The sequence below is a fragment of the Podarcis gaigeae genome (genome assembly GCF_964106915.1).
Source record: "Podarcis gaigeae genome assembly, chromosome: 15".
Taxonomy (NCBI): Eukaryota; Metazoa; Chordata; class Lepidosauria; order Squamata; family Lacertidae; genus Podarcis; species Podarcis gaigeae.
This window is the reverse complement of record NC_139692.1, coordinates 36,266,763-36,410,941: the sequence shown is the minus strand read 5'-3', so window position 1 is coordinate 36,410,941 and position 144,179 is coordinate 36,266,763. Positions and strand designations below refer to the sequence as shown.

The 144,179-nt window shown below is 43.6% G+C and overlaps 2 long non-coding RNA genes across 3 annotated transcripts; one reads left to right on the top strand and one right to left on the bottom strand.

Annotated features, from left to right (window-relative positions):
* The first annotated feature begins 39,004 nt into the window (after nt 1-39,004).
* LOC310832748 lies at nt 39,005-92,231 on the top strand. Its single transcript, XR_014558401.1, has 3 exons — nt 39,005-39,066; nt 71,293-71,374; nt 91,429-92,231. It is a non-coding gene; the product is annotated as an uncharacterized lncRNA (long non-coding RNA).
* LOC310832739 lies at nt 88,899-100,889 on the bottom strand. Of its 2 annotated transcripts, none has more exons than XR_014558389.1 (3): nt 100,691-100,889; nt 98,009-98,204; nt 88,899-89,691 (listed from the first exon to the last, which is right to left on the bottom strand). It is a non-coding gene; the product is annotated as an uncharacterized lncRNA (long non-coding RNA). The 2 variants fall into 2 exon arrangements; XR_014558390.1 differs by lacking the exon at nt 88,899-89,691 and adding an exon at nt 96,026-96,419.
* Nucleotides 100,890-144,179: the final 43,290 nt, after the last annotated feature.

Genomic DNA, 144,179 nt, shown 5'->3' with positions numbered 1-144,179 from the left:
TTTATTTTGTGTGTCATAATTAAACACAAACAATTGTTGCTTTTTTTTTAAAAAAAAATGTTTGCCTCTACTGCGGCGCCGTTCATTTCTACAGGTCCCTCTCTGTTGCAAATAAAAAAACACAGATGGAAATGCTGTCAGAACAGCACCCTCGGAGGTATTAACGAGTCAAAGTGACATTTCAAAGGAGACCAGTTACCTGCTTAATAAATAGAGCGGGTTCTGTGTTATTTTCCAGCCTGACACTCGTGTTCTTTTGCTAATTACCTGCTCCGAGAAAATGATCTGAGAGTGATGCATAGGTCAGTGCCAGTTCAGACATTCATCTTTGTACTGAAGAGCTATGAAAAACATCAACACAACAATGCAAGAACAACTCAGAGCTGTGGCTTTCAGGACGATCAAGGGAAACCGGAACATTTGTAAGCAATTTGTTTTTGAGATTGGCGTGTTGAGAAGGGATTAGTCAAACCGCTCTCCCAGCCTGTTTCCTAATCTTATCTCTTCCGAAACTCTCACATTTATTTCTACCGGCTGCATAACGATTTGGAGTTTAGAACACCATTGCCAACTTCTTCCCAAATAAGACTCTCTAATAAGAATGATTTATGTAAATAAAAACAACTCGTGGTCTCACTGTCACTACCAATACGTTGGACAGGGTGCTTGACACTTGCCAGCTCTTTGGAATTCTTGTGAAGCCACAGGGTTGACCTATAGGGAAAGGAGGGGAACACACTTGGTGTATGTATGTAATTGACCTTCTTGTGTTCAAGCTCAGCTGACTAGGAACTAAGATTGGCTCTACAGTGGTACCTTAGTTTTAGAACAGCTTAGTCTATGAACAACTTGGAAATAGAATGCGGCAAACCCAGAAGTAGTTGTTCTGGTTTGTGAACTTTGTCTTGGAAGCTGAACATGTTCCGCTTTCTGTTGAGTGTGTTCTGTTTGTAAATTGAGTCCCCCACTGTTAATCAGAGGCTTCCAGTTGAGTCTGTCAGCTATTGAGTCCCACGCACCCACGCAACACAGAGGTGATATTTGGAACTTTTGTTTTTGCTATTTTTTGTGTTTTTGTTTGTGTGGCTGTTTTGTTTTTTTGACTGTGACTTGTTCTTCATTTTATGGGACTGACTTATGACTGTGGCTTGTGACTTTGTTTTTGTGACTTGTTTTTGTGACTGTGTGGAACCCAGTTCAGCTACTGATTGATTGATTGTGTAGCTGCAGAAATGGATAAAAGCCCCCCATCCAAACAATGACTATCATCAGTGCATGTAAGAGAAATTATTCTTTTTTTATGATCTACAATACTGTCTTATTTATTTTATAGTACAATACATTGACTATTGCTTTCATTTTATGGATCAATGGTCTCGTTAGATAGTAAAATACATGTTAAATTGCTGTTTTAGGGGCTGTTTTTAAAAGTCTGGAACGGATTAATTCATTTCACATTACTTTCCATGGGAAAGCACGCCTTGGTTTTAGAACACTTTGGTTTTAGAACAGACTTCCGGAATGAATTAAGTTTCAGAACCAAGGTTCCACTGTACTGGGTTAACATCGTTCACTTTCCTCGGGACAGATCCACACTATAGATTTTAAGCATATTCAACAAACAATGAAAGTGCTTGACCTTCCCCAAAGAATCATGAGAACTGTGGTTTGTGAAGGGTGCCGGAAACTGTAACTGTGAGAGGGAAACTCCTGGTCTCATAAATTCTTTGGGGGAAGTCATGTGCTTTTGATGTGCATTGAATAAACTTTAGAACTATGGTGTGGATCTGCTCTTAATTTACTCCCCAAAAAGCATCAGCACTGCAAACAATGGGTAGTAAATAAATATGTCACAGTTTATAATAATTAACCTGGTTCAGAATATACATAAATATGGCCACATTTTAAGTTTTATTTCTCCCCTTTCCATCTTTCTTTCAATGATCTCATGGTTGTATACATGGTTCTCACATTATCCTCTCAACAACCCTGTGAGATGAGTTAGGCTGAGAGTTGGTGATGGGTCCAAGGCCACCCAGTCTTCTTCATGGCTGAGTGAGGATTCGAACTCTGGTCTCCTAAGTCCTAGTCCAGCACTTAAACCTAGGGTTGCCATACACCTGGGCATACCTGGAACACTGGAGTTAGAAGCAGTGTCTGGGCAACAGTGCTGTTTTTGGCGATTATAAATAGCAACAACTTTGCCAAAAAAAAAGCAACGCTACCTAACCACAACATCACACTGGTGTAATGTTGGCTGGTACTGATGGGAACTTGACTGCAACAATATCTGGGTGGTCGCAGGTCCCCTTCTGTGGTCTAGGTCTTTTTTAAAAATGGAAAGTCAGAAATAGCTAATATATAAGTGCTACTTTGGAAACAAGACCTGATAATTCAGAACATAAAGATCCAGAATTTTGGGGAGATGTATTGCATGTTGTAAAGTAGCCAGATATCCTTTGGATGATGATAGCTGATAATGAAGAGGAAAATTCACAGAGCTTAGCTCAGTTGGTTAGAGCATGTTGCTGGTAATGCCAAGGTTGCAGGTTTGATCCCCATATGGAACAGCTGCATAGTCCTTCATTGCAGGGGGTTGGACTAGATGATCCTCAGGGTCCCTTCCAATTCTACAATTCTATGAGTCAAAGAAATCCAGTGTGGAACAAGCCCATGACATCTAGCATTAACAATTAACTATGAATAGTTTTGCTCAGTTTTTAATGTAATCCTGAGGGCCCTTACACAAGGAAATACTGCCATATGAAACTAAAGGCAGGTTTCCTTTATGGATCTGCATAGATTTAAACCGTTCCTACTTTCAGTCACCTCTCCAAATTCTGTCCAACCAAAGGAATGCTATTCCACACCTCCCTTGCATTCCCTAGCAAAGTTGTTTTCCTTATCTGGAGGGTGTGTGCATGAAATCCTCAGTGAAATGTTAGCATTTTAAGTAACTCTTGTAACTGAAATGAAAATCAGGAAAGTGAAGCTAGCCGCAGCAGGAGAGAAAATGGATTTCATTTTCTATATATCAGTTTCTATTAGTTCTGAAGATAGGTCTATATTACCAGAGGTGTTTGCCCCGTGGTCAAAGCACATTGGATAAATGGACTTTCAAAAGCACCTACTGATGAAGCTGACAGTATCATTAGAGTTAACTATCAATCACTACCCGAGAAAGGCGTAATGGAATTCATTCAACATTTGCCTTGTTGAGTCTTAAGTCATATCCTGGAAGCAAACAAACGAGCATGAAACACAACCTTGCCACCACCGTTCCTTGATAAACAGACAGCACTAAGTGTGTGCAACCCCCATCCTTATTCAGGTTGGCAATAGACAGCTAATATTCAAGGTGTAAAACAGTGGAGAGGACCGTGCTCTATCTCCCCAACCAACCCAGAAAAGGAACGCAGATGAAATTTGCTAATCAGCAGTAGTTGTTGCTGTTTAGTCATTTAGTTGTGTCCGACTCTTCGTGACCCCATGGACCAGAGCACGCCAGGCACTCCTATTGTTCACTGCCTCCCGCAGTTTGGTCAGACTCATGCTGGTATCTTCAAGAACACTTTCCAACCATCTCGTCCTCTGTCGTCCCCTTCTCCTTGTGCCCTCAATCTTTCCAAACATCAGGGTCTTTTCCAGGGAGTCTTCTCTTTTCATGAGGTGGCCAAAGTATTGGAGCCTGAGCTTCAGGATCTGTCCTTCCAGTGAGCACTCAGGGCTGATTTCCTTCAGAATGGATAGGTTGGATCTTCTTGCAGTCCATGGGACTCTCAAGAGTCTCCTCCAGCACCATAATTCAAAAGCATCAATTCTTTGGCGATCAGTCTTCTTTATGGTCCAGCTCTCACTTCCATACATCACTACTGGGAAAACCATAGCTTTAACTATATGGACCTTTGTTGGCAAGGTGATGTCTCTGGCTGGTCCTTTAGGGGAGGAACACAGGAAGTAGCTTAATCACCATCATCATCAAATAATAATAGTAATAATAATAATAATAATAATAATAATAATAATAATAATAATACATTATTTATACCTGCCCATCTAGCTGGGTTTTCCTCAGCCACTCTTGGCGGCTCCCAACAAAATATTAAAAATACAATAAAGCATCAAACACTAAAAACCTCCATAAACAGGACTGTCTTCAGATGTCTTCTAAAAGTCAGATGGTTGTTTATTTCCTTGACATCTAATGGGAGGGAATTCTGATTTACTGGGAGTAGGCCCCACTGAACTCAATGAGACTTGCATAGTTTATGCTCTAAGTAAAGGAAGGGAACCTATTTTCTTGAATGAAACATAAATCCTTTACAATACTGAACCACAGCAACATGTTAAGCCAATGCATTCTGCTGTATATTCTTTTAACAATAAATAATAAGATCTGTGGTTTGACTCCATACAAGTTGCAGAAAACCTATAAGTTACCTACTGCTCCACATTGGAGATTTGGTTGGAGACATGATTGTTTGAAAGTCAGGCATATTGTAAAAATGTAAGAATCTGTTGGAATGAAATTACTGGGACAATTGATGAATTAGAACTGGTCTCTGTTTAATGAGGAACACTAAGAGGGGCAGCATCAAAATAGGAGATAAATGTGGTGGGACATTTGCTGGTTGCAGAACTATTATGGTTGGCAAAATGCTGGAAGGAACAGAAACTGTGGCACTGTATCCCTGAGAAACAAATACCATGTGGTTAACTTCCCAAAGTTAATCACCAATCTGGAATCCATAGGCACCCCGGCACTCCCAGGGCAATGCTAGGATGACCACCAGACTATCAGCTTTCCTCTGGGCCCAGTTGCTGATCTAATGACCTCTTGTCAGGAGTCCAGGTTCCCAGCTTGATAACACAGTAAGCACAGGTAATTAAAAAGGAGGACTTATTGCAAAAACAAACAGATAGCTCCAGACGACTCTGACAAAGCCTCCGGCATCATTACTCAAGATGACCCTTCTGAAGACTTCTTCCGGTTTCTGCAGAAGATATTGAACTTTTGCTTACGTCTTTTGTTTTGCTTCCTGTCTAGCAGCCCTCCCTTTCTCTGACTGTGGGGACTTATTGTATCAACTCCAACCTCTTCTTTTCCAGAGAGGCTGTCTCTGAGTTTGTTTGCTCCATTTTGTGCTTCATGCGAGCTTTGGCTGTGTTGTAGCCTGTTCCCATCTACTGCCTTATCAGACTGCACACCAAGGTCAGGGAGAGCTGCAGTCTGCAGCTGCCGGCTCTCCACTGTCTGACTAACAGCTAAGTCTCTCTGTTCCTGGCTGCTTTCTGGATTTGGCTGTAATTCTTCGCTTGGAGCTGGCTTATTCCTGACACCTCTGTGGTTCCTCCAATGCCAGCTAAGACTTAGTTCGTTTCTGCTGGGTCTTCTGTTTCTACAAGTGGCATTGATGACCATCAGATTGAATGGCTTTCAAAGAGAATGAGACAAATTCATGGAAGAGGATGAGGCTTCCCCAAAGAATCCTGGGAAATATAGTTTGTTAAGGGCACTGGCAATTGTTAGGAGATCCCTATTTTCCCCATGGAGCTGCAATTCTGTCAGAGAGTCTCTAGCTGTCATTCCTGCATTGCAGGGGGTTGGACTAGATGACGCTTTGTGTCCCTTCCAACTTTACCATTTTATGGTTCCCATAGTTCCCTAGGATTGGCAATTGTGTCCAGGTCATAGCTGGAACTATGGCATTCACTCCCACAAGAGGCAGTAGTGGTCACCAGCATGGATAGCTTTATCCTTGAGACAAACTGATGGAGGATGAGGCTTCCAATGACTACCAACCCTGATGATTATGTTCTACCTCTGTCGCCAGAGGTAATATACTTCTCAGCTGCAGTTGCTGGGAAGCACAGGAGGGGTGAGTGTTGCTGCACCCAGGTCCCGTTTGTAGGCACTGTGGGTTGGTGTTATGTACTAAGCTTGGATCCTAGAACAATAGGCAAGTAGGATGCTAGAATGCAACAACTGATTGGCCTGCAGGAGAAGACCAATCAGGCTCCAGGAGGGAAGCAGAAGCAGCCAATCAGATGGGACTCATTGTGTAAATAATGTATTTAAAGGTTTTGGGGGGAAGTTCAATCACTGCTTTACAAGCTGCAATAAAGAGCACGAAATCACTGCAGGACTCTGAGTATATTTCAGTTGGCCACTGTGAGAATGTGATGCTGGACTAGATGGGCCAGTGGCCTGATCCAGCAGAGAAATTCTTATGAATCTTAAAAGGTATCGGAGCATAGGAAGCTGCCTTATACCAAATTGGACCATTGGTCCATCTAGCTCAGAACTGTCCACACTGACTGGTATTAGTTCTCCAGGATTTCAGGCAGGAAGTCTCTCTCCCAGCCCTACCAGGAGATGCCAGGGATTGAACTTGGGACCTACTGCTTGCAAGGCAGACACTCTTCCACTGAGCTATGGCCCTCCCACTACAACTTCAACACTTCCCCACTCCACTTGGCAAAGACCTCCACTGCATTTATCCCCAACAAGATACTACATTTCCCAGCACATTTTTCTGGATCCAAGCAGATGTCCTCTTTTCATATTCTTCTCCCCATCCTTAGGTACCACTGTTCCCTTCCTTCTCTAGTGCTGTGCCTTTTAACTCAACGAGCAGCAGGCATCTGTATTTATGAATAAGGATGGATTTCCCCCACCTCTCCCCTCCCAAATAGTTCTGAGCTGCTCCTTTTGCCACATTATATCATTGCCGAGTTAATGCACTAATGGACATTTACAATTACCGGGACTCTGGTGTAATTAATGGCAAATAAGGGAAACCTCATAAAATCAAATTTACTGTACACATTTCCCTGCGTTCCCCATTAAGGGAAACTATTGATAAGGTTAAACAAATTGGGAAGATATAGACACACATGCCTCTTGCACTAATTAGGCTAACTAGATATTTTTAGAATCACCTCTTTCTAAGTTCTTGTTTAAGTCTGAAATGGAAGTTTGTAATCCCATCAAGAATAGCTCTGACAAAGTTTATCAATGGGCAATATGTTTTATGGCTTCCTTTTGCTCATCCTTGTGGTTTAACTACCTCTTATTCCCATCACGCGGGTGGCGCTGTGGGTTAAACCACAGAGTCCAGGACTTGCCAATCAGAAGGTCGGCAGTTCGAATCCCCTTAAGGGGGTGAGCTCCCGTTGCTCGGTCCTGGCTCCTGCCAACCTAGCAGTTCAAAAGCACGTCAAACTGCAAGTAGATAAATAGGTACCGCTCCGGCAGGAAGGTAAACGACATTTTTGTGTGCTGCTCTGGTTCGCCAGAAGCGGCTTAGTCATGCTGGCCACATGACCCGGAAGCTGTACGCCAGCTCCCTCGGTCAATAAAGCGAGATGAGCGCCGCAACCCCAGAGTCGGTCATGACTGGACCTAATGGTCAGGGGCCCCTTTACCCTTTACCTTTTATTCCCATCACACCCCATAAGCAGCAGGTGCTGCTTCTCAGTTTGTCACCACTAAAAGCTTCTGAAGCCATCTGAAGAATCTGCACTGACAAACGTGTTGCTGGAAAAACCCCAGTGATTGAGCAGAGCTTACTAAGTTTCAGTTACCCTGAGCTGCCCATGGACTAAGCAAGTTATTTCACCCAAATCCTCTTAATTCCCAGCTGCCTATCCAAACCTGGCCTTCTGTGATGTCAGAGCAGCTCTAAAATACTTAGGGGCTGGGTCCCTGGTTGCAGAAGACAGAAGCCTTCACCAAAGTCCTCACCAATGAGGTCAAGGTTATAGATGCAGCACAGTCCAAGCAAATGAAGAACAAGCAGAGAGAATCATTCGAGATCCAAACGTCATCTGGAGACAGAGTCAGGCAGCAATCCAAGGTCAACAACATAGGGAGTTCAGACAAGGTACATCACAGTAAGGCAGGGAAACGAGAAGCTAGAGACTTGCCTTGTCTTCAACAACTAGAAGACCCAAGAGAGAGGCCTTATATACTCTGGTCTCCTAAAGCACACCCTAACCACAGTGAAGGAGTATCAGGGATTGCTTACCCCTGAGTAAACCATGTATTCATGAGTAGACTGACAACTTGAGTCCATAGATGTGTCAGGGCTGGAGTCAGACACAGGTCAGCAATAAAGGAAGCAAATCTCTGTTGTCAGTGAACTTAAGCATTCAAGGAAACAAACATACTACTCAGCCAAGTGGCCTCAGCAAAACAGTGGGTCTTGCCTCTATGGAGCAGTTACCAGGACTGAAGCTCCCTCCCTAAAGCTCCTCCTCTACCAGATGTTTCCCGAGCAGCCTCAAACTGTGTCTGTGCACCTCTGGCTTCTGTTCTGCCTTCCTCATTACTCTGTGAGTTCTTGGAGACAAGCAGGGAGGGGAGCTTGTCTCAGCAGGAGAAGGAGACTCCTTGGATACTTGAGAAGTCTGCTTCAGCCTCAGAGTCTGAACTGCTCTCTATCACAGACTCTTCCTACTCACTAAACTCTGTTGCCCCTTCAGCATCTGACATCTCCTCCCAATCTCCTCCCTCTGACCTCTCTTTGTCTTCTCAAATGTGTCTCAGGGTAGTCATCATCTGTTTCAACCTCTTGTTTTCCCCACACACAACTGCCAAGTTACCAAAGCCAATTAAATCAACCTGCCTCTAATTGCACCTACCTAACACTACAGTGTGGAGTAAATGGGGAAAAAAATTCTCTCTGCAGGCTAATCACCCAAAAGGAGGACAAAAAAAAATTCTGCCAAACAATCAGGTAAACTCACACTGCATACTGGGAGAGCGGACTGGGTGCCACATTTGGAGAAAAAGAAGAGGAAGGCGCAGGTGGCCCAACTTTAAATATACCGCTTGCCCCTCCCTCTGGCTGTGATTGACAGTTTCTGGAGCCAGAAGTGAGTTCATGCCACTTTCAGTTCCATGCCAATGGTACTTCTGCCCAGACACCTTTTCAGGTCAGATGAGAGAGCAATCTGGTCTTATAAGCACTCTGCAAAATCAGAATGATTTTGACATAGTCCAAGATTAGACATAGTCCAAGCTCTACAAGCAAGGAAATCAGGATGGTTGCTCAAGAAGTCAGCCATTTGGAGGAGCCCAGATAACAACCAATCGTAATAAATAATAGAGCAATCTATTGTGACTATAGAATACCTATGAAAATGTGGGCTGCATCTGATGAACTGGTTAAATGCATCTGATCTCATCTAAGCTGAGACCTGGTTTCACTGTGTTGGAAAGGGAAAATAAAAACCTTACACAAGGGAAACCAAAGGCTCCACAGGGCACTGAATTTCATTTTAGATCCATGTCAGAAAGCGGAGTCTCTCCTATATCTCATTAGAGAGCACAGCCTTTTATCACAGTTCATTTGGTTGGCTGAAATTTATTCCATCAGCATGACTGGGCGGAACATTTTTAGCAAGCGAACACAGGGAGTTGTTTGTTCATCGGGCCCCAGCAAATCACTCACCCTAGAATCATTCCCATCACACCCACCTCCATCCATGCATGTTAAAAGCCATTGATTCGAACTCGAGCAAAGAAAATATTTACTACCTTCCAAGAAAGGGTTCAAAGCACAACCATAAGAAATGCTTCGAGTAATATCAAAGATAAGTAAGAAAGAGGGTGGGATAAATAAAGTTGATCAGTCACGGCAAAGAGTAAGCGATGCTCATTATGCACCATCCATTTCGTGGAAAATAAGCAGCGCTGAGATATTTAACATATAGATTGCTTGCATCCAAAGACAGACAAAATGTATTAACTGTCGATAAAACAGACCTTTCTTTCTCCTTAAGGCAAGAAATTACCAGCATCAGATGATTGTCTAGAATGAAAACTTGCTCATGACTAGGGATGGCTATGCTCTGCCTTTACAGCCAAAGGCATGATCGCTTCCAAATAAGAGTAATGGAAAGTGAAGGAGTGGGACAGTGATGCTGAGCTTTGGTTCACCTTGTGGGCTTTGCATAAGCATCTAGTTGGCCACTGTGAGAAGGGGATGCTGGACCAGGTGGGTCATTGGCGTGAGCCAGCAAGGCTCTTCTTATGATGGCAGAGAAAATTGATCCACACCAAAAGGCAAACTTGGTGAATTCACACTTTCCAAGGTGAAATGCAAACCAAAACAGAGCTTTCCCTCAAAATTTGCAGTTATCTGAACTTTGCAATTAAGATATCCTGCCAAGTAATGCGTACAAAAACTATATATACCAAGGTTAAGTATTCCAAGTCGTACCTTGGAAGTGGAACGGAATCCATTTTGGAAGTCCCTTTGACTTCCAAAATGTTTGGAAACCAAAGCGTGACTCCTGCAGCCAATCGGAAGCTGTGGAAGCCCTGTCGGACATTCGGGTTCTAAAGAACATTTGCAAACAAGAATAGTCACGTCCGGGTTTGCAGTATTTGGGAGCCAAAACGTCCGAATACCAAGGCGTTTGGGATCCAACCTGTATATAATGCTGAACAAAAACAGTTCACATTGGAGAAAATGGCTTTGCGAAAAAAGGAGTGTGTATTAGGAAGCAAGGCATGCAACAATGTGTATTTTAGGAAAGATTGTCACACTAAAATGCATAAATCAGATCAACACATACTGTAGGTAAGGAACAGGTTACAAGGTGCAACAGGTACCTAATAAATATTGTTATTCTCCTTTTGCTACTTTTCTCTACCAAGACAAGCAGAGGATGTGACCTCACAGAATGCTCCATCTAGGAATTTACAGGGGGACTCCATGTGCTGCAACCCTTTGCTTTTGTAGCAACATGTGAAATTTTACTTTGGCTGCATCATTGTTTCCCACACATCCAACAAGCAACACCCACATACCACATCTTTGTTTTGAAGACCAAGGCAGGCACAGCATTAGCAGGCCAAGCAACCAGCGTCTCAGGAGTGGGCAAGCAAACAGGGACTTTTTTAAGTTGGTTAAGTTTGCGAGGTCTGTTTATGCCTGTGCTGGGATCTCCATGTTGTGGGAGTCAGAGGCAGTGTCAGCAGTGACTCAGCATCCAATTTACTGCCAATTGTCCCCTGGAGAAAGGGGAGGTGTCTCATTGACAGGAGGCGGCACTGGAGATGACTCCACAGCAGGAGACATGGGGTGGGGTGTCCAATGTCATAGGAGTGGAATACTCCTTTACCAGCCCAGCTGGATTCTTTCCTTGGATCCACCCTCCTGAGTGATGGCCTCCTCCCTGGGTTCAAACACTTCTTGGGGGTCTCAGTTTTAACTCCCCCATCCCGCTAGAACTCTCCCCAGGGGCATCCATCTCCAACTCTCTGAAGTTGTCCTGCTCCTCCTCCAGATCCAGCCATCCCCTCCATGAGAGATATTCCCATCTCTACTCAAAACTCTGGAGCACATCACACGACATGCTTTGCTTAGTGTTGGACATTTAAAAATGTAGTCTGAACCATGAAGCACCAATGTGATGGCTGAACCAGGACTGGGGAGATGTAGCTTCAAGTCCTCCCACAGCTCACCTAGGGCTAGTCCATCTCTCTCCTTTTCTCTCTCTCTACCCTGGACCTTCCAACATTTAGCTCAGAGAGAGCAATCACCATCAGCAATCAATCACCCAGTTTTATCAGTGCTGAGTGACCTTTCATCTCCCCTCCCTCTCCATCTGGCAAGTGGCCTCCTATGCTTCGCTTCTCCAGTTCCAAACTAGGTACCCCTCCTGGTGCCCACCTGTCCACCTTATTCACTCTGCCTGCGATGTAGCAGAGGCTCATAGGGACAACATGCCTTCAGGGCCGGCAGGGGAAAAGAGATAGATGAATCTGAAGGAAATGTTCTATGACATGCTCTACTCTTTAAAAAAAAGAAGAGAAGAGAAGAAAGATCTATGTCTTTTGCGCCTGCAGACTCATCCCTCATTATCCCTCCAGCTTCCTGCTGTGATCACGCTGAGGATGTGAGATCAGCTAACGGGCCCAGATGCTAAAGCTCTGCAATCCATTTCCCAGTGGTGGCATTTTGGCCCTTGGCTAACTTCCTCTACTCTCATTTTTTAAATTTTTTTTATTATTTTGGAATGACCTCTTTCTCTCTCAGCTCATCTGTTGCGGATGCCAGAGGCAAGAGACTTGATTTTCAGTTTGGTGTGCAAGGAGTAGGCAGGTGGCTTCTGTTCCTCGTTTCCCCTCTCCTGATATAAGAACTCCTTTGTCTCTCTTTATTGAGAATACAAACCAGGAATCATGTCGACTGTGCCTTTCCCTTCTAAAGCAGATCAATACTGAGTTGCCAGTAAAACAACAAAGCTTGAAATAAGTTGGCTGAACCAGCAGGGGAGGGGGTGATAGACGGAAAGGCAGCCAATTCTTCCCTCACTGATTCCTTTTTGAGTAGCTTCTTGTTGCCATGTTCCCATGATTTATTTCCTCTCCTTTTCTTCTTCCCCAATCAGCCTTTCTTTGTATGTCCAATGTTAGGAGCATTTTGTTAACCTCATGACACTGTGATGGCCACATATAAGCTTGTACTCAAAATGGCTTTGTTTGCTAGGAGGAAGGTACCTTAACATTTTTTTTTTGTATTCTTTCAACCAGTAGTCTTACCAGACTATTTATTTCTGAAACTTGCTGCTATATAAATATATATTCCCAACATACAGAGAGGCCACGTTCATGAGATATGCAGGAGTTATTTTCTGGATTTTGCTGTCAGTGTCTGTAAAATGTAGTGACTGGAGTGCTAGCCGCAGAATAGTTTTGGGGGCTGGGCTGTGAACAGCAGTCCGAGGTGAACCATGGACAAGAAACAAGTCAGGAGGCAGGATTGAGAACTTCAAAACCCATGATGCGTTTCAACTAGGAACAAGATACACCTATGCAAAATTTTTTTTTTAAAAAAAATGCCCAGTTCCTGCAGTGAAATGTAGGTATCACTGATGCCAGTAGGGCAACAAGAATGAGCAAAATCTGAAAAGACAGGCACATTCCACCATAAATTCATTGCTCTGGTCTGGGGAAATGTGTACAGCAAAACCGGGTGACCATTTTGAGTAATTGGAGGGAATCAAAATTTGGAGTTTGAAGCCTACCACAGCATTCGTGTTGGTTTCTTGGCCTCTTCCTGGCAGCCACTGTCTATTGGCTGCGACCATTTTGTCCTCAAAGCTCACAGTCACAATGCTATGCTGTGGCTCGGTGGTACATTATCTGATGTGCATGCAGAAGGTCCCAGGTTCAATCCTTGTCATCTCCAGGTAGGGCTGGGAGTGGCTCCTGGCTGACAACCTGGGCAGCCGCTGCCAGTCAGACAAAAATGAGTTAGATGGACCTATGGTCTGAATTGGTATTAGACAGCTTTCTATGTTCCTATAACTCAACAGTGGGGAGACATGGGTGTCAACTACAGTTGTCAGCTGCTGACTGCCAAAAAAAGAGGTCCAGATACCATCATGGAGGGCTTGGTGTGTTTGGGGCCACCACCAACCTTTGTTGGGTTGTGTTTGTGTGTGTCTATCAGCCCTCTCTTTGCCCTTTTGCCCATGAAACTCAGCCACTCATTTCAGGACCAGATTCCTCCTGAGTGGTTCAAGCACTGGTTCACAGGCATCTATTCCCAATCAAGTTATGGAGCAACATCCGCTATGTAGACAGTTAGACAAGTTCTATACAGGAACTGCCCCCTCTACCCCCAAGCAAATAAATAAGCAGGAATAGTTCATGAAATCCTATGCAGCAATGTGAAGTCCTCACAGGAAGGGCATTTTCACTTACGATAAACAAAGAAAGGAAAGATGTTTTGCAGAACAGATTGCTCGCCATTATGTCAGAATGCCAAATATTCTCTTCTTTTTTTTGTGTTACAAAAACACAGTTACGCTCGCTTCCTGAGAAATAAATGAGCTGAAATTCTATACCCTATGGACACAGACATATTGAGCTGACAATATGTTTTGCTGCCTCAATTTCTGAAATCTTTTCAGACGGTGATTTTACCGCAGCATCTACAGCTATCAGATAGTAGCATATCGGAACAAACAGTATATTTGTTGCCGAAATTGCATTTGAGGAAGGAGTTGAAGCTAGACTGAATTGGACCTCAGTAAACAAGGAGAAATTGAAGGAAACTCATGTGAACAGCTACTTCCACACACACTAAACTCTTATTATGCATTCCCTCTTGTTTTGATGCCACCAAAGTTTGGGTTAATATGACATATGAAACCTGATCCTATTAATGCTATTCAACAGTAAATCCTGAGGGCAATGTGACTTGTGATATTTTCTAGGAATCTTTTGGAGAGAGAATTCAGAATCTTTTTGAGTAGGGATGTGGCAATTGTTTTCAGTCTGAGGGATGCATTCCTTTTGAGGGTAACCTTCAATGGGCCACATAGAAGTTATGGGTGGTGTCAGAGCTTAGCTGGCATGAAGCCATGGATGTACATGTTAGTTGTACAGTACGGTAGTTTCTACACATACCCACTCATTTATATCTCCCCATTTAGGCAAGCAATATCTACAAAACCCTTGGCCACAAAATGTGACAATGGCCTGTGGCTTAGATGCTTTGGGGATGGAGTGAGATACATTAAATTGCTCTATTGATATATATTTGCCACAGTGGCTACATATCAAGGGGTGGGAGACCATTTTCAGTTTGAGGGCTACATTTCCTCCTGGGCAAACTTCTAGGGGCTACATGTCAGTGGTGGAAGTCAAAAGTGGGGAGAGCAATGAATGTAAACTCTGCTGTTGGACAGCAGGCTAGTTTCTACACACACACACACACACACACACACACACACACACACGACCCTCTCTATCCCACATCCAGGCAAGAAAGACATTGGAAGCTAGAGCGCCCAATGAACAAACTCCAGCTACCCCCCTCATGACATTCTCCTTATATGGTTTCATCATTCCTAATTGCAACACTGTGGAGACAGTCTGTCTAGCTTTTTTAGAGACCATTTTGAGCTCCAAATCAGTGCAAATAGCTACAAATCAATTCAGGTCCACCAAGACCACTCTGCAGTGATTTACAGCTGCCTCAAACATATCCAGATTCAGCACCTAATATGATTTGAGATTTGGCTAGTTTGATTGCACAGTTCCAATAACAATAAAGAAAGCGTTGCCTTATTTTTGATTACCCTGATTATCTTCTTTTTGAAATTAGAAGGAATGATAAGCAGGATCTATGAGAATATGTTGCACTGTAGCCTAACCTTCCAAGAGGAGCCCACATTCTCCCCTATAGGAACAGATAGGTAGTTGTATTGGTCTGCCATAGTCAAAACAAAACAAATTTCCTTCCAGTAGCACCTTAAAGACCAACTAAGTTATTTCTTGGTATGAGCTTTCGTGTGCATGCACACTTCTTCAGATTGTGCATGCACACGAAAGCTCATACCAAGAAATAACTTAGTTGGTCTTTAAGGTGCTACTGGAAGGAAATTTGTTTTGTTTCCCCTCTAGGAAACACTCTTCCACCCTCTCCCAGTTTTATGCTTTTTATTGCCCCAGCTGGAAAAAAAAAGTCTACTGAGCATGCTCAGTCTTCATTCAGCACCTCCCTTTCAATTTTAAGAAAGGTCTTGTCTTTCACAAGCCTCAGGAGGAAGATAGCCTCTCCTCCTTTCTTATCCCCCAATGGCTCTGCTTTGGTAACACTTGCCACCTGAGATCTCTATCTGAGGGAATGTTGAAGATTTATAAATGGCCATCTCTTTTCATCCCCTAGCAACAACAAAGGCCTTCATCTCCCATTAGAACTGAGGAAATGGCCAGTTCTGGGATGAAAAGGGGCAGTGGGATGCTTAGCCATCCTTTATGAGCATAGGGCATGGGGCAATCTGCCCTAATAGCAGGTGATTATGTGGAGCTATGTACCAAACAGTACATCTTTTGTGTTTTTATGTACTACAAAAAGCCATGGTTTTGTTCTGATGGCTCTGCATTTGCTCAGGGTCATGTCAGGACACGATTATGCCTTCTGCTTCCTATCAAAAGTCACAATTTTGCTCTTTATCTAACAACATTCACTTCTTTAGTAGAAGACAAAGGAGTGGGTGGGGCAAGGGGAAGAGGCAGAGGCATCTCAAAATGTAATTGACTCCCTGAATTGCAAAGAACAATATGTTGTTTTTAATGGGTAATATCATCTCCCATCAAGGCAGCCTTCAGCATTTAGCTTTTGTAAGATTTCACCATCTTCAATAAAGAACCTATTTTACTAGGCTATGAAAGAAGGGAAGGAGGGACTGTTAAGACAGGATTGCTTTTATGAAATCAGGCGTTTATACAAAATCCCATGATGGTAGTAGGAAGGGGGAATCTAGAGGTATAGGCAACTATTGAGAAAGAATGGTTATTTCTGTCGTTTTGGCTTCTCTCAGTTTCTCATTTTTCCCAGCCCAGAAATCTGGTTTTTTAGGGGCAACTTTTCTAATCATCAGCATTTCCATACAAATTCCCCCTAATACAATGCACGTATGTGTGTTACCATCACTAATACACACATTTCACCCTAGTAAAATATGAAAACAATTTATCCTAGTATATGCATTTTGTATACATTTCTTGGCTGGAGAATAGCACTGCAAAATCTGGAGAATAGCAAATTTTTGGCAGATACCTGCATTTCAGTTTGCACATTGGTTTGGGAAAAGTGATTTTGGTAGTGTTCATTTAAAGATTATTGTATCATATCGTATCATAAAATCAAAGAAAATTGACCCTACACCCAATTCCTACAATTGAGAAATAAAAGCTCAACCCACTGGTCTCTTCATATTTGCTGAATGTGTAAAGTCTACACCATAGACACCATCCTTCCCTTTAGTCCTAGTCAATTATCACTTGGGTTAGCTCCAGAAGCTGTTTCTGCATAAGCAGTCAGTCCTAAAGGAGGTCCTCATTTCCAGATTTGACGCAGTCCTCTGCTGGCTGCCATGCTGTGGCCTCCAGGTCATCCTCTGATGAGTTATACCCCAGCTAACACCAGGCAGGATACTGGGCTAGATCAACAAACAGTTTGATCTGGTGCAAAGCTTCTTCTTTTTTAAAAATAATTTTTATTAAGCATTTCCTTGTGTAAGAAATAAACAACAACAGCAATGTTTCTAGCTGCTGAGAGCAAGTGACTTAAGAGTTCCTTGTCACATGAATGTGCATTGTTGTCCTGGAAGACATTTAATAGGGTTAATTCTGGAGTTGCCTCTATTACTTGTCTTGTTATTTTGCAGAATTCCCCCAGCACTGATATATGAAACTATTGAACTTTGGGACATTCCCACCACATGTGGAGGTATGTGCCTGTGGAGGTTTAGCCTCTCCAGCATTTAGGTGAGGTTCCTGGGTGTATCAGTGACAGCTTTCGTGGTTAACAGAAACCTCAACAAACTATACCATCAAAACTACTCTGCCCCCCTTGGTGGAAAATCAACATAGACCCGAAGAGATGGAGTAAAACCAACTCCACACTTTCAGACAAAATAGCTATGATTAAAATCATAATACTCCTTAAGCTAACCTACTTATCCCAAACCCTTTCAGTCTGGATTCCCCCAACCCAACTCCATAAGTGGCAGAAAAAACTGCACTCATTTATCTTCTCAAACAAAAAGTCATGAATAAACTCCTGCAGCTCCCCTCCTCAGAAGAAGGATGGGGAATTCCTAACATAGAACTATACTATATTGCCAACCAAATGAAGTAAGGGTGTCAGAGTTGTGGGTGTGTTTTCCTCTGTGAGATGTTGACAGGTGTGTGTTCTTCTACCATCTTTCTGCAATGCTCCCTTGCTATGGAAAATGTGGTTTGTGGGTAGCCCGACATTGAGCCTATTGCAACAATCGATTCTCAAGGCTACACACACACACACACACACACACACACACACACACACACACACACAGTTCCCCTAGCTTCCCTTAGAATTCTTTTTAGAGTGAGCATATTCCTTTATGCTGATATTAAGACTTGCACCAGGGGTATGACTCATTTGGTATTTACTGCATATGAATGGCATTTATGGCTGCAGAAAACCCAGAGAAGCTGCGATCAGCAAGGCTACTAATAGCATTTTGCAAGAGCCAAAGGGAATATGTAACCTAATTAAAAACAGAGGGCTTAGCAGGTGACAATAAGAATCTATTATTATTCAGAAAGTGTTTTCCTGTATTGAATGGGGATGTCAGTGGCTGTTCTGGACAACAGCTACGTGGAGTCTGCATGCTTAGAGATAGCCTACCTCTGAATGGGGAGAAACAGCTCTTGCCTTTATACCCTGCTTTGTGAGTTTCCCAGGGACATATGGCTGGCCAGTTTTCTGGGAGACAAACACTGTCAAAGAGCTATTGCCTGCCTCATGTCCTGAGCTTCCTGGAAGCACTGGATTGGCCATGGAGGGAAAGAGGATACAGAGCCAGGTGGACCTTTGATCGATCCTTCAAAAGATGTTCTCACCCCTTATATACTCACTGGGTTCTGCAAGAGAGGTAGATATCATCTTATCAGGCCTGTTCCATTTCTGCACAAGATAAGAACCAGGACTTTAGCACTATGGTACCTCCCCTTTAAAAGGGACGCAGGTGGCGCTGTGGGTTAAAGCCTCAACGCCTAGGACTTGCCGATCGAAAGGTCGGCAGTTCGAATCCCTGCAGCGGGGTGCGCTCCCGCTGCTCGGTCCCAGCGCCTGCCAACCTAGCAGTTCGAAAGCACCTCCGGGTGCAAGTAGATAAATAGGGACCGCTTACCAGCGGGAAGGTAAACGGCGTTTCCGTGTGCGGCTCTGGCTCGCCAGAGCAGCGATGTCACGCTGGCCACGTGACCCGGAAGTGTCTCCGGACAGCGCTGGCCCCTGGCCTCTTAAGTGAGATGGGTGCACAACCCCAGAGTCTGTCAAGACTGGCCCGTACGGGCAGGGGTACCTTTACCTTTTACCTCCCCTTTGCAATTCTCTATCATTAAATACTGGGCAGGTGCCATTTCCATTGTCTTTTCAGGACTGACTGAATACTTTCCTCTTCTAACAAGTCTCTTAAGTAAATATTGTTCCTGGTCTTTGTATTCAAACTGGTTTTTAGATGCTTTATTGTTTGTGCATTTCACTCCCTGGACTCCTTTACTTCATGAATAACAATAAACAATAAACTTTAATAAGTCATAGAATCACAGCAATATAAGTAATAACACTTAATAAATCATAGAATCATAAAACTGTAGAGTTGGGAGGACTACAAGGGTCATCAGGTTCAACCCCCTGCAACATAAATCAACCCCCAATGTGGGGTTCGAACCCACGGCCCTGAGATTAAGAGTCTTACGCTCTACTACATAATAACACTTTAAAAGGATGAGAGTGATGCATGGCACAAATGTCAATGAACAAAGGTTTATCATGACGGGCTGTAGCTGCTTAGCTTGCAGAGGATCCAAGTCTCAACCCCTACCCCAAATGAAGTAAGGGTGTCAGAGTTGTGGGTGTGTTTTCCTCTGTGAGATGTTGACAGGTGTGTGTTCTTCTACCATCTTTCTGCAATGCTCCCTTGCTATGGAAAATGTGGTTTGTGGGTAGCCCGACATTGAGCCTATTGCAACAATCGATTCTCAAGGCTACACACACACACACACACACACACACACACACACACACACACACAGGGCTGGGAAAGTCTTCTGCCCTGGAGAACCACTGTTAAACCATCTACTAAGGTAGATGGACCAATGACTCAGTATAAGGAAGCTTCCTATGCTAGCATAGACTACAATTTCTTTGTGCAGCAAAGCAATGGATTTAGGGTGGTTCTCTGCACAGGGTCCAGAGCCAAGGGAGTGCAAAACTGAGAAGATCCATAATTGAGAAGATCCATTTGGTGGCTCCAGATTTTGAGTTTGTACAGGGCACCATACTATAAAAGATGACCAAAGTCTGCCTCTCTGCACAGACAAGTGAGGGCTGTTGTCTCCATGCCCTGCTTGTGGGCTTCTCTTTTTGAACTTCTCTGCCCCCACCCAATTTATGGATTGATACCTATTTAAAGATACAAAAAAATACATACCCACGACGAAGTATCTTTTTAGAATATGCTGAGATGAAGCAGCTACTTCGTCTAAAAGAGAACAAAGTCAGAAGGAAGAAAAGGAGAAACCTAAAGAAAGAGAAAGCTAAAGAAAAGGTGGGGGGGGGGGAATGACAGAAGCATAAAGAAAAAAATAAATAAAGTGACTGCAGGATTTCTGTCCTGCAGCTACATATGATATTCATTCATTGGCAAATTGCTGTGGAAGTGTGGAGAACTGAATGTAGAGTTTGAAAAATGAGAGAAACCAAGAGGAAGAGATTTGTCCATGCCTTGCTGATAAGGGCACTTTGCCCAGGGCCCATTTGATTCTGTTTGATGAGGGATGGTGTAAAAAATCTAAATCAAAAATACCTTGTGTACCTTGATAAATCTCTTTTAGATCTGTAATTTGCACAGGTCCAAGAGCACAAAGAAAAGCTAATTTGCCCACACTATCGTGAGTGCACGATTAAGAGTTGCCTTGTGTGTATTCCCCTCTCTCCAATAAAATAAAATAAATAAAAATTCAATTTTTTTCCTTAGTGAACTGTGAACAGCTTTGGCTTAATATGTGCAGCCCTTGTTTATGGAAGCCTCCAAAGGGATGCATTGCAACGCAGAACTATTCTCATTGCAGTGTTAAATTAAAATTTTGAGTAGGAGAGGCACAAAGCAGAATCAATTTTGAATTTTAAATCTAAACTTGGTTACGGCAAAGCAGAAAACCTGAGGGAGTTCCTAAGCGTCTTGTGCATGAGAGGCATTTAATGTTTCATTTTATTCCACCCCCCGCCCTTGGAATTACTTTGCTAATTGATCAGATTAGGGCTGTCTGTTTTTTAAACTTAAAGCAAATTGCAGGGCTACTCCAGTGAGCTGTCAGTCATAGCTCAGTACTCTCTTTCCTCCGGGTAAAAGAGGAGCCTACCATTTGTACAAGCAGGAATCTGGGAGCCCCTACCCACCACCATCCTGGCACTGGAGAAGGGGCGGCAGGGGGAGAAGCAGTCAGAAACAGAACAATGTTGTTGTTGTTGTTTAGTCGTGTCCGACTCTTCGTGACCCCCTGGACCAGACCACGCCAGGCACTCCTGTCTTCCACTGCCTCCCGCAGTTTGGTCAAACTCATGCTGGTAGCTTGGAGAACACTGTCCCACCATCTCATCCTCTGTCGTCCCCTTCTCCTTGTGCCCTCCATCTTTCCCAACATCAGGGTCTTTTCCAGGTATTCTTCTCTTCTCATGAGGTGGCCAAAGTATCGGAGCCTCAGCTTCAGGATCTGTCCTTCCTGTGAGCACTCAGGGCTGATTTCCTTCAGAATGGATAGGTTTGATCTTCTTGCAGTCCATGGGAGTCTCAAGAGTCTCCTCCAGCACCATAATTCAAAAGCATCAATACTTTGATGATCAGCCTTCTTTATGGTCCAGCTCTCATTTCCATACATCACTACTGGGAAAACCATAGCTTTAACAAACAGAACAATACCAGATGGCTTTGCTGATTTCCAAGCCAGGGACATTTAGAATAAATATGCCAGGCAGGTGTTCACCTAAGGATTGCGCTGAAGGTCCCTTATGAAAAATCCCTTTGGGGGAAAGAAGGGGTAACTTGGGGGCAGGGAGACATATAATCTCTTAATACTGTTGAAAGTGTACCAACTGTGTACTGCTGAAGTTTCACGACAGTTTTTTTTTTTTTAAAAAAAATGCCGGCTGATGTGACAACATGGGGAACTGGAAACATGAGAAACAGAAAGAAGAAGAAGAAGAAGAAGAAGAAGAAGAAGAAGAAGAAGAAGAAGAAGAAGAAGAGGAGTTTGGATTTGATATCCCGCCTTTCACTCCCCTTCAGGAGTCTCAAAGTGGCTAACATTCTCCTTTCCCTTCCTCCCCCACAACAAACACTCTGTGAGGTGAGTGGGGCTGAGAGACTTCAAGGAAGTGTGACTGGCCCAAGGTCACCCAGCAGCTGCATGTGGAGGAGCGGGGACACGAACCCGGTTCCCCAGATTACGAGACTACCACTCTTAACCACTACACCACACTGGCTCAGAAAAAGTGAAATGAACCAATTTGCCTGGATTTGCCCTAAGCATTGCCACTTGAATCAGATGAATTTCTGCCAGCCATGGTACTTTTGAAGACAGGGAGGAGAAAACCAAGCCACAATCCTTTGTGAAGGAAGAGGGAATGCATTTGCCTGGCTCTCACTTAAACACAGTGCGGCTTCCTCCGCAAACCAAATCTGACATGGCAAAAGGAGCTGCAGAACACGGAATGCTTCTAATAAGGGGGTGGCGATGGAGGGAAGCAGAAACATGTCGCTTGCATTCCTTCAGCGCTACCATTTGCGAACGCAGTGCTATATTAAGCCCCATTAATTCATTGTGAAAACAAGTCTCAGAGAAGAGGATGGAATTTACCATTCTTCTCTGGAATTAACAGCACGCGATGGCAATTTATTTTAAGTATAACTGATGCTAATTCGAAATGGGGGAGGGGGGAATCTCCCAAGGCTATATCGCCAAATGTTAATGGGTGCTCTTGTATGTTGTTGTTGTTGTTGTTGTTGTTGTTGTTGTTGTGTGTGTGTTTTTAAAAGAAAAGCACCAATATCTCTGGACATGAGTGTCTGAAGAGTCCCAGTTTTGAAGGGTTCTAAATTATGCAGGGAGCTTCTATAAACAGAGAAGGTTCCATACTTCTGGAGATATGAGAAGGCATTGCTTTCCGTTCTGCCCTATATCGGTTATATGCAGCACCATGGGCGTAACCAGGGGGGCTGCCACCCCCCTAGATAAATCAATATATAAGAAAATCAATACAAACCTGAGGTTCTGCCCCCCTAACAAAAGTCTGCCCCCCAACAAAAATCCCGGCTGCTGTTTGTCTTCTGCCAAAAACTATGCTGTTTATCTTCCATGGCTAAATTATATAACTTGCATATTTAGCCAGGTTATTGTTTAAGAAGGATTTTCTAAACCCTAATTAAACAAGCAGTAGGGAGGTGATGAGGAATAAGGAGACACTACATCTCCTCTCAGAGGGATGCGGGTGGCGCTGTGGGTTAAACCACAGAGCCTAGGGCTTGCCGATCAGAAGGTCGGCCGTTCGAATCCCCGCGACAGGGTGAGCTCCCGTTGCTCGGTCCCTGCTCCTGCCCACCTAGCAGTTCAAAAGCACATCAAAGTGCAAGTAGATAAATAGGTACCGCTCCGGTGGGAAGGTAAATGGCATTTCTGTGCACTGCTCTGGTTTGCCAGAAAGTGGCTTAGTCATGCTGGCCACATGACCCGGAAGCTGTACACCGGTTTCCTCGGCCAGTAAAGGGAGATAAGCGCCACAACCCCAGAGTCGTCCACGACTGGCCTAAGGGTCAGGGGTCCCTTTACCTTTACCATTACATCTCCTCCCACCAACAATGAGCAAGAGGGTTCAGCTCCTGTTGCAAGTGTCTTCCCATCTGATGTTCCAACCCATGACAGCCCCAGAATGTTCTAGGTGACCCAACCCAGAGTGATCTTGGGACTGTCCCAACCAAGCACAGATTTCCCTCCCTCCCCATTTGGCCCAATTCAGCTCAGGATTTGAACGAATACAGTACACTACCCTCTCTGTCTCTGTCTCGTCAACATCTGGTTGGTGGAGGGTGTGGGATGGAGCATGTTTCAAGAAAACCACATAAGAAGGTCTTAACCCAGGTGAGAATCACACAACTGCCCTCATTAAAATACCAGCAGGTCTAGAAAGAAAAGATTTGCACTCACTGCAGGAGACCATCCGTGATCAATATGTTCCAACATATGTTTTAATTCTTCCTGGCTTTCTCGGACGCATCTCCTGGGACCTTTTTAATGTTTTATGTTTCTCTCCCTTCAAGGTTATGTGACGCCAAGTGCTTTACTCTGCATGCAAAGAGAGCGAGAGAGAGCGAGAGAGAAGCTTTGAATAAGCCTCCTGGTTTATGATGAAAATCATCCCAAAATTTCACAGATGAAAATGGGTACATGTTTGTAATACCTAAATTCTTGAGCCAAACATGCAGCTATCATTCCCGCTCCCTTTGTTTGTTTGTTTGTTTGTTTGTCTCTTTATTTAATAAGACTTTTTTGCCCCCAACAGGCCTCAAAGACATCTTACAGCCATATCAAAAGCATAATACCCCACCATTTAAAGAACAAAGAGCCACAGGGGATAGTTCCTATTGGGGCTGGTGGGCCAGAGGACAAAGAAGCCAACAGTAGGCGGAGTTAGAAATAATGATATGTGCTGCTGGAGCCAATGACAGTCAGGCTTCCTTAGGGTGGACTAAGGTTGGTGGGGCAGAGACCCCTTTGCCCCTTTGGACCAGCCTTCACTGACAAACAGTCTTGTGGCATGTCAAAGACTACCAAGTTTACCGTAGAATAAGTTTTCATAAACTAGAGTCCACTCCACCAGTTCCATGCTCCTTTAATTCAATTCAGTTAGCATTTAAAGGTCAACAGGCCTAGTTCACACTTTCTGAAAAATACACAACCTGGAACTTAGCCATGCTTCGAAATTCTCACTGCTCCAAACTATGCAATCCAGTTCTCCACCCTAGTCATGTGGACAGAAATGCAAGTGCTTTTTTTTTTTTTGTCCACATGAAATGTGCATTAGAATGCACACTTATTAGTGAAACAATATGCAAAATGCATTGCATTAGGGGAAACTGCTTTGAGGAAAATACGCAAACAAATCTGGCATGTCAGGATAGGTTTGCACTGAAGTGCTGGCGATTTTTCACTGCGGCTTGTTTTGAGGAAATGCAGAGAACTGGGTTTCAGATTGGAACAATGAGAACCTGAGAGACATGGAAAGGAACAGAGGAACCCATCCCTAGCATTGCCACTTGAACCTGATACATTTCTCCAAGTCCTGGTGCTTTGGAAGACCTGCCAAGCAACAACCCTTTAACCCATTGAGGACAAAGATTTCCCTTCACACCAATGACTCCCCTTAGTGTTGTCCACATTCAGAAAACTCACATTCTGCTTCCGTGTTACCTACTAGCAAACAGCTATATAATTTTCCAAAGAAGCCGTGTTTTTTGTCCTTTTTTTTAAAAAGCAAACATTAACGCAAGAGGGGATAACACAATTATTATCTCAGCTGATGGGCCCTGTGGTTGATAGGTGTGTGCCAGCAGTCTGTTCTTTTAGGGCAGACCATCTGAACATAATTAAAAGATGGAGCCTTTAGGTGGTGTAATAAAAAAAATAAGGTCATCTATCTATCTATCATCTATCTCTATCTATCTATCATCTATCTCTATCTATCTATCATCTATCTCTATCTATCATCTATCTATCTATCTATCTATCTATCTATCTATCTATCTATCTATCTATCATCTATCTATCATCTATATCTATCTATCTATCTATCTATCTATCTATCTATCTATCTATCTCTATCTATCTATCATCTATCATCTGTCTATCTATCTATCTATCTATCTATCTATCTATCTATCTATCTATCATCTATCATCTCTCTCTCTCTCTCTCTCTCTCTCTCTCTCTCTCTCTCTCTCTCTATCTATATCTATCTATCTATCATCTATCTATCTATCTATCTATCTATCTATCTATCTATCTATCTATCATCTATCTATCTATCTATCTATCTATCATCCATCTATCTATCATCTATCTATCTATCTATCTATCTATCATCTATCTATCTATCTATCATCTATCTATCTATCTATCTATCTATCTATCTATCTATCTATATCTATCTATCATCTATCATCTATCTATCTATCTATCTAACATCTATCTATCTATCATCTATCTATCAACTATCTATCTATCTATCTATCTATCTATCTATCTATCTATCTATCTATCATCTATCTATCTATCTATCTATCTATCTATCTATCATCATCTATCTCTATCTATCTATCTATCTATCTATCTATCTATCTATCTATCTATCATCTATCTATCTATCTATCTATCTATCTATCATCTATCTATCATCTATCTATCTATCATCTATCTATCTATCATCTATCTATCTATCTATCTATCTATCTATCTATCTATCATCTATCTATCTATCTATCTATCTATCTATCTATCTATCTATCTATCTCTATCATCTATCTATCTATCTATCTATCATCTATCTATCTATATCTATCTATCTATATCTATCTATCTATCTATCTATCTATCTATCTATCTATCTATCTATCATCTATCTATCATCTATATCTATCTATCATCTATCATCATCTATCTATCATCTATCTATCTATCATCTATCTATATCTATCTATCTATCTATCTATCTATCTATCTATCTATCTATCTATCATCTATCTATCTATCATCTATCTATCTATCTATCTATCTATCTATCTATCTATCTATCTATCATCTATCTATCATCTATCTATCTAGTATCTAATAAATGTTCATAAATGTACCAACCAAGCACGTATATAGATATGTGGACCACATGTCTGGAGCAGCACAGGAAGACCATCCTGAAATAATTTTGACTCCCAAACTGACCAAAGGTTTTCTCTGCAAGGAGGGAGGGAGGGAGGGAGGGAACCTTCCCATTGTCTCAGGAATTGGGTAATCGCCATCTCAAAGGAGTGGCCAGACTACCAGGAAGGGCAATCAGATAAGGCATTATCAGATAACCTGGCAGACAGGAAAAACAACAACATTCAAATTTCTCTTGTAGACCGCCTTTTCTGTGATGTAGGTATGATGTATGGAGGGGTGGTCTTGATCTATCTATCTATCATCTATCTATCAACTATCTATCTATCTATCTATCTATCTATCTATCTATCTATCATCTATCTATCTATCTATCTATCTATCATCATCTATCTCTATCTATCTATCTATCTATCTATCTATCTATCTATCATCTATCTATCTATCTATCTATCTATCTATCTATTTATCTATCTATCTATCTATCTATCATCTATCTATCATCTATCTATCTATCTATCTATCTATCTATCTATCTATCTATCATCTATCTATCTATCTATCTATCTATCTATCTATCTATCTATCTATATCTATCATCTATCTATCTATCTATCATCTATCTATCTATATCTATCTATCTATCTATCTATCTATCTATCTATCTATCTATCTATCTATCTCTATCTATCTATCTATCTATCTATCTATCTATCTATCATCTATCTATCATCTATATCTATCTATCATCTATCATCATCTATCTATCATCTATCTATCTATCATCTATCTATATCTATCTATCTATCTATCTATCTATCTATCTATCTATCTATCTATCATCTATCTATCTATCTATCTATCTATCTATCATCTATCTATCTATCTATCTATCTATCTATCTATCTATCATCTATCTATCATCTATCTATCTATCTATCTATCTATCTATCTATCTATCTATCATCTATCTATCTAGTATCTAATAAATGTTCATAAATGTACCAACCAAGCACGTATATAGATATGTGGACCACATGTCTGGAGCAGCACAGGAAGACCATCCTGAAATAATTTTGACTCCCAAACTGACCAAAGGTTTTCTCTGCAAGGAGGGAGGGAGGGAGGGAGGGAACCTTCCCATTGTCTCAGGAATTGGGTAATCGCCATCTCAAAGGAGTGGCCAGACTACCAGGAAGGGCAATCAGATAAGGCATTATCAGATAACCTGGCAGACAGGAAAAACAACAACATTCAAATTTCTCTTGTAGACCGCCTTTTCTGTGATGTAGGTATGATGTATGGAGGGGTGGTCTTGAGCTCCAGGGCAGGGAATTTAAAATATCTATATAAGGGCAAGCACACCTTTGTTTTGGGTCCTCCTCCACTCTCCTGTGTGTGAGGGGAGCACCCTGTTGCAACAGCTTTAATAAAGATCAGGCTTACTAGCTGCTTTGCTTCTCAATACAGTGGTACCTCAGGTTACATATGCTTCAGGTTACAGACTCCATTAACCCAGAAATAGTAGCTCAGGTTAAGAACTTTGCTTCAGGATGAGAACAGAAATTCCGCTCTGGCGGTGTGGCAGCAGCGGGAGGCCCCATTAGCTAAAGTGGTGCTTCAGGTTAAGAATAGTTTCAGGTTAAGTACGGACCTCGGGAAGGAATTAAATACTTAACCTGAGGTACCACTGTAGTTCTTTTAGTTTGTAATGCTATAGGAGAAGAACTATTTCCTCAAGCATCCCTATCCATGCTGTTTTAACTTGAGTTTCCATAACAACTGTAACATACAACCTCATCAAGTCAATTACAACTGCAACACAGAACCTCACAGAGTCCCTTTTAGGTACCACTGAGCAAACATTGTGTGTGTGACATTAAAGTGGCTATAAAAACTTTTTAATTTTCCTTTCCTTTTTTCATTCTTTCTAGGATCTGAAGGGTTTCAAGGAGAAAGCAGCCCTAACGTTGACGCTCGATGACAGTTAGTCAATGAAGAGAGCAGGGGAGAAAGGAAGGAGAAGGAAATCTGAGCAGCGTTTCTGTCTATCTCACGGCTTTCTCGGGCACTAAATTACAGAATTAATAGGCTTTTAGGAGAGACTGACGCAAAGTTACTGTGAAAAAGACAATTAAATGTGGAAAGCTACTGTTTGCACCACATTTAATTTTAACGGGAGGCTTTGAGACTCTATAAATCTTTCTTATTTCATCTCCGCTCCTTCCTCCCACCCTTCCCCAGGTATTAAAAGTGTCAGGAAGGAAGGAAAAAGATTTTAAGGTCTGACACTGTCCTCTGAAAGATGCATTTCACTGTGACGCCTCCTGTCTATATGGCATGAGCAAATAGGTGAGACTCTGGGTTTATGATTTTCAGGGTATTAAAATAGACTACTTTGGGAGGGGGCAAGGTAAAGGTCTGTGAAACAATGTAAGTGCTGGATGAAGTTGGTGCAAGAAACTTTTTCTCCTTCTCCCATAATATATAGCGATGTTTCTTAACCTGGTGCCAGAGACGTAGGAAGGGGGGTGCGGTGGGGGTGCAGCGCCCTGTGTGTCATCACTGGGGGGAGGGTTGACATTTGGCACGCCACACACCCATAACTCCCAAGCCTACCCCGAGCCATTGGGGAAAGAGGGGAGCTGCTCCGCTTTGCCAATGGCCTTCCCCCCTTACCCCTTTGTTTTGACAGTACGGGGGAGGCTCGGGAGTCACGGGCAGGTGGTGTGCCATTGCAAACAAGTCTGTCTGTCTCAAGAGACAATGAAGTTCATCTCTGAGGGTGAAGTCAAATTTGTGTGTTAGCAGCAGCAAAGTGACCTCAGGGCAGAAGCTTGGACAATGAGCATGGAGGTCCTGGATTGTCCAGAAGACACGATCCCCCTCTCAGCCTCACTGATGTGGTCCAAAGGAAAGCAGAGCAATATGTTTGAGACCAGCTTGGTTGCAGGAGTTGTCGGGAGGAGGAGGAGGAGAAGAAGAAAAGAGAAGAAGAGTTTGGATTTGATATCCTGCTTTATCACTACCCTAAGGAGTCTCAAAGTGGCTAACAATCTCCTTTTCCTTCCTCCCCCACAACAAACGCTCTGTGAGGTGAGTGGGGCTGAGAGACTTCAGAGAAGTGTGACTAGCCCAAGGTCACCCAGCAGATGCATGTGGAGGAGCGGGGAAGTGAACCTGGTTCACCAGATTACAAGTCCACCACTCTTAACCACTACACCATGCTGGCATAAAAGGTGCCATCCAACTGTCTTGGGAACTCCACTCCAGATTTGTGTAGGGTTTACTGCTTAGCCTTTCTTGTCCCACAGATATCCCATGAGACAGCAGAAGTTTAGGACCAGAGTTTTCCTCCTCCTAGATGGGCTACCTTCCCAGGTGGACAGCCCCATCTGCCCCTCGCTTCCCTCTACATCATGTACAGAAAACACCTTCTTGACCACTTGACCCACTATTAGTCTCATCCGCTCAATCTGCTGGAACCTGTCTTTTGTCTGCAGGGGCCTATCCAAATTAAGGTGGGTTGCAATATCCTTCAAACCAAATTCAATAGTCAACCTGATGTGCCGATATTGTAGCCTTGCCAGCAAGTTAGGTATTTATAGAATCATTTTCTTCATTGGCCCAGCTTACAGTTAAGTACTACATCTAATTTCCTCTGGAGAAATGGGCTGGAAACAGCAAGGAGATAAATCTGCCAGCATAAATAGTAATAAACAGAGATGTGCACTTGGAAATCTTTAAACTTTCCTCCAAATCCCCATAGGTGTCTCGTCTCAGCAGGATCCTCTAAATCCACCTTTCAGAGACGTGAGTAACTCTGCTGACAAATGCCATTAAGCTTACTGAAGCATTTAACTTCCCTCAGCATTCCCAAACATGTGTCTCTGGAGAAGGACCTTCCCTCTATGCTTCATATTTTGCCCTCAGTAAAGTTTGGAAGCACCAGGTCAACCTGCTGACACATTTGCTAATAGAGAGTTAGACGAATGTTGATTCCCGCCCTCTTATAAATTTTCTCTGCTAAAAGCTTTGATACATGTTTTTGGAACGTCCAGAGAACAAGTGTTGGCCAAGGGTCTGCCAGCCTCATCCACGATGGATCCTCACCATGAGACATGATAGGGTTATGGCAGAGAGGAACGAATGAAATTGCTGAGAGGCACTTTAGTTCTCTTATTGCCCCCTATTTTTCCCCTACAGGGGATTGGACTAGATGACCCCAGGGTCCCTTCCAACCAGGGCTGGATTTAGGTTTGATGAGGCCCTAAGCTACTGAAGGTAATAGGACCCTTTATATGTCCAGCTGTCCTCTGTCAACAACAAATTTCGCAGTTTTTTGTGTTGAATATATGCTATATGTTAATCTATGGACTTAATAGGTATCGAAAGCCATTTGCACATGTTGCCATGCAACCAGTCCATGCAGAATGGAGGGACCCTATATATAGAAATGAACAAACCATGATATTTTAGGGAGCAGGGTAGCAGGCAGGGCCCATTACTTATATTATAGGAGCCAAAGGTAAAGGGACCCCTGACCGTTAGGTCCAGTGCCAGACGACTCTGTGGTTGCGGCGCTCATCTCGCTTTACTGGCTGAGGTAGCTGGCATACAGCTGGCCAGCATGACTAAGCCGCTTCTGGTGAACCAGAGCAGCGCATGGAAACGCCGTTTACCTTCCCGCAGGAGCAGTACCTATTTATCTACTTGCACTTTGAAGTGCTTTCGAACTGCTAGGTGGGCAGGAGCAGGGACCGAGCAACGGGAGATCACCCCGTCATGGGGATTCGAATGGCCAACCTTCTGACCACAGCGCCACCCATGTCATAGGATCCTACACAACACAAAACACTGTTGCTGTGTGTAGGTTTTTAAAATTTGTTTTTATCTTATATTTTGGAAATGTACATCCAGTTTTTTTCCTTAATTTTTTTTGGGGGCCCCCAAGAGAGTGGGGCCCTAAGCTATAGCTTGTTTAGCTTATACATAAATTCAGCACTGCTTCAAACTCTGTAATTCTATTATTCTTTCTTCATCATGAAACAGGATAGATTTATGGCAGCCTGAGAAGTACCTTAGTTTCCCCCCCTACATAGAATCAAACATGAGAGTGGCACACTTGAACCTTGTATTGTGCCATTTCTTATTCCTTCTCTCTCAGTGGTTGACTATCCATACCCTTCAATGGGTTTGTGCCCAATTGTTCGCTTCTTCTGTATATAACAACATGGAAGGGAAGCTGTCCAACCGGGTGAGACAGGGGTGCAAAACCTTTCTTTGGGTTGAAGGACTCCATATACTAGTGGAAAGCTGTCTGGGGTCACATTCCAATATTGAGGTGGGCCAGACCCCAAAGCAGTCAGGTTCACAAAGACAGACACAACTATTCCACATGATAACAGAGGTATTTATTTAATTCTTAGTAACATCACTCAAGTTTACTTTCTATCTTCTCCACATATTTTTTTTAAAATAAAGTTTGTTTGCTTAAAAAAAACCACCTCTCTCCAGCACCATTTATCATTGCAAAAGGGAAATTAGAACTCAGTGGTGCCAGAAGAATGTGAATGATGTCAGTGGGGTTGAAAGGCCTTCAAAGAGAGAGAGCCAGTGTGGTGTAGTGGTTAAGAGCAGTAGACTCGTAATCTGGTGAACCGGGTTCGCTTCCCCGCTCCTCCACATGCAGGTGCCGGGTGACCTTTGGCTAGTCACGCTTCTCTGAAGTCTCTCAGCCCCACTCACCTCATAGAGTGTTTGTTGTGGGGGAGGAAGGGAAAGGAGAATGTTAGCCGCTTTGAGACTCCTTCGGGTAGTGGTAAAGTGGGATATCAAATCCAAACCACCACCTTCACCATCTTCTTCTTCTTCTTCTTCTTCTTCTTCTTCTTCTTCTTCTTCTTCTTCTTCTTCTTCTTCTTCTCAAATTTCAAAACGCAGTTGCACCCTGAAAATTGCATGCTTGTACTGTCACTTTTTGCATATTTGTAAGGAACGCATGTCTACCTCTCTGTTGAGACACCCCCCCTCCAACGTGGCAGTGATTCCTGCATTGCAGAGAGTCCCTTCCGATTCTATGGTTCTGTTCTTGCAGCATATTCCCACCCCTGTTCTATGACAAGGTTATTGAAACAGCAGGAGAAAGAGCAGCCACAAATAGTAATTTAGCACAAGAGACGAGGAGGTAGATACAAGGGAGGTTGTGCCAGCTACACTCAGGTAGCTCCTGAAGGATTTAATAACTGGTTCTGCAGCCCTATATTTCCAAAGGTACAGCAGTAGACCGACTCCCTCATAGCTGGAGCTGGGTGATATGCAGCACTTTCAGATGTTGGCGTACACCATTCTTAGTTGGTCTAACCCTGGGTTCTCAAAGGAACAGTGCTTTCGATCGCTGCATCAGTAAAGCTTGTGATCCTCATTCATAGGACTCATTGCCTTCAAATCCACCCACAAAAAAAAAAATAGGGAAGGCACTAGAGCTTTGGGGGAAGGGTTTCCTATGCATTGGGGGACGGAGCCAGTACTTTCCCCATACATTGTAATGTACAGCCTATCCAGACCCTCCAAATGTCCCTAGTTTCCAGGGCCAGTTCCAGATTTACAGAAGAAGACCAGGGTTCTGATTTGATCCCTGAACGTCCCACTTTCCCTCTTTTCCTTGGAGAAATGTTGGAGGGTATGTGATCTCTGAGCCAAGGAAATAAGTAGCTATACCATATTTAGAAGACATCTGAAGGCAGCCCTGTAGAGGGAAGTTTTTTAATGTTAAATGTTTTATTATGCTTTTATATATGTTGGAAGCTGCCCAGAGTGGCTGGGGCAACCCAGTCAGATGAGCAAGGTATTGTTGTTGTTGCTTTTTTTTCTAGAAAAATAGGTGCCGGTACTCACTGTGAAGTTGCTGCAGAAAGTGTCACACTTTTTAACAACAACAACAAAAGCAGGTGCCAGTACTGCGTACCTTTGAGTACCCCCAAAAACCACACCACTGATTATTATTATTGAATAGGACATCTCTATTTTCATTGTAGAAATGTTGGAGGGTATGCCTATCGAGTGCAACCTCTATTGATATGAGCCTACTTACTTGCTATTCTCACAGGAGGCTTTATCACAGGCATAGGCAAACTCGGCCTTCCAGATGTTTTGGGACTACAACTCCCACCACCCCTAGCTAACAGGAGCAGTGGTCAGGGATGATAGGAGTTGTAGTCCCAAAACACCTGGAGGGCCGAGTTTGCCTATGCCTGCTTTATCAGGTACAAGAAAACTGTGAACAGCCTAACATGAGTATATCGACTAAATACCGCCAGGCCTATGCAGGCAGTTAAGAGTACACCCCCAACAATGGTCTATTGATGTTTGGTTTAAATTTCTTCTGGCTTTCAACTAATTTTTAACCTTTTAAGGCATTATTGTTCGGTATTTTTTTTTGTATTGCTGTAAACTGCTGTGATATTTTTTTTTTATGATGCAGCGGTATATAAATATTTTTTTATAAATAAAACCAATCAATAAAATGAATTCTCAGCCCTTGGCAAAACCACCAGGGCTTGGTAGGAAAGCAGGACCAAGTGGGTGTAAATGGCAGGGTGAAGGAGATTTGGGTGAAGATTTAGGAGAAATTTCCTAATGGTACAAGCTGGAACAACCTCAGCAAGTGCTGAGGGCTCCCCCCCCCCAGCACTGCCGATCCTACATTTACCTAAAGTCAGGACTTGATGTCCTCTAATGCTGCCCTCTAACTCTATAATTTTGATCTAAATACAGTGGTACCTCGGGTTAAAGACGCTTCAGGTTACAGATTCTGCTAACCCAGAAATAGTACCTCAGGTTAAGAACTTTACTTCAGGTTGAGAACAGAAATCGCACAGCGGAAGCAGAGTGGCGTAGCGTGGGTTGTCAGCACCCGGGGCAAGGCAAGTAATTTGCACCCCCTAACCCGTGGATTTGCGCCCCCAACCTGTGGATTTGCGCACCCTAACCCTAACCCCCAGATATTGCGCCCGGTGCGGCCGCCCCCCCCTGCGCCCCCACGCTACGCCACTGCGGAAGCAGTGGTGCTTCAGGCTAAGAACTGTTTCAGGTTAAGAACGGACCTCCAGAACAAATTAAGTTCTTAACCTGAGGTACCACAGTATAGCTTTTTAAATAATAATAATAATAATAATAATAATAATAATAATAATAATAATAAGCTGAACAGTGCAGGAAACTGTAGGCGCAGGTAAAAGGTAAAGGTACCCCTGCCCGTACGGGCCAGTCTTGACAGACTCTGGGGTTGTGCGCCCATCTCACTCAAGAGGCCAGGGGCCAGCGCTGTCCAGAGACACTTCCGGGTCACGTGGCCAGTGTGACAAAGCTGCATCTGGCGAGCCAGAGCCGCACACGGAAACGCCGTTTACCTTCCCGCTGGTAAGCGGTCCCTATTTATCTACTTGCACCCGGAGGTGCTTTCGAACTGCTGGGTTGGCAGGCGCTGGGACCGAGCAGTGGGAGCGCACCCCGCCGCAGGGATTCGAACCGCCGACCTTTCGATCGGCAAGTCCTAGGCGCTGAGGCTTTAACCCACAGCGCCACCTGCCTCCCCAGTAGGCGCAGAGTCCTGCTCAAAATCTGGAAATAACAAACAACAATATGAGCATAATGGATCAGCTCTGCTGAGAAAAGAAAAAAAAAAAGCAAATATTTCAAAGCTGCAAAATACAAGACAGAACTTGGGTGAGGAGCATCCCCAGTTACATAGCAACTATATCCTTCACAGGTGCAATGGTAGCTAGAGGAGTTGTCTTCTAAATGCCTCACCTGCCTACGTTAGAGAGCTGGCTCCATTATTCTTCTCAGCCCCTGTACACTGCAGGCGACATTAGGATGGGCCTCTGTGTAACTCGGTATTCTAAGCTGCTGCCTGCTGTCTCAGTATAAGGAAGGTGTTTTGGCAGCTTTGCTGCGAAGAAATGTAAGGTTTCACAACAGTGCTGAGATGCATATTATCCCCTTGGGCCCTCTTTTTCTTTTACTCATCATGTTGTGTAATAAAATGCAAAAGCTCTTTCCCTCTTTCCCTTTCTTATTCCAAGTGAAGCATCAAAATAATGAACACAAATGAGCAGAGAAGTGTGGTGACTTGTTGGGAAAAAAGGACTGGGCTGCAGCAGGCGGTGGTGGGGGCGTGAGGAACGAAGATATACAATGCACAAGGCGCTAGATTTGGCTGTTTATTGCAAAGCAATACATGGAATGAGCCATCCTCTTTGCTTTTCAACCTTGCCCCCCCCCAGCAGCATTCACAGGCTGTCTCATCCCAATGTTGTGTTTTAGTTTTCCCCTTTGACTCCCTATTCCCCCCTGTTGACCCCTCAATTCCATTCTTCCATCCTTCTCATCTCTGTATCTTTTTGAAGGGCTGTATGTGGTCTAAACCTTTAAAGAACCTTTTAATGCGGGTGAAAGAGGAGAGCGCAAAATATGGTCTGAAGCTCAACATAAAAAAAACGAAGATCATGGCCACTGGGCCCATCACCTCCTGGCCAATAGAAGGGGAAGAAATGGAGGCAGTGAGAGATTTTACTTTCTTGGGCTCCATGATCACTGCAGATGGTGACAGCAGTCACGAAATTAAAAGACGCCTGCTTCTTGGGAGAAAAGCTATGACAAACCTAGACAGCATCTCAAAAAGCAGAGACATCACCTTGCCAACAATGGTCCGTATAGTTAAAGCCATGGTTTTCCCAGTAGTGATGTATGGAAGTGAGAGCTGGACCATAAAGAAGGCTGATCGCCAAAGAATTGATGCTTTTGAATTATGATGCTGGAGGAGACTCTTGAGAGTCCCATGGACTGCAAGAAGATCAAACCTCTCTATTCTTAAGGAAATCAGCCCTGAGTGCTCACTGGAAGGACAGATCGTGAAGCTGAGAAGACTCCCTGGGAAAGATTGAGGGCACAAAGAGAAGGGGACGACAGAGGACGAGATGGTTGGACAGTGTTCTTGAAGCTACCAGCATGAGTTTGACCAACTGCGGGAGGCAGTGGAAGACAGGAGTGCCTGGCGTGCTCTGGTCCATGGGGTCACGAAGAGTCGGACACGACTAAACAACATATGGTCTAAGTGTGGCTTAGTTTTTGACAGCAGTAGATCACACCAAACAAGTTGGACTTAACTCTTTATCAGCAAAACAGGATCATGCACAATGAGTACAGCAACTCAAGTCTTGCCCACATGAGGCAGTTGTCGAGACTAAAGCTCCCCAGCTCCCCACAGCCTCCTCTCCAGGGTCCTTTCCAAGCAATCTGAGACTGCGCCTGCAGGCCTGTCTTTGCTCCTCCTGCTTTATGCCTCTCCTGGTTCTAAGAGACCAGCAGGGAGGAGAGCTCATTGCAGCAGGAAGGTGAGACATCCGTGGCTCTTCACAAGCCTGACCCATCTCTGCCCCTTGGCTTCTGTCCTCTACTGCTTCTGTCTCTGATCATAGAAGGGACTCCAATAGTCATCTTGTTCAATTCCCTGTAATGCAGGAATATGCAGCTGTCCCATATGGCAATCGAACCTGCAACCCTGGCATTATCAGCACTGTGCTCTAACCAAATGAGCTATCCAGGATTCTGGACTTCTCTCTGTCCCAGACTCTCCCCTCTCACCAAGCCCTGTTACCTCTTCTCTGCCTCCCACTGAATTTCCTGTTGATCCCAAACCTGAACACAGACTGCTCTGACTTTGCCTCTCACCTGTCTTGGACTGGTTGGATGCAGAGGAATGGATGCAGAGGAACCAGTTGTAGAGTCGTGGTGGGGCAACAATGAGTATTCAGAGGGAGAAGAGGGAGAAGACTGGGAAGAGGTGTCAGGAGTTGAAGTGAAGAGTCATGGGTGTCTTCCCCTCCTGGTTTCCCAGAACCAGAAGAGGCATGAAAAGAGCAGAGGAGAGGCTGGCTGCATGCAGGCACAGTCTCTGATATAATAATAATAATAATAATAATAATAATAATAATAATAATAATTTATTATTTATACCCCGCCCATCTGGCTGGGCCTCCCCAGCCGCTCTGGGTGGCTTCCAACAGAATATTAAAATACAATAACCTATGAAACATTAAAAGCTTCTCTAAACAGGGGTGCCTTCAGATGTCTTCTAAAAGTCTGGTAGTTGTTTTTCTCTTTGACATCTGGTGGGAGGGCGTTCCACAGGGCGGGTGCCACTACCGAGAAGGCCCTCTGCCTGGTTCCCTGTAACTTGGCTTCTTACAGCGAGGGAACCGTCAGTGTCCGGGCAGAACTATGGGGGTGGAGACGCTCCTTCACGTATATTGGACCGAGGCCATTTAGAGCTTGAAAGGTCAGCACCAACACTTTGAATTGTGCTCGGAAACGTACTGGGAGCCAGTGCAGGTCTTTCAAGACCGGTGTTATATGTTCTTGGCGGCCGCTCCCAGTCACCAGTCTAGCTGCCGCATTCTGGATTAGTTGTAGTTTCCGCGTCACCTTCAAAGGTAGCCCCACATAGAGTGCATTGCAACAGTCAAAGCTCAGAAAATGCCCCGGTGAGGAGGGGATGGCTGCGGGGAGTTGAGGACTTCCAGTTTCGGCAAGCGGTTTTCATGGAGGAAGACCATCAGGAATGAGCTGCTCTGCTTAGGCATGACATTCAACCAAATCTGTGGAGATTGTGTTTTTGCTAATAAAGAGTTAACACCAACTTTGAACTTTGTGATTACTGGCCGGCAGAGTCCTGCAACATCACCTGACCCTGGTTGTGATCTCTGCTCACTTGGACCTGCCCTGGATACTGCTTTGGTTGCTGCCCACACTGATGTTGTTGTCGGGAAGTCCCCTGTTCACTCGGGAGCCCAGCGAGAGCAGGACACCATGAGGCAGGTCACAGAACTGGCCAGGACCATAGAACAATTGGGATCAGAAGGCAAACTAGGGAGCAGAGCCAAAGAACAAGGCAGGACTGAGAAACTAGACCAGACACACTAGAACTCAGGTAGGTGTTGTTGCTGAAGGCTCAGAAGGCTCAGCTGCAGTAGATAGTCTTTTATAGTCTTTGATGCCCAGGAGGAGCCAATGGTCAGCCTCAGCAGGCAGAGTCAGGCCAGGTCCATAGAGTTCTTCCCTGAGAGGCTGCAGTTATACATCACACCACACGGGGCAGTGGTCAGCAATCCCTGACACACATTTCAGAATCTCCTGCCCTAAAACCCTGTCCTGAAATGACACACAGGCTCTGAACAATTTTATACATACTTCTCGTGTTGCTAAAAATACCATAAGCCTATTTCTCCTCATGTTGCTAAATGGATTTAAAAGAAAAAAGTGTTTCCTCCCTGGCTCCCAACCTGAGTTAGGTAGATAACTTGCTATTGGCATATTTCTGTGGAAAGGGCAGGGCTGCTATTTAAAGCAACTGAGAATGAGTCACCCCGCCAGAGCGATTAAGCCTTGTGAGTCTGTGCAGGATCAGTTCAGAAGTCATATGTGCTGAAGAAGCAAGGAGAGGACCTCCAGACTGCCACTGTTTGCAGGAGGGATTCGACTGCACACTTCAGGTTTCCACAATTAAAGTTGATCAAAGTTGCCATACTGCAACAGATTAACTAAAAGAAGAAGTAGCCAAATCATTTTGTTTGTTTTTTAAAATTTGTATTAAGTTTTTCTGTTTTGCATTTTTAAATATTCATTTAAATAACCTTAAAATATCAACAACTTCCCTTCTTCTCTTTCCATGGTTCATTTTGCATACCATAAATTCCTGTAACTAAACCATTCAGTCTTCCATTATTACATCCATCAAAATGTATTTTCATTGTTGAATTTATCTTAATGCTGCCGTTTTCAAATGTACCCAATTCACCCCCCCATATATTCAATAAACATTTTCCATCCTTCTCTAAACGTATGTTCTTCTTGTTCTCTTATTCTGTATGTTAAGTCTGCAAGTTTCCTAATCATTTTGGGAAGTGGCAGATAAGTCCATTGAAAAGTGTGGGATGGATGGATAAATGATGAATGGCAAGAAGTATAAATACCCCAAAAAGAAAATCAGGATAAATGTTCACTGACATATAGTCACCCCACAAACAAATCAGAATGAAAGCTCAATATAAACTAGACATAGTCTAACCTCTGTATAAGCTTTGTGCAAGCAAATCAGGAAGAATGCTGGATACACAGGGAAGCTGGGATAGCTCAGCTGGTTAGAGCATGAGGCTTTTAATCTCTTTTTTTTTTAAAAAAAATAATTTTTATTAATTTTCAGAACCAACAAAAAACAGAAAAAAGAAAACAACAACGCACACAAAAAGAGAAAAGAAATAGACATATACAAAACACAAAAAGCGTGACTTCCCCATACCTCCCTTACACTGCATCCTTGTTTTGCAATTTTTCAGCAACCCTTTGGTCCTTTTTTCTATTTGTATCTCTCTCAGATTTCTTAACATTATTATTTACAGCTGTAATTCTCTGTTTCTTCCCCCCTGACATCTCCCATCATCACGATTTTATAGTCCAAAAAGTCCACTAATGTCTCATGCAACTTCTTAAAGAATTCCGCCTTCCCTTCATTAGGCGCATAGACTCCTACTATCAGAAGTTTTTCTCCTTGTATTTGGATTTCAACTGCCAAATATCTTCCTTGATCATCTTTAAATATCATTTTTGGGGCCAGTTTTTCTTTTGCATAGATCACTACGCCTCTTTTTTTAACCTTGTCTGATGAGATAAATTCCAGTCCCAATCTCCTGTTTGTCAGAAGCGTCCTATGTATCCTGGCAATATGGGTTTCTTGCAAACATATTAAGTCCAATTGTTCTTTCTTTAAAATATGAAAAACTTGTTTTCTTTTTCGGGGAAGGTTCAAACCATTGCAATTCCAACTCAGAAGTTGCAGAGACATCTTTATTGATGGGTATCTTTTCCACCGACTGCACCAAGCTGTTGTTCCTCGTCAGTTGGTGCTGGACTAAGTCCAAATGATAGATTTGCAATATCAGTTGGTTCTCTCACACTCACAGTCCCTTTTTGTAAATCCTCAAAGTATCTCTCCAAAAAGTGTTCCTTGTCCTGTACTGTTTTGATCTTGATCTTCTTCCCTTTAAAGTTGAAGGACAATCCTTGTGGGAACTCCCACCTAAATGGGATGTTATTTCCTTTCAGCAGGTCGACAAGATTTTTAAAATAAGTTCTCACTTGCAAGATATATCGAGGGATGTCTTTAAAAATCTGTATTTGAGAATTTTTTATTACCAATGCCTTCTGAAAATGTAAGTTCAGTATTTTGTCTCTCTCTTCCTTGGATCTTAATGTAATTAGACAATCCCTTGGCTTCTTACCTTGTCTCCTGCCCAGCCGAAAGGCTGTAGTTATCACAAAATCTTCCTCTCCTTCCAGATCATCAAGCCAAAATTCATGAAAGTTCTCTGTGAGGAATTCCCTAAGGTTGTCCTCTTCTTCCTCAGGAACCAATCTTAACTTCAGATTTTTCCCCTTTCTCTCCAGTTCCATTAAGGCTAAGGTTGCATCATGTTCACTCACTTTTTTTTCAATTGGCACAAATTTTTCCTTTGTCTCCTCAGCAGTACTTTTGGCGCACTCAGCAATTTTCCTTGTTTCTGTACTTTCCTGGATTAACCTATTTATAGAGTCAGTATTAGATGAAATTATTGTTGTGTTCAAATCCAGTCTTGTTGTCAATTCCGTCAGTTTCTTAGAGTTGTCCGTAGATTGCTTTGTCAGTGCCTCCAAAGATTGATTTATTTTAAGTAGTGCCTGTGTCATAGATTCCATTGATGCTGTTGTTATTTTTTCCTGTGCGGCTGGTAGTCCTGACGTGGAGCCTCTTTTCTTTTGTGCTTGTTTTGTTTTAGATCTTGTTGATATTTCCTCCACTGGGTTGCTCATAGCCAAGGTCGTTCTCACAGGAAAAGTTTACAAGTGGAAAATCCCACTATTTCTTCCTTAATGCAACTGTGTCCCTTTTGTCCTCTAGAGGGAGTAAATTGTATCCAAATGGAAATAAACCACAAAGGAGCATATAGCATGCAACAATGAAAAGTTCCAAAAGTCAGCCTGGACCCTTACTTTGTCTCAGTCAGAGGTGTTGCAATTTTTGCAATTTTTAAGTCCACTAAAGCCGTTACTTTCTGTCAGATAAAGTCCTACTTTGTATCCACAATCTGTTTGACAGATCACTTTCAGGCACACGCTACTCAGGCAATCCTGGCCAGGGGGGTCGACAGTACGAGGTTTCCCGTCCAAACTAAATTAAGGCAGGTTAACAAAGTCCCATTTTTTCTTCCCCCCTTCTCCTGCCCGGGGGGGGGGGGAGGTCCACTTTCGATGTCAGGTTTGACAATGTAAAAGGGGATTTTCATTTAAATGCAGCTTTCTTTTTCGTTGCTTAGTTAGTCATGCAGTTCCGGGAGGCAGACTTCCTTAATTTATGCCTTGCCCGCTTTCAGCCAGATCAAAATTTAGTGTCCCGTTAAACTTTATTTTCTTGTTCTTACTCACGGGTGTTACTGTCCATCTGTAGTTTCAGGAAGGAATCGGCGCTCTCCGTTAATGGCGACGCGGCTTCGCTCCGCGGGCTGGGTAGCGATTCTCAGCACCGCGCTCACTCCCGATGCCGCTCCGGAGCCTTTAAAAAGGCTCTTTCACAGTACCGAGGGGCGCAAAGGTGCCCACCGAATCTCCTTACTCACAGGCTTCAGCGCCTGTGATTTTAGGGGTCCCCCGCTCGCCGTAGCGGGTCAGACCCGAACTCGCGGAGCAGTCTTGCCTCGGAGCTTGAGGCTAAGACCGCCATTAAACGCTGGCGCCGACCGGAAGTCAAAGCCCATGAGGCTTTTAATCTCAGGGCCATGGGTTCAAGCCCCATGTTGGGCAAAAGGGGGTAGACTAGATGACCATAATGGTCCCTTCCAACTCTACGATTCTATGATTTTATGATCTGCAGGAGCCCTAAGAAGCCAAACTACAATTCCCATCATCCCAGACCACTGGTCCTGCTAGCTAGGGATGATGGGAGTTGTAGTCCAGAAACAGCTGGAGACCCAAGTTTGGGAAACCCTGCTCTAACCACTATACCACACTGGCTTACTATTCCCCTTACAGTCTCTGTTTGAAGGGGATGCAAAAACACTGCTGTATAAAGAACTATTAATCTTCCTTCTGTCGCCAGTTAGACTTGCCATTGCTTGGCATGGGAAGAAATTGAGTCCACATATGCTTGCAGACTGGCACCAGCCAATTTGGCAGGCGGCATTAATGGGAAAATTGCCTAAGCCCATACACATACGCAGAGGTCAAAGAGAGGAAGGCAACCTTCATGAAGTCTGGTCTTGCTTTATTTTAGCATGCTAATAACTGAGCACACGACACCCACTTTCCTGTAACGCACAGTTCCTGGTGGAAATATCTCTGGCTGATGAGTGGGTCAATTTCCAAAGTCAATGGACAATAAATAATCAGTATTTCTGTCAAAAGCACTTGCGTTTTGATACTGTAGATTGCATACCACCTCCTGGTAGTTATAAACAGTGTTTCTGGACTTGGAAAAAAATTAGAAATAAAATATGTGCTTAAAACGGAGGGAGAAACTTTGTATTAGGAGTCCGAAATAATAAGGCAAGACACGAAGTATGGGGTAAACTAGGGTAAGGTTACCAGAATTTTTCAATGAATCCGTGGACACTTTTCAACTTCAATGGATTTTGTATGGGGACTGATTTGTAAATCCGGGGACTGTCCCTGGGAAACGGGGGCGTCTGGTAACCTTAATCTAGGGCTAATTTATTAAACAATAACTTATGCAACTACATTGGGGGGGAGGAATGAAAACCATGTAAGGAAATATCCCCAAAGTCTAGCAAGCTACTTGTTGATTGGGTGATTCTACCCTTGAAGGTGTGAGAGTTGATTTTAAGACCAATTCTTTCCCCCTGCCATGATCATTCAGGTAAGGATGGAAGTCTGCCTGATCCACACCCCCTTTGGGTCACACAACTCCAAGCAAGTAGCGGAAGTGAACCCCCGGGGTCCATCACCCCACCCAAAAGGTTACAGCGGCCTGTGTGCAAATCCCAGGGATTGCTAGTCACCTGAAAGGACCTCAGGCTATTCACCACCTGCATCTGACTCTTTCTTTCCCTGCACACCACTGTCAAGTGGCTTTGGAATAGGCGAAAAAATTCATGTCTGCCAGCCAGTTGCAGAAGAAGAAGAAGAAGAAGAAGAAGAAGAAGAAGAAGAAGAAGAAGAAGAAGAAACCATACTCAGACCCAGCTATAGGGACGAGGCAGTGCTGGATTTACGTATAAGCTAAACAAGCTATAGCATAGGGCCCCAATCTCTTGCCCCCCCCAAAAAAATGTAAAGTGGAAAAAACCATGGATGTACATTTCCAAAATATAAGATAAAAACAAATTAAAAAAACCCTACATACAGCAACAGTGTTTTGTGCTGTGTAGGCTCCTATGATGTAAGTCATGGGCCCCGCCTGCTAGCCTGCTCCCTAAAATATCACTGGTTTGCTCATTTCTATATATAGGGTGCCTACGTTCTGCATGGACTGGTTGCATCAGACTGCAGTTCAGAACAGTTGAATGTCGGTCAAGCTGTTGTACCTGTTATCTAATATTAAAGAGTGCTTGTAGACTGATGATCAGGCAGCATAGACTAAGGGTATGTCTTATGCCTATTGATTGATTTCATGTAATACATAATTTATTTATTTTGATCCCATTATGGCTTTAGATACCTATTAGGACCATACATTAAAAAGGTAAAGGTAAAGGGACCCCTGACCGTTAGGTCCAGTCGCGGACGACTCTGGGGTTGCGGTGCTCATCTCACTTTACTGGCCGAGGGAGCCGGCATTTGTCCGCAGACAGCTTCCAGGTCATGTGGCCGGCATGACTAAGCTGCTTCTGGCGAACCAGAGCAGCGCACAGAAATGCTGTTTACCTTCTCGCCGGAGCAGTACCTATTTATCTACTTGCACTTTGACGTGCTTTTGAACTGCTAGGTTGGCAGGAGCAAGGACTGAGCAATGGGAGTTCACCCCGTCGCGGGGATTCGAACCGCTGACCTTCTGATCGGCAAGCCCTAGGCTCAGTGGTTTAGACCACAGCGCCACCCATGTCCCTTAGGTCCATAGCATATATTCAACACAAAAAACAGTGACAATTTGTTGTTGACAAAGGACAGCTGGACATATACAGGGCCCCATTACCTTCAGTAAAAACTGGCGGTTTTTTTTTTTAAAAAAAATGCATTTCTAAAAGAATTTATCAATGCATATCTCAGGAGAAAATTCATTAAAATATGCATTTCATTCATTATTTTCTGATTGGATTTATCTGGAAACAGGGCAGGGTAGACTTATAAGTGAACACTTACAGTACACAAGCAGGTGCACATTAGTAACATAGGGTTATAGGCAATGCTAGTCCTACTCAGAGTATACCTATTGAAGGTAATGGACAGGATTGACTTTGGTTTGTTAATGTCAATGGGTCTCCTCTGAGTAGCAATCTGGATAGAACCCAACTTGATTTAACCAGCCTTACAAAGTTGTAGCGAGGTCAATTCAGAACAGAGCTGCCTGTACTTTAATCCAGGGATGGTTTCCCCCTCCACTCTCATGACCATACACATTTCATGAAAAAGAAAGTTTCACCTTGCAGAAATCTCATCACAAAATAAAGATTTCCCCCCTTCTTTCAAATTTCCCCAGAGATCTTATTGATCTAATTAAAGTTTGTATTGCAAGAGCATCGCCCAGGAGACAAATAAAATACAGTGTTCCCTTACTGAGTGTGCTATTCCTGATTCAGTGTTCCATTAGAATAATCACTCAGCAAAATCTTTATGCTTCTCCCTCCTCTCTGTTCATCGTCTTATAGCTCTTGTTCTGTGTGCAGATTTTGACAAACCCAAGGGACTTCTCAGCTGCCAGGTGGGTTGCAGAAAGGATGAGATAGACAGATAATAGATATAGATAGATAGATGATAGATAGATAGATAGATGATAGATAGATAGATAGATAGATAGATAGATAGATAGATGATAGATATAGATAGATGATAGATAGATAGATAGATAGATGATAGATAGATAGATAGATAGACAGACATGTAAGATTCTGATTTAGACATGCACCACATTTTCTGATGTTCCCATCAACTCCACTGATGACCCGCAGAAAATGCTGCATGCTCAAAGAACAGAGGAATAGAAGTAAAATCAACACACTAATTAATTACACTGGTACCTTAGGTTACAGACGCTTCAGGTTGCAGACTCCGCTAACCCAGAAATAGTACCTTGGGTTAAGAACTTTGCTTCAGGATGAGAACAGAAATTGTGCAGTGGCAGCGTGGCGGCAGCTGGCGGCCCCATTAGCTAAAGTGGTACCTCGGGTTAAGAACAGTTTCAGGTTAAGAACGGACCTTCAGAATGAATTAAGTTCTTAACCCGAGGTACCACTGTATTTCCTCTTTGGGCTAACCAAACACACTAACCAAGATGGCTGTACTTACCAGGACTATGCATCAAGGGACGTGGGTGGTGCTGTGGTCTAAACCTCTGAGCCTCTTGGGCTTGCCAATCAGAAGGTTGGTGGTCTGAATCCGCACAATGGGGTGAGCTCCTGTTGCTCTGTCCCAGCTTCTGCCAACCTAGAAGTTCGAAAGCACACCAGTGCAAGTAAATAGGTACTGTTGTTGCGGGAAGGTAAACAGCATTTCCATGCACTCAGGTTTCCGTCACGGTGTTCCGTTGTGCCAGAAGCGGTTTAGTCATGCTGGCCACATGACCTGGAAAGCTGTCTGTGGACAAATGCCAGCTCCCTCGGCCTGAAAGTGAGATGAGCACTGCAACTCCATAGTCACCTTTGACTGGACTTAACTGTCCAGGGGTCCTTTGCCTTTACCTTTATGCATCTGTCTCCCCACCTTGATCCGATTTGTGCCCCAGTCTGGTGTTTTGGAGCAATGTCAGTCCAGCCTGTCTCAAACTGATTCGGTGGGCCTTGCCCTATTTTTAATTAGGACTTCAATTTTCAATTAAAAATGCAGTTGGAGAGGAGTGCATTTCCTTGCTGCCAGACCACCAATATTTTTACAGCCCCAGATTGCTGTGGGTATTCTCAATATGATATGGGGATGCCTCACTCCATCCCAGTTAAATCCTGCAATGACCCGGATCAGTCCTTAAGGTACTGAGGTCCTGAGCCATGTAAGGCTTTATAGTTCAAAACCAGCATTTTGAATTGGGCCCGGCAACTAATTGGCAGCCAGTGCAGTCGGAACAGGATCGGTGTAATATGCTCAATCTGAGCAATCTGGCCATTGAATTTTGCGCCAGCTGAGGTTTCTGAACAGTCTTCAGGGGCAGCCCCACATATAATGTATTGCAGTAATCCAGCAGTGGGTGGAGCCAATGACAGGCAGAGCAAATCAATTCTACAGGAGCAACACTGAGACTAAGGAGGAGGAAGCCAACAGCCAGTACCAACCCCGGGGCAGGATGTAAGTAAGAAGTCAGATAGGTGACTGATGGGAGAAGGAGCTTGGTGGGGCAGTGGCTCATTTTCCCTAATGGAGCCACCTCTACTATACTACTGGCTGTTATAGAATCATAACATTGTAGAGTTTGAAGGGATCACAAGGGTCATCTAGTCCAACCATCTGCAGTGCAGGAATCACAGCTAAAGAATCCAACCTTTAAAAACCTCCAATGAAGGAGAGTCTACCACCTTCCCAGGTCATCCTTTCCACTGTCAAACAGCTCCATCAGAAAGTTCTCCATATTGCTTAGTTGGAATATTACTTCATGTAATTTGAATCCATTGGTTCCTGTCCTACCCTCTGGATCAAAGAAAAAACGAGCTTGCTCCATCTTCCATGCGACAGCCCTTCAGATATTCAAAGATGGCCGTCATATCTCCTCTCAGCCTTCTCTTTTCCAGGCTAATCATGCCCAACTCACTAAACTTTTCCAAACAGAGCTTGGTTTGATCATATTGGTTGCCCCTTTTTTTGCACACATTCCATCTTGTCAATACCCTTCTTAATCTATGGTGCCCAGAACTGGACCCAGGACTCCAGGTGGGAGCCCAACCAAGGCAGAATAGAGTGGTACTATTACTTCCCTTGGTAGTTGCTGGGTGACCTTGAGTCCCAGCATTATGCAAGAAGGAGAAACAGGAACTCTCTATCCATTTCCTCTATAAACCTGTGATTACATAGGCTGTGTTTATGGCAAATCCTCAACTGTGTCCCTCACCATTCTCGCAAGCTTCTTCCCCTTTGCCTCACACTGCAGGTCAGCCTTTGTATTCCCTCCGCTTCCTGTGTTAATATTTTGCACAGCGAAGGCTGATTGATATCAATAAGCAGGTAACTGTAAAAATGGCAACTCAGCAGGCTGGATTTCAGGTACGCATGTGGTGATTGCAGTATCTGCTAAGCAAATCTCCAAGAGTAATTGGCGGCTTTGCTACACAAAGTGGGCTATTGTTTTTAAAAGCCACGCTGGAGAACATTGGGGACAAAAAGATTGCCGGGGTGAGCAAAGCTGCTCTCCAAACACAGCAGAGGATGAGTGAATGGGAAAGCTGTTCCTTCTTTCCTCCTTTCTTTCTTTCCTTCCATCAAATATAGAGAGGTTAACAATGAAAACCACACACAATGTGTCACAATGAAAGCTCAGTGTGTGAGCTTGGGTGTAAATAACCACAGGCAAAGAATTTCATTCAAGTGGAATGAGGTTTCTGAGAGCGCTGATAACTTTAAGTACCTGTGAAAAGAATTGTGTCAGGACTGACTGTGAACTGCTTTCATTGTGTCTTCAGAAACAACAGCAGCACAACCCTGCTTTTAAACAGATTCGACCAAATCAAACCACATTTATGGTAGCCCTCAAATCCTAGGCACCCCATGGCCTGAGTTCATGGGGGGTGGGGAGACCAATGAAAGACTGAAGAGACAGTCGAAGCAGATGGAGCAATGAGAGGAAGAGGAACTGGCGGCCTTCTACAAGAAAACAGTGCAGATGTCCAGCAACAGCCATTTGCCCTTCCTCTGGTACACTGGGGGATGGAGAGATGTGAAAAGAGCCAAATTTCTCCCCTGCATCCAGCATGGAAAATCACTTCTAAGAGAACAAGTGTGCTTTTGTAGCAGGCTGCAGACAGGGATCTGATTCTTGCAAGGTAGATGAGGAACAAACAAGCTAGTTTCACATGTTTTCAATATATTGTAACAATGTGCAATATAATATATTGAAAAGGCTAAAATCATGTACACCATGTTAGTTGTTGGGTATAACCCATACCATTGCTGTTCATTTTTAAGAAGTCAGTGTTGGTGTTAATCTCTATGTAGCAGGAACCCCCCCCCCCCAATCATTCAGTTTGTACAAACTTCACACACACTCACACACTACATACGTTACGCTTCTGTTATAAATTCATAGAAAATCATCGGATTTGCACTGTTCTACTTTTATTTTACTCCATGAAGGAAGGACTACAAAATGGGGAAGGTTTGATACAGGGCAGCCATAATCCCTTCACCATCCCAGCACATCCACAGGAGCCCTGCCCAGTTGCTATGCCAACCCTGATGGTCCTAGACAGAAGACAATCAAGATCACAAAGAACTTGCATATGGGAATGGATTCAGCATGGACTGGAACAAAGGACAATGATCAGATCTTCCCTCAGGGGGCAGGAAACTGCGACTACCTTTTGTCTTCAGAAAATGACTCATGGGGAGGAGGAGAAGGGAACCAGCCAGGTGACAGGACACTCAGGTTACCACCACAACTCCTCCCTCAACCCCTCCTTTCTGTAATGTATGCATGATGTTTCTGGGGGTGGGCTTGACCTAGAGGATGGGAATTTCAAAAGTTTTTATAAGGTCTTGCACACCATTTTTCTGTGTCTTTCCTCTCACCTGCAAGTGAGGGGAACACCCTGTTGCAACAGTCAATAAAGGCCAAGCCTACAGGCTGCTGATTTGCTCCAATTTACTCTGGTTGGTGTCTTTACTTTTTGTCCAAGGGAGCCCTCGGATTTTTCCGGTAACATCTATAACCTGCTTTCAATTTGGTGGTGTTACTAGGCAAGAACAAAATGTTGCTTTCTCTTATCTCACGACTCTCACCATCACTCAGCGGAAAATATAAGAACCAGCCTCTTCTAACAGCTGACCACCATTCCATATTGAAATGAGTGCTCTAATCTTTATATGATTGCCTTTTCTGTGATAGAAATATGGCTCTGCGTAGGGTATTTATTGTCTGGTTCTCTCCAAAGTATTGACTTTATGTAACAGCTTGATATACATCAAACCCTTTGTAGATTTAATAAACTCTTCTTGGTCAATCCTCTGTTGTAAACACAATGAGATTTATTTTGGCCATCTAAGCACAATTCTCTCCCCCGCCCTTGAAAATATTCTACTTCCAGAGATCAAAATATACAAAAGGGAACATAGATCACTGAATGGCGGCAGAGTGAGCGGGCGGGCAGGCGGGACTATGTAGGAGGTTGTGTTTCTTTCTGTGTCTTTAGAATTTCAGGATATGCTGATGGCTAAATGGATTTGGCAACAGAGATAGGTCAGTTAGCATCAACTCAACTCACCAACCTCAACCAGGCCCCACCTGCCCGCCTTCTTACTTAAAAACAGCAGGGTGGCAAAACGGGAAGTACCATCTTGCCCTGCCACCTGTGCCACTATACCTGCTGCCACCAGTGCCACTTCTCCACCTGCCCTACCAACTCTGTTGCTATCAGAGAAGTGATGCTGGCATTGGCACCAACTTCAGGTGAGATCTTGCACTGCTTCAGAGGTGATTTCGGTTGACAAGGATGCTGATACCGGGACTGCTTCTGTACCTGCGGCAGAGGTGGTGTGACAGGCATGGCACCCATGGGGCTTCCACCATGGGGGCTTCTGCAGCCTGAGGAAACTGCCTCAGTCTGCCTAATGGCAGAGCTGGCTTTGACAATCAGTCAGGGAGTGGATCTCTCTTTCCATTGTCATTGTTTAGTCGTCTTAGTCAATTTCAACTCTCCGTGACCCCATGAACCATAGCATGCCTTGGAAACTCTCACTTTCTTCTCAAAGCTTCTCCTTTTTTATGTCCATGGAGTTTTCTTGGCAAAATACTGGAGTGGTTTGCCAGTTCCTTCTCTAGGTGGATTACGTTGTCAGGAGCTCAGCCTACACTCGAGTAGGACCCTGGTAGAGATACATGCCTGACTGGCATGTTCTCTCCCTCCTGGTCAATTGTTCGGGAGCTTCAAAAGCTTTCTTCAGCCCGGACATCACAGCGACCGATGCCAACAGACATCGGCACACTTAGGGATCCGCAGAGTTTGTGCATCATGCATGACAAACCTCAGCAACTCAGCATTTTGGCTAATCTACTTTATTTACATATAAACACACACAGAGTACGGCAACATGGCTCCCTCTCTCTCTAGCATCAGACAGCAAAGAGAAAAAGAACAAAGGACAATAGTCCCACTTCACAGAACGCAGTAACACAAACATCCTGTCTCCATCACTTCCCACTCTGTGGAGTCAAAACATATACTGTCATGTGAAAGACAACAATCCCATGACTGCAATCATGGAGCAGGAATTCTAACACAAGTTTAGTCTAAACTCTTGGCTATGACTGGTCAGTGTTGGGTGGCCCTGTGCGGCATAGCTCATAGCTTCTCTGAGTTATTTAAGCCCCTTCGCCACAACAAGGCAGTGATCCATGAAGGGGTCTCTTTCCATATTCACCCTCAATTCCACCCCTGGTACAAGCCAATAGATTCCTCTTCCATGCAGGAGTTGGGGTGTGTCAAACTCCCCCCCCCTGCACATAAGTGTGGGAGAAGCATTACCCTAGTTTGAAAACAGGATGCATTTGTGAAACAGCTACGGTTCAGAATGTAGCCCTGCGTCATCCTGCGTCATTACATCTTCTTGACCTTTCTCAGTTATTTTTGTTGCTGTCTCTAAATTGCCACAAACACAGGTGCCAGCTTGGAGCAACCTTCGTTTCCAGGAAGTTCTCATTTTCCTCTCTTAATAAACAAAAGGGTCATAATGACAGACTGGAGTGGGTTCATTTTAATAGTCCTTCCCCTGGGAAGCCGATGTGGTATCAGAATAAAACTTACCATCAGTGCAACTTCTAGGGCATTGGGGAGAGGGGCGTGAATTTGCGGAAACATGAATGATGACTTGCAAAGGAGCCAATCTTTACAGTTTAAAATCAAATGTTATCAGTGTGGGAAAAATCAGCCTCATAAAACTAACTCGGCATTTATATACTTTAGGACAGTGGGCCACCAGTTGTCTAGGGATACAGTAAAATTCATTGAATAATATGTGTGAACAATGGTACCATCAAGCCATGTATTTGGGGCAAAATTATCAGGGCCCCATTCAGTAGAATAACATACCCTTCAAGTGTCCCAGTTTTCCCTGGACATTCTGTTTTTTTTTTTTTATAATATATTTATTAGCAATTTTTTAATTTAGTTACAATTCCAATAAACAATACCATATAACATATCTTTTAACATAATCTTCTTAACTTCTTTGGACTCCCTCACATCTCCTGCTCCTGCGTTCCTAGCCAAAAAAATTTTTCCAGCAAATTTATCCCCTTATTTCGATTCTTATTATCTAATTTTCCAATATTATATCTCTAATTTTTAGTATCCTTTATTCAAATCTTAAAGAATTAAATATAACTTTAAAATTTTCCAAAAATTTGTCTTTTCTTAAATTTAACTTTTCCTCATATATCACTTCCTCTATCTCAATGGTGCCCAATTGTTTACATACTAGCATCCTCCTTAACATTCATATAATTTACAATATTTTTGTAGATAGATCTTAAATTTCTTCCCTGGACATTCTGGAATTACAGAAGCCATCCCAGCTTCTGATTTGATCCCCAAATGTCCTGTTTACTCTCTCCAATGCCAGCGCTGCTGAGCTCAGGGAGGATGAGCTGTTGCTTACAGCCACTGCTGTTGTTTGTAATGGTGCCACACACTTGTGCGATTCAGCTGGCTCACATGAGAGCACAGTGCCAAAAAAATGTGTCCCAATTTTTATCAGCAGAATGTTGGAGGGTATGGAATAAGCAGGAAAACCCCCAAATGCAGTCGGTTTAGCTTGCCCAACCCACAGTGATTCAGGGCTGTCTCCATTTGACTTAGACAAAGCCTTGATCCCCAGGAATATTGGCAATTCAGCTGAATCTGGTGCGCAGCCCTAGTTGTTACAAAGATGTTGGAAATTAACACAGAAACTCAATGTCTACCCAGAAGTCTCATCCCACTGAGTTCAATAGGACTTACTTCCAGGTTAATGGGTCTAGTATTGCAGCCTAGGTCCATTGTTTTGTCTCGTGCAGACTTCCACAGTTTTCTATCCCCCAACTTTGAGAAATCATACTTATGCAATAACCCCATTTCTACCTTAACTAAAACATGGTTCTTCCTTCCCTTCCTTCACCTCCTTTGAGTCCCCCACTCCCCAACCCGGATTTAACCAACAATATCACTAGTGACAAAGAACATCATTTAATTCCTTGCCTCTGTAAAACACTTTCTAAATTAGGACCTGACATTCAGATTGATTGCAAAGACATGAGGGCACCATAAACTGATGCATGGCAATCCCATCGTGTTGACAGACCATGTCAGCTATGTGCCCTGGATGAGAAATGATCTACCTCCTCCAAGCTGTGAATTAATTCTCCTGATGATTTACTCAATTAGAAAGGAAGAATGAAGGTGAGGGGCGAGTAATTTCAGGAGGGTGGTCTATTTCCCAGGAAATGGATTTTTTTTTTAATGAATTAATGTAGCAATGATGATTACCATTGCAAGGTGACTTATACAAGCACTTATACAAACTCCTCATGGAACTCAAGGCTCACCCAGAGGTGCAGTTTGCAAAAGGTTTCTACTGGAATTGCTGAGCACTCATTCTTTTGTTATGTTTTGTTTGACTACAACAATCCATGATGCATGCATAGTGGTGAGCTAATGACTCTTGACTAGATTCAGAATCAGCTAGCTAGGTACAAACTTTCCCAGTAAGCATTCGATAACAAAAAGCGGCCTCTCGCTTTTCCCCTACACTGTACAGAGAGAGTATGTTTGATAAGAGTTCTGTGCTAGTTTGAAACATTGGTACAAGGGCAGTGATTATGGGTTATGAATGTGCATTCATGTATTTCTTTCTGTCAACTTCACATGGGACAAAGGGATGGAAGAAGGTAACGATTGTTTTTCCTCCCTGCGTTTGTCACATGCAGCATTGTGTCTGTTCAATTGCAGTTCACCTTCCACCAAAAACGATGTTATTATTCTCATTGACCTCCACAGCAAAATTACGTAGCTTGCATAATTTATGCAACGAGTTATATGAATGCTGTCGTTTCACCCCATTTGTTCAATGGAAAGGAGCACAGATGCCATTGATTATGTCTCTTTTGCAGACGGAAAGCAACAACAGTGAATACCAATTGAATTCACTGGATTGATTTCCGTCCAAGACGTGGGACTAGAAAGTGAACACTGGTAATTTCGACTTCCATTTTCATTGGAATTCCCCAACAGATTTTTGCAAAGGTAGAGAGGTGTGTGTGTGTGTCTTTGCTTTAGTGTTAATATTTACCAGTGTGATTGACAAGCAGTAGGTGGCAGTGCTTGCCACAACACCTTAAAATCTGTCTTTATGGTGACTGGCTTTTGATAGCTTCGAAAGGAAAACAATATATAGAAGCTTGCAGTCAGAATGTTGGCTGGTTCCAATCAACAGGTGAAATTCACAACACACACACCCCTCCCTGCCCCACCTCCCATGGTCTCCTCAGCTCATAAAGCTTGAGGAGCAGCTGAAGGAAGAGGGTGAAGAAAGAGTTGTGTGTGGAGGAAGGCAGAGATGAGGCAGGCTGTTGAAGAAGCCAGGGGGCCTCTCCCTCCTGTTGTCACCAGCTCCACTCCACTCTGATATCCTAGGACCCACAGAGTTATGAAGAGGGCAGAGCAGAGACAGATAAGGTGTCAGAGTGTGAAATTGCTTGGGAAGGACCCAGGGGTTTAAGAGAGCCATGGGAAGGCTGGGACCTTCAGTCCTCACAACTGCCTCATTGGGGCAAGATCCCTGGGAATTGTTGCTGAGCTCTCTAGGCCTGGGCTGTTTTGTTGACTTGAATAAAATTCACTGACACCTTTTTTTTTTTTAAAAAAAATACTATTTGGTTTTTCAGCTTAAAATTTTACAGTGATATATCAAACATAAATCATAAAAACAAGATTCCAAGGAATCTCCTGGACTTCCATTCTCCCTTATGTGGGTCCTATTATTAATCAATTCCTCCCACATCTTTTATGATAACCCTTTACCTCTTCCATTGTGTCCAGAATTCAACCTTAAACTACAAGTGATATTCCAATCCTACTAACGATTTTAACTGTTTACAATGGTCTTGAAGATAAGTTAAAAATTTTCCCCATTCCTTGTTAAAGGTTTCGTCTTCCTGATTTCTGACTCTTCCGGTCATTTTAGCCATTTCAGCACAGTCCATTAACTTCATCTGCCATTCTTCTCTGGTAGGAATTTTATCCTCTCTCCATCTCTGGGCTAGTAATATCCGTGCAGCCATGGTCACATACATAGTCTTTTCTGCTACTTTGGGATTTCGGCACCAAAAAGGAAGGCTTCAGGCTTTTTAACAAGGGTTATTTTAAACATTTTTTTTCAACCCATGATACAGTGGTACCTTGGGTTACATACGCTTCAGGTTACAGATGCTTCAGGTTACAGACTCCACTAACCCAGAAATAGTACCTTGGGTTAAGAACTTTGCTTCAGGGTGAGAACAGAAATTGCGCCGCAGCGGCAGCGGGAGGCCCCATTAGCTAAAGTGGTACCTCAGGTTAAGAACAGTTTCAGGTTAAGAACGGACCTCCAGAACGAATTAAGTACTTAACCTGAGGTACCACTGTATATCATAACTTCACTAACACCTTTTGAGTTACTGCTCCCATCACCCACCTTGACACCAGTTGAGGCAGTTAAATCCTTGGACTAGGAGGTACCTGCCTCATCCAGCTTCTGTCCCCATATCTCAACTGCTCCATTTCAGCATCCTGTTTCCCCTCCTCATCTGCCCCAGACAGGAATTCTGCTCTTGAGACTGGCGACAGACACCTCAGGACTCCTGACAGAAAGCCCCTTCTGTCTGAAGTTGGTGCACCAAAAATAACAACCCTCTTAAAAACACTATATTATGCAGTGGCCTAAGATGACCTACTCTAAAAGCCAGCCGTCACACACACACATCACATCAACCAGTCTTGGGCATTCTAGAAGGAAGCTGTTTATGGCCGGGACAAACAAACAAACAAACAAACAAATAAATAAATATGATCTGAGTTCCACCCATCTTGTCCTTCTCCATAGCCCAGTGAATTGCATACATCTAAATGCAGAACAATGATTTATATGTAAAACAGCCACTAAATCCTTATACGCCTAAGCACAACTGATTCTTCTAATGCCTCGACCCTTTTTGGATGCTAGCCACGCTCTCCTGTTCTAATAAGGAAAGAAACAAAAAAACACCCCCAAACCCAAGAAGGAACTGCCTGCCAGAGTTAATATAAGCTTGATGGCTGCAGGATCAGTCTTAGTGAGAGAAATGCGTTCAGCAATGCTTTACTTGCAATTTTCTTTTTCTTGTAGCAAATGAGAGGCGGCCCGTCTTTATTCAAATTCTGGGGTGGAGAGAGAGTTGGGAGTGAATAATGGAACAAAACATGAAAGGGCTTTCTGCCTTTTGACAAAAATGTAAGCTTGCCAGAATGAAATGAAAGTTTAGTGGGAAGTTGCCTTGAGTCCTTGTCAGGGACTCAAGGCAGTATATGATGATGGTGATGGCGATGGTGATGGTGATGATGATGATGATAGAAACTGAGAATGACCAGGAACATACCAGAGAGAAACCCTATTGAACTCAGTGGGACTTAATTGCAGTGTAAGGCTGCCCAGTCTTGACCCAGTTACACGGAAGTAAGCTCCATTGAATACAGTGGGGCTTCCTTCTGAGTAGACAGTGCAAAGCGCCATTTACAATAAACAATCCATGCATTTCCTTCAAAATGGCTTTCTGAAGAAACATTGCAATTAGGGAATTTAAAGTGGATTGGTGATATTTTCCTTCAAAATTATAGGAAGGGCTTCGTATTCCAGCTTCACCATTTCCTTCATTTGCTGCAGGTATTTTGTTTTCAGGGTAAGCAGGCCTCCAATTCTGCACCTACACGCGCCATTTTTAATTGTTCTCCAAGACATGGAGCAAAAGGGGAAAGCGGGACATCCCGGGATCAAATGAGATACTGGGACAGCTTCTGCAGGGTTGCCCAGATGCCATTTTTGATGGACGAATCCTGGCTATGTCAGGGAAATTCAGGATATAAGGCAGCCTTAGCTTCTGCAATTCTGCGACTGTCCCTGGAAAATAAGGAAACTTGGAGAGTACAGTGGTACCTCGGGTTATGAACTTAATTTGTTCTGGAGGTCCGTTCTTAACCTGAAACTGTTCTTAACCCGAGGTACCACTTTAGCTCATGGGGCCTCCTCCCGCTGCCGCCACGCTGCTGCCGCATGATTTCTGTTCTCATCCTGAAGCAAAGTTCTTAACCCGAGGTACTATTTCTGGGTTAGTGGAGTCTGTAACCTGAAGCATCTGTAACCTGAAGTGTCTGTAACCTGAGGTACCACTGTATGCTGGTGCTCAACCACCCACCCTACTCATGGGACCACCAGGAAGTGTACAGCATGCCCTGAAAGACCATGTTCACTCCCCCCCAAAAAAGCTTAGCATGAGAACACATTCAGCCCCACCAATGCAAGTACATATATTTCTCCTTTTCTCCCTTAGCTTGTTAACAGTAGGCAGCAAGACAGCATCCTTACTATGCTACAAAGAGTCCCGGAAGGTGCAGGTGGACCTGAGCATGCCCTGGCTCCTGAACTGTGCTCTGGTTGCTAAGGAAACGGGATTTGTAGAACAGGGCTGGAGCATGTATGTGTTGCTTTTCACACTGAACCATCCGAAGCAAACTTGTAGAGGATAATGTTACCACAAAATAAAGACAGAAGATAGAGGTTTTCGCAGAAGCTTCCACCAGCCAATTTCTTTGGTGTCCTTTCATTTGTGGATTTTGTTCAGAGTGTGCCACATGCCCACTTTCCCCTCAGTTTTCCTTCGTGACTTCTTCCTTTGCATTCCTGGATTAATTTAGCTTTATTCAATTTTCAGTGCAAACAAAGATGCATATCTATATTGAGATAATTGAGGGAGAGAGAGAGAGATTCATAAATACAGATATACCTAAAAGAAGTAAATAAAAAAAGTTCACCAGTGTGAGAAAAAGGAAGCAGACAAAAAAAAGTTTTTAAAAATATTTTTTTTAAAAAAAAAAGTGTGGGGAGGCTATAATCTGAAATTCGCCAAACAGGAATTGAGCAGTGAAATGTTATAAATCAACACATTTATTTTTTTCTTATTCCTATGCAGATATATACAAGAAAAACAGCATCTAGTGCTCCATCAAAAATAATCAGTATCACCCAAAATGTATTTTGCATTCCAAATAGATGGATGCCTAGCCAGAGCAGTCTGAATTTTAATTGCATCATTTATATATGTTGCCAAACATTTAAGAAGTTGTCCATTTTATTTGCATGTCAAACTGTATTTTGCATGTCAACTTTTCAAATGTTAATATAAAACACACCAGGCCTCTTTGCCAGTTACCTTCAGATGTTTCCAGCCTTTAGCTCTTAGCATTCATTCTGCAGCTAGTAGATGGAGGGCCAGAGTTTTATCATGACAGTCTATGTTCAGTCCATCCCAGGCACCCAGAAGAGCCAATGAAGGCACTGGAAGTACCATTGCATGGCCAATACTAATGTGTTCGTGTATTGCCAAGAAACGCAACCGTGTGCTGCTGCTATCAAGATCATTGTTTTGTTGATATCAAGGAGCTCCTGTAGGCATTGGTAATTCACTATGGAAGAAGAAGGTTGCTGTAATCATTGCTGCAATCACATCATGATTTGAACATCATCAGCCACCTGAAGGTTGCTACATAGAAGGTGGATCAGATTAATCTACTGTTGTTCCACAGGGCAGGACTAGAACCAATTGATGGAAAAGGTTCAGACATATCCTGACTCAAACAGGGACAATTAGGAAGGATCTGAGTTTCAGCCAGTTTGAGTGGAGACAACCCTGGGTTGGGTCAGGCTTCCCAGAGTGATCCAGGGCTGTCATGGGACAGCGCACAAAGTAGGAAAAAGGAGAGGCAGATTGTCCTAGCAGGAATGAATCTGTCAGGGACTGTGCTGAGAAGGGCTGCATTGAGGAGGAATGGTGGGAGCCACCCCTTCCACCCCCTGCTCTTGCTCCTGAATCTTCCCAGGAGCAGGAGGACAATATAGATTTGGAACAGTGGTTTGCAGAGGGGCATAGCTTAGAAGGCAGAAGCTGGGAAATACTGTTGTATAACTTGGATCCCGAACACCTTGAGAGTCGAATGCTTTGGCTCCCAAATGCCGCAAACCCAAAAGTGAGTGTTCCACTTTGCAAGCATTCTTTGGAACCTGAACATCCAACGCAGCTTCCGATTGGCTGCAGGAGCTTCCTGCAGCCAATCGGAAGCTGTGCCTTGGTTTCTGTACATTTTGGAAGTCAAACAGACCTCTGGAACGTATTCCGTTTGACTTCTGAGGTACAACTGTACTGGATGGGGAACAGTTAGGTAAAGGAACACAGGAAGAGAGATGCTTAACAGATTCACAGTTGCTGGACAGCATTCCTGCAATCTCCCCAAGGTCACAGAGAGCTCAGAAAGTTTCAGAACAGAAAGCACAGAAAGAACAGAGGCACTGGTGGAGGAAGAGGGGGCGGGGGGGAGCATACCGCCCCTGCCAGTGCGATTCTAGTGGAGTGCCATCGTGGCTGCCCCCCCCCCCCGTCTGTGCTGGGTGCCATGCACAGAGGGTACAAGCTCAGATTCTTCTTCTCTTTCTTTGGCGATCACTTGTAGCTGAGTAAGATTGTCTTCCATAAACATGGTTTTAACAATGAGTCTGTAAGTGACTGTGGAGGTCAATTCTGGATCCACACGTCCTTCCACAGTGGGGACATTGGTTTCCGGGCGGGAGTTGATCATGGTGTGGATTTGCCAAGTGTGCCTTCCTCTTAGCACGTTTCTCCCTTGAGTCCTGAGTTCAAGTGTCTTCAAAGCCCATGACGCCTTTGGTAAAGGTTGTTCTCCAACTGGAGCACTCGCAGGCCCGTGTTTCCCAATTGTTGGTGTTTATACTACATTTCAGATTACAAGACGCAGGAGTGACATAGATTAATAGGGCTGAAGCCTGACAGAATCCTCCACTCACAAGCTAGTAAGTGCAGAGTGCAATCCGTCTGGCTTCAGGATGCTGTTTTGCCTGCAGGGAATGTTGAGGAAACAGACCTCAGCAGGATTGTAAGAAAGGCAGGGGTCACCATGGTCAATTCTGGTATCTTAAGGACAGGGGCGAACGAAGGTGTCGTGACACCTGGGGCAGCAAACCTCTATGTACAGCGTACATAGCGGTTTGCCAGCGCCGCCGCTCCAGCGCCATATGGATGGTGCCGGAATCCTTTGTTCGCGACTGTAGTGGCGACAGAGGGACGGAAGGAGCATCACTATGTACAGCGCATATGTGTGACGCCGCACATGCGCTGTACATAGCGATTTGCCACCGGCACCAGGAACCTCTGCTCGTGGCTGCAGCCCTGAACAGAAGATCCTCCATATGTGGCTGTGGTGACGCAATGGCTGCTTGCGCTGCTGCGAGTCCCCACAGGGTGCCTTCTTGTCACCCCCCAGACATGGCACTCGGGTCGCACCCCCCGTTGTGATGCCACTGCTTAAGGAACAGGCACAGGTCATAATTGTGCAAACACTTGACTAATTTAGGTCCATTAACTTAAAGGGATTTACTCCAAGTAGGACTCTCGTTGGCTGAATCTCTGACTGTCTATTCCTAGTGTTTTATCTTTTTTAAATACTTTTTTTTTACTGAAAGTTTTCAACACACAATACATTAAAGCAGAATGAATCTTTAAAAAAAAGAAAAGAAAAGGGGGGGGAGAAAAAGAAGGAAAACACTTCACACAAAGGAGTGTTTCATCAACATGCATCTGTACACAGGTGATGCAGATGCAGAGTGGTGAACGATGGAAATGAACTGGAAGAACTGGTAAAGAGCCCAAGCAGTCCATTACTTTGATGAAGTTTTCACATCAAACACAACATTACATGAGATAAACTTGTGCAGTACAATTGTATGCAATATTTGTTCACATTACTGAGTGCTAAGGTACATTTGCTTCTACAGTCTTTTCTTCCCATAATTGTCTTTTTATGTCATAGTCCATTTCTCTGTATTCCAGGATATGTCTGGGCACAAATGGCTAAATAGCTCACACATTGTAGCAAGCAAGTATAACGGGGAGGCAATCAGCAGGGAGCCTGAGCAAAAACACACCACCCTGTTTGTGGGCGGCAAAAGTGTAGGAGAATTCTACCAGATATTCTCTCCTTGGGGGTCAGGATGTGTAGAATCAAATGGGGCAAAGGTCCAGGAAGGCCTGTAAATGCCATCTTCGTAGTCAAGATAACCTTAAAAATGTGAGCTGTAAAACGAGGTCATTTATGCCTATCTACTTGCTTTGAAGCTTTGAAGCCTTAATTTTGGTTCTGTTAGTTGGAAGAGCCCCTTCATGGATCACTGCCTTGCCGTGGCGAAGGGGCTTGAATAACTCAGAGAAGCTATGAACTATGCTGAGCAGGGCACCCAAGATGGACAGGTCATAGCCAAGAGTTTTGTCCAAACGTGATCCACCTGGAGCAGGAACCAGCAAGCCACTCCAGTATCCCTGCCAAGAAAACTCCATGGACAAAGACAACAGGCATATAAAAGTTATGATGCTGGAAGATGAGCCCCTCAGGTGGAAGGCTTCCAACATGCTACTGAGGAAGAGCGGAGGACAAGTACAAGTAGATTCAGAGCTGATGAAGCGGCTGCGCCAAAGCCGAAAGGTCGCTCAGTTGCGAATATGCCTGGAAGCGAAAGGAAAGTCCAATGCTGTAAAGAAAAATATTGCATAGGAACCTGGAATGTAAGAACCATGAACCTGGGTAAGTTGGATGTGGTCAAAAATGACATGGCAAGATGAGATGGTTGGATAGTGTTCTCGAAGCTACCAGCATGAGTTTGACCAAACTGCGGGAGGCAGTGGAAGACAGGAGTGCCTGGCGTGCTCTGGTCCATGGGGTCACGAAGAGTCAGACACAACTAAACGACTAAACAACAAAAAGTTGGAAGAGGGGAGGCTTCTCATGTTGCTTGTCTGTCAGCTGCCCTCTTACCTGAAAGATGGATGGGAGTGGGGAAAGGGCCTGGAAGCCAGGGGTGGCTAATTGGGCTATTGTTGCCAGCTTACGTAGCTTGCTTTTTGCTTGAGTAGCCCGTATACAAATAGCCCCTTGCAGACAAAGCCACGGTGCTTGCAGCTTCAGCATCCATCCTGAGGTGTGGTGGCAAGGAATCCTGCATTGCGTTGCGTTGCTGTATGCAAATCTTTTGATATATCTCTATAATAAAGCACTAGAACTGATCACTAGAACTGAGTTTTGTAGATCTTTCTTTGGAATCCCTGCAAGTGAGTCCTCGGAGCAATCCTTTGCCCCATACCGCTGTCAAAACAGCTTCACTGACTCTGCCCATCTATTACCGAGTCAGGTTTGAGGTCATTGTATTAATTTATAAAGCTCTGAACAACCTACCGTACTTTTCCGTGTATAAGACTATGTTTTTTTCCTTTAAAAATCATGCTAAAAAGTGGGGGTTGTCTTATACATGGGTAGTGCATAGGGTGCACGTTTGATTGGCTGCTGCCATGGCTGTCAGCAGATATTGTGCATGTTATTGGTTGCTGCATCAATGGGTGGTGTTGATTGGCTGATGCTTCGGCAGTTGGGCGGGCAATTGGCAGCTTCTGCCAGCGATGGGACAGATGGGAGGCAGATTTTGTGATGTGTGCGGGTGAGCAATTTTTGGCAACCCCCCCCCCCAAAGAAAGCTCAACAACTCTGTGCCATCTCCCCCCATTTTCTTAAATTTGAGACCCCCAAAATATGGGGCGTCTTATACATGGGGAATTCTTATAGATGGAAAAATATGGTATGTCCAGGCTGCCTTACGGACTTCTTGAACCCTTAAATCCCAGTTTTATCGCTGAGCTCATTTGCAGGTGGGTCGTTGGTCGTTCCCCGAGTTGGCGGGATTCATTTGACAACCAGAAACCAGGAACCAAGCCTTCAATGTCATTGACCCAGCCCTAAGAAACAACACTGCCAATATAGATTCAGTAATTGTGTTCTGCGCTAACTTTTAAACACCTGCTGAAAACTTTTCTATCCCATCAGGGTTATGCAGGCAATTAAGGGCATGTCTTTCCACAATAGTTGGCTGATTTCTGACTTTAACAACCACAGGATTCACGACCACTGCTTCTAGAGCAAGGTAAGCTTACCCTCTCTGATAATATGAGCAAGTAATGAAGGAGACCGAAAGGGGAGTAATGAAAAGAAAGTACCCATTTGTTACTCTGCGCATGCATTGCGGAGCAAATGAAGATCGAACCAAATGGGCCCTATTCAATTCCTCACTCTGAAATGAGTGTGCACCACGATTTCATGGGAACACACAGCAATTCTAGGACTGGAGAGTGAGTGTGATAGATAAAAACTAAAGTGTTCTTGGTCTCAATCAGCTGAGAGGTGCCAGACTTAGCAGGGCAAAGAGCAGTTCGTCTGTACCACACAGACAACACCCTGAGGGCACCCGGTGAAGTCTCGTCTCATTGTTTCTCTTGCCTTGGAAGTGTGCTGCACATTAAGGGAAAGAGCCAATTTTCTACAAGATTACCTTAGACAGCTGCTACATCAGCTACTCAAATGACCCCAAGAATATAGAAGAGACTTCATATCCACTGTTGACTTCGGATAAATGTTAAAATATCTCAACCGTTTCATCCCCATCGCATTTGCTGCAGTATATGTATGCTGTGTATACGGTATATTTAAAATGTTTTGCATCAAAATCTGGATGGACCTTCTACGTAGTGGACTTTCTGACAGTAAGAGTTGTTTGGCGGAAGACTACCTCCTTCACTGGGTTTTTAAAAACAAAAGTTGGACGGTCATCTGTCAGGGATTCCTTAGTTGTGATGCAAACAAGGATGCCAACTTGAATAAAATATGAGGGGGCAAGTAAAAAAGGTAAAGGTAAAGGACCCCTGGATGGTTAAGTCCAGTCAAAGGCGACTATGGGGTTGCGGCGGCCATCTCACTTTTCATGCTGAGGGAGCTGGCGTTTGTCCACAGACAGCTTTCTGGGTCATGTGGCCAGCATGACTAAGCCGCTTCAGGCGCAACAGAACACTGTGACAGAAACCAGAGCGTACCTTCCTGCTGCAGTGGTACCTATTTATCTACTTGCACTGGCATGCTTTCGAACTGCCAGGTTGGCAGGAGTTGGGACAGAGCAACAGGAACTCACCCCATCGTGGGGATTTCGACTGCCGACCTTCCGATTGGCAAGCCCAAGGTGCTCAGTAGTTTAGACCACAGCGCCCCCCGCTCCCATATGAGGGGGGGCAGGTAAGCCGCACTCCACATAATCAATTACAAGATGCAGTGCACATACAGCATTTGAATGGCAATGGCCATCAAATTGGGGGGGGGGGCGCCCTCAAATATTTTATTGGGAGGGGGGGTCAAAGGGACCACAGCCCCTATGAGTTGGCTTCTATGGATTCCAGCACTGCAGGTATTTGTACTAGGTGACCATTGGGGTCCCTTACAATTCTACAAATACACACACACAAACACACACACCTGACCAGCCCCCCCTTGCTGCTGGTGCTTACACATCTCAGTAATAGAGCCATAAATGAACATCTTATTAGTTTAATCCTGAATGGGGGCATACACAAATCAGCCACTTGGTTCAGTTGATATCATTTAAGACTCCCATCCATCTTAGTCAGAGGAGTTGCCTAGCTCAATTCATCAAAGCTGAGACAAAAACTCCCAGAGAGGAAGAGGGAGGGAGGATGCTACATAATAACTGAGTTGCTCAGTATGCAACATATTTAATCATAATAAAGGAAAATGTGTTTGTTTATGTGTGGGGAGGTTATCTTGATCCTACTGAGACTCTCCACTTGGGATTGCGTTTGCAGGTCATTTAGAAGGTTTTGCAGGCACAAAAGGTTAGATATCCAATGCTTTTCCTACTCAAAGTAGAACTATATAAAATATTGGGTATGGCTGACTAGGGTCCATTAATTTCAATGGATCCACTTGGAGTAAAACTGAGTCGGGCAAAAGTCTTAATCTGGGCAAAAACTCTTAATCTGGCGACTCACTAATTTGAGGGTGCAGGTTCCCATGAGAACATTTCAAAGGTCTCTGTCGTCTGCACAGTTGCTGAATTAGAAAACCTGATTTAGAAAACGAATTATCCCAGCTTATAAGAGTCAGATGCATTTCTGAACTGAGCAACCCCTCCCACTTGAAAAACACCACCAAGTATCAAAATAAGCTGTAAATTACAATTGCACAGCATCAGTCCCAGCAACTAACAGTCCACATGAAGCTCCTGAGCTGGCCAGGTTTGGTCTAAATGTAAGACGTTTGCCCTTTTTTTACTTTGCTTGGCCAACAGAGAAGGAACATTACGCTGGCTGATTTATCCAGCGAGTGACCTCGAGGTGCCTGGGCTGGGGAACACAGACTCCAAATCTGGATACAGACATTGACTGAAGACGTGTTTCATTGTCTTAACGCAGTAGTGCACTGGTTGCAGTGTGATGGCTGGATTGCTAAAAGGCTAATTATGGCTGGCTGGTACTTGTATTCCAGTTAGATATGGATTGCTGGAAGGCTGCGCTTGGAGACAAATTGACAGGGGTTATTGCATTGCCATTTCTCTTCTTCTATCTCTGCCTTATTAACAAGTGTATTCTTCTTGTGGCACACTGATTACCTTCCCCCCCCCCAACCCTCTCTTCCTCACCTTTTCCACAGTACCTGGGATGCATGCTAATGAAGCAATGCTTTGGCTAAATGGAGCAGGTTCTACAAATTCTCAACAATAAGCAAGCTGGGCTGGGGCTGGCTGGAGTCATTTTGCTGAATGGCTTGGGGTGTCGCAAAGTGGTTGATGGGACTGTGCATGGGACTAGACATGGAAAAGAAGTTAATGCACTGCAGTATAAAGAAATTAATTTACAACTCAGGACCTCAGAAGTAAAATGCATGGGCATGTGCAGAGTGCACCTGCCTTGCCAATGAGGAACCTCTGTATTTAATAAGGTGGGTGCCTCCAGACTGTGAGGAGGGATGCAAGCATACATCAGAACTTTAGATTTGTACCAATAAGGTGCTCTTGTTGCTCTAGCACAACAAATTCACTTTTTAATGGCTTTTATTTTTTTGCTGTTTGGAAAGTGATGGGAAAATGTGCTGAAAACTGTGAGACGAATGAATGATTAATGAGAAGGGTAAATTCTCAGTGTTGTATAAGCTCCGCATAAATGAATAGGAGCAAATGTCCAGTCTCTGCCTTGCATTCATTCGTCTCACAGTTTTCAGCTCATTTCCCCATCACTTTCCAAACAGCAAAAAAGCCATTAAAAAGTGAATTTGTTGTGGTACAAATCCAAAGTTCTGATGTATTCTGGCCCATGGGCCAGAAGCGGCCCATGAGGGTTGCTTTACTGGCTCATGAGCCGCCCCCGAACCAAGCTGTCTGCTTGGCGAGTCCCCATGCGCTGCGCTAAACCGGCACAGCACGGTGTGGGGACTCTCTTAAAACGGCTCCGGAAATTGCTTCTGCACATGCCCAGATGCCAGAAATCACGTCTGTGCATGTCCACGGCGTGGGAAATCGCTTCTGCGCATGCCCAGATGTCAAAAATCGCTTCTGTGCAGGTGTGATTTTGGGCGTCTGGACATGCGCAGACGCAATTTCCGGCATCACAATGCACTGCACCAGTCTGGCCCACGGAGGATCTCCACGGGAGTGATCTGGCCCATGCCTAGTAAGCCTTGCCAACCCCTGGTCTAACTATCATGTAAGCTTTGTGCAAGCAAATCAGGATGAGTGCTGAATTAATGGATCATCTGAGGGAAGCTGTGTGCTGCTTATTTTAGCTCTTCACACTATTGAGAGTTGTTAGATAGTAGAACAGGCTCCCTTGGAAGGTTGCAAATGCTCCTTCCTTGGAGATGTTTAAACAGTTGTTGGGTGGCCTAGGATTCTTTAGCTATGACTCCTGCCCTTAGGGTCCTTTCCAATCTACAGTTCTATGATTTCAGATGTTTATTTCCCATTGTTTCTAGAGGGAGACTGTCTCTTCTCCCAGACCTTTGTCTAATTAAACTATCGATGGCCTTTTTAAATGGTGGGTAGGTTTTTTTTGTTTGTTATGCATTTTGGAGTTTCCACGCTGTAAAAAGAGGATCAGGTTGATGAGCCCCATCTGCCCCTCACTTGCTTCTACAGCAAGTGCAGAAACCACTTTCATGACCGTTGGACCCACTATTGGACTCGTCTGCTGAAACCACCAGAGTCTGTCTTCGCATGCAGGGGAAGTCCATAACTCAGTAAGAGTTTGAGACCCTTCAGCTACCCTCACCAGACCCTAAGTCTCCTCTGCTTTGCAGGATATCTTCAGTGCTGCTAAAGCAGTGGTTTGACTTTGCACACTCCATTATCTCTCGAGACGGATAGATGGCAACAGACTGTAACCCCCTCTGTGATCCTTGGGTGAAGGGTGGTATATAAATTTAATGAATAATAAAATAAAATAAAAATTTCACAGCAAAAGGTGTGGATTTTGAAGCATAGCGGTGTTTCAGTTTGCATATTGTTTCACAAAGTAGGCTCACCTATAAATGCAAATTTCTTCTCCATCCCTACTCCTAAAGGCCACATTTGCCAGGAAGTACAACCAAAGGCAACTTACAATGTCAAAGGCACCCATAATTCCATGATTCCACTTTCAACAGATATTTGCCTAGCCCACATGGTGGAACTTCTCTGTGCTTTCTGGTTGCTATAACTCTGTCTAAATGGCACCGTAATGTTCTCTTTTAACTGCCACTTAAAAAAAAAAGGAAGAAAAAGCCCCCTCCTAAGACCCCATAACTGTTAATCATGTTAAAAGGTGTTGGAGAGGCCAATTTCTCTAATGGCATTAAAATGTCGCCTGTTCCTGCCCTCCTTTATGAAGCTTCCTTTATGAGGGGGCGCACGATGCCTAGCACTGTGGGGCTTTAATAGGCAATCAGGGAAATCTCATCATGGTTTTATTTATGCTGCCAATTGGGACACGCCAATGACTTTTCACCCAGGGGGATTGTCCCGGTTGAGAGACAACAATGTGGGACAGCGCAGCTGGAGTGGCAAATGCAACACCTGCCACTCCTCGTGAGATTTCCCCCCCCCCCCCGCCCTAGCAGATATGGACATTTCCCCCTTTAGCTGAGCATAGGTGGGCTCTGCCACAAAATATTACAGCATGATGTGCTCCTGTCCAGAGCGCCAGCCAAGTATGTCCTCCCCAAGAATACTCTATCCCAGTGTGGTCCATGGATTCCCAGTGTTTGGTGAGCTTCATTCTGGTGGTCCATGGAACTGACTGTGGTGGGAACAGGAACTCAGGAAGTTGCTTGATACTGAGTTAGGCCATTGGTCTATCTTAGGGGTCAGCAACCTTTTTCAGCCGCGGTCCACCTTCCTTCAGACCATGTGGTGGGCCCGACTATATTTTGAAAAAAAATATATGAAAGAATTCCTATGCCCCACAAATAACCCAGAGATGCATTTTAAATAAAAGGACACATTCTACTCATGTAAAAACATGCTGATTCCCAGACTGTCTGCAGGCCAGATTTAGAAGGTGATTGGGCCTGATCCGGCCCCTGGGCCTTAGGTTGCCTACCCCTGGTCTATCTAGTTCAGTGTTGTCTATACTGTTTTCTGGCTCTCACCAGATAAAGGATTCAGACTCTGATTGTAGATGTCTTAACATTTCCTTTGAATAGCTTAAAAAAAGGTTGGTCAGTGCATCAACCAATGTCGGTGGTGCCAACTTAAATAAAATAAGGGGGGGGCAAGTAAGCCCTACCCTGCACAATAGATCACATGATGTGGTGCACAGACATCTTTTGCATGGCAATGCCCATCAACTTTGGGGGGCAGCCTCCTCAAATATTTTATTGGGGGGGGGTAAAGGTCGCTCGACCCCTAGGAGTTGGCCCCTATGACCACAGTGATGGAATCTTTTTTCTCTAAGGAAGCCCTGTCCATTCTGGAGAATGTTCAGAGGAAGGCAGAAAATGTTATAAAGGGCAGATCCTGGCAGGATTGCATTCTCTGCTCATCAGCTGGTTCTCAGGTCAGGGCCAATACTGAGTGCCTGATCATGTCCTAGACTGGTGTGTGCATGTGTGTGTACATGCAGAGCCCTAATTAAGAGAGGATATTTGAAATTCTTAAAAAGTAGAGACATCACCTTGCCAACAAAGGTCCGTATAGTAAAAGCTATGGTTTTCCCAGTAGTGATGTATGGAAGTGAAAGCTGGACCATAAAGAAAGCTGATCGCTGAAGAATTGATGCTTTTGAATTATGGTGCTGGAGGAGACTCTTGAGAGTCCCATGGACTGCAAGAAGAACAAACCTGTCCATTCTTAAGAAAATCAGCCCTGAGTGCTCACTGGAAGGACAGATCCTGAATCTGAGACTCCAATACTTTGGCCACCTCACGAGAAGAGAAGACTCCCTGGAAAAGACCCTGATGTTGGGAAAGATGGAGGGCACAAGGAGAAGGGGACGACAGAGGACGAGATGGTTGGATAGTGTTCTCGAAGCTACCAGCATGAGTTTGACCAAACTGTGGGAGGCAGTGGAAGACAGAAATGCCTGGCGTGCTCTGGTCCATGGGGTCACGAAGAGTCGGACACGACTAAACGACTAAACAACAACATTTGAAGGTCTATTATACAAATTCATTTTCTCTGCTCCAGAGAAATGGGCAAAAAATCAACTTATGAGAAAGAGGAATTTGACTAAGTCCAAGGAAATAACACCCCAATATTACAAGCTGTTCTACAGTGGAACAGTTTGCTTGGCATGTGGTGAGCTATTCTACATGAGAAGTTTTTGAGCAGAGACTTGATGGCCACGTATCAGGAATGGTCTACCAGTGGATTCCCTGCAATTTGAGATCCCTTTTATCTCTATGAATCTGGCTTGGTTCTCAAAGGAAGGTGAAGGGGAATAACAGCAGCAGTTCACTCCAGTTGAAGGATATTTCAATTCACTGTAAAGTTGTTAAACCCATCTGCTGAAAATCCAGCTTGTCCTTGTCTGGTCCAAGAGTAGTAGTAGTGAGGCTTAGCGCTCTGTTTTTAATGGGAAGTGCCTGCAATGACGAATTGGGAAGGCGAGTGTTCCTGACAGTGATTAAGGGAAAGTTTAAAGCTTGCATTTAGATAAATTGGTTGGAAAATCCGATCCACACACTCTTTTCAAATATGATTATACAAACATCATTTGCATAAATATTATAATTAAAATTCTGCCTACAGCGTAATGATAAAAAAGGAAGCTGAGAGAAAATGGTATTAAATGATCAAGGGAGAAATATCTGAAATGCCACTGTGTGATGTTCTCAGCTCTCTGTTAAATAAGTAATTTATTGCAATATTCTCAAACAGAAAGGAAATTAAGCTTGATCCTGAAGACCTTATCCTCGATGGTTTGATTTTGTTTCATCGGCTATCGTAACTTTCAGGCAGAACACCCAAAGTATCAACATAACTACCTTAAATTGGAACACTGGATTACCTTTAAGAGCTTTTCAAGTTCAGCATTGTCACCTACATTGATGAATCATGACTTATGATTCATGGCTTACGACAAAAATTATTTAATAGTGGAGTTTGACATTGTAATGTTGACATATTTAAAGTGGATTCAGGGCTTAGAGATTAAAGACTACCATGTTCAGGATGCTAATAAAATTGACTCACTCTCTGGCGTCAAACAATCCACTTTCTTGTGGTTCTCGTTTCTGAGATCAGTCTCCTTTTTTATTCAAGTCTTTGTATACATAAATATATACATACATAATTTTATTTGTATGCCACCTTTCCACAGTTCAAACTATGATGAAGGCAGCTTACAATATGAAAAAATATATAACTACACCATAACAAAAGTAGACATTAAGCAAATACTCAACCAAACTGAACAGTTCCCACATAAATCACAATAAGATCTATACTGTACTAAAGATACAAAAAACCAACAATCAATACTTCTAAGACACAGAGAGGTCAAGATCCTGCAGCTTCTGCTCTGCAGTCACACATTGTGAAGTTTTTATTCCCAGGTATAAGAGAGTCTCCATTTTCTCTGCTGGATGAGCCTCTTCCACTTTTCTTGCACCTCTGATGACCCAGGAAGCAGAGGTCCATTTGCTAAGCAGCAAGGTTAAATGGAGTTTTCTTCTCTTTGTTTTTTTTAATAGATTATGCAACACAGCAGCCAAATGATGACAATTCCGAGTGTAATGTAGACCCAGAAATGTGTGCATCCTGAACCTGAAACAGGTATGTTAACGAAGAATTGAAGCACGCAGGATTCATTTTGCTGATAAACAAGCTGGTACTCTCCAGCAAGTCCTTCACAAGCATTCTTGATAGCAAGGCCGCTGTCAGATACATAGAAGTGCTCTTCATGGCCTTGCTAGGACTCTGTATCCATGACAGGTTTTTCTTCCTTGCTTTGAAAATCCTTTAGCTCTCCATCTCTGGTGATGGTAATGAGCCTCATCCACCTCCTACCCCTGTACACCACAAAACAAGTGGGTTTCCAAAGATTCCTGTTGAATTTTTTCTCCTTTTTTTAGTCAGGTCTGGTGCATGTCTCCTTGTGAGTGACTTTGCTTGGGTCTGCAGGGGCTCAGGAGCCAGTGTGGTGTAGTGGTTAAGAGCAGTGGACTCGTAATCTGGTGAACCGGGTTCGCGTCCCCGCTCTTCCCCATGCAGCTGCTGGGTGACCTTGGGCTAGTCACACTTCTCTGAAGCCTCTCAGCCCCACTCACCACACAGAGTGTTTGTTGTAGGGGAGGAAGGGAAAGGAGAATGTAAGCCGCTTTGAGAATCCTTCGGGTAGTGATAAAGCAGGATATCAAATCCAAACTATTCCTCTTCTTCCTCTTCTTCTTCTTCATCTCACAGCGGGGCTTCTTCATCTCACAGCGGTGCTCTCACCACATCTCATGGAACTGGACTCCACAGGGGGCTGAGGCCTTTAAAAGACCCTGGCCATAAGAGTTGAGGGCCATTTTGCCCTATGAGCTTCACACCCAGCCACTCTCAGTGATAAAGTCTCACTGGGCTACTTGGATCATTGGTTGACAGGCCCTTAGATCAGAAAGACACCCAAACTCTGAACTGTTGGAGCTTCTAGGTGATCCATATGCATACATACTCTTCAACATTTCTCTGATGAAAATAGGGAGTCCTATTCAACAACAACAAAAACAGCAACAACAACATCCTATCTGATTGCGTTGCCCCAGCCACTCTGTGCAGCTTCCAACAACAACAAGAACAACAAGAACAACAACAACAACAACACACACACACACACACACACACACACTCACATGTAACATAATAAAACATTTAAAAACTTCCCTATACAGGTACACCCTTCAGATGTCTTTTGAAGGTTGTCTGGTTACTTATCTCCTTGGCTCGGGGGTCACATAACTCCATAGCCTCCAACATTTCTCCGATGAAAATAGGGATGTCCCAAGGAAAAGCGGGACATTTGAAGTGTATGTTGCTGTTGTTAATTTTGCTGTCTGGTCTTTGACCGCAATAAAGATTGATTGATTGAAAGTGGGACATTCTGGAATCAAATCAGAAACCGGGACAGCTTCTGTAAATCTGGGACAGTCCCTGGAAAACAGGCATACTTGTAGGGTCTGCTCTTATCTAGCGTTTGGTTTCCTCAGAATGAGTGACAGTGGAGAACTGTGGTGTCTTTAGGATATATGGTTTATTTTCACATATATACAACCTGAGCCTACAATGGAGGGGCTCACAGCATTAACACCCCAAGAGGGTCTTACTTCTCCCATAGCTGCAGCCTTGGATTTCGGCAGAAATCAGGCATGACTCTGTCTCTCAGCTGCCCAACCTGCTTCCTGCTCCTAACTTCTAGCTTACACACCAAAACTCCAGCCCCTGTCCTTCTAACAAGCACTGAGGTAGAGGTAGGGGTGGCCCACCCACTGCTATTTTTCTAGAAAAAGAGTTGCTGGAACTCACTATAAGTTAATGCTTCCCTTGTCCTCTTATTATGGCAATGACCGCTCCCCGCATAAAATTGGGGGGCGCCCTTTGCGTGGACGCGTGCAGCCCCTGGATCTGGAGAGGCTCCATCAGCATAGGCTTGGCTTGGCCTTCCCTCAGGTGGGATACCTGGAGGTCTCCCCCTACCTCAGTCAGCTGTCCAATCCCACCTGGGGGAAGCGTTGCCAAGGAGATCAGGCCAGATAGGGAAGGGATTGCCTGCCCACAGAATAGAGGGTGGGTCTTACCTGGGAGGGACGCGGGTGGCGCTGTGGGTTAAAGCCTCAGCGCCTAGGACTTGCCGATCGAAAGGTCGGTGGTTCGAATCCCTGCTGCGGGGTGCGCTCCCGTTGCTCGGTCCCAGCGCCTGCCAACCTAGCAGTTCGAAAGCACCCCCGGGTGCAAGTAGATAAATAGGGACCGCTTACTGGCGGGAAGGTAAACGGTGTTTCCGTGTGCAGCTCTGGCTCGCCAGAGCAGCGATGTCACGCTGGCCACGTGACCCGGAAGTGTCTTCGGACAGCGCTGGCCCCTGGCCTCTTAAGTGAGATGGGCGCACAACCCCAGAGTCTGTCAAGACTGGCCCGTACGGGCAGGGGTACCTTTACCTTTACCTTACCTGGGAATCTTCACTTGGCTCCAGAGCTTCTCCCACCCTACCCACCCTCAGTTAATGCATTATTTTGCAGGTTAACTTTTCTTCATAGGTTTTGCAGGTTAACTTTTCTTTACAGGTATGCGGGCGCTGCTACGTTAAGGTCGCTGTTAAAGGGCCGGAAAGGAATTTCCCTGCATTGGCAGGTTTCACCTTTCCCGTAGCAAAACGTCACAACTTTGGTGGTATCAGGCCTTGGGCGGAATCCTTTTGTCCATCTTCCTCTTTGCAGCGCCGATACCAGGGTTCCCCGTTAAAGGGGTTTCTGAAGGGAGGCTTTGACCGTACGCTGAAAGGTCGTCATTGCTATCCCCTGCGGTGGCGGCGTGACGGGGGCAGCTATCTCTGCTTGAACATATGTTCTCCAGAGCCGGCCCATCCCCCACACAAACACTGGATAACCCTGATGCTCCCTCGGTCCCCGGCTGGGGACTGGGGAGGGAGAACGCTCAATGCCTGAGACAATGTCTACCCACATTTGAAATTTAATAAAGTTGTGGCCAATTTAATCCCATAGCACATTGTCTTGAGTCATTATTCCACATGACGGGGGGACCGCTTGGGATCTGGGAACTCTGCCTGTCCACACAATGGCTCCCATCTGAGAGGTGATGGAACTGAAAAAAAGCCCTGGGCCCACCATTTGCTCTCTGGGCCAGAGCCACTTCCTTTGCTTAATAATCTATACTTTCCTTAATCTTCCTTTCCTTAATAATCTATACTTAGGGAGACATTACTGTTAAGTATTCAGTGGTCTGTGTTTGCCTGAGCTTGAATTTAGACTAAGGATTCTGAGCCCCTGTGTTCTGATTCAATACAAGATATCCAATCACAGAACATTTCAGAATTTGGGCCTCTGCCATTGGCCCTTAAACTCTGAGTTATGATTCGCAGCTTGGAAGTTTAGACAGCCAATCATGTTGGGAGTGGGAGTGGCCCAGGCCTTCAGAAATGTATATAAACAGTTGCTTTGCTCCTGTTGTCCAGTTCTGTTAGTTCAATAAATGTTCTTGCTGTTATCACTACGTCTTGCTTTGTGGGAACCCACCTACACTTCAGTTTACCAAGAAGCTGGCCTGACTGTTTCAACAATGGGATCCTCCATTAGGTTTTAACCATTGCAGGATCCAGGAATTTTTAAACCCAGCCAGATTGGTGGGGTATAAATAATGAAATTATTATTAATATTAGAAAGGACTAAAGCATGCGGCCTACCCCTCCCAACTCACAACACAAAGCATGGCTAATATGCTGCCAATCTGCTACCAGGCCAGGTTTAAGGTAATCTATAAGGCTCTATACAACTCAGGACCATGCTGCTTAGAGGCCACCTTCTTCCTTAGAGGTCACTGCGGTCTGCAGGGCAATTTCTTCTGCAAGTTCCAAAATATATCAGAGACCTGCTCCATAGTAACTTGGAGCAGGGCTTTCAATTTGTCAGCCCATTTTGTGGAGTAGCGTTCCTGTCGAGATACGAAAGGCACCGACTGCCTGCACTTTTCAGGAAACAATGGAAGACATTTTTCTCCTGATGAGCTCTCGCAACTGGATAACTAGGTCTCTTACCAGGGGGCTCTGCTTCGCATTGTTTTTAAAGGTCATTCGCTCTTGTTTTCTGTGCTGTTTTATTATGCTGGTGTACATCACCTTGAGGCACATATATGGAAGGTGATTAATAATAATAAGGCAGGAATGGAAAAATCATATTTTTGGTAAGTTTGATATTATTTGCCATGAATGTTCCGTTATTCCAGAACTATGTCCTTCATGCTGAATTTATCCTTCCATTTCTTTGAAAAAAATATGTTATTATTTTCTTACATTACAAAATAGCAAGAAACAGTATTAGAACAAAACCCACACTCCCACCCTTTCTGAAGATGTGAGGTCAGCCAACCCACCCAAAAAGTGACTTTTTGTTTCATTCTCCTTACTATTTTTAGTTTAGTGGATAATATTTTCTAACAGGGCTAATTGCCAGGCATTTTTATGCCATGTGGTCATTGTCACACCTTCTAAGGATTTCCAATATCTAGCTAATACTAGTCTAGGTGCTAATAAAAGCTCGTCAATAAGATCCTTAAAATGCAGATTTATATTGTCCCCTAGGTAAAGATTAAGTAAAGCCAACTCTGGGCTTTTTGTTTTGTTATTCCAGAGTGATGTCCTTCATGTTGAATTTATAAGGTTTCCATTTGCTGTTGTTTCTTGATGTGCTCTGGGACTCAAGTTCTTTGCACAGAAGCAACTGCTGGGCTGAGTTTCCTTCTTTGGTTCAGTGGAACTATTACTTGCATTGCTCATGTTTCAAACAACTTATTGATGCATTTATTAGCTCTCTATGGGCAATTGCTGCATTGTTCTGTGGTTCCAACTAAATAAAAATGGTTCACTTTTAACCGTTGCACACTTTTCTTCCAACTAAGCTTTATAGAACCCAAACAGGCAGAGTTTACATCTACTAAGAAGTTCACTGTATTCTGTGGGATGACTTTCAGGTAAATGCATTTAGGGTCAATTTTCAGTCAATTTTCTGAAATACTCTGGTGAGTCTCCTTCTTCTTCAGATGGTGCACACTAATTCGGTTGCAGATCTCATGCAGAATGCCGTTAGATGACTCCCAACAAGAGCTTCAATCAGGAGCTCATTGTCTGAGCAAAAACACTCTTCATAAGGGCATCTTCTTCTCAGGGACATGCCAAAATGTAAGATCCATTTGCTCTTCAAAACATGCAGTAGGCATGATCCAAATCACAGCTGATGAGTTATCTCAATGGCTCTAATGCTAGATTTTGGCGTTGCCTACAGAAAGTGTTGGTAACTGACAGCTGTTTCAAAACAGTGGCCAGGTTGTTTACCAGGATATACCATAAGAAATGTACTTCACCATGTTGAAAGATCTTCTCTGGCTTTCTGTTTCTTTGGCTGGGGGGTTCAATTCAAGATCACAATTTGCTTAAGCTCAGAACCTCCTTAGCCCACACAAACCTGTCGACAGTTGATGATCTGTCGATGATTCTTCTATTTTCCGATGTCTGGTGGGAAGCTTAAGCTACAAGTGACAAGGTCTTTGGGGTCAAGGTGCCTCGACTTTGGAATGACATAGTTCCCCAGCACCTACATTACAATCTTTTAAGTGCCAGCTGAAGGTTCCTGCTTTCTCCAGATTTGACTAAAAATTAGTTTCAGATCAGTTTGGGCTGTTATCACTGTATTTCAGCCGCTGCTGATTTTTTTAGTACTTATCTGTTGTAATTGCACACATATTGCTTGCTTTATTTTGTGTTAAAATTTCGTGTGCTGCTTTGTATGGAAAGTTGATGAAGTTAGGGAAATAAATAAATAAGGACTTTTGCATTATAAAACATCCGGATTTTGTTACGCTTATCTAGGTGTTCGTGTGTATAGCATTCAATGATTTAATTATTCAGCCCAAGTTTCATGTTCTGTTTCCAGGATTCTGTTCTTCAGAGATGGGGGCCCTGTGGTCCTCCAGATGTTGTTGGACTACAACAACCATTATTCCTGGCCAATGGGTATGCGAGTTATGGCCAGTGGCAACATCTAGAGGGTCAGAAATTCCCCAGTCCTGCTGTTACCTAGAGCCTCCTTAGATTTCCAGTGTTCTACAACTATCTGTTCACTGAAGGAGATTTGGAGAGACATTTTCCATCATCTCTGTTCCTGGATGACTCCCACTCTAAGTCAGGCTCCTTCAAGATACACATACACACAGAGAGAGATAGAGATAGAGATAGAGATAGAGAGAGATTGAGATTTTGAATGTAAATTTACTTGCATCCTGTTTTTTCTTTTTCCTCTTTAGAGTTCAAGGGGGTCCCACGTGGTTTTCCATCCATGCACTTAGCTGAACCAGATCTGCATAGCTTCTGCGAGATTGTTGCACTGTGTGCTTTCAAGTCATACCTCTGGGGCAAGGACCAGCTTTAGCTCTGAAGTTCTGAACTCTGGGGGGAAAAAAACACCACACACCTTGGAAGGTTCCTCCTGTGTGGCTGGACCTCTCCTACCATTTTCCATTTTGCTGCAATAGGTTTATTTCGCACAAGCCTGTGTTCTGTTTTCATGTGGAAAGAACAACAACGAGCAATGCAGTCCATTGGATCTGAAAAGTCACAACAGGAAACAGATTAAACATACGAGTGAGTGAGCCTCACCGAATTCCATGAGATTTATTTCTGCAGAGATATGGATAGGAGTGCAGCCTTAGTGCATATAGTCTGCCTTTGGCAACAAACAACACTTAGAAGTAAGAAAAGAAAGCAGCACCTGTGTACATGAATGGATATGTTTAAAAAAAGTGTATTGCAAAGCAGTCACATATCAATTAACATATAAGGTTTGCTGTGGAGAACAAAGGTGCGAGAGTCTTTGTAACAGCAGTGGGGATCAGATGGGCAGGCAGAAGGAAATCTGATTAACAGTCCATTTTCAAAGGATTCCTCCAACATCCCTAGTGGGTTGAGCTCTTCCCACCTCATTTTTCTTAGCAACTATAAGCATCAGCAGAGCAATGTCAGATGGATCCTGTGAGTCACTCTGGTGTAAAATGCAACTGACAACAACACACCTGCCTGGGACCAAAATGACAGTTCAAAATTCACTGTAAATAAAAATGTAAGAACATAAGAATAGCTTGCTGGACCAGGTTGAAGACCCATCTAGTCCAGCATCCAGTGGCCATCCAGATACCTGTAGGAAACCAAGGAGCTGAACATGAGCACAAGAGCCCTTTCCCCATGTCATGTTGATCTTTCACTTCTTTGGTCATTATTTGGACGGCAAGCAGCTGGGACCTTGCAGCAGGGCAGGGAGAACTCAGACCTGTTTCTTCTTCCTTTCCAATCTCAAAATGCACAACTGTGATGCAGTCTGTTGTTTACCTGAATGAATCATCCCGGGATTCAAGCAAGGAGATTTCAGCCTCCAAAACAGCACTCAAGTCAGCATTTGTGAGGTTGGGGAAACATCTGGGCAGCAGGAAGGCTGACACTTTGTACTCAATCCATGAGTGGAAGCAAGCATGCGGAAAGCAGTTCCTTTGTGAGATTCAGAAAACAAACAAGGGGGGGGGGACTTAAGAAGAGCCTTGCAGGATTTAGGCAAAAGGTCCATCTAGTCCAGCATCCTGTTCTCACAGCAGCCAACCAGATGTCCCAATGGAAGCAGGAACTGAGTGCAACAGTGCTCCCCATTTGTGATTCTCAGCAACTGGTATTAAGAGGCATACTGCCTCTCTTGTAGCTAGTAGCCATTGACAGGCTTATCTTTCAGGAATTTGTCTTATCCTCTTCTAAAGCCACCCAAGTTGGCCACTTCTTGTGGGAGTGAATTCCACAACTTGAAAAAAAAACCAACACCTTCCTTTTCTCTGCCCTGAATTTTCACTGGATGTCCCCAATTTTAGTATTCTAGCAAACTTCTGTCTACATACGTTCTCCACATCATGAATTATCTTCCCCACGTTAAAAAAAATCTCCCCTATACAGGGCTGCCTTCAGATGTATAGTTCTCATCTCCTTGGCTCAGGGGTCGCATAACCCTCCAACATTTCTCTGATGAAAATAGGGGCGTCCTAAGGAAAAGCAGGGACGCAGGTGGCGCTGTGGGTTAAACCACAGAGCCTAGGACTTGCTGATCAGAAGGTCGGTGGTATACAACAGGGTAAGCTCCTGTTGCTCGGTCCCTGCTCCTGCCAACCTAGCAGTTCGAAAGCACGTCAAAGTGCAAGTAGATAAATAGGTACCACTTGGCGGGAAGGTAAACGGCGTTTCCGTGTGTTGCTCTGGTTCGCCAGAAGTGGCTTAGTCATGCTGGCCACATGACACGGAAGCTGTACACCAGCTCCCCTGGCCAATAAAGCGAGATGAGCGCCGCAACCCCAGAGCTGGCCATGACTGGACTTAATGGTCAGGGATCCCTTTACCTTTACCTAAGGAAAAGCAGGACATTCCAGGACCAAATCTGGGGCTGTCCATGGAAAATAGGGAGCCCTGGAGGGTCTGCGAACTAGGCCACTCAGCACCCAGCCCAAATTTCTCAGCAAAGCAGTATATGACGACAGGATCTCCCTCTTGTGAATGCTGCAGCATTCTGCACCTACTGCAGTTTCTAGATCCAGCACAAAAGAAGCCCCACATGGAGTGCATTGTTGTATTCCAATAGCTAGACAATTTAAGGTGACCCTCCAAGCCAAACTAGGCAGGGATGGGGTCCAATTTATTCAGTCATCCTGGAGGTCAGTGATTAGGTCTGCCTGCCTATATTGTACAGCTCTGGGCCAGGATTCAGCTACTGTCTCTGTCTTATTTCATAGAGCCCTACAATTGTAGAGTCAGGAGGGATCCAAAGGACCATCTAGTCCAGGCATCCCCAAACTTGGCCCTTCAGATGGTTTGGGACTACAATCCCCATCTTCCCTGACCACTGGTCCTGTTAGCTAGGGATGATGGGAGTTGTAGTCCAATGCCTGATCTAGTCCAACTCCCTGCAATTTCTCCAATCTTAAATTCACTTCTCCACATTTCTGCCTCAGTTTGCAATTTATTTATTTTAAATTGCCTTCATGAAAAATTACTGACATTTGAACTGCAAATCTCTCAGAAGATACAATTTTTAAAAATAGTGCTTCAAACCTCTGCCAATGTCTCATGGTTGATATATAAATTTTCTATCCATCAATTTTCCGCCTCCCCGCAGCACAGCCTGTAATCAAGGCAATCACCCCCCTCCCCAAGAACATCATTATCTCGATCTACATTCAGAACTATTAATACAGATCATCTTCTCCTATTTATTTAGATTTGATACAGCTGAAAAAAGGGCTTAGCTTAGGAACATCATACATTTGAAAACGAAAAGCTTTTAAGAGTTGCCATCTTCCCCCCCAAAAAAAACCCCTAACCAACAACCACTTGACCCTTTTAAGAAATAAATAAATTAGCCGCAGCTGCTGAATTCTCTTAATTAGGTCAACGAGCACACCAATGAGAGGTCTGTTGTCAATACATCTCTGCTTTTATCGGTTTAGAACAAGCCATGTTTGTTTCAGGTAAGTGGTTTTCAATAAGTAAGGCACTGAAAACAATGGATTGGCTTTTAAATTAAATTAATACAGTGCACCTCTATACCTGACTGTAAAGCTACTCCCTACTCAGAGTAGACACACTGAAAGTAATCAGCCTAAGTTAATCATTTCTGTCAATTTCACTGGGCCAACTCCGAGAAGGATTAGCATTGCATATGATCCACGGAATTCAGTAAGACTTGCTTTCAGGTAAGTGGATCTAGGTAAAGGTAAAAGGTAAAGGGTCCCCTGACTATTAGGTCCAGTTGTGACTGACTCTGGGGTTGCGACGCTCATCTCGCTTTATTGGCCGAGGGAGCCGGCGTACAGCATCTGGGTCATGTGGCCAGCATGACTAAGCTGCTTCTGGCGAACCAGAGCAGCACACGGAAACGCCGTTTACCTTCCTGCCAGAGTGGTACCTATTTATCTACTTGCACTTTGACATGCTTTCAAACTGCTAGGTTGGCAGGAGCAGGGACTGAGCAACGGGAGCTCACCCCGTCGCGGGGATTCGAACCGCTGACCTTCTGATAGGCAAGTCCTATCAGGCAAGTCCTAGGCTCTGTGGTTTAACACACATCGCCACCCCTAAATATAGCCTGTGATCTGGTACTTGGATCCAGAAACAGTTCGAGACTCCAGACCAGGCCCAAAGGGGACCCCTACATACAGAACACCCACAGGAAACAAAGATGGCAGATAAATTACTTTCCAGAAATAGCCCAATGAATGTATTTTCTTATCAAGCACTGTTTCATCTCAGACAGCTTAAGAGATTTACTTCATGTGGACGTGTGTGTATTGAAGGGTGTGGAAACACTCTTAAAATAAATTTACATTTAAAATAAACTGATATGTGGCGCCTTTGAAAATAAAGGCAGTTTCCTCAGTCCCTCTCCCCCCCCCCACCACCTTCAAGGTTTCAGAAAACATCTTCCTTCTGAAGATTGCTTTCCTTATAGGAGGAGGGGGGGAATTGAACAGCAGTAAAATGCTGGTTTGTTGGAGCAAATGGAATTTTAAATTGAATTCTTATCAAATTAGCCATTCATCAAGGTCATGCAATATTGCGTGAATGACCTCTGTGAGGCATCTGCACTCTTGCCTTGCTGCAGTCGTTGAAAACAAGGGTAATTCTAATGCAATTGCTGTGATGGAGTATTGTGCGATATGGGGACTGCGTTTGTGATGCTCGGGGCTTTAGCAACATCTGCGGGTACATCAGTACTCAGAGGACAACTGCCTTGCTCTCCAGAATGAAGAGAAGCATGAGCTCCTCTGAACGGCTTTCATGCCTCTCCCATGATCCCTAGGAATAAGCATAAGAACATAAGTGGAGTCTTGCTAGTTCAGCATCCTGTTCTCAAAGTGCCTTATGCCTCTGGGAAGCCTGAAAGCAAGACCTGAGCATAAGAGCTTTCTCCCCTTCCATGGTTTCCATCAACGGGCATTCAGAAGTATACTGACTCTGACAGTGGAAGCTGAATATTGGTGGCTGTCACTGCCTCTGGGGGAGCAAGTTCCATGGTTCAAGTCTGTGCTGTGTGTGATGAAGGACTTTACTTTGTCATTCATGAACTTTCCAACCTTCAACTTCATTGGATGTCCCCAACTTCTCTTATTATGGGCACAGAAGAAGATGAAGCATGGAGGCTTCCAGAATTGTCCTCCTCTGAAGCTCTCCACAGATCTGGCAGATTTCCAAATCAACTGGCATTGTGGAATCAACAATTTAGGAATTCTTTATTGCTTTATTTATAGCATCCAAAACATGTTGAGAGCATTGCTACAGGCTTCAGTTCCCTCCACTCTTTCCTGTCTTTCCATGGGCATATGGAGAACAATATTGAACAATAGTGTGTGTGTGTGTGTGTGTGTGTGTGTGTGTGTGTGTAATACCTGAAGGAATGCTTGGAACAAAATCCAAATCCAGCTGCAGGTGCTCCACATCTGGAACTGCACTTTTCGAAATTGTCCTAGTTGAACCTGAACCTAGGAGAAGAAGAATTCATGGAAGAGCACACCAGAGGAAATAAAATAAAATAATATAAACAAACACAATGGGGGGAAATCCATTCACCCCTGGCTGCAACTCACATCACTGTGTAACATGCTTCCTGCTTAAAATAATTATAGGTTAGATCCAAGTCAAAATTTCTCTGGAGCTACCCCCCACAATAACATTTCTGAGGTTGCCATCACAGTTGGTGCTCTTGCCACTCACAGAGGCAGCAAACACACACATCATGAATGAATGCACACCCTTAGGCAAAAAGAGCAGAACAGAACTATGCTATTGCCACTGATAATGGCAAGACCCACCTCTAAGAACCAGTTGGAGATTTCCTCCTCTCCCTCTGGTGACATGATCCCTCTCCTCATACAAATAAGAGTGGAGAATTTCAAGAAGATATTTGTCAGGGGCAGTTTGCCTTCTAAATACCAGTAACTCATAGCTGTCAACGGTTTCCTTTTTTTAAGGGAAATTCCCATTTTCCGAATAGGATTCCTTGCAAGAAAAGGGAAAAGTTGACAGCTATGCAGTAGCTGGGAATCACAGGAAGGGAGAGGAGTGTTACACTCTGGCCCTGTTTGCAGGTTTCCCTGGCATCTGTTTGGCCACTGTGAGAACAGGATACTGGACTAGACGGGCCTTGGGCCTGATCCAGCAGGGCCCCTGAGGTCCCTTCTCAGTCATGAACTCACCTCTCGCAAGATGGTTCTCTAGTACCATGATTACTGTAGATTGTTTCCAGCTGCTACAAACAAACTGACAATTGATTAGCAGGATGGACGAAGCAGAGAGGGGTGGGCTTCTTGCCCCCAGGCACCTTGAACCCTGGAGCCTTCTGGGCCCCAAAGGAAGCTTGCAACATGAATCCCCTGCTTCCTTTTTTTGTTTGGTTTGGTTGTTTTGCTTCCTGATGGATTAACTCCAACTCCTCCGCCACAACCATTACCCAGTAACAAAGATATATAGCAGCTGGAAAGTGCTTTTGGAAACCTTCCCAAATAACAAAATAGTAGCATATTTGACAAACTATTTCAGAACACATAATAGAGGAGATAATGATAATTAGGCGAGTGCTTTATGCCCAAATGCTCTTGAATGCCGGAAAAGAAAATACAATATTTTCAGTCAAAGATAATTGAAAAGATTATTTGGCTTATCTAAAATAAGTTCCCCTCCCAAGCCTCTGCACATCTGTTACATGGATTTGTGCAGATGCACGGAATGGTACTGCTGATTCAATGCTTGTGTTTATTGCCTGGGGGAACTAGATGTGGGTCTGAATTTGAGTGAGGTGTGAAGGTCCCCTTGAAGGGAAAGGGGTGCATTGCTTGGCTGGGTTCTAATCTGGGGATGGGGACGTGTGGATAAGATGGACTGAAATTGTGGTTCTGTAGTGCATGGGGCGGGGACCGATCCCAAGGGCTTAGTGAAAAGATCAGGCAGCCAAAAGATGCACATTTGGAAAGGACTGGAGTCACCAAAATAAAAGTGCATAGCCCAGTGGTGTGATTACTCAGAAGTAAATCCCACTGAGTGAATCGGAGCCTGTTCCCTAAGGAGTGTGTGCAGGCCTGACTTGTTAACTTGGAAACAGGACTTCTGAATAAAAGGTAGGAGCACTCTGATTGCTCACAGCTTAATGCGGCAACCCGCAAGATGCAGTACCATCTGTATACACGAAGAGGAGGAATCTCATCGTTCCATGCCCATTTCCTAGAGGGATGTCCTAGTGATTTCAGTGGACCTTACAAGATGAGAAGTAGTGTGGCATAGCAGTTGGAGTGTTAGGCTAGGACCTTGGAGACCAAATGTCAGGAGCTGGAGTCAGGCATAGGTCAGCAATGAAACAATAAAGAAAGAAAACAGCTCACGGTGAGTGGTCACAGCAACGCTTCTTAGTAGGTCTTGCCCCAATGAAGCAGTTGCAAGGAATGAAGGTTCCCACCTTCCCACCACTCTCTAAGGCTCCTTCCCCAAGAGTCTAAGGCTTGTCATCTTGCCTCTCATTGCTCCACTCTCTTCATTTCCTTGAGCGTTCTGGGGGACCAGGGGAGAGGGGGTTGGTTCCAACAGAAGGGGGAGACTCCATGGCTTCTTCAGCAGCCTGCCTCATCTCTGTCTCCTGACACCCCTCTTTTCCTGCCTCCGAGTCTGGACTGCTCTCTGCCACAGTCTCTTCCTGCTCACTAAAACCTGTTACCTCTTCAGCTTCTGGCGCCTCCTTCTCCCAGTCAGCTTCCTCTTCTCCCTCTGTCCACGCATCATCATCCCAGCACCAATCCCCTGGCCCTGACCCTTCTTCCTCTGGGGGTTCCCTTGGAGGTTCCCCAGCTCTACAGCCAGCCAGTCCGTGACATCAAAGTGAATGAATTTTATTATTTCGGTCCACAGACCAGTTCCAGCCCTCATACAATATCAAGGAAGTCATACATTTGAATTTGCAATTAGGTATAACAGGGACAATACAGATATAGCAACAGTTAAAAATATATATAAATTAAAACTTGGCCACTAACATATAACCTAAAATTATCATTTAAAACCTTAATCATTATGATAGCACAGCTTGTTCCCTAAGTTTTATGCAATCCCACAGAAATTGGCTACCCTTAACCTTGGCATCAAAGTTCAAATCTGTGCTCAGCCATGAAGCTCAGTGAGTGTTCTTGGGTCAGTCACCATCTCTCAGCCTAACTGTCAGGACTGGCAGGGCTCTGACAAGTGTGTGGTGGGGGCAGGTGGGCAGGGGATTGACTCAGGAGAGCAGGGGCAGCAATGTATGGGGTGTTTGGTGCTGCTTACAATGCGGGAGCCAGGGTGGGATGAAGAGGAAAGGTCAGAGCAGTCAGAGATGGAGGTGGGTGCACAAGATCTGTCAGAGGTGGAGAGAGAGGCTGTTCAGGCCAGTTGAATCCTTGCCATCATCTGCCCTGCTGTTTTCTAGAACCAGGAGGTGCTTGAAGAGGGAAGAGCAGTTATGACTTCAGTGTAGCAGAAACCTCAGGTTGCATGCATGCACCCCATCAAATGAGGGTACATAACCTGGGAGTGGGGTGTGGTGATTCCACTGTTGCCTCAAAGCCACTTCCGAGCTTGAGAGGAGGTGGGGTTGCAGGCTTCACACCCTCCCCACGTGCGCGGGGGCAGCCCCCGCGAAACTGGAGGAATCCTTGGCCGCATCATCTCCCTTGCCAGCCAATCAGCTGGCCTGGGAGGCGTGGCCCATGCTATTTAGGGCCGGTGCGGCCGAGGCTTTTCCTCTTTCTTCACTCCAGCTGCTCCAGTTTCCCACCCTTCCCACCCTTTAGGTTTGGCTCTCTTACATTGCTATGGACTTCGGTCGGTCGCCGTCAAGGGGCCTGGTAGGATTTTTTTCCACTTGGCAAATTGGCTCCAGCCATTTGGTTTTTTGCCTACCTTGTAGCAAATCATCACAACTTCCTCAGCATTGGCGGTTAGGCATTGGTAGGGGTATTGTTATGTAGATGGGGGGGGGAGAAAGTGCCATCACCTTCCCCCATACTGAAGGGTAGTCCGGTAAAGTATTCCGGAGGGCGTTGCCCTGTCCGAAGCCTAAGGCACCCCCCCGAGTGGTGACCCCGGGGGAGCTCCTAGTTGATGTGCATCAGCAGGACTCCCCCTACTGGCGGTTAACCCTTCCCGGTCTTCAAGCAATCAGGCTGAAGCCGGATAGTCAAGAGGACCAATGCCTAAGCCAATACCGCTCAATTCCTGTAACCAATAAAGTTGTGGCCAATTCTTGCCCATTAACCTAAAATGCTGGTGTCCTGTGTCTTTATTTCCAAGGGGGAGGCGGGAACTCGCCACGCAACCCCTCCATGGGGCACAGACCTGGGAGCAGCTGCCCAGACTCTAGAAATGTGTGTTTGTGTGTGTGTGTGTGTGTGTGTGTGTGTGTGTGTGTATCTTGGGCACCTTAGGAACTGCTGTAATCCTTCCTTGGTTGAGGGGTGCTCAGGACCTTATCCTGCCTCACAGGGATGTTGCGAGGGTAAAATGGAGAGCAGGGGAGAACCATGTATACTAACTTGAACTCCTTGGAGGAAAGATGGCTTAGAAATGCAATGGTAAACAAACAAACAAGCAAAACTTCATTCAGTTTCAGACGCTAATCTACCTGCCAGCCCCTTTTAGAGCCTCAGCTCAGTGCTCCGAGTTAATGAGTCCTGCTTACCCAAAACAGGATGTCTTCAATATGAAGCTGCCTGGAATGACCTGTAATTTGTTTTCCTTATTCCAGCTCAGCTTGTTTATGTGCAAAATGCATCCATCCTATTTGTGGTATTTATCTCCAGGCTACTGCTTGCTTTACCACATCGCGAAGAGTTAGCATCGCTCTTGATTTCCCAGGAGTAAGAGAAATCCATGTTCATGCGCTTATAAAGGTTGACTTGTGAACAAATTCTTCTACAGGGCAATTTCGGATGCTCCAAGTGACATTTTAAATTCTTCAGATCTCCCCCTCCCTGTTCGGTTTTACAAGAAAATGTTGATTCTCTGGGACTCACATGCTAAACGAAAAAAGCAACTTCCTTGCAAAGAGAGCAAGGAACATTTTTAGGGCATGTATTTTGGTCCAGCAATATCTATATGTTCCCGAGGCCTTTCCATAGGTTGTAAAGGGCTTTCTTAAAAGCTTTCTTAAACCCAAATGTATTATCTCCAGAAGGCAAGCAGGGAGAGATTCACCAGAGCCACCAGTTGAAATGTCCTGCTTCCTGTCCCTGCTGATGTTCTTTTACATGGAGTTCACAAATAGAACTTACTGGCATTCACAAAATGTAGGCGTGATCAAACATTCCCTCTGCTAATTGCTGCCCCATTTCCAGGTGGTGAAATATATGGTTATTTATTTATTTATTATTTGCATATTATTTACAGCAACAATATTTGTGAGGATGGAGAAAGATTCTCTGAAAGGTTTCTGCAGAGGCTTAATGCTGCTGGATAAAACCATTCTCCCCCTTTTATGGTCAGTCTCATTGCTGCTGGTGGGGGTAGCTGGAAGCTTGTGTGTGTGTGTGATGACTTGATCTGTACCTCCTGGAGTAATGCAATGCTCAGAATGTAATTATCCTTTGAATTTTGCACTTCTCTGACTCAATTTTCACAAAATACATATTAAAGCATCACACATATGTAGGGTGCATACTTCCCTGGGAGTAAGTGCCCTTTGAGTTGGTAGTTTTGAGTAGATAGTGATGGCATTGAACTGTTCAAAATTCACATTTTGTGTAAGATCACACACAACAATGTGAATTTTGTGAGATAATGCATAAAAATAAGGATTTTAATAATATTTAAATACAAAAACATTGAGCAATTTTCTTTTTGCTTTTTCTAAATTTGGGTTGGTTACACACACACACACACACACACACACACACACACACACACAGTATATATACAGTATACATATATTGTAAAGGGAATTGGGGTTGCTTGTGCGTAAGTGGCCGCTGCCTTTGGCAACGTTCCCTGGCTAAACTTTCCCCTGGCTGAACAGCACTTTCTCCGTGGCTGTGTCAGTCACTGGCAGAATCCGTCAGTGGGCGTTTCCTGAACTTCTTCCAGCATAAAAGCTCTTTGACACCAAGTCGCCGCCTAGCCTCTCTGCGCGGAAGTTTTCTGCGCAGAGTGGGTGTGGCCAGCTGAGGTCCTGGGCTCTCCCCGCTGGTCTCTGTGGAAGAGTCTTGGAGCCATCTCTCCGACTTCCTTTCTGGCTCTCTTTTCTTCCTGGTGTCACGCTGATCTCCTTCTTCCGAGGAAGTGTTCCCTCTGTCCCGGCTGGGCCCTTCTCCTGCATCGCTAGGGAGCCTCACCTCCATTCTTGGCTCCGATGGCAGTTCCCTGACATATATATATGTATAAAAGTGTAGATTTAGTGCAGAAATAATAAAGGGAGTGGACATATGAATGAACATATCTGAAAGTGGCACAGACTAGACATAGATTGACCCTTCCATCTAGGGATATAATAAGGCACTATTTTCTATCTCACCCTGTATTTGTTGCATTCCGCACTGTCTCCTTTCTGCTGCATTTCTTCTTCCACCAAGAACAAAGTTGTTTGCTGCCTGCTGTGGAGAAACCGCTTAACTTACTTATTTCATTCCCTAAATTCCCTAAATTATGTTGTCAATACATTATTCCACCCCATTCATTTCAGCACAAAGGAAACACAGTGCAGATGGGATAGGGATACAGTAATACCTCGGGTTACAGATGCTTCAGGTTGTGTTTTTTCGGGTTACAGACCTGCCGAAACCCGGAAATACTGGAATGGGTTACTTCTAGGTTTCGGGGGTCGTGCATGCACAGAAGCACCGAATCACAACCCGCGCATGCACAGACATGCTGCTGCGGGTTGCGAACACTGCGGGTTGCGAACGTGAATCCCGCATGGATCACATTTGCAACCTAAGCGTTCATTGTAAAACCAGCTGCGTATCTTTGTGGATGTGTTTCCCAGATTGCTTTCCATTCCAAATATAAGCAAACACTACCCATCCTTGCTCCCATTTCTGTTTTTGTCAGAATTCTTCAACATCCCACCTGGCAGTTGACCCTTTCCTCCCCACACAGCCCCAGACAGAGTGCACACAAAGCACAACACCTCCCCACACAATAATGCCCCCCTGAACTCTAACAGTTTCGTGGCTCCTGAATTTCACCTCCGCCCCATTGTGAGTTGGAATGTCATTGTCTCCTGCCTGCCACTGTTCTCCTGCTGATTTTAATGGGCTGCAAAGTTCGTAGCTAAGCCAAAGCTTTCACCAGGCTATAGAAGCACATATGGGGAAAGAAATATAGATATTTTAGTCAGTACGCTCTCTCTCATATCAATCACTAAGAAAGGGGCTGTGGGGATGACTAAGATGAAGCAATACAGCAATAACTCCTCAAAATGTCAGCCGCACTGACTGCACATTTTACTCAGAACCATTAGCAGGGGAGATAGATTATCCGTAAGTGCTAATATGGCACAGCAGAATATAAATATTTATATTAATGTGCACCTTTTAGTCTTTTATTAACAGGTCAGAATACACACACACACACACACACACACACACACACACACACACACTTTAGTGCCCTTTCGGTTAGGAATTTTAAAATGGATTTAAGCCTCTACTTCAATGTTACAAGAGAGGGTGAAATAGAACCTTAGCATTCCTCATTCCACTGGAGATTTTACCTATATCTACCAGTGGCATAGCATGGTGGGGGGCACAGGGGTGGTTGCCCCAGGTGCAAAATTGTTAGGAGCACATGTCAGCACCCGGTGCTGCCTCAATACAGCTGTGCACTTCCATCACTGGGTTCCATTGAAAACAGCTTCTCTGTGTAAAGCAGGAAGTGACCTCTCCAGACAACGCAACTCTTCTTTTCTTATCTCTGTGGATGTGATATCCTGGGTGATGTGGATGCTGTTAGGCAATTGAATGCATATGCATACTCTGCCCGTCTCCCTCCCTTCCTCCTACCCAACCTGTGAGGCCCCGGGCACTGGCAACCCATGCTATGCCACTGATATCTGCACACACATGAGCAAGGGGGGCAGGGATATCAACCATTCAGCAGCAGGTTTCAAAGAGCTAAGGCAAGAAGTTGATTCTTTTCAATATGCTGAGCAAATGTAGGAATACCCATGCCAATTTCACAGTTCTGTTTGCAAGGAGTGAAAAGGGTCCCGACTTTTGACAACGGGGGTCTTGCATAGGTTCATCCAACTCACCTAGAAGGTAGTGACTGCAGTAGCAGCCATTTCCTCCCTGCCCAGTACTAAGGAATTTTTTTTTTGTTTTTACTTCTTCTTGTTTATTAAATTTAGATACCATTCTTCACCCAAAGATCACATGATGGTTTACAATATAAAAACACAACATGCACCACCACCACCACCACCACCACCACAACATAATAATAAAAATTAATAATAAAAACTATATACACACAGGGCCCACTATCAATCTGCTTGTAATGCAAAAAAGTGAGTTCCACAATTTAACTATAAACTGAAGATGCACTTTTTGGGGGGGTCTGTCCTGAATCCTTCATTGGATGTCTCTGAGTTATGAGAGAGGGGGGAAAGCCTCTCTCTATCTGCCACCTCCATGCTATGCATAGTTTTAATAGCTTGCATGCTTTCAGTGGGATGGGTTATCTGAACACCCCTTAATGCTTTTTCTAAGCTAGAATCAAGGATTGTGGTACATATCTGCACATCAGACAGACTGGCCACTTGCTACTGCCCTCCCTGCTCTTTGCACGTTTGAAATCTTAAGCTCCAATGAGCAATCTGGCCCATTGAGTATCCTTCCCATAAGACCATCCTTCTTCTCTCCAGCATAATCTGGGTACAGATGGCAGCTCCTCCTCAGTAACAGTAATTTGCTCCGGGTGTTGTGTGCGACAATTATTAATACATAATATGCATGAGCAAACCCAAACAATGTGGAAAATATCTGAAAGGCAGCCCCCAATAAGCCCCTTCTTCCCATTTTCCTTGCAGAAGTGCAGCTGCCTTGTGCCTTAATACAAGGAAATGAAAGCAAGGCTCCTCATATGGAATTCCTGGCCGGGTTCGCATCTTGTTTCTGCTTGATGCCAAGTGATGTCTTTGCCGCTGAATTCACGCTGAGATGATAATAGGTTAGGCCGCTCAACTGACTTGGAAGGTTAGTAAGATCAACACTCGAATCTGCTTTATCTCCATCGAGGGGATTGTTTTGTATAATACCCAACTTGCAAAGGAAGAATAATGAACACGTCTTTCTGTCTGCTTCACTGTATCACAGGTGGGTGATGTGCTGTGTTTGAATAGAATACACTGTCTTACTAATGGCAGGGAAGTAAACTCTGACTGTCAACTTTTTCCTGGACATCGATATTTCCTCTCCCTTGTTCTCCCAAAAGCAGGAAAGGGATGGAGGTAAGTTGAACATCAACTAAACAACAGCATCACTTAATAGATGGGGTTCTCAAAACTTTCTACCCTCCGCTGAGTCCACTTGAGAAGGCTGAAAATGACCTAGGTCCACCAGTCACAACTCCTTACGGCTTTCTGCCCAAATAGAATTTTGCACAATGAGAATGAAAAGTTGACTTCATAAGTAAGTACGAGTACCACAAGTTGGGAGTCTGCTTTTTGTCTTGCGGCTTTCCCCATCAGTTCACCTCCCTTGCAAAATATGTTTACAGGGAGATGTGTTTTGCATAGCAGCACAAATACAGTGTGTTTATTGATTCTGGTGCCATGTTGGCCGTTAGCATCGCTAGCTGTCGTTTAACCAGAGTGGTTTATTAGACTAAATAGACATTGTGATTGTTTCAGAGGTGGTGCAATTAGGGTTAAGCTCTCAGAAGATAATGTTGCAAGGGATTATCTGAGGATTTCGTTCCCCCCTTGACTTTGCCCCAACGGTTGGAGAATTCTACTTCCCCGCCAAGTTAACTTTCAATGGAATTCTCTATCCCTGCCCCCATTTTACAGCTGACAAACAGCACAGAGAATTTTGGGAGTCCATGTTTGACATAGAGGAGGAGCTGAAGACAGTGGAGGCTGGTCCATAAGGTCAAGTAGGGTTCTGCTCCACCAACCTCAGTCGGTCCCCAGCCAGTGTCCATCTTGCCAGCTTTCTTACTTGCAACCAGTCCAAGGGGTGAAACTTCCTGTGTCTCCTCTTCCTCTTCAAGTCTCAGTGGAATTCAGCAGGGAGGAAGAAACTAGAATGAGTTGGTTCTACCTGTCATTGCCTCTGGCGCCACCTGCTGTTGCCCTCCCTGCTTTCTACCCCACCAGCCTCAATAGCTACCACTCGCCACTGGCTGAAGAGCTGAAACTTCCCCAGTAGAGATGGCTATGGTATTCACATTACCCTGCTCAGAAGCATGAATTCTTGACGTCTAATGATGCTGGAATCCGAGACCTCTCTCTAATTGCCACCCACTTTAATTCTGGCAAGGGCGGCACTCAAAGAAGTGGTTTCTATGGAGCTCAGGGAACAGACTACAGCTGTTAATGGAATTAATTTGTTTCTCATTTTTAAGCAAACCGATCTTCACTTGTTGGATTAATATGTAGATTACAGTGCAATTGCCTTGTAGATGTCAGCAAGGATACGGATGGGGACAAAACCAGAATATGTTGGCACTGCCTGCTGTTGGCACTCCCTCCATCTGCCCCTTGGTCTCCCTGCCTTCTGCTCTACCGGTCCCAATAGGCACCAGCCATTCTTGCTACTACAACTAGCCAGCAAGACTATTGCAAGAAGGGCAACACCCCATAGACTGGAGCTACCAGGTAGTAGTTTCTTTAGTTCACAGGAAGAGTTGCATCAGTGGCCCCATCCATACTTGGTAAGAACATAAGATGAGCTTGATGGAACAGGCCAATGGCTCAAAAATTCAGCCAACCAGATGCCTATGGGAAGCCTCCAAGCTAGACAGGAGCACTCGGCTGCTGTAGGCAGGGAGGAAGCTGATGACACCAAACTAGATCATTGGTCTAATACTGGCCACACTTAGTGAAAACAGTTCCCCAGTGTTTCAGGCAGGAGAGTTTCCCAGGCTTACCAGGATATGGCAGGGATTGAATTAGGGACCTTTGCAGAGTATTTGGTGCAGCAAATATTTGTGGAGCAAATATCTTTGCAATAAGTTATTGTTTGGGTAGGAGCTATAGCTCAAAGACCATGTTGCAAGTATATATGCACTGCAAACTTTGCCACACCAAATACTTGCTTATGTCTCAGATTTAAAATGATCATGCTCCTAGCTCTCATGGCTTTGGGGGAAAGAAAAGCTATGGTGCTAGAAGGGTTGCAATGATGCTTTGACCCACATTCTTTTAAGGCTTATGATCATAGAAGTGTAGGAATGGGAAGTGGTCTAGGTGAGACTTACTATAGAGCTGCAAACCCAGAAGTAAGTGTTCTAGGTGTTGCAAACTTTTTCCAGAAGCTGAACGTGCTTTGTTTTGAGTGTAACGCTTCTGATTTGAGTGCCACACTTCCATTTTGAGTGTTACGCTTCCATTTTGAGTGCCACACTTCCGTTTTGAGTGTTACGCTGAGGTCTGTTTGTTTTTGCCATCTATTTTGCATTTTTGTTTTTGAGGCTTTTTTGTTTTGTTTTTGTGGCTGTGTGGAACCCAGTTCAGCTACTGATGGATTGGTCGTGTGACTGCAGCACATTGTTTATTGCTTTCATTTTATGGATCAGTGGTCTCGTTAGATAGCAAAACTCATGTTAAATTGCTGTTTTAGGGGATGTTTTTAAAAGTCTGGAATGGATTAACCCATTTTGCATTAGTTTCTATGGGAAAGCGGGCCTTGGTTTTGGAACGCTTCGGCTTTGGAACGGACTTCTGGAATGGATTGAGTTTGAGGACCAAGGTACCACTGTACTGCCTTACAGTGAGTGGCAGCAGCTCTCCAGGATTTCAGACCAGGGCCAGTCCTAGTTGGAGATTCCAGGGATTGAACCTGGGAGCAGCTGCACACAAGGCAGACGCTCTACCACTGAGCTATGTTCCCACGGTCAACCCAGTACTAGCTCCTGTTGAAACTGCAAGAGCAGAACAGGTAAACAAGCTCTCAGATACAGTAGGAGAAATTCCCAGCCCTACCAGGAGTTGCGAGGGATTATACCTGGGTCCTCCTGCATCCCAGGGACAGCACTGAGCTACAGTCCTTCCTTGAGCAAGGTGAATTTCAGGAAGCCTTGGAGAAGGAGCAATGATCTCCCCAAGTCCCATTGGTGCATTCCTGGTGGTAAGTTCATTTAGAGCCATATCTCTTTGCAGCTCCTGAGCTCCCGAATAGCTGGTCTAATTTGAAATGTCCTATACAATGTTATTTTTCTTAAAAGTATCTGCAAGCCTGACAAAAGAGGATATTAAAGAATCAGAGATTGAAATCTATGGCTTTCGTTTAATATCCTTATTGGAGGCGCTTTTTCGTTCCCCTCTAAATTACTCCCTGTTTTCATTGTGCTCAAAATTCTCTCCTAATAAATGATAGTAGTAAGTGAAAGACAGATACTCAGTGAATTGGTTTTTTGTCCCCTAAACCCCATCAATATATAAAGCTTTTCTTTGTATTGCTAAGCACAGGACATTACTCACACAAATTAGATATTCGTTTAAGACTTTTCAACACTTTTCATCACAGGAGTCTATTCCCAGAAATGGGGGGAAATCTCTTCTTATCCATCTATTAAATGTGGAAGATTTCAGAGGGGAATTTTACAGAATTCTCCCTTGTACTGGATCAACACATTGGCTCAACTTACTCAGGGTGCATTCAGAGGTGGGAAGCATTGTGTTATTTTTTTCTGATTAACGCTAGTGCCTCTGTTCTGTTTTCTAATGTTCCCTTCGTGCTGCAGTTCCTGTTGCATTAGTGATCTGTGGCTTTTTCAGTGATACACACCATCATGCTGCCTTAAATTTCATTCCCACCAGTGGGCGTGGTGTGGCACAACAAAGGACATCATTGGGCAATATTCCCCCATCCTTTCCGCACACCTGTGCCTCTCTTCCCTCATGTTTTACCCATGAAAATGACAGATAAAAGAACTGCATCCTGGTATTCTGTATAATTTTTTTTTTTTAAATCACTTAACTCCCATGATTTGCTGGGTTAATGGGGTTGCAAACACATCTTTTTTTCTGGAAGCAATTAACATGGAAATGAGTGCCATCCTTGGACTATGTTTTGTTAGATTTCTGAAGGGGACTTTTATGTCATATGAACATTTCTACACTATATTTGAGCTAACAGCTAGGGAAACCTCAGGGAAAAGGAATAAACTCCCATGTGAATGCAGCCTCAGTGTTGTCTATACTGAGTGTCAGTGGCTCCTCAAGGTTCCAGGCAGGGACTTTCCCAAATAGAAGCTTGGACCATTTGCCTGGCACACAAGAAGGAGCATGATGGAGCCTGTCATTTTCTGGGATTCTACCCTGGGTAGAAGTAATATTGTAATCAACCCATAGTGAATAGCTTCCTGAAACCTCCTAATGAAAACCTGAAACAATGGAAGCTTGGAAGTGGTATGATGACAAGCTGGAATTTGTGCAGAGGAAGATGACCAAGATGATGAAGGATCTGGAAACCAAAATTTATGAGGAATGGTTGAGGGAGCATGGCATGTTTAGCCTGGAGAAGAGAAGACTGAAAGGTGATAGAATAGCCATATTTGAACATCTGAAGGGCTCTCACATGGAAGATGGAGCAAGCTTGTTTTCTGCCGCTCCACAAGGCAGGACTCAAACCAATGGATTCAAATTACAAGGAATGAGATTCTGATTAAATGAGGAATAACTTTCTGATGGTAAGAGATGTTCAACGGTAGAACAGACTGCGTTGGGAAGTGGTAGACTCTCCTTCATTTCAGGTTTTTCAGCAGGTGATGGCTGGCCATCTGCCAGGGACTCTTTAGTTCTTATTCCTGCTTTGCAGGGGGTTTGACTCTTTGGTCCCTTCCAACTCTCCAGCTCTATGATTTGATGGGAAATATGCTCAGGGGGATATGTGGAAAACACAGGATAGATAAAGAAAAGAGTTATAGCCACGTTCCGACTGATAAACCTTGAAAGTTACGCAGATGATGGGAACACAGTTTTCTACTGTTGCAATTAGTGATGGAGCATTTTTTTGGAGGAGGAGATGGAGCTCTTCAGCCAAGGTTAGCCTTTTGTTCCCCTGTGGCTGTGCAGCGCAAGGATCATTTATGCCTGTGCTGAGTGTTCTGAAAATAATGGCAGAACTCCAAGATTGTATTTGTACAGTGCATTATTTGCAATGACAAATATATGTATTAATCAGACCAAATAGCACCTTCCCGGGCAGCTGATGTTGAATGCAGAAGAAGGTCCCTTCTTTGCAACAGGGTTCCCCGCTCTTAAAATCAGAACCACCCTGTCTTACTTTCTTGTAGGTCCCAAGTGACTTCAGAGCCCCAGTGTGTCTCTTATGCACTCTCTCTCTCTCTCTCTCTCTCTCTCTCTCTCTCTCTCTCTCACACACACACACACACACACACACACACACACAGACCACTTTAGTTTGTTAGCTCTCACGCAGTCCATTGCCAAGGCAAGACACTGGTCCAGCACTTCCACTGCCTCACCTGCAGATGTAAAGGAGAAGTAGAGCTGTGTGTCATCAGCATATTGCTGACAATGTACTGCAAAACACTAGATGACTCCACTCAGGAGTTTTATGTAGACAGCTCAGGACTCCACTACCTCAGGACCACCAGTTTCCCTAGGAACTTATCCAGATCCTGAGATCATCCTCTGCGGCCATTTTTTCATGTGTCCCCTTCACAAGAGGTCCAGAGGGACACAACATGAGAATGGGCCTTTTCTGCAGTGACTCCCTATTTGTGGAATGCTCTCCCCAAGGAGATTCGGCTGGTGCCTATATTATGTGCTTTTAGGCGCGAGGCAAAAATGTTCCTCTTCAACCAGGCTGTTGGCTGAGTAACATCTGGTTCCCTTTTAAATGGGTTGTGGGAGGGGGACATTACTGGTTTGTTTTTGTTCTTATTTTTATTATGTATTTTGTGTTTTTTATATTATAATTTTATGTTGTGAACCACCCTGAGATCTACAGATGAAGGGTGGTATACTACTACTAATGGTAGTATACTACTACTAAGGGTAGTATACTACTACTAATAATAATCATAACAATAAGTTAAACAGCTTGTTCAATAACATTAAACCCTGAGGAACCCCACCTTGAAGGCTCCACAGGGCCAAAGACCAATCCCCAAGCATCACCCTCTGGAAACATCCATCCTAGAAGGACTGGAACCACCACAGAGTGGAACCATTTCCTTTTACTCTCTCCCAACAGAGGTTATCCTACGGTGTGACCAAAATAATTTCCTCCAAGAGTGCCACAACCATCTGCTCAAGAACCTTCCCCAAGAAGAGGAGATTGGCAACTGGCTGTTAATTACTTAGACATATAAACATATTAAAAACTTATTTTTTTAAAAAAAATAAGAGCATCTAATATTAGGAGCACCTAAAAACCTTTAAGGGTGACTGAAAACATTTTAAAAGCAGCACGTACCTCCATGATTCAGGCAAAGGAAATGTGACAGACTCACAGAAGACAGGAGGGACATTAGGGCAGGTGATAATTACAGTAAGTCTAGCTTGTTGTAATTGCCACCCCTGGACCTTGAGAACACACCTTGATTGACTCATACTGCAACATCATTTGTTGCTCAGAGCTTCAATTATAATCCTCCTGGGACTCAGCTGGACTGGTAAAGAAAAAACTATTTAGATGCATTCTTTGTGCAATATACTTTGGCCACCTCCTGAGAAGAGGAGACTCTCTGGAAAAAGCTCTGATGTTGGGTACAAGGAGAAGGGGATGACAGAGGATGAGATGGTTGGACAGTGTTTTAGAAGCTACCAACATGAATTTGATGAAACTCTGGGAGGCAGTGGAAGACAGGAATGCCTGGTGTGCTCTGGTCCATGGGGTCACAAAGCGTCGGACACGACTAATAGACTAAACAAGAACAACAATGTGTGATATAACATTTTGCCACCAGATGGCGACATGGAGTCCTGCTTTTTTCTACCAGTTTTCCCTGTTCAAATTTACAGCGCTTTAAATTGAAATGTTTCTTTGATGTGTCTAGATCCAGCCCTGGCCACAGTCCATCTAACTGAAACCCGGGGCTGGAAGGATGCTTCAATTTTTACACTGGGTATGTGGTATAAAAAGGCTTCATTTATAGTTTCCTTGGAGAAGCTAACTGCAAACTGAAAGTCAACAAGGTCTTTGCTGCAACACAAAAATTTGTGGTCACATGGGAGACCTTTTTTTGACTTGCATGAACAGTCACATGATGGATTGCCTCATTCCAGTCCAGTACAATTTTATTTGGAAGAATTATTGAACTTATTTGGCCTTTTGCATCTTCCTCATGCCCCCTCTTTCTCTCTTTTGCTCTCTCACCTGTTTGAGTTGTTGGTCTCCTTACAAGAGTTTTGCTTCTTGATGATTTTGTGGCCTATGTATTTGCATGGTTTTGTTTTTTTTCCCTTTCCAGGGGCCTGGTGCCCTTCTTATATGCACTTTCCACGTTATAGGAATAAAAAATGCAAAAAGATAAGAAGCAATAACAAAGGGAGGCGGAGAGAAATCAGAACTGTTTCTCGCTAGAAAACAGCTTCACGTGGGATATTATTTCATGTCAGATGAGTATCTCCTGGAAGAGCTGAGAATTTGTCCGCAGTGAAGGTGTGAAAGATGAGCCACTTCTGAACTTGCTAGGAAACCATTAGCATCCACAGAGGGGGCTTTGCCAGAATCCCTCACCACAGGAATCTCTGCGATGGTTTCTGTGCATTGAATTTGAGGGGAGGGAGAAGTGGAATGTAATGCTGGAGTTTCCTGTGCAGTCACAGAAAAACTCTTCACTATCACTTACTCTGTTTATTTGTTGCTTTCCCCACAAAAGTGTCTCAAAGCAATGCAAATGTTAAAAAAGAAAAGTAAAACCAAGTATAGGAGATTGAATTAAGGATACAAAATGTTCATCCATGAATTTATATTCGTTTTTTGTTTTTTTTACACTGTGATACGTAAGTCAAGGGGAACTTTCTGTTCCCTAATTTGTTCTCTGTTGTTGGAACTGCAGGAAATGGTCTTCTGGCAGTGGTTTGTCAATATAGCATAGAATCTTAGAAATGTAGAGTTGGAAGGGACTCCAAGGGCCATCTAGTCCAACCCCTGCAATGCAGGAAGCTCAGCTAAAGCATGGTGGCCAAAAGGCTGAGTTATCAATCATTATGTTCTAGGAAGGGAGAACCCAATTCAGATTCTTCCTATTTTCCATTTGTTCCATTTTTAAATTTTGTTCTCCATTCAGTTCTGCAGCATGTCAAAGTTCTTCTTTTTTTAAATCCTCATGAAAATTCATCAGAATATAGTGCAAATTTCTCCCAATATGTACATTTTTATGATTCTTTCCCCTTTTATACACAATTTGCAAGCATTTCCCCCTAATCTAATTCATTTTTCCATGTCATTTTGCTCAAGTGCAAATCTTTATGCCCACTTTCCCCCTAATACTGTTTGGTTGGAGAACTGTTTTGCAATATTCAGAGGAGGGTGAATAGTCGAAGGATATTTGTGTTTTGTTTAGCGGATTGGTTTCTGCTTTTAAGGCAGTTTCACCCAGAAATTCATGATAGAAACATGGGCTGGATAAGAAACAATACACCCCAACAACCACCACCCCAAACCCATTTCTCCTCTTCACCTCCTCCGTCATAGAGCATTCAAACACCTGGGCAGGTTCTCAGACAAGTGGCTTTCCATCAATCTCAACTTCTCAGTGTGTAGCATAGGAGTAATAAAAACCAAACTTCAGCAGAACATCAAAAGAAAGTTGAGATAAGAAGCCCAGTTCGATGATTTCATGTAGGATAATCCATCTTTTTATTCTTCATCCCAACTACCCACTGTTAAGGATATATCTATGAGCTAAATAAAGTGCAGGTCTGCAAGCATGTTTTGCTTTAATTCCTTCCCCAAATTGGGTAGTGATCCTGGTTATTTTTGTCATCGGCATTCAGCAACTGAGTCGTTTCATGGTCTTTTGTCTCAGCCCCCCAATTTAGTTCACAGCAGCTGGCCAACTCACCTTTGGGCCTGCCATCACGGATCGGGAGCAGAGCCCCTTTCAACCCGCTGTGCAGAAACCATAATAGTAAATACATATTTACATACTTGAGTATGCATGTTGCACAGTCGCATCGCTCTCCTCTGAATCAACCCCTCTGTCAAGCAGCAGAGGCCCACAGGAGAAGCCGAGCCTGTCTTCCAGAATAAATTGAAACATCCTGGTGAACTCAAATGAAAGCTAACATCCTCAGTGGCACAGCCAGGCATTCGTGGCATGCTCTGAACTGAGCTACCATAGCAGTCCCATGAGCAGCCTGATTTAGCTGTGCTGCATACATGGTATCTTGCTTTTAACACTGTAGTTTGGGGATAAGGGACTTGGGACTCTGCCATGTTCTGAAAGCTACTTGAAACAAAAATCACACCATGCACAAGAGGGAGGCATCAGTGGCGAAGGTTATTTTATTAGGGCAAATGGGGGCATTGGTCAACCCCGTTTGCTCTCAGTCACCTGCCTTCTTGCTTACGACAAATGCAGAGGGTGCCTGCCATCTTCCTCTTCCTTTGTGGTCCTTCTAGGCCCCGGAATGCTTCTTGGAATTGAGTGCTACAGTATACCTACAATTAATTATTTTCCAATGCTGTAGATAGTCAAGCACAAAAATCTCCATGCTACAAATATTGATTGAGTAAAACCAGTCTTAAATATTTCACATTCCACAAGAGGAAATGTTTCATAGGAGTTTTTGAGTATTCCCTCAAATGTTCAGTTTTCCTGTTGGAAAAACATGGGGAGGGGCACTTAAAATTCCCCCCTTCCCAGGTTTTCACCTCTGAAGTAGAGGATTTTCAAAAAATTGTTGTAGTACTGTCAGGGACCGTGCTGAGGAGGGCTGCACAGAGGAAGAATGGTGGGAGCCATCTTCCCAGGTGCAAGAGAACAGTATAGATTTGGAACAATGGTTCACAGAGGGGCATAGTTCAGAAGGCAGAAGCTGGGAAATACTGTATGGGGAACAACTAGCAGAAGAAACACCAGAAGAGAGTTGAGATTCACAGCCTCTGGACAGTATCCACCCCACTTCTCCAAAGAAACAGAGAGCTCAGAAAGTGTTAGAACAGAAAGCGCACAGGGCACAAGCTCAGATTACAAGACATAGGAGTGACGGGGGGGGGGGGAGTAAACCTTAATTGGGAGCAGTGCCATTTCTAGTAGAAATGTTCTTTTCTCTCTCACTGTGATTATTAAAGAATCTAACTGGTAAGACGTTCCTTTCATTTGATTTCTTCTTATTTCCTGCCACGGGGGAGGAAACTGATTCCCTGAAGCCTGACAAATACTCTTATTTGTAAACTGCCTTGAATGGGATGTATCCTAGAAAGGCAGGATATAAATGCCTTATAGGGAGGAGGAGAGTGAGGACAAAACTAGACTATGATGTCTCATGTGGGTCATTGGCCTATTGAGGGATGCTCTGCCTTTCATAGCCCACAAGTCCCAATGTGCACCAGCAACTCCAGGGCATCAGCAGACATGAGCAACTCTGAGGTTTACAGGGATCCATGCCCCCTCCCAAAAAACCTGCCCAATGAGGATGCTGTGGCTACAGAATGCTGTGCGGGGGGACGGACGGACGGACGGACCTATATTCTGCTAATTATAGCTATATATCCCACCTTTCCTCAAAGGAGCTCAGGGTGGCATATATGGTTCTACCGCTCTCATTTTATCATCACAAGGACCCTGTGAGGTAGTTACAGATAGGTAGTCGTGTTGGTCTGCCATAGTCAAAACAAAAAAAATTCCTTCCAGTAGCACCTTAAAGACCAATTAATTTAGTTCTTGGTATGAGCTTTCGTGTGCATGCACACTTCTTCAGATACACTGAAGAAGTGTATCTGAAGAAGTGTGCATGCACATGAAAGCTCATACCTGTGAGGTAGGTTAGGAGGAAAGAATATGACTAGCCCAAGGCCCCTTGTGAGCTGCATAACTGAGTGGGGATTTGAACCCTGGTCTCCCAGGTTCTAGGCTGGTACTCTAACCACTATACCACACTATAAACCAAGGTAGGAAATTAAGATCCCATAAAATAGGCACATGCACACACTCAAAATAGGAAGCCCAAATAAGCTCTGTTAAAATTCCAGGGACATCGTCCCCCCCCCCCTTTTTTGCACTAGCTGATTCTGGCAGCTGAACGATGGTGACAGATACACCTCCACAGAGCGCCTTAGGTGTTAGTGATGCTATTATCTGCTACAAGAAACTCAGGAATAATCCCTATCTCAGACACAGCAAGATATTTAGTTTCCCAGGTTATGGACATGGTGACTCAAAACAGATGAAGTGCCCGGCAGTGGCTGTGTCAGGGGGAAATAAATGCACCTTAAAACTGGATTGCCAAGGGTGCCCAAACAGTGGAGGAATAGCAATAAAACAGGCACATGATAATTGCAAGTGGCACTTGTTTACATAGGATGAGGAAGAAAACAATGAGGATTCAGAACCATTTTAGGTAGGGCTGCCCTATGTCCGGGATTTCCCAGACATTACTGGGATGTCTGTTTTTTTTTTTTTTACTTGAAATATGGCAACCTTATTATAGGAAGCTACCTTATACCAAGTCAGACCATTGCTCCATCTTGCTCAGTGTTGCCTACACTGACTGGCAGCAGCTCTTCAGAGTTTCAGAGTCTCTCCCCAGTCCTACGCAGAAAGGGAGGAAATCGAACCCAAGACCTCCTGCATGGAAAGCAGATGCTTTGCCACTGAATGACAGACATTCTTTTGTGACCGTGTTGAGAAATACACAATTTCTGACATGGTCAGAATAGTCAGGTATCTGTCACTAGTTGACGAGCGAGCAAACCCATTTTCAACAGGCTTTTTCAGGGATAGCATCAGCAGGGCCGTAGCTAGGGGGTGGTGAGGCGGGCCCCCGCCAGGGGCACAGGTGAAGAGGGTGGTGCAAAATCGGCTAAAATATGTCCATAAATATGTCTATAAATAGAAATATTAATTACTGCCTCATAAGAAAAGGTTTTAAATAGAGGGTGATTTGAATGGGGGGAGGGGGGAGGCTGGAAGGAAAGGTGGAAAGAAGAGCTAATTTGACCATGGCTAGGGGGCACAATCTGGACGTTTCTGCCAGGGGTGCAAGATCACTTAGCTACGACTCTGAGCATCAGTGCCTCTGTGCCGCCTTGAAATGAAGATGTCCACAAGGGCCCCAGCTTATTATTAACTAAGGGGATCTGCAATAGCCTTAACTGTAGATGGAGGAGAAATTTGGTTTCATTTGCCTTTAAAGGCAAATCAACCCAATTTATACTTCTTGAAACAATACACAAACATTAGGAATAACTTTCTGGCGGTGAGAGCTGTGCAGCAGTGAAATGGACTATGTTGAAAGGTGGTGGAGTCTTCTTCAGTCATCTGCTGCGATGCCTGCCTTCATCCACACAACTCTACAATTCTTTGATTCAACACGCACACAGTTTCATACACACAGTGCTGTTTTCTAGGTGTCAGAACTCATCATGAAGTTGTTACAGTAAATTGCTGGGCGACTTGGGGCAGCCCTAAACAGAAGCCAGTTTCACAACAGCTGTGTTCACCACCCACAGAGGTGCTAAAAACTATGACAAGCTGTCTCCCTAGCTGACTTGGGGGGTCGCCTCTGGTTCTGGTGGTGCAGGTCAAATACATGCGCCCCATCTCCCTCGTTCTCCTAGATTCAAGTAGATGGCTAGAGCAGCTTAGAAGGGCCTTTGCAGAAAACACATGTGTGTGCAATGGTAGAGGCCTGTCTGGAAAGCTTAAAGCCTCACCACCACTACATGGGAGATGGATTGAAGAAAAGGAAATATGATTTGGCCCTTCCCCAAAGCTTGACCAGTTGCAGCTAGGAGACAGGTAGAGGTGAATTGCACAACCTCTTATGATTTGCCTTCAGGGCCCTTTATCATCATTGTGGTTCCCTCCCCAAATCCTTTCTACCATCAAATGCTAGTACAGTGGTACATCGGGTTACATACGCTTCAGGTTACATACGCTTCAGGTTACAGACTCCGCTAACCCAGGAATAGTACCTCGGGTTAAGAACTTTGCTTCAGGATGAGAACAGAAATTGTGCTCTGGCGGCGAAGTAAGCAGTGGGAGGCCCCATTAGCTAAAGTGGTGCTTCAGGTTAAGTACTTAACCCAAGGTACCACTGTGCAACATTGATGTTGATGATGATGATGATGGAACCTGGCTTCTCTCCTTGCTTCTTCCTTGAATACTCTGGCAAGTCTATAGTGAAATCTCAAAGCCATTCGAATCCAATATTCCCACAGTGGTGATACCTTTTTACCTAAGGGACAGAAACACCTAGGCTTATATCTCAAAATGCAAGAGCGGAGAGTCTTTCTCATCAGGTTCAGCACGCTTCAATGCTATGCGCTAGGGCAGCCTGCTATGCTTTGGCCTATTGCTGCAAGGCACACAACATAATTTGCAAGCCACATTTAAGACATGCAAACACCAGAGAACACGAAAACACATTTCCTCCACTTGACAAATGTAGGTGGCTGTGATACCACCGTGGCTAAATATATACAGATACATAGCGCTGCAAATTGTGTCCCTGTTCCCACACAGCTAAAAGCTATTTGTGTCGCGATTCATTCTCAGACAAGAACACACTGTATAAAGTGCACTGCTAATTGCCTCACCAGAGTCCACTGCTAAGCTTGGCAAGATAGTGCCCCTCAATTGAAGGGCGCTCAGCAAGTTTCCCGGGGAAACTAATCAGGCTTCTCTCAGCTGGAGACTGGGGACAGGAGAAAAATTTGAACCAGTTCATCTTTCACGGCAAACGTAACATATTTATGTTTTCCAGAAAGGTATTTGAGCAGAAACACAGCCATACTTATGGGGGCACACATCCAAACTTTGCAATGCTGTTCTTCAACCAAGTAATACATATACTAGGGTAAATCATGCATAAAAATTAATGAAAATAACCTATAAAATGAATTATATTCAGGAAAATCATTTAGGCAAAACAGCAAGAAAAAATGTGCATATATGAAGAAATGTGCACTGAGGTGCTGATGAAGTTTCGTGTGAGAATGTGGAGAACTGAGGATTTTAAAAAAATGAGTGACTGAGAAATCGGAACTGATAGATTTCCCCTTCCTTAGCCTGAATGTATTTGCAACAATGCATGCTATTTGTTTTATTTAATTATCACATTTGCATGTCACCTCATAAGACAAACTTCTCAGGACAGAAGTGAAAAGCGAAAGAAAGAAAGAAAGAAAGAAAGAGAGAGAGAGAGAGAGAGAGAGAGAGGCAGGTAAGAAAAATACAAAATAGAACACAAACTCAAATGCTTCATGTTAAACAGAATCCCTCTTTGCCCCCACAAGGAAGGGCCAGCAGGGAATGAGGCTCCTTGTGAATGAAGGTGTAATCATTCCATCCTGATCCTAGATTGGTCAGAGCTCCATGTAATCTGATTGGCTCTCCTTAGTCTCGAAAGTGAAGGGGAGGGAACTGGACTGGGCCTTTGCAAGGCCATTCAAGGCCAGCCTTCCCCTACTTGTTGAATTTCTGGTTGCCAAGCAACAGAGCCTGATGTGGATTAATAGGACAGAGCTGAGTCAATTATTTTCAAGAGGCATTTTCTTTCTGATAAGATTTCTGATAACATTCCATGGGAGCCAACTCCAGGGGGCCATGGATGCTTGGGCACCCACAATAATATAATTGTGGGGGCCGGGCACCCACAAAGGCCTTCAGTAGAAAGTGGTAGCAAACTGACAAGCAGAGCTGTGGCTAAAATCCATTGGTATGATTTCCCTTTTACAGAAAATAATGCACTCATCAGCTATTAGATTGGGACACCAAGGGCGAAGAGGTTAAGGAGGTTATGGTAAAATGGACAATAGACATTGGATATAATTTGCATTTTGAAAAATGGACGAAGTTGTGGACTAAAGGAATGAAATTTACAGCCTGTACTGCCCTCAGAGAAAATATGGAAAAGATGATGTATCATTGGTACATCACCCCTGTGAAATTGCAAAAAATGTATAAGACTGGCGACAAAAGGTGTTGGAAGTGCAAATCTAAAGAAGGAAGCTTCTACCACATGTGGTGGAAATGTGCAGAAGTTAAAATTTTTTGGGATTCCATCTACAACGAACTAAAGAAAATACTTAAATACACCTTTGTCAAAAAGCCCGAAGCCTTCCTTCTGGGAATGATCGGAGAGGAGATTAAGAAAGAAGATTATATAATGTTTCAATATGCAACTGTAGCTGCCAGGATTGTGTTAGCACAAAATTGGAAAGCCCCAAATACCCCGACCGTTAAAGATTGGCAAATTAAATTATTTGAGTATATGGATCTGGCAAAAATGACGCAGAACATTAGACAGCAAAAAGGTTCAAGGTTTATCAACAATTGGTCTAAATTCATAACATATATGGAAACAAATTCTAGAGATATAAAAATCACAGTAGGTTTAATATAACCCTTGCGATGTGTTTACGCTAAAAAATGAAAAACTGCAGAATGGATTTAATATTCACATAACCCAAAACCGAGATGGAGGGAAGTCAAACGTTATTTATTGTTAATTAATGTTTGTTTTTTGGTTGGTTTAGGTGTTTTGATTTGGTTGATGTTTTCTTTTCTTTTCTTTTTTTCTTTTTTTGGTATGTGTTGGCTATTTTTCTTTTTCTTTCTTTGCTGTTGTTTGGTTATAGAAAATGAATAAAAAGAAGTTAAAAATAAATAAAGAAAATAATGCACTCAACCACTCCATACTGGCTACTTCTCTAAAACACAGAGATAAGAAACTTCTGGGCAGTTGCGGCGGGGAGGAGATAATGCCCCCCCTCTGTTGTTCGCCCACACTGATCCATCTGCTAAATGAATCCCATCCTTTTCATTCTGGTTTATGACATTGTAATTTTCATGGTCTTTTGACAGCGTATATAGAAAAATAATCACCCTCCACCATTCCCAGCAGAAAGACGTAAATGATCTGAATGATGATCTTGATTAGAAGAACATGTTTTTGCGAAGATAGTAGTCATGCAGCTGTCTTGTTTTCTTGAGAGAGAATCGTTTGGATAAGCTGGGTACAGTAGCTAGAGTTTATGATGCCAATTTGATTTATTTCCTTAAAAGATTGCTCCTTCCCCGTTCAGAATGGGCAGGGTGAGTTGCGATACATGTTTAATGCGTAGATGAAGTAGCTAATTGGATTTGATGGGAGCTGACAATTCCTGTGATCCTCTGCCAGGTCTACCTCCTGTCCGCCAGCTTTTTGGGGGGTGGGGGTGGGGAGTCATCACTTGGTGACAGAGCATATGTCCTAAGAACATAAAAAGAGCCTGATGGATCAATTCAATGCCTCATCAAGTCCAGCATCCTCACTGTCGCCAACCAGATGCCCTAATGGAAAACCCGTGAGAAAGCACTCAAAATGTGAAGAAAGGCCAATAAGGAGTGTGGCCTGGGGGGCTTCATTCTCACTCCACACCTGAGGTTCCCCATCCCTGAGTTAAATGGACATGCTGGGTTGAGAATGGACCATCCATTGAATGGACCTTTGCAGCAGAGTCGCTCACCTTTGCAGCAGAGTCGCTGAATACTGGCTTGCACTCCAATTGCTGTGCTCTCTGTAAATGTGTGATTGCTGTGTCAATTTGAGGACATTTTTAAAAATGTACTTAAGAAGCTCTGATTGATTGCAGTACAAAGTATCAATTATTTCATACATGAACTAAGGCATTTGTTTTATTGTAATAAATGTATTGTTCCAGTGTAAAAAAACAAACAAAAAAAACTAAAAACAAACAAACTAGAACTAATGTGATTTGAATAATATGATGTGATTGGCCTGTTAATAAAAATTATTATTTTTTTTAAAAAAAGAGAATTAGCTGTACACGAAGCTCTGGAGATCTTCTGTCCGAGAGTAAACACCAGGCTAGATAGCCAATGACTTGACTCGTCTTCATTAGAACATCATATTTCAGGGGGAAATCTTAGCTCAGTAACAAATCTCTTTATTTCTTACATTTATTTCTTACATTCAAGGAGCTCAAAGTGGTGTGCATGGTTCTGTCATCTCCATTTTATCCTCACAACACAGAATCACACTTGCTCAGAGGACTGCATAGAAGATTGTGTTAGATCATGGATAGGCAAACTAAGGCCTGGGGGGCCAGATCCGGCCCAAATGCCTTCTCAATCCGGCCCATGGACGGTCCGGGAATCAGCATGTTTTTACATGAGTAGAATGTACCCTTTTATTTAAAATGCATCTCTGGGTTATTTGTGGGGCCTGCCTGGTATTTTTACATGTGTAGAATGTGTGCTTTTATTTAAAATGCATCTCTGGGTTATTTGTGGGGCACAGGAATTCATTCATCCCCCCAAAAAAAAATATTCCGGCCCCCCACAAGGTCTGAGGGACAGTGGACCGGCCCCCTGCTGAAAAAGTTTGCTGACCCCTGCGTTAGATTCTCACCAGTTTCCTTCTACAAGCTCTGTGAGCCCAGCTTTCTCTAATTTCTATTTCCCCCCCTTAATTCTTTCTCAGGTGGCAAATAAATCTGTAGACTGTCTGTAAGGGGAAGGTCCTTGCATTATCTTCATTCATCCATGCTTGTCATCACTGCTCACTTTGCCAGAGTTTTGCTGAAGAATTGAAGATATGAATGTCTGTCTTGAAAGAAATACTTAGAGCTGAAAGTTCGTTTAACAGAGAAAAAGAAAAGGAAATTAGGTCCCATAACCACAGCGAGAGCTGTCAGGAATCAGCATGCACCACCATATGTTTTAATAATTTGAGCTTTCTTACATGTCTTTGGGGAATAGTGGCAGGGTTTTGATGTGTTTCCTTCCTGGTTCCAAACTCCAGGCTGCTCTCATCAATAAAATATTTGGTCTATATTCACTGTGGTTAGCCTCTGATGAAAGCAGGTGCAGCCACAAAATCTCTCTCTTTAATTACTTGTTGAGAGGGGAAAGGAGAGAAAGAGAGAAGAGAGAGCGCAAAGAGAAAACAGAAAAAGGAAGAGGCTTTGAAAGCTGAATGGTTGCACTGAAAGGATCTTATTTACTAATTATGTCGTACACTGACTTACAGTGCTGGTGTTGGCCATCTACTAAGCTATGAAAATACGAACAGGTGTTTTGTTAATTTCTCTCTCTCTCTCTCTCCACCACGCTGTGAAAGATTAAAGATGAGTGGATTAGCTCTCCCTCTTCCATTATTGTTTCATGACTTCACTTTGCCCTGCACTTCACTCCTTCTGAATTCCAGTTTAAATAGGAAGGAATCTAAAATTAATTCCAGAACTCAAGCAGGCTGTTTGCTGTAGCTTTCACTTCCCCAGCCTGGTGCCCTCTCTGACTGTTTTGCACTATAGCTTCCATCAGCCCCAGCCTGCACAGCTAATAATGTTAAGAGGACTTCCAGTCCAAAATCTCTGGAGGATGGGGAGGACCCCTGACCATTAGGTCCAGTCGTGACCAACTCTGGGGTTGCAGCGCTCATCTCGCTTTATTGGCCGAGGGAGCTGGCGTACAGCTTCCGGGTCATGTGGCCAGCATGACTAAGCCACTTCTGGCGAACCAGAGCAGCGCACGGAAACTCCGTTTACCTTCCCGCTGGAGTAGTACCTATTTATCTACTTGTACTTTGACGTGCTTTCGAACTGCTAGTTGGCAGGAGGAGGGACCGAGCGACGGGAGCTCACCCCATCGCGGGGATTCGAACCGCCGACCTTCTGATCGGCAAGTCCTAGGCTCTGTAGTTTAACCCACAGCGCCACCCGCGTCCCTGGAGGATGGGGAAGACAGAGCTAAATCTCTCCTCCCAACCTCAACATGTTTGTGATGTGCACATATGCGCATTGATCAGGCATAGGCAAACTTGGCCCTGCAGATGTTTTGGGACTACAACTCCCATCATCCCTGACCACTGATCCTGCTAGCTAGGGATGATGGGAGTTGTAGTCCAAAAACAGCTAGAGACCCAAGTTTGGGAAACCCTGGACTCGATGGTCCTCGGGGTCCCTTTCAACTCTATAATTTTGTGATTCTATAAGAACATAAGAACAGCCCGCTGAATCAGGCCAATGGCTCATCTTGCCTAGCATCCTGTTCTCATGGTGGGCAGGCAGATGCCTATGGGCAGCTCACAAGCAGAAAATGACCACAGTGCTTTGCCCACTAGCGATTCCCAGTAACTGGTATGCAAAGGCATATTGTAGAGAGTACAAAGGTAGGGCGACTAGTGCTTTGCTTTGGTAGCTTTCTCTGGCCTTACATATTTAACCTTTAGAAGGATGGGGCATTCAACATTTATTTCATTTTCTCTAATTCTCTTTGTGGCTTCAGCTTGGAAAAAAAATAACCCTTTCCCCCAGAGGATAAAAGAGCTATTTTATTTTATATATATATAATTGCATTCTCCCTATCCTCCTTTCTCTCTCTCTCTCTCTCTCTCTCTCTCTCTCTCTCTCTCTCACTTTACTTCTCTCAGCTACTTTTCTCCAGCACTGTATTTCCTTTTATGACTTACGGGTGAATTCAGTGGGAAAAAAGGCAATTCTTACATTATTTATTCATATTATCTCTTTAAAGCCAAGGCACTCAAGGATTCACAAACAGTGTTTTCATTCATATATATATATATAGGATTGGTTGGCTAAGTCCTCCCAGCGCATCCCGATGGTCAATTTTTAATTCCCTGTCAGACATCTTGGGATGAGGATCTTGTGAAAACAAAGACCAAATCCTTATTCACAACGGGATTTATGCAGCACTTAACAGGCTGCGAGTTTGGAGGGAGAAGCACGGGAGTCCCTGACGTTGCTGAATTATGCATGGTTACGTGCTCAGAGTCCTTTGCTTCCACCCCCCTTCCTTTTTCTGGGGTCTTGCTTTCTGAATGGCTCCAGAGCTCTAGGGGAGAGATGCTCATCAAAATGACAAGCGTCAGGCGAAGGAATGAGAAAGGGTTGAAAAGCGCTTGCATTATCCCATGAACCAGGACTGGTTTGTTTGCATGCAATGCCCTAGGAGGCTACGAGGTAAAGGTAAAGGGACCCCTGACCATTAGGTCCAGTCGTGGCCGACTCTGGGGTTGCGGCGCTCATCTCGCTTTATTGGCCGAGGGAGCCGGCGTACAGCTTCCGGGTCATGTGGCCAGCATGACTAAGCCACCTCTGGTGAACCAGAGCAGTGCACAGAAACACCATTTACCTTCCCACCAGAGTGGTACCTATTTATCTACTTACACTTTGATGTGCTTTCGAACTGCTAGGTTGGCAGGAGCAGGGACCGAACAACAGGAACTCACCCCATCGCGGGGATTCGCGGGGAGGCTACTAGGGAGGGTCTAATCCCCATTTTGCCAATCTTAAGCCCAGTTCTTCAAATGTATGCATCACTTTGCATTTTTTAAAAAAGCTAAAGGGCTTGTGAAAATTTGTCAGCATTTTAATGCAAATTTCTCCAAATACAACATTATTTATTTAGATAAATATTTATATGCCACTATTTTTTTAAAAAAAAAATCACAGTGGTTTACAACAATAGTATATAAAGCCATACAATTAAAAAGCATATAAAAACTTTAAATCAGAAATTGACTAGCTATTGTGGAAATATATATTCTTAATTGCCTGCATAAGTCTGGCAGAATAGAAAAGTTTTCAGCAAGTGTTTACAAGCTGAAGCAGAAGGTGGCTGCTGAATCCCTTTGGGCAGAGTACTGATGACACTAAAGGCAAAAAATTTTCCCCCATATAATGCTTTTTGTATATATATTTTTATGTATACTTCTCCCCAAGGATTTGGGGAATTCAATCCAATTTGCATTTGAAACCTAATCTATCAAATCAGTTTCAGAAAAAATATGAGAACCAAAACACAGTCAAACTTATCCAAATTTTCCTTAATGTTTGCATTTCTATTTAAATAAAAATGATTGTTGTAGCTATATTGATAAGATAGAGCAAATTTGCTATAGCTATATGCTAAATTTGCTATATATACTTGTCAACAACATATAAAATGGTGGCATGACAAAAAATTATCCTACAATATATGCAGATCATGCTCCAATTGTTCTGATAAATTATGGCACTTAGACAATGCTATTTTACAAAATGAATGACGTATATATCTATACTTAGCAAAAATATTATGCCTGAGGTAACCTGGCCTGAAATATGGAATTCAACAAAAGCTTACATCAGACAAATTCTAGTACAGTACAAAAAACAGCAACAACCAAGCAATGGGGGAAATCAAAATAATAAAGAAAGAGAACTTATATTAAACACTGCAGAAAGAGAAATTGAACACATACAAAAGCACACCTCAGAGATACTGGAGCACAACATAACTCTTTGAAATTAATATATCAAAAATTTCCATCTGAGAAACTAGAGAAATATACTAACTCTATAAAACAACCCTGGTCTGAATGGAGTTTATTTATATTCTTTAAATTTCTATACAGCCCTTCACCCAAGGATCACAGGATGGTTTGCAATATAAAATTACTATCACATCAACTAAAAGAGAACAATTAATAAGTTTAATTTCAGCTATAATATGCAAAGACAAAATGACAACATCAACCAAAATAGCAAATATTTCTCCAGCAGTTTTATCTCAAAACCTAACTAAAGATCAAATGGTTAAAGTTATTTTTTCCAAGTATCTCTCTGGCTAAAGTTTCTGTTCAAGACCTTGAAATTAGAATTATTAGAATGAAATTAGACCTTGAAATTAGAAATTGGAATTATTGGTAACAGAAGAGGAAGTAAAAATATAATGGTATTGCTACAAAATCATAAACCTACAATGCAAGTATAATTAATGCATGTCTTCAACAACAAAAAAGCTGCAAGATTCTTGGACAGAAGTGACAATAAAAATTACCCTAATAGAAGATAAAGATCCGAAACTACCTAGTTCCTATAGCCTAATCCCTCTATTAAATAAGGATGCTAAGATTTTGTCTTCTATAATTGTAGGATCAAATGAGCTTCATAAAGTTTAAGAAATTACAACACAACATAAAAATAGATTGTATCAAAATCAGCCAAAAATATTGGATAAATACCATTTTTTTCTCTTGTGCATGCACAGAATGCCTTTGATAGAGTAGAATGGTGTTTCTAACAAGCACATCAAAACCTGGGAGGGAAATTCAAAGCATGGTCTGTTCTTTGAAATTCTTTATCAATAATTATTAATCATGCTTAATCAACAATATGGCACATGAAAAGGTTACCAAATATCACCTCTCCTATATTTCATTATTCTTGGAACTGCTATCAACTATTATTAGAGAAAGTCAGCATATCTCTAAGATTAAATATGTTTCATGTGAATTCAATACAACACTTTATGACATTGCTTTGATACTAGATTGGAAATATTTATTCAAAGTAATTTGAGCAAATTGAATATATTTAGCAAGACATTGGGCTAGAAAAGCAAGCATCTTTTATAAGCATTCATATGCACACACTCTTCCTTCTATTTTGCACCTCAGCAGTCTCCACTCGTACACCCCAAGGGCATAGCTGTCAACGTTTCCCCCCTTTTAAGGTAAATTCTCTTATTCTGAATAGGATTCCTCGCAAGAAAAGGGAAAAGTTGACAGCTATGCCCAAGAGTAACAGACATGATGTAAATGTGACTTTTGCAAGAACATACACAGAAAGGAAAGGGGCCAGACTGGCTGTTGGGAAAACAAAGGCACCTGACCTTTTGGGAACAGCAGCAACAACCTTCCTTGCCTTTGTGAACAAGAAATCAGCCAACCAATATACTCTCTCCCCAGTCCTTGAGTCAGTCACTTTCCCTGCCCTGTGAGTTGTACTCTGCCAGAAAGGCACATGATAGAATATGGCTCTGATTGCATCTGGAGAGGACTGAGTGAAAATTGCAAGAGCCACTTTCTGGCAACAGCTGGCTTCTCTTGTATAACAACCAGCACCCTCCTTGCAGTAAAATTCCCAAGCAACACATATTTTGGGCTCCTATTAGTGGCTGCCTCAAATGACTGAAACTCCTTGTGGGGTGTTTGGGTGTGTCAATGTGCAATCCACTACTAGCTGGTGAGGAAGGTTCTTTTTTGGGGGCAAAATCAGAACCCACCCTCCAATCTCTGCTGCCAGGCTGCAAAGAGCTGTGATAGTCTCATGCCTGTGAGCCCAGACAGCTGCCAATAGACTATACTGAGATAGATGAACCAGTGAGATAGATGGACTATGAAGATAGATGGAACGGGTGCAGCATAGACAATACTGAGATAGATTAACCAATGCAATTGATGGACCACTGAGATAGATGGAGCAGGTACAGTGTAGACAATACTGAGACAGATGGACCAATTATTTGACTTGGTAGATTACAGTTTCCTATGTTCACAAGTAGGGACGGGGGATAATTTTGTTGGGCCCCCCCACCGCCCACCCATGAAGGCCACATACCAGTGGTGAATGAAACCAGAGAAGAAATTGAGCAGAGCAACAACGGTAAATTTTAGCTTTGCAGAGTAGGCTAATTTCCACACATATTTGTGCATTCCTCTCTATCTTCCATCCTGATGAGCAGGAGGCATTATCAGAGTTGGACCAGCAAAAATGTACTGGGTGCAAATCAAGGCCTTGGGAGAATTCAAAGGGCCAGATACAGCATTCAGAAAATGTTGCACAGGCAGTAAAACTGGGTATATTGGTATAGGAACTCTCAAGAGAGGCTTGTTAGAACCATGAGGCTAAACTGGTGCAACCAGCTTAGCCTCTTCACTTGCTGAGTTCTGGGGCGGGGACATGGCAGTGAACAATAGGCTTGATGACCTAGTTCCTTCCAGGGTGAGCTAAGCCTGGCAGGACAGCTTACTCTATGGTCTTAACCCCTTCATGCATTAATTAGACTTGAGCATGCTGATTATCTGAGGCTGGTTATCTCACAGTTATTAGGTATGAATTACAAGGCATCATACATACCTAAAAATAGTGTGATGTGTACAAAAATGTGTGTTAGGCAGAAATGAATACATTCTGCCCCCCTCATGCAATTAACACCCACACACCCCTTGCAGTAAAAGGGACAGGCTTATTATCAAATGCATGAAAAACTGAACAGGATGGAAATAATCTGACCAGTTCATCCTTATCCATCCAGCCCAGCTCTACTCAAAGCAACTCTCAAGCAGAAACGTTTGACCGACAAATTGCCTACCCTTTACAGGGCTGTTAGTCCCAGATCTCAGCTGCCTGCCACCCCCTTGCCCCAAATTGCTAGTCATTGTTAGCCAACAGCTTCTGGCCTTTTCTTTTATCAATTACATTAACTGGAATTACGAAGCCAGAGAGCACCCTGTGACAGAAATTAAGGCAATTTGGAATCCCTGCAGCTGTTTTCCTCCAATGCATCTAACAGATGCAGTTCATTAAGGTTGACTAAGATAAATGTCAGGATTTGTGGGATTCTTCTTAAGCTTTCTGCCCCCATGTATGGCACCGTGGGGATGCAATGCTGTCTGCCAGGTCAATTCAGCCAGACACTTTGAGTGATTCAGGAGGCCGAGGGATGTTGGTGTTGGTACAAACAGAGAGAGGGTAGAGGCATGCATGTAATGTTGTGAGTTAAATGATATAGACAACGAGAATGGCGACTGGCATAAAGCACAATCTGCAGAGAGACTCATGAGCATGTAAGAATTGCCCTGCTGGATCAGACCGACGGCTCATCTAGTCAGTGTTGGATTAAACCCTGTGGAGGCCCCTCAGCAGTCAAAATCTCAGGGCGGGGGGCTCACAAGAACAGCAGCAAACAATATTTATGCTTCTACTCGTGAATATTCTACTCGGATCTGGGGTTGGCGGGAACTTGTGACACACCAACTCACAGAAAGCTTTGTATCTGGATATACCCTAGTGGGATAATATTGAACTAAGAAAGCTTGGTTGTCATTTTCTTTCAAGATCAAATCAATATTGTTTTGATCCGTTGTCATGGGGCCCCTAAAAGGTGTGGGCCCATAGGCCAGTGCCTGCTTTGCTTATTTGGTAATCTGGCACTGCATCTTCTCTCACAATTGCTGCCTGACACGAGCCCCATAGAGAGGGTGGATAGGATCCACTTGACATGCCCCTGTGCTCCCCTTTTGAAGAGTAGAGCAGGCAAAGTTATTGGAACAGTTGATGCCCCAAGCCTTGGGACTAGGCAAGCAAACAAGGTGTAGAGGCTGGGCACACATGGCTTGGTCACACCTTCACTGTTATCCTTGGAGCTAGAGTTGATGTTGCCAGCTTACTGGTGGACATATCCCCAGGGATCTTTCCCTAACAGAGAGGCTCTTCATTAACAGGGTAAGGCACCAGAGCCACCTCAATAGCTGATGGCATAGAGTTTGTGGTGTCCAGTATCGCAGAGATGGGCTGCTCTTCTGACGGGCCACTGGATCCAGTTCTCCCCCACCCAATCTGCTAGGACCCTCCCCTGGGCAAGTCTCCTCTTGGGGTTCTGAGTTCTCAGCCCTCAACCCACTAGGACCTTTGCCTGGGTCAGTCTTTGCCAATTTTCTGAGCTTCTCCCCTTCCTCCTTATCGCCAGACCATCCTTTCCATGTCTCCATGGGACTCATGATGGCAACTCTCAATATTTTTTCTCCATCCCTAAAAATAAACGTAACACTTCTAACTCAACAACTACAAGGCAACCAATTCAACTCCATTGGATTTTCTTCTTTGTGTACAGGCATAGGATTGTAAAGTCATGGTCTTAGTGGCTCCATCATAGCAATCGCTGTGTGCACGACAGCAGCAGGCTTGAGTTCTGCGCTGCTGGAACTCTCATTGACACCAAACACAATGATTTTGTGATTGGCATTGTTTTCAAACCAGCACTGCCTAATGAAGCCTCTCAAGGATTTTCGGAAATAACTCATATTAAAAGCATCTCGTCCCCAGTGAAGGCCAGAGATAGAACATGAAATGATTGCCTTCAAAAGGCCAAATCTGATTTGTGATGTTTCAAGGAAGAGCAACACTATTCTGGGAGCATCCGTGATTCACTGGGTTAAGTCTTGCTCCTTTCATCTCCCCAGAAACATCTGAAGTCAGTTTCATTGAAATGCACTTTAAAGACGTCCTCAAAGGTCATTAAGGATGAAAGGCTGAAACAGAAACACTTTCCCTTTTTGGAATGGCAATGAATGTGAATATAGAATTACTGGCTTGCATGCTCAGGAATGACCAGGATGTAGATACCTGCAGTTTCCTGACCCTTTCCTGTCCACTTTTCCATCATGTGTGTTGGACTGTGAACTTGTGGACAGGTGTAGCAAGCAGATCAGTTCCAAATAGGGATAGGTGAAGCTGTCCTTTTTTTGCTTTTGAAAGTTTCCAGTCTTAAACTTCAATGCTCCACATTTCTGCAGCTGTTTGCATTTTTTAAAAATAAAAACCATATAAATATTTGACAGCATTTGAGTGTGAATTCCTCCTAATGAACACATTTTTGCATGCAGATCCAATGCTCATATTTCTGCAAATAATTGTAAGAATGCCCATGAACAGGAGGTGTTCTAGAGGGAGTAGTCAGACCAGGCAGAAGGCAAAGAAGAGCTCAGGGAGTTGGAGCCAGACAGCCCAAGTGAGGGTCCCAGCAGAGGCAGTTTTAAATTAGTGTGGTGTTCCCTTACCACCTCTTTTCCAATACTGGGCTGCAGTTCCCTCCTTGCATTGTTTATTCTGTTTTCATCAGGTTGTGCACTTTTCTTTCTGGTAAAGAAAGATGCAAAGTAGGTGTTGAGCAGTTCTGCCTTGTCACCCAGTAGCATTTTACACGTGAATTAAACAAACAAACAAACACAAACAAACAAATTCCAGTTCCTTCTTGTTAATTAATGGGGGGGGGCAAATAAATGGTTTGGTGCATGGGCATAAATGTAGTGTTTTAAAACGAGGGAGGGAAATGCAGACCCACCTGCTTAAAGCATTGAAAGTACAGCTATGCCAGAACAAAAAAAAATTCTTCCAGTAGCACCTTAAAGACCAACTAAGTCAGTTCTTGGTATGAGCTTTCGTGTGCATGCACACTTCTTCAGATACACTGAAACAGAAGTTTCCAGACCCTTCTATATAGTGAGAAGGTGGGGAGGGGTATTACTCAGAAGGCTGGTGGGAATGGGTGATTGGCAGATAGCTGTGATGAGCCTGTTGACGACTCTTAACGACTGCAATAGGTCTTACAGGAAGAAGCAAGGGGTGAAAAGGTGAAAAATGGCTTTGTCATGTATAATGAGATAAGAATCCAAGGTCTTTGTTCAGGCCAGGTTTCTCCATGGTTTTAAGTTTGGTGATAAGTTGTAATTCAGCAGCTTCTCTTTCCAGTCTATTTCTGAAATTCCTTTGTAGTAAAACAGCTACTTTGAGATCTTGTATAGAATGTCCTGGGAGATTGAAGTGTTCTCCTACTGGTTTCTCTGTCTTGTGATTCCTGATGTCCGATTTATGTCCGTTTATTCTTTGGCGTAAGGTCTGGCCTGTTTGTCCAATATAGAGAGCTGAAGGACACTGTTGGCATTTGATGGCATACACAATGTTAGACGATGAGCAATTAAATAGTCCCGAGATGGTATGTGTGATGTTGTTGGGGCCAGTAATGGTGTTGTCCGGGTGTATGTGGCAGCAAAGTTGGCATCTGGGTTTATTGCAGGCTCTGGTGCCAGTGTCCGTGTTAGGTCTGGTTGTAGTATTATTGTGGGTTAGACAACAGATCAACAGAGCCAGACTGATACCCAGAGAGAACTTGCTGCAAGACAGACCCAAAAAAGAAAATAACAAAACACCTCTACTCATCACATACAGCTCCCAAGTTAAAACAGTACAACGCATCATCAGAGATCTACAACCTCTCCTGGACAATGACAGTTCTCTTTCTCAAGCTCTGGGAGGAAGACCTTTCATTGCCTACAGACAGCCACCCAGTCTTAAACAACTCCTAACCCACAATAATACTACAACCAGACCTAACACGGACACTGGCACCAGAGCCTGCAATAAACCCTGATGCCAACTTTGCTGCCACAACACCATTACTGGCCCCAACAACATCACACATACCATCTCGGGACTATTTAATTGCTCATCGTCTAACATTGTGTATGCCATCAAATGCCAACAGTGTCCTTCAGCTCTCTATATTGGACAAACAGGCCAGACCTTACGCCAAAGAATAAACGGACATAAATCGGACATCAGGAATCACAAGACAGAGAAACCAGTAGGAGAACACTTCAATCTCCCAGGACATTCTATACAAGATCTCAAAGTAGCTGTTTTACTACAAAGGAATTTCAGAAATAGACTGGAAAGAGAAGCTGCTGAATTACAACTTATCACCAAACTTAAAACCATGGAGAAACCTGGCCTGAACAAAGACCTTGGATTCTTATCTCATTATACATGACAAAGCCATTTTTCACCTTTTCACCCCTTGCTTCTTCCTGTAAGACCTATTGCAGTCGTTAAGAGTCGTCAACAGGCTCATCACAGCTATCTGCCAATCACCCATTCCCACCAGCCTTCTGAGTAATACCCCTCCCCATCTTCTCACTATATAGAAGGGTCTGGAAACTTCTGTTTCAGTGTATCTGAAGAAGTGTGCATGCACACGAAAGCTCATACCAAGAACTGACTTAGTTGGTCTTTAAGGTGCTACTGGAAGAAATTTTTTTTGTTTTGACTATGGCAGACCAACACGGCTACCTATCTGTAACTGGAGCTATGCCAGAGTTTGGTTTGCTGGTATGTACATCTGTCATTTCATTTGGAAAGCTGGAGGGCAGCAAGCTTGCTCTGCAGCTGAAAAAAAAATTCACTCACAGTGCAGCTGTCTTCATGTGCAGACTGCCAGCAGTTAGGTCTCAGTGAAAGGATATAAATTACCAAGGCCCTCCAGAGACACAGCAGTAAATGAAACAATTATTTTTAAATAAAATAAAATAATTAAAGCTATTGACTAGTGATACATTTAGAATCCCATGTCTTAATTGAACGTTGCATGGAGAAGTTCTGCCTTTTAATGAAGTGAACTTTAAAAGATCAGTTTCAACTGGCTGATCAGAACCACACCAGCTGCAACATATGAATCGGAACTGGAAGTCTGGCAAGGGGAATGCAGTGCCTTGATTTAAGGGGCCATGGAGGTACTCAAGCTGGGGCAATTGCAAAAAGGACTTCTTTAATACAGAGAAGGAAATAGGTTTGCCTTCTGGAGGGTCAAGCAGAGAGCAATGTCTTAGCAATGTGTGAGTTCTCCCAAGGTAGGGTTGGGTTGTCTGAGAGAAAATTCGCAGATATATGTGTGCTTGTGTTTGTGTGTAGAAATAGTGTGGTTTACGCCAATCCAAATCAATTTGGTTCCTGGAAATCCATTACCTAACAATACCCTGCCTCTTTTTATCTCCAAATACCCTCCTCTGTCTCCATCCAGAGAAGGAGTGTGGGTTGCCTTGCATGTGAGGAGATCATTGCCAGCCCTACATGGTACAGTGATGTCTCAGTGATGTCTTGAGCAGGTCTAAAGACAGACCATCTCCTCTTCCCTTACTTCCGCTTCTGCTTTAATGAAAGATTAGGAGATTCCTTGTCCAAGTGTGAGCTCCTCCAGTTGCAACACACCCATTGCTGGCAGCCACAGCTTGTTTTCCTTCAGTCATGTCTGATTGTGCCACAGAGACGGCAGTTGATCATGAGCTACGGGGAACTTGCAGATATCCTTCCTTTGTGCCTGATCTATAACATTCATTTACCTTGCACAACTTATCTGATAGAGTACAACACCGTATCTTTCCTAGAATCTCAACGATTGAGGGGTTTGATTTACTGAGTTACCTAGTCCTCCCTGGAGATGGGAAAGCAGCTTTGAATGCCAACATTTTCATTCTATATTCCCCCCTCCCCATTCTATCGTTCCAACAGCATGCCTTGGCAGGTCCTTAGATGTGTTGATTTAGATACCTGGGTGTGAAGAAAAAGGTTTTTCACAAACAGAAACACAATGAGTGTATTCCATTGTTTACATGTTTATTGATATCAACCATCGAAAATGTCTTCCACCACCCCTTGAAGAGACATTGGCAGAGAATTCTCCACTTGCCAGGTAATGTCCTCATCCGTTCCTTCGTATTAGGAATACGTATCCAGAATGCAAAGATGGCTTCATATTCCACCTTGACTAAAGTGGAAATTAATGGCTGCTCGAAAGGAGAGTGCCTAAAGATTAGTGTGATGAAATTTTAAGGGAATTCAATTTGGTGGGCTCTTTTATTTATCAGGACAAATCTCTGCACAAGGGTGAGATCAAGGGGATGTCGAATGCAGCTATAAAATGCCACTTCCCAAAGAGGAAGAAGCTTTCAGTGGGAGAATATTTTATAGCACTGCTGGAGTAGATGGTAGAGCATCTATGAATTCTAAATGCATTAGAGCAGAAATGAACCTGGGAAGAGGAGAGTTCTCACTTTCCCTTTTAAATTTGCATGTGCTGCAAAATAGGTTGTTGGCCTGATTCCTGAAACCAACCACTTGCCCTGCCCCAAATATGAGGAGAAACAGGCTGCCCCACTTAGGGGACTTTCTGTACTCTCTCATGTGTTCTTCCAGACAGCGGAAATGACCCTTCTGCCTTCTTCAGCCTCAGAAGCTATCTCCTCTACCTTACAGAAGCCAGCAGTTACAGAATGAAACAAGGGTCCTTTCAGGACCACAGCCAGCTCCTCCAAAGCAGTAGGACAAAGGACAGAGCACGAAACAGGCCTCTTGAGCCTTCATAACCCTTTGCTTCAACCCTTTGCTGAAAGAACATTCCTCCTCTGAGTGAAATAGAGGGAGAGTTACAGTCAGCAAAGGTCACTGAGAGTTCTCCGCAGTCCTGTTAAGGCTAGCCTGAATCCAGGAGGTGGGCAGCTAGTATGATAAAGGGTTTGGGAACCAAGTCTTATGAGGAAAGGTTGAGGGAGTTGGGTATATTTAGCCTGGATAAGAGGAGTTATGATAGCCATCTCAAGGGCTGTCACATGGAAGATGGAAGAAGCTTGTTTTCTGCTGGTAGGAACTGAACTGAACCAATGGCTTCAAGTTACAAGAAAAGAGATTCCAGCTGAACACCAATAATAGCTTTCTGATGTTAAGAGATGTTTGATAGCGGACTGGACACCCTCTGTGATTCTATCCTCCACAATCGGGGGCAAATAGCTCTAAATATCAGCTGCTGGGGAAGTTAAGTGACGGAGTGGTATTGTATTCATATTCTGTGCTTCTCAGACGAATCTGATCCAGCAGGGCTTTCCTTACCTTCTTAAACCCCCTCCATTTCAAAGAGGGGAGCCCAGTCAACCCCCTCCTCTCCCCTATGGGCTTTCCTCCATATGCCCACCCAAAGCCTAGGGAACAGGAGGACCAGACTGTCATTCCATCACACTGTTTTTCTCTTCTGTACTCCCCTCCTCCTTTCCTGAGACTGTTTAAACTAATGATGGACTCGGCAGACTACAGCCCCATCTGCCAGGCATTTGCAGATGCTTCCATTTCTTCTTCTTCTTCACTTACCGCCTTAATTAATTGGATGCCCTGCAGGGCACCTTTCACTTTTCACAGTTTTCTTTTGTTTCTCCAGCTCTTTGCCACGTCTGCTAATTATTAAAGACATTTTGTGGCGGGGGTGGGTTAATAAAAAAAGATGGATTTCCTGCTTGCCAGCCAACCTTTCTTTCTTTCTTTCTTTCTTTTTTCCCCTACTTGACCCTCGTAGCTAAGACGTCCATCACAGCAAAGTCAGGACGGCTCTTCTGCCTGCTCCAGAAGGGGAGGTGGCAGCACCCAAGAGGGGCAAAACAGAGCACAATATTCAAAACTGAGGACCAAAGATAATTCTGATGGGGGAGCAGGAAGGAGAAGGGTTATAGCTCAGTGGCAGAACAGCTTTTTTTTTTTTTTTGCATGCAGAAAGTCCCAGGTTCAAATCCTGATGACTCCATGCAGAGCTGGGCAAGATCTCATCTGAATTATTATTATTATTATTATTATTATTATTATTATTACCTTTATTAATTGCCTTGTACACAACTGCTTCAAGGTGGTGTATGTACACTGAGGATAATTGAAAACAGTTTAAAAAACACAGAAAAGCTAATGCATGTAAAACAAAACTTAAACCATACAAAGTCACCCCTCATGATAAAGACCTATTTTCCAGCTGTGAAAGCTGGTCAGGAGAGAAATGTCTTCAATTGTTTCCAGAAAGTGCAGACATTGGGCACCTGTTGCCTGGAGAGCAGCTGCCAGTCAGTGCAGACAATATTGAGCTAGATGGACCAACAAACTGACTTGGTATAAGGCTCTCATTTTTTATGGGAAAGGCCATATATCAGGGGTAGAGAATCTGCTCTGTGTGCAGTAGTTCTCAGGTTCAATCCCCAGGTAGGGCTGGGTGGGACTCTCTGCCTGAAATCCTGGGGGAGGGACTGCCAGTCAGTGTACTAAGGCAGTTTCCTATGCTTCTCGGTAGCTCACTGTGTTGATCCCCATTTTGAGATGAGACAAAGCAGAATTTGCTCATCTGCAGAGAGAACAGGCCATTAATGCGAGATGAAACAAGCTTGTCAGAATAAAAAGGGTGGGGACTGATGTACATCTGACTGTCTTTGGTCCCCGTGCGATTAATTAGCATGTGGTAGCCAAACCATCTGGAGAATCCCTTTAGCTTTCAAAACACTGTAGCTGGAGTCAGTGTTTGATGAAGACGATGTATTCACTCTATTGTGGAAAGGGGGTTGGGAAGTGTTAGCTTGGAGAAAATGAAGGGCCTTTTGTGGAGAGATGTGTGTGTGTGTTTTGGACCAGTTCCAGAAGGAGATGAGCAGGTACGCTTGTCTTTTATTAGCACAGAGGAGTAGCAATTAGCTTACACAATGAGCTTGAAAAACAGATCAAAGAACCTCCAGGGGTGCCTGCGCCTCTAGAACCCCGTAGACTTGTTTCTCCTTTAAACAGGAATCTCTGCAGCAATTCTTCAAATGGATTTGAAATTTGCGGACTCTCTGAAAAATTATTAACCGTATGTGGTCCACATCTTGGTTCTTGAAACAGCAACAACAAACCCAATGCATTTTAGGAAGCAATCCTAGACATACAGAACTCAGTGGGACTTCTGAGTAGACATATATAGGGTTGTTGTGAATAGTAGCTGTAAATAATGAGGCAGTGGAGGACAGACTTCTAGGACAAATGGGTTGCTGCTCCTACAACTTCAGTCTTCCCTCAGCTAGCTCCCACCTTTCTGCCTTCTTACCGGCAGGACATGTCCAGGGCATGACATGCTTCCAGCTTCTTCCTCCTGAGCTCTCATCTTCCTCCTCCTGTCCCAATAGACACCAATCACCCCTGTAATGAGGCAAGACACAATATTATTAAATACATCATAAGATCTGCGTAGGGGAAAATGTGTGCGATAACAAACTAAAGATGTGGAAATGGAAGTGCTGGGTCAGTGTCTTGTGTTGTCAACAAAATATTCCCTTTTTCCCTTATGGGGTATCCAAGAGCCCACATAGAGTCCTTCCTTACATGGGTTCCCTAACAGAGGCCAACCAGAGAATATTTAGAAGCAAAGCAGCTAGTAAGCCTGATCTTTATTAAAGCTGTTGCAACAGGGTGCTCCCCCACACACAGGAGAAGGAGGAGGATCCAGAACCAAGATGTGCCTGCCCTTGTATAGACATTTTAAATTCCCTGCCCTGGAGCTCAAGACCACCCCTCCATACATCATACATACATCACAGAAGGGGTGTAACCCAAGAGCACCCCCCACAAACATCATACCTACATCACAGAAAAGGTGGTCTACAACAGAAATTTGAATGTTGTTTTTCCTGTCTGCCAGGTTATCTGATAATGCCTTGTCTGATTGCCTTTCCTGGCAGTCTGGCCATTCCTTTGAGATGGTGTTTACCCAATTCCTGAGACAATGAGAAGGTTCCCTCCCTCCCTCCCTCCTTGCAGAGAAAACATTTGGTCAGTTTGGGAGTCAAAATGGTTTCAGGACGGTCTTCCTGTGCTGCTCCAGACATGTGGTCCACATGTCTATGTACATGCTTGATTGGTACATTTATGAACATTTATTATATATATAAGACCTTAAGTTTTTTTATTACACTTGCCTCTGTAATGCACTGGATGACAGCCAATAAACTGAAGCTGAATCCAGATAAGACTGAGGTATTGTTAGTAGGCAGTTCCCTAGACCAGATGGATGGGAGGTTGCCTGCTCTTGATGGGGTTACACTCCCTCTGAAGGAGCGGGCATCAGTTTGGAGGTACTTCTGTGTCCTTTGCTGTCACTTGAGGCTCAGGTGGCCCCAGTGGCCTGGAGTGCCTTCCATCAGCTTTGGCAGGTGGCCAGCTGTGCCCCTATTTGGACAAGGACAGCCTAACTACTGTTGTCTATGCTCTGGTAGCCTCTGGTTAGATTACTGCAGTGAGTTATGTGGGGGGTTGTGTCAGGGACTGGCAGGACTTGAACCTATGCAGGTGGCCCAGAAATGGACTTGGGAGAGGGGGGTCAGCAATTTATGGGGGCCAGTGCCCCCCGGAGGCAGGAACAAGGGCCAGGGGAGGGGTTAGAGCTATCAGGGATGGGGGAAGGAACACCAGACTTCTTTGAGAAGGAAGAGGCAGATCAGGGGAAGTGGAGGGCTGAGTGAATCCACACTATCTTCTGCTCCACTGTCTCCTAGAACCAGAAGAGAAATGACAAGGGAAGAGCAATGGCAGCTGCCACACAGGCAGAGTTTCAGGCATGCAGTCCTTTGGGGGAGAGGGGTACTTAAGTTGATGTAGGGGCATGACTCTCAGTTGTTACAACTGCTCTGTAGGATGTGGACTGGGAACAGCTTCTGACACACTATAACTTGTGTTCAAGTGTAGTCAGAGTCCCGTAGAAGCTACTATATACTATATACTATATACTATATACTATAATCCCTTGGTAATCCTCATAGAACTCTAGCCCAGTGGTTGCCATTAATTTGATTTTTAACTGATTTTAAAATGAATTGATTTTAGAATGCTGTGTTACTTTTATTGTTGTTAGCCACTCTGAGCCCAGGTTCGGCTGGGGAGGGCGGGATATAAATAAAATTTTCTTCTTATTATTAGTGATTGCTTTGGACAATAAAGAATTAACTACTATCGTGTGGCTGGGGAGTGATCAGGGTGGGCTGCCTCTGAAGACAGTTTGGAAATTTCAGCTAGTGCAGAATTCAGTGTCTAGGTTGTCCCCTGGGGCATGATTACTTGAGGATATAATGCCAACTGTAGCTTGATTGCACTGCCTGCCAGTTAGTTTCCGGGCCCAGCTCAAAGTTCTGGTTTTGACCTATAAAGCCTTAAACAGCTCAGGATAGCAATACCTTGAGGACCACCTCACCCCATATGAATTTACCTGGACCCTTCAACCATCATCTAAGGCTGTTCTTCCTGTTTCTCCTCCCATGAGAGGTCCAGAGAATGGAAACATGAGAGCGAGCCTTTTCGGCAGTGGCTCCCTGCATGTGGAATGCTCTCCCCGGTGAGGCTCGCCTGGCACCTTCATTGCATATCTTTAGGCACCGGGCAAAAACATTCCTCTTCTCCCAGGCCTTTGTCTAATTAAACAATCCATGGCCTTTTAAACTATTGGTGGGGCATTGTTTGCTACCATGTTATGCATTTTTGTGTTTTCGTATTGTAAACCACCCTGTGGTCCTCATATGAAGGGCAGTATGGAAATTTTAATAATGATAATACAAATGTACACATTTTTTTGCAAGAAAATTTCCCAGAAAATTATGCATTTTATGCACATATTTAGGCACATTCTAGACAAAATATGCAATTTTATAAACAGTGTTCAATTGGAGAACTGTGTCGCAAACTTCGGATCAATGTGGATCAATGTGGATTTTGAAGAATAGCTGTGTTCTGTTTGCATATTGTTCCTGGAAAGCATGCGTTTGATAGGTTTAGCTTTAAATGTGAACTTAATTGAATTCCCCCTCCATCCCTATGTCACTGGTACAGAGTATTGCCACCTCTTTTCTTCTTTTTTTGCTGCAGCGGATTGCTCTTTTGTGCTGGTCCCCACAGCGCTTTTATCAAGATATGAGTTTTAAAAAGTGCCGGCTTTTTACTAAGGAATGCAGCATGCAAAGGGTTACTCCTGTATCTCATTTTGGGGAAGTCTGGAAAGCAATTTAACGTGGACGATCTATTTGGGAGCCGATATTATGCTTGGAAATCACTGTTGTTCTTTTAAATGTGGGAACCAACAAGCCATATGGCTTTGTAAGGATGTTAATTTAAAATGTAATCTTTCTCCCTCTGTCTTAAGATCCATGTGGGATTTACACTATCAAATATTAAATGCCAAGACCTTTCAGCTATGGAACAGCTTTATTGGACACTGTTTCATCAAATAATGGAATTACATCCTTGTTGCCAGAGATTAACCCTGAGAAACAGTCCGATCAAAAGAAGCCTGAGAGTGGGGAGAGCAGCCCCTCCCTGGATTACAATTCCACGGATGAACTTCCAGTAGTTTCAGCTGGTTGTGCAGCTGGAAACTTATCTGGACAGGGGTAGTCTAGCTTCTGTTGTCTATTCTCTGGTAACCCCCTAGGTTAGATTACTGCAATGCACTACAGGCGGGCTTGCCCTTGAAAACAGTTCAGAAACTGCAGCTAGTGCAGAATTCAGTGGCCAGACTGGGAGTAGGCGATGTGATTGATCTTATAACACCAATCCTATCAAGGCCTGTACTGACTGTTGATTAGTTTGTGGCCTCAATCAATTTGTCCAATCCTCTTTCAAAGCTACCCAAGTTGGTCTCTTGTGGGTCTCAAGTCCCATAGTTTAACTATGTTCTATGTGAAGGAAGTACAGTGGTACCTCAGGTTACATACGCTCCAGGTTACAGACTCCGCTAACCCAGAAATAGTACCTCGGGTTAAGAACTTTACCTCAGGGTGAGAACAGAAATTGTGCCATGGCAGCAGTGGGAGGCCCCATTAGCTAAAGTGGTGCTTCAGGTTAAGAACAGTTTCAGGTTAAGAACAGACCTCCAGAACGAATTAAGTACTTAACCCGAGGTACCACTGTACTTTTTTCTGCCTGGCCTGACTTGTCTAACATTCATGACTTCTGGTGTTATGAGAGAGGGCAGAAACCCTGTTTTATTCACTTACTCCATGCCAGCATAATTTCAAGCATTTCTTCTTGATTATTAATTTTATTTATAGATTTTTTTGGAAAAATGGACAATAATCCAACAATATTTCAAGTTTTACAATATATGAGTCAGCCTAGAACTTCCCCTCCCTCCATGCTTTCCCCAAAATTTTGATTCATGCTGCATATTACGGCATGCCTATGCTTCTACAAAGAAAAACTCCACTGTCCTTTCTACGGCTGTTATCAGTCAAATCCTATCTGCGTCTTAACATGTTTACCCTGCATTTTTAAATAATCTACAAACGTTTTCCAGTCCTCCTTAAAGCCAGTCTCTCTTTTTTTATCTCTAATTTTACAAGCCAAACTAGCCAATTCTGCATATTGCATCAATTTCAACTGCCACTCTTCTTTAGTGACCGCTTCTTCCTACTATTTTTGCGCATATAATATTCACGTTGCAGTTGTTGCGTAAATCGTGATTTTATGCATTTACATCCTCTTACAACCTATGCCCTTTAAAAATGTGGTTTTTTGTGGGGGAGGGGCTATTGGCTTGTTGTTTTTATTTTTATTATGTATTTTGTGGTTTGATATCTTGATTTTTTTCTGTGAACTGCCCTGAGACCCCCGGGTATAGGGTGGTATATAAATTCAATTATTATTATTATTATTAATAATACTTCCCTTTTCTCTAAACGACCCCTCCGAAATGCTGTAACCTTTTCTCATAGGGTTACCTTAGGTCCATTAATTTCAATGGGTTTACTCTAAGGAGAACTTAGTTAGATATCACCCAAGTCGTCATGTGATAGGAACCACACGTACATAGATCAGCACAGGAAAGCCAACCTGGAACCATTTTGATACCTAAACTGAGCAAATGTTTCTCTGCATGGTCAAAATGGAAAAGCCTCCCCATTGTCTCTTCCTTCACAAATCCTGTCTTAATCTGTGTTTGAATAAGGGTGTGAGCCTTATCATTACAAAAGACTGCCCAGGCTCCCCAAGAAATCCAATCAAGTAACCTGCCAGACAGGAAATAAACAAAGCAACAGGAGAAAACAACATGCAAATGTTCTGTTTTAGACCGCCTTATCTGAGGGGTGGTCTTAGGTTACACCCCTTCTGTGATGAATGCATAATGTTTCTGGGGGTGGTCTTGATCTAGAGGATGGGAATTTCAAAAGTCTTTATAAGCCCTTGCACAGCAATTTTGGGGGTCCTCCTCCTCTCCTGCGTGTGAGGGGAGCACCCTGTTGCAACAGATCAAGAAAGATCAAGCTTACTAGCTGCTTTGCTTCTCAATATTATCTGGTTGGCCTCTGTTCTTTTCTCCTACCAATAGGGAACCTATGTAAGGACTCTATATGGGCTCTTGGATACCCCATAGGGAAAAGGGCATATTTTTATTTACAACAGTCTTACAGCCACCCCTATCCTTAAGACGGACCAGTGTATTACTTCCATTGTGGAGCCTGGTCTTCTTCATGGGTAGTAGTCACTGATAGACTTATCTTCCACGAATTTGTCTAATCCTCTTTTAAAACCATCCTAGTTGGTGGCCATCATCAGCACGCTCCTTTACAAATGATCAGTCATGTTGCTTCTGAGAGTAGAGACCATCTGTTGGGCTGTGGGGAGGCTGTAGAAACAGATTCTGGATGCCATCCAACTGCTCCCTCCTTCCTTTCTTCCTGACTAACAAGTCACCTCAGCAGAAGAACAGGGGGCACACGGACACCTGTGGCACTTCCACTTCCCTAGACTGTTACCACCGGGGCATCATCACTTTGCTCTGACTAACCTTCATTTCCATGTCTAGCTAGCAATGCATTTCAGGTATCAACATCACAAGCAAGCACTAAAAGAAATGTCTGTATAACTATTAATAACCTTAGAAATGAACAAAGGAAAATCCAGCCTTTGATCTTTAGTCTCAGGTTCTCGCATGCAACCTTATTAAACACAAAGAGGCTTCTCTGCCTTGCTTGTTTCATACAGGCTCATGGGCTGCTAGGATGATGATGATGATAATAAATTAATTATACCCATCCCATCTGGCTGGGTTTCCCCAGCCACTCTGGGTGGCTCCCAACAGAATATTAAAAAATACAATAAAACAACAAACGTTAAAAACTTCCCTAAACAGGGCTGCCTTCACATGTCTTCTAAAAGTCAGATACTTGTTATTTCCTTGACATCTGGTGGGAGGGTGTTCCAGAGGGAAGGTGCCACTACCGAGAAGGCCCTCTGCCTCATTCCCTGTAACCTCACATCTTGCAGGGAGAGAACCGCCAGAAGGCCCTCAGAGCTGGACCTAATAATAATAATGTTTATATGCCACCCATCTGATTCAGTTGTCTAGCCACTCTGGGCGGCTTCCAACACATTTTAAAACCACAGCAAAGCATCAAACATTAAAAACTTCCGTATACAAGGCTGCCTTCAGATGTCTTCTAAAAGTCAGATAGGCAGTGCTGGTGGTAGACCTGCACTTTTGTATTTGGTAGTTTGGAAGCTAGCGGGGCTGCGGGGCGGGCATGTCCGCAATTTCATCACAACAACAACAGAGAGAGAGAGAGAGAGAGAGAGAGAGAGAGAGAGAGAGTAACCAAAGGCTGCATTCCTTAGTCTCAGGCACTTTTACTCAGAAGCAGAGGTGCCAGCTTATCTACAATGAATATCTACAACGAATTTAAGAAATTATTTAAATTTACCATAAAAAAGACCAGAGATTTTCTTATTAGGAATATTACCAATAGGGGGAAAAAATACATTCAAGGGGCTGAAACTGCCTCAGTCCCAAGGAGTTGGCGCCGATGCTCAGAAGTAACTTCATCAAGTGAAAAGGGAATTCCTCCAAGGTAAAGCCATTCAGAAAGGGGGGAAAGATGAACCTGGAAATGAAGAGCAGCAGCAAGAAAAGAGAAATGAAATGGAGAGGGCTCAGATTGGCTGGAAGGGGCACATGCAGCCACACAGAGGAGGAGTTAAAAGACTGGGGGAGGGGAGGGGATGGGATAACCTCGAAACCGTGAAATGACAAACACACGCTGCCTGGAAAACTGTCACACAATTGGTTATGAAACCTTACCATGTTACTGCTGGTTATTAGAAAGCTGGATTTTAGCCATGCAAAAATCGGCATATCCTCTGATCAGCAAAAAGCCACATGGTTCATCTAAATGAATGAATGAATGAATGAATGAATGAATGAATGAATGAATAAATAAGGAAGTAGACCAAAGCAAGGTGTTTTTTTTGAGAAAGCGGGGATATGGCTGCAGAAGAAAGCTAGTACCCCTATTAATCCATAGCATTCGGTACTTCACAGCATTCCTGTTAAACTTTGTGCACACTAGCAATGGCTGTTCTAGTTCTGTTCTCGGTACCTTTAGCAGCAGTAGGAATAGCAACTTATCTCCAGAAGATGATCCTATCATAGAGACTATTATTATTATCCTCATCCTCATCAATTTAGAGAAAGAATTGGGTAAGGCGGAAACTGAACAGTGAGGTTAGAAGGGAAGGAAGTGCAGAAAAGTACAGGTTATGATAACAGAGGCCATTCGCAAAACCAAGACGCTGCAAAACACCCCAGTTGTCGATAACACAGACATTCTGGCATCAGTAAGCAATTAGCACATGTAATGCAGCAAATGCTCTTTGTCCCAATACAATCTGCATATGATAACACTGACTCCTCTGACGAGCTGTAATTAAGCAGTTTCAGTTTCCCTTTGAAGTCCCTTTGTTCCAGTTTTCGAAGTTCCTTTTGAAGTTCCTTTGTTCCATAAACTCCCCATTTGAGCCCCCGCCCATTCAATCCCTCCCCCCTTTTCCATTCAGAGCAATGTGATTCTGAGCCCTCTTCTTTGGAGCATATGCAAACATATTAAACATTTAAATTGATATGACTTAAACATGTTTCACTTAGGCTGAATGTGAGCTAGGTTTCTACAGGTCTGTAAGGAATAACCTCAGCAAAATGGTTACTCTCATTTTATATTTTTAATGAAATATTTGATTTAGTGAAACATCATGGATATTTACTGGATTTATCTACAACACTTCTGTCTCTTCTGCAACATGATCTTTGATCATGGATCTGTTGTGTGTCCCACAGCTAGGGATGGAAGAATCTGTGAATTTCTTTTATTTCTGTTTCTCATTTTTCTCATTTAAATTCAGCTCTCCACATATATATATCCTCATGAAAATTCCTGAGCATTCTAGTGTGAATTTCTCCTAATAGACATATTTCTCCTAACAAAATGTACCGTATTTTTCGCTCTATAAGACGCACCAGACCACAAGACGCACCTAGTTTTTGGGGGAGGAAAACAAGAAAAAAAAAATTCTGAATCTCAGAAGCCAGAACAACAAGAGAGATCGCTGTGCAGTGAAAGCAGTGATCCCTCTTGCTGTTCTGGCTTCTGGGATAGCTGCGCAGCCTGCATTCGCTCCATAAGACGCACACACATTTCCCCTTACTTTTTAGGAGGGAAAAAGTGAGACTTATAGAGCAAAAAATACAGTAATTTCTCCTAATACAGAGAATACATTGTTTTCACTAATCTGTTCATTTGAACGCACATTTCCACCAATAAATGCATTTTTGTAAACATTGGTTGATTGGAGAACTGTATTGCAAAAATCGGTTATTCAAATGTGAATTTGTAAGAATGGCTCCAGTTCTCATATTGTTTTTGGGAAGTTTGATAGATCTGGTTTTGCATGCACACTTGTGGATTGAAATTGGACAAGCGATGTGCACTGCAATATATGTGCTAACTGGCTTACGGATGCCAGTATGTCTGTGTTATCAACAACTGGAAAGTTTTTGTGGATGGCCCCTGTAAATAATACAACTTCTCTCTCTTTGGCTATGTCTTAGTAGCTGCCCTGTTCTGAAGTAACATATATAGTCTTCCTATTTTTGCTGATAATGCTCTTTTAATATTATTGTGTGTGGTTTCCTCTATACTTTGCTGATTTTTTTTTTAAAAAAATGTCCAGTAGCCACATTGGAGGTACAGGAAATCAAGATTTTGTTGTTTAGCCATTTAGTCATGTCCGACTCTTTGTGACCCCATGGACCAGAGCACGCCAGGCACTCTTGTCTTCCACTGCCTCCCGCAGTTTCATCAAACTCATGCTGGTAGCTTTGAGAACACTGTCCAACCATCTCGTCCTCTGTCGTCCCCTTCTCCTTGTGCCCTCCATCTTTCCCAACATCAGGGTCTTTTCCAGGGAGTCTTCTCTTCTCATGAGGTGGCCAAAGTATTGGAGCCTCAGCTTCAGGATTTGTCCTTCCAGTGGGCACTCAGGGCTGATTTCCTTAAGAATGGATACGTTTGATCTTCTTGCAGTCCATGGGACTCTCAAGAGTCTCCTCCAGCACCATCATTCAAAAGCATCAATTCTTTGGCGATCAGCCTTCTTTATGGTCCAGCTCTCACTTCCATACATCACTACTGGGAAAACCTTAGTTTTAACTACACGGACCTTTGTAGGCAAGGTGATGCCTCTGCTTTTTAAGATGCTGTCTAGGTTTGTCATCGCTTTTCTCCCATGAAGCAGGCGTCTTTTAATTTCGTGACTGCCGTCACCATCTGCAGTGATCATGGAGCCCAAGAAAGTAAAATCTCTCACTGCCTCCATTTCTTCCCCTTCTATTTGCCAGGAGGCAAATATAAAGCAAGATATAGTTATCTTAATAAATGAATACATTCCAGAATTAAACAGCTGCATGTCATCCCTTCACCCCCTTCATCAAACTATACATAAAGACAACTCTCCCTCATCCTTTCTTTCTTTTCCTCTTTCACTCTCTCACATAGACACCCTCCTCTACACCGCACCAATAGATCACCAACCATCATATCAGTATCCCCATGAAATTGCTCATTATACTTTTTACTTCTCTCCATGCCAAGAACACTGATAGGAATGATGCTGCTTTGATCATGCTTTTGGACAAAGACAAGTGCCTTGGCTGCCATTCACCAGAATTAATGCTATCAACAGCCACCCTCGTCCCCCCAAAATGCCAGGAGGCATTTAATCACATGCATCAATCATACGGTATTTTTCCTTGAAGCGAATGCCAATAATATAGCTGTAGCCTCACTCTTGCAAATTAGACCTTTTGCAAATCCAGGACGCATTTTATTGCCTTCCAGAGCCGTATTCCTCTCCCAAAAGATTTGTGTGACCAAAAAAAAATAAAGTGATCAAAGGTGTGATTAGGCTATGCAAGGGGCACTCAACACACTGTGTTTATGTCTCAATCTGCAATTTCATTGCTGTTGACCAATGAGTGCCCAATATTGTGATGAACAAGTGATGACTGAGGTCACATTTAGTGCCCAGCCAAATTATAATGTTCGCAAGCGAGGACAGTACACAAAACGTTTGGGGAAGGTTGCCCTGACTACAAGGGATAGGTCCTCATTTTCCTACTTTCCAGCTCAATTCTCCACAGTTCTGCATGAGTTTGCAATTAAAAAACCCCAAACAAAACCTCATGAAAATTCAACAGTGTCTGAGTTCAATTTTCTCCTAGAATACACTTTGTAGGCCATTTCCCAGCCCCCAATATACACATTTTTGCAAATCAGTTTACTCTAAATAGAATGCATTTTTGTGTCTTATATTCAGCCATATATGCACTTTTTATGTGCACTTTACCCTAGTACATCCATTTTTGTACACATTGCAAAATTTGGAGAAATGCAAATTTCAACGGCTGCGTTTCAGTTCGTGTTTTGTTTTGCAAAGTGTGAATTAAATGAAAACTAAATCAAATCCCTCCTATCCCTATTTGGAAATTAGTCTGCTGATTTTTTTAGGACTCTCTCTCTCTCTCTCTCTCTCTCTCTCTCTCTCTCTCTCTCAATTTAGCTGTGATTCCTGCATTGCAGGGGGTTGGACTAGATGACCCTTTGGGGACCTCCCAACCCCGCAGTTCTATGAATTTAAATGTGTATAGAATTCCAGCCTCGCTTTCAGAATGGTGGTCCACTCCAAAAGAAATAAAGCGGGATGGTGGGTGGATCATTATAAGCAATATAAGACGAGGAATTGGGGTTTCGACAGTGGGTGGTTGAAGAGTGAGATTTCAAACACATCGGAATATTCAGCATCGTATATTTGCTCCTGCAAAATTCTGGAAGACCTGCATTTGCTTTACTGCTGTCTACATTTGAATTCTATTCAGATTGCCGCTTGAAATGCAAGCTCAGGAAATAAATAAATAAGACTGAAAGCTTGTAAATTATATCGCGCAAGAGCCAGCCTTTCTTTTTATGGAGCTTGCTCTGTTAGCTGTGTTTATCAATATGTTCTCAGTATGCACTTATAATTCTGATTTACAATGGCATGGCTGTATTATTTACTACTCAAGCAGCCCTGATCTACAGATGTAACTATTGATGGTGGTAATTCTAGCAGGGACAGGGAACGGTAGCCTTAATTCTAATTTATTGAATGTAAGCTTTTTAGCGTGGCCAAACCTTAAGGGCTAAGGGGTTATAAAATGCCATGTGCAACACACACACACACACACACACACACGAACAACAAACAATATTGGAAGTGGAGGAGAAAGCAAAGCTTCATTCCAAAAGTGTGGGGCTTTTTTCTTTAAACATCTACCCTCTCAGATGCATGTTTCGTTTGAAGAAGACCTTAGGACAATATAAGCCCAATAGCCTATTAGTTTCCATGGCATGTGACCAGGCTCTGTTGAAGCCAAGGGAGTAGGTAGGTTGCGTACATGAACAGCACAATTCTCCACAATTAGAACACACATTAACAAACACATGCATACACACACACACACCCTCTGTCTTGATGTTCAGTCTGCCTGTCATATCCCTGTTATGACTCCGGGGTCAGATTCCCCTTCTTCAAATAATGAAATTGAGGAATTCAACACCTCTTTCTCTCTTGCAGAGTTTCCCAAACTTTGGGTCTCCAGTTGTTGTCAGACTACAACTCCCACCATCCCTAGCTAGCAGGACCAGTGGTCAGGGATGATGGGAATTGTAGTCCAAAAACAGCTGGAGACCCAAGTTTAGGAAAACCCTGCACTAGTGCAAACATTTCAGCTTGCCTGACAAAATGATATGCCCTCTTCCCCCCATGCAGTGTTCTGAGGGATTCTCCAGACACCACCCAGCCAATTTGGGGGGCACATGACAAACACAGGGGGAGGGGGAAGTCCCACGGCACTAGTGGGATTCATTGTATTGTTCCTGTTAGCACACCTGCATAGCTGAATTTAGACTTTACAGTCAGCAGGGGAATTCTAGGTAGGAATAAAGATCTGTTTTTCTCCCTCTCACCTATTGTTAAAACTTGGGAGAGCTAATAGAGCCAGTCAGAATGGAACACACAGCACATTGTTAAGCTTTGGAATTCACTTCCTCATACAGCAATGTTTCTGTTCCACTGCAGTTCATTTTCCGCCATTAAACTACCATATCAGCCAAGAAAATTCCATTATTTGTCTCATTGCCCAATGTGGCAAAATTACATTACATGTGAAACTTACCTAATTAATCACATCAATTACATTGCTATTGCATTATTCCACCCAGTTCATTTCAATACAAAATAAACATAAAGCACATTGAGAGGTAGGGGAAACATAATCAATGATGTATCATTTGCAGACTGAAAGCAGCAGCAACAGTGGATACCAGTCATATCCACTGGATTGAGTTCAGTTCTGTATATAGTGAATATTAGCAATTTCTTTCTTCTTGTCAAACACCTCTGACATCCATGCAGACTTCTAAGGTCTCGGTCTCTGTGCATGCACATAAATACACCTGTCTCTTCCTTTCACCTAGAGAGGTATTGCCTTTATGAAGTTCCCGTTGCAGTGACAGGAAACATGTGACATCCTAGTTGGCACACCCAATAGTCAAGGATGGAGCAGAAGTTCTAGGGCACCATTTATCCCCCCCCCCATTCTTCCCTTATGGGAATCTTACACAGAGAGATTCCCTCCTATCAAGAGACTACCAAGCTATCCAACAGGTCCTTTGATGACCAATCAACTGGCAATTCAAGTCATCTACTGACCTGAGAGAAAGAAGGAAAGAAGAAAGGAAAGAAAGGGAAGGGAAGGGAAGGGAAGGGAAGGGAAGGGAAGGGAAGGAAAGGAAAGGAAAGGAAAGGAAAGGAAAGGAAAGGAAAGAATATAGGGTTGACCTATTTTTTATTCTTGTCTGCAAGCTTTCCTTGACACAAGAAGGGCAAAACAAATTTGAGAATTATTATTTTTCTCTGACTCCCCTTAAAGCTTTTTTCTGGGACATCAAGCTCTCTTTGGGGATCACGTCTAAGAGCAACATTAAAGAAAAAATGGGGGGAAAGAATCTTTTTTACATGGCAGAGGCTCAGGTTACCTTGAAGGATGGATGGATGAAAGAGAAAAAGTTATAAAGTTTTCATTAAGTCTTGGGATCCAGGTATATTATTAGCCTTAAGTGGAAGTGAAATTTTCATTACCTTCTTCATTGTCTCAGAAGGACCTTGTAAAATATCATTAGGTATGGACTTCTTTTTTTCCCTTTTTTAAAAAAAGATTCTTTAAATCACTCATTGCTTTGATGAGAGTTCCTTAACTTTGCAGCTCCAAGATGAAGTAATTAAACCTCAGTGCTTTGAAGTTGGTGGGAGATAGGAAGTGTTATCACACTTGGAAGTATTCTTTGTAGCCTAGGGTATTACAGGTTTCCTACCAGGCTAGGTTCAGAGTTGTTGTGCTAGTTTCACAAAGCTCTAAACAACTCCAAAGTACCTTAAGGACCTCCTGGTTACTTATGTTCCACTTTAATCACTGGGATCTTCTGAGCAGTCCCGATGACCCTGAGGTTTGGCTTGCTTTTATCAGGATGCCAGGCTTACGTGCAACAGGCCCTGCCTTGTGGAACTCCTTGCTTCTAGAAGTTTGTTGGGAGTCATCCCCCTGTTCACATTCCAGGCTTATCTCGTCTCCTTGGCTCCCAGCGTGCTCAGCCTCTGCTAGCTGTGTCTCACGTCTCTGACAGGTAGTGGCCAAAGGCTCGTCTAAATGAAAGGGTCTGTCTGTTGGTGAAAAGAAGGCAGAGAGGAGCCCAGTCTAGCCTCCCATTTCACCATCGTGGAGCAGTGACCAAGAAGGCCCTGTCTGGCATCTTCATCAAACATGCCTGCAAAGGTGGTGGGACTGAGAAAAGGATATTCCTCTGAAGAAGGAATAGGCTCATAAAGGGAGATAAGATCCTTCAGATTTTTATTTGGAGGGAAGGCTTGTTGTTGTTTAGTCGTTTAGTCATGTCTGACTCTTCGTGACCCCATGGACCAGAGCACGGCAGGCACTCCTGTCTTCCACTGCTTCCTGCAGTTTGGTCAAACTCATGCTGGTAGCTTTGAGAACACTGTCCAACCATCTCATCCTCTGTCGTCCCCTTCTCCTTGTGCCCTCCATCTTTCCCAACATCAGGGTCTTTTCCAGGGAGTCTTCTCTTCTCATGAGGTGGCCAAAGTATTGGAGCCTCCGCTTCAGGATCTGTCCTTCCAGTAGGCACTCAGGGCTGATTTCCTTCAAAATGGATAGGTTTGATCTTCTTGCAGTCCATGGGACTCTCAAGAGTCTCCTCCAGCACCATCATTCAAAAGCATCAATTCTTCGGCGATCAGCCTTCTTTATGGTCCACGAGAGCTGGACCATAAAGGAGGGAAGGCTAGGTGACAAAATTGCTGCCATCCAGTGTCCCCTAAAACCATTGTGGACAAGTTACTTTGGGGGCAGTGAAGTTCTCAATCTGAAGACTGATGCAAAGAACTCAAAAGTAAGCAGCTGATAATGCTGAGAGTTGCAATTGCAATGACATCTTTCTTTCCTTAGCAATGACTACTCTTTTCTTAAAAACAACAACTTTTTTGCCTTTTAATATAGACAACAGCATCTCACATTGGCGACCTTGAAAACCATTAAGACAGTTGCTACAGCTGTTGGCTGGCTGGTTGTTTATCTCCTTTCCCCATATTTTCATGAACAATAACCCAAAAAAAGCTAATGAGAAGCCAATCAGCTGTGGGCTGCAGTTGATTTACACCTCCTTAAAGAAATGTAAAGTGAAAGCTGCTGATAGTTGTATCTACCTAGCCAGCAACTAATTGGCCCGAGAGGCTACCTGAGAAAGAACTGTCTGCTGCAGGGAAGAAGAACTAGACATTTCTCAGAATTGCGCTGCAGTTGGAAAATTGGCATAAGGAGGATAGAATGGGCGAAGGACAATTAGGTTGTTGTTGTTCCTGTGGGTTAATGTATTCCTCACCGATTGTCATAATAACAAAAGGTGACAAGGTTTCTGTGCGGGGCTGAATTTAAAATACATTCCCTGAGATTGTTATCTTTGAGCTGAGTCATACATCTATTTAAAAAGACGGGCAGGGAATTATTGTGGAGTTACTGCTGATAGTTTTTTTTCCCCACCATCACATTCCATCCACGTTTGATGCTCCTTTTCTAAGGCAGACTTGGGTAACCTGAATCATGTTATTGTCTCTCCCTCCCTCCCTCCCTCTCCTCCTCCTTCCTCCTCTTCTTCCTCGCCTTCTGCTTTCCCTCCCTCTCCATGTGAAGATCAGAGAAGCAAAAATCTCACCTTCCTGCCCTGCTCATCAAGCAGATCTCTTCCAGCTCCAATATCACCAAATATCCATTTGGGGATGTAGCATTCCAAGAGAAGATATGGGAGGGGTGAGTGGAATCGAATGTGTGTCAACCTGAAAGACGTAACTGAGATTCGAGATAAAGCTGAACATGTATCCAGACTAATGCAGGTTATATATTTATTTCACATGATTTTATATATTGCTTGATTGTGACAGTACCTCAAAAAGAATAAAAACAATAGAATTATTAGTTAAAAAAAGAGTTCAAAACAACTATTTTAACTCTGAAAAATAATTAAAATCACCGATAAAGTTAAAAAAAACAACAGAATAAAACACATGTCAACATTCTATATATCTGGACTGGCTACAAAAATGTGGTGTGGTTCCATTAGCAGGGGACATTCCAGGATCAAATCAGAAGCTGGGATGGCTTTCTGAATTCCAGGACTGTCCCTGGAAAATTGGGACACCTGGAGGGTATGAAATACAACATAAAATGATAAAAAGTATAAGAAAAACAGAGATATCATCACTACCACCTTTTGCATTTATATCTGTGAGATATAAAAACACCCCTCCCAACTGGGTGTCGCGTATTCCACGCGGCGCTTTCAGCAGAGACGCTAAGAGTTCCAGGTTTTTCCAGTGCAGTCTTTTTTAATGTGAGCTATATACAGGCATTTACAAAAGAAACAGTCCATACAGAGTACTTACAAACGAATACTCACCACCACACTACAGCACAACCACCACACCCACTGTTAAACAGGCTTTCCTTTTAAAACAGGTGATAGCCAATCACACTAATCACACTCCTGCTGAGTCACTCTGACCCAGCAGAGTATTGCATCATCCTGTTGAAGCCTGCAGGCTTATCCAGTATCCTGCGAATCCCAACACTCCTCCTTAAGTCAAAGGCTTGAGACCTAATAATTCTCTTAAGTCTCGAAATTTAGGAGCATCCAAACATTTTGTATACAAATCTGCCACATTACATTTTGTGTTACATTGCTGTACCTTTAACACATTTCTTTCCAAAGCATTTTTCACATTTCCGTATCTTATAGCAATATGTTTACTCTTGCTTTTAAAGTTCTGTTGGTTGGCAAGCTGTTGTGCAGCCATGTTGTCACTTAGCACAGTGATTGGCATTTCAGAAGGTATTCCAAGCTCTTTTGTTAGGCAAGCAAACCATTCTATTTGTGATACACATTCGCTTATGGCTGAGTACTCTGCTTCACAAGTACTTGTGGCAACAAATGTTTGTTTCTGGGATTTCCACTGAACCAGGGCATTTCCAATATATATGGCATAGCCAGTGGTAGACTTTCCATTTTCTCTGTCCCCCCAGCTGGCATCAGCGTATGCATACACTTGCTGATCATATCCTGTATCCAGCATCAGTTTGTAATCTTTTGTGCCTTTCAGATACCTTAGGATTCTTTTAAGTGCTACCCAATCTCTCTGAGCCGGGTCTGCACTTCTTTGGCTTAACATGTGCACTGCCAATGTTATGTCAGGTCTTGTCCAACAACTTAAATATAACAGAGAACCCAATAGAGAATGAAACACTGTTGCATTCTCACATTTTTGCCCTTCTGGTTCATTTTTGTACTGGGTAGTTATGGGAGTGTCAACCTCATTTGCCCTCTCCATTCCATATGTCTTTAGTAACTTTTCAATTTTTTCCTTCTGACTCAGAGAGTAGATGCCCTCTTCATTTCTCTGAACCTCTATTCCTAAGTAATTCTGAATCTCTCCCAAATACTTCAGTTTGTATTTGTTACCTAGGCTGTTTATAAACCAAGACACTTGCTTTTGTGTAGTTGTTATTAGACAGATATCGTCAACATACAAAAGTAAATAACAAACACTTCCTTGCACCATTGCTGAATATAAACAGGAATCAGCCAGGCTTTGTTTGAATGCCATCTTTTTCAAAGTTGTGTCTATGCATTCATGCCATAGACGTGCACTTTGGTGTAAACCGTATAGTGCCCTTTGCAGCTTTAACACCATGCTGTCTTTTTCCAGCTCATAACCTGGTATTTGCTGTAAATACACCTCGGTGTCAATAGGAGCATTTAAATATGCTGAGGCAACATCAAAACGATTAACTCTTAACCCTCTCAGACTTGCCATTGCTAAAACTGATTTTACTGTTTCAGCCTTTGCTGTTGGGGCAAACACTTCATCATAATGTATGATTTTCCTTTGTGTAAAGCCCCTTGCAACCAACCTGGCTTTCCTCTGACAACTACCATCAGCCAGCTTTTTCACTTTAAAAACCCACTTACAGCTTATGGGCTTTTTAGCTTCAGGCAATTCTGTAGGTACAAACACATTGTTGTTTAGCAGAGAGTTATACTCTGCCTGCATTGCCTTTAACCACGCCTCTTTCTCTAGAGTAGGCAACTATTGCACTTCTTCAAAGTTTTCTGGCTCAGTTACACAAACCTGGTTTATGGTGGCTGGGAACCCATAACGGTCTGGAGGTTGACCTTTATTACTTCTTGTAGACCTCCTTGGTTCATTAATTTCACCCCCTGGGCTACCTTCAGGACTGCTTTTGGGGTGGATTGATTCTGGAGATTTACCTCCTCCTGTCCCTGTTGCACTTTCTTCTCTCCCCTGCTCCATACTAGCAGCTGGAGAAAAATGCTCAACCTTTACCTCCTCCCTTTCAGTTTCTCTGGGAGAGCTGCCAATTCTTAGCTTTGTTTCAGCTGCCTTATCAGGTACGCTCGGCAGTAAAACTTTTTCTGGCAGCAGGTTTGCATGTATCTTGGGCCAATTTCTTTGCTCATTAAAGCTGGCTGATCGACTATAACTCAAAAGATTTTTATCATCTTCAAACCTGTAGGCTTTCGTACCACTTTCATACAAAAGAAACAGCAACTGCTGTGCCCTTTTCCCACCTTTTCTTCAGTTCTTTACAGGTATGTCGGACTTCCGGGTTGGCGCCATCGCCGAATGGCGGACTCCCTCCGAGCTCCGGAGGGTGCCTGCTCGGCAGGGGCTGGGTCCTACCGCGCCGGCGATGCGGGGACCCTCAAAAACCATGGGCGCTGAAACCCATGGGCATGGTGACTCCGACCCGCGAAGGAGCCTTTTTAAAGGCTGCGGAGTGGGTGACGGGGGGTGTGTGCTATGAGTCCTCCGCTTCCCCTGCTGAGCGAAGCCGCATGCCATTCGACGGAGAGCGCTGACTTCTTCCATTGAAAATTTGGCCTTAAAAGAATAACCCGTGAGTAATTGGAACTTGGATTAAAAAGGAGAAATTTTTTTTAAAAAAAATTCGGAGCGAGCGGGAGAGGTGCAAAAAGGAAGTCAGCCTCCCCCCTGTTGTAGAGGAGTTAAAGCAAAGGATTTGGCAACTAAGATCGAGTTCAACCTTATTTTGAGAAAGTTATTAATTTCGCGATGGAAAATTATAAGACTGGGCTGGAGGAGAAAAGTGGAATGTGAATTAAAATGCACCCCCCCGAACCCCGGGAGCGATCCGTGAGAGCGCCGGGAGAGGAGAAATAGAGGTTTTGACAGCTGTCAAAGGAGCTGTCAAAGCGGAAGAACAAAAAGAGAACTTTGT